Source organism: Gymnodraco acuticeps, unplaced genomic scaffold (assembly GCF_902827175.1).
Source record: "Gymnodraco acuticeps unplaced genomic scaffold, fGymAcu1.1, whole genome shotgun sequence".
Lineage (NCBI taxonomy): Eukaryota > Metazoa > Chordata > Actinopteri > Perciformes > Bathydraconidae > Gymnodraco > Gymnodraco acuticeps.
Window position 1 is genome coordinate 124715 of NW_022990011.1, and position 144179 is coordinate 268893.

Sequence of the window (144179 nt, forward strand, 5' to 3'; positions counted from 1 at the left end):
ATTGGCTTATTGGAATTTTTCCACACAGACAGTCCTGACCCCTCCTGTAGAGGAAACAACTGCCTTCCAAATACTTTATGTATCTTCATTCCTCTCAAAATATCACTCAGCCAATGGAAAGTGAACATGGACACTTAAGAAATGCAAAAACGTCAGCGTGAATGTGACGAAACATGGCTGTTGTACAGTATAGAGAACACCTGCAGTTTGGTGGTTTTCTGTCTTGAACTGTAACCCTGGTTCCATGAACTTTGAAGCTTTGCACTACATTGAAAACCCCATGAACTCTTTAATATAAAACTACAAGGAAAAATGAAGTGTGGTTGTAGTGTGTCATTGTAAAACATCAATTTGTCAGTGTTTTTTTTATCAACAGCTGTGGAAAACTACCTCTGCTGCTTTCATAATACATGAATACAGATAAGTCAAAGATGTAATGTAGAGATTACAACAAATTGCACTCAGGACTTCAGCATTACAGGAATTGGAGATTAAAGCTAGCCTTCATCATAAACATTACAAGCATTTAACAAGTGACAAACAATTTTTCATGGATTTCAAAAATAACATTCAGTGCACCATAGTATAAATGGGTCAGATATACAGTATAGTAAGGGTCAAGTTTTGGCACGGTAAGAGAAAGAGCTGAGTTTCCTGTTGAAGTGTCTTTGAGCAAAGTAATACCCTACCTGCTCACTTGAGGTAAGCAGCTTCATATAAGAGTGTCAGCTAAATGGCTTAAAAGTTAAAAGAAACATTGACATGGTGAAGCCAGATTTAGTTTCATAATCTTTATCACAGTTTTATGTTGGAGAAGTGCAACTGTGACAGGTTAAGAGGCTGACTCTAAAGTATCTTCAAAAGTTAGAGCGAGGGAGAAAAAGAGATTTTAAAGGCAAAGTTCACAAAATCTGAAATGTCTTTAAAGACACACAGCAAGTCAGAATGTGTTCCCCCACTAGGCTGACATTATCTTTTTTTCACAAAATGAGAATATAATGCTCCAAATAACTGTTGTCTTCATAGTTCAATAAATACCTTTGCAGTATGTGCCCTGATATTGAATAAATATGCATTTCATATATTTTCCCTTAGACTGAGAAAGAACTAGGGGTATTAACTTGCCGTGTTTCCTGCTTCAAAAAAGTCTAGTGAAGTTTTAGCTGACAAGAAGGTGAGCAGGCTTTGACAGAATATTCATTTGGAATTCAGTATTTCTTTAAAGGTAGTTTTTTGTTTGAATCCTTTGAGTGGTACTTTGCTATATTTAGCATGGAAACGTCCATGATTTTAATAATGTATTCCCAAACTGGCATGTGGATCAGCTCTCTCATCCTTCAAGGGCTTTGTTCTGTGAAACCAACCACATATCTCAGTTTCTCATAATATAACTCCCAAAATGTCTCAGATTCTATTTGTGACTCTTTCTATTTACTTTAATGCATTTCAGACGTATAGGTCAGGGCCCCTCCCAAAACCTACCCACATTTCCAAGCCCATTACACCCCCCTGCAAAACCCCGGCCCTGCCCTTGTCTGCTGGCTGCCTTTGCTGCACACTGGCTCCATTCTTCCAGGCCACGGATTGAGAGGGGCTGGTGTGTCTGTGTGTGTGAGTGTATAAGGGTGAATTGGTGCACACAGTGCATAGAGTGTGCTAGAAAGTGAGTGTGTAAGTGTGCTTGTGCTACAGTTGTGTGTGTTTCATGTTTTGGGAGGTGATTATGCTGCTAAAGTCTGTGCAAAAGGCACAGGCTGCAGATGGGTTTAATGCATGTGGGAGGCTAATGTGTGCACGAGTGTGGTCATGTGACACAGGGAGGGAGACCGACGAATACAGCATGCCAGGATTTGTGCAAGAGTATTCGGGCAGACGAACCCATAAACCCCATCTTACCCCCCTCAATCAAAGCCGCTACCCCACCCAAACCCCACCCTGCCCCCATACTCATCCACGCCACCCACATTGCCACTCCGCCATGCACAGGCCTGTACACAATGTTCTCACTAAGGCTGCTCTGTCGTCTAATGCCACAGTGTTTTTATTTTAACTCAAGTTTTTCTGTACTGGATCTTAGGCAGTCCAGGGACTTTTCTGTCTTTCCCCATTCCACATGTTGGATATGGAACTACATCCTTCAGGACATTCAGCCTCTCCTTGTTGGTTTCTCATTTGATTGATGTATCTTTCTGATTCTCTGATCTGTGTGAATGATGTGCCTCAGCCTTGCTTCTTGTGTGTTCTTTACTTTTATCCAGGTTATATGGTGGAAAGCAGATCAGGTAGTCCAGGCCGTTGCTGTTTGTAGACTGAAGCTGCTTGACATCCTACTGGATTCATCCTTTTCATATTTCGTCGAATTTGATGTATCCTTTTATGACATATTGTCCATATTGTACTTTTAATATATTGGCTCTATTCTCTATGCACAAAATCTATTACACGTCTGTTTATCGTCTTCTTCCCAAGGTTTCTTCTTTTTGTTTTTGCTGTTAAAGAGGTTTTATTTGGGTAGTCTTCCCACATCTAAAGCGAGGGGCAAAAAATACAGTGAGTGTTGTATGCAGGACCGTACACATAATGGATTCCAGTGGCCATAATGTACAATCTGATCTTGTCTGGACAATGGTGTAGTAGTTTATACATCTAGTATACATTTTATTTTATTTTTGTATCATGAATGCAACAGAGACTCGTCATCAGCACAAATGTGAAATAGCCATTTATCAATATTCATTATGACTCTGTGTGAAAAATATAGTGAGAAGTAAAACTATGGACAGTCTTTGATCACTGAATGACATAATCTTTGAAGTAGTTTAACAAAAAAGCTAAACTTAAACACAGTGTGAAGAGGCATGGCATGGTGCTGAAACCCTGAACCTGAAAGCTACCTTTGCTTTCCACTTCTCGCACCACATGGGCACTAAATCACAGAGACAGTAACATAACAGCAGCTTACCTTTGTGTCAGCCCAAGGCACTGAGCGCTTTCTCCCTCCCTACATCTTCACTTTGTAGCCCATGCCAAACACTGTCACCCCAAATCTCCCACTAACCTGCCTCCTTATGGCAGCAGTCCTCAGAAGGAGAGCATGGTGGCACGGCAGAGCACCGTGCCACCATCTGCTTCAGCGGGGCACGTGATGGAGGAGAGGGACATGCTTCCTCCCTGCCTCACCTATTCTATCCCCTCTACCTCCTTCATCCAAGTCCTTCGTCCAATATCCCGTCGACCCCCCCCACACACACACACACTCTCCACAATTCCCCCACCCCAAATCCACCTGATAGTTTTCAAGCAATGAAGAGTCCCTCCGCGGTTGGATTTATGAACTTGCAAGGTAGCTATGGCAACCATGGGCAACTTTGAATTTGAGGGGGGGAATAAGGGGGTGAAAGGGGTGTTTGGGTGGGGAAGGAGGTAGTAAGATATGTGTGTGTGTGGGAAGGGGGCTTGCAGAGAAAGAAGAAGCATTGTTGTATGGGTATTCAGGGTGTCAGCAAACCAGAGTAATTGCTGGGACTTATAAAGGGGAAGAGGTAAAAGCTCTTCTGGGGGATGCAACTGTCTAAATAATCCCTACACACGGCAGCTGGCAATAAACACTCACTGCGTTTAAATTGACTGTTGCCTGAAAAAAAAAATATATATATTAATATAAATAGCATGTTGCACCAGTGATAGAAGGGTCAACTCAATTTGTCTGGGAGCAAAATGAAACATGGCGCCTTGCTAAAATATATACTCTAACAGTTGTTATTGTTAGCCAGCCATTTACGATCACCCTACGCTAACACCTCTGTATCATATGCCACATGTAAATTCTAGAAACATAATGTATGTGATCTGTTTACTGTCTCCCTGACTTCCTATCTGTGGCTCACTCCAGGATGTATATATCTGCTTTCAGCTTCTTATCAGGCGCTCGCAGTGTTCCCTGTAAAGCACAGACTCAACCACAGAGACATACTCGCCTCGAAAAGACATTGAGAGAGAGAGGGAGAGAGAGAGAGAGAGGGAGAGAGAGATGGGGAAAGGGGGGTGAAAAAAAAACTCCTGACACCTTAGACTCCACTTCACAGCCAGTGAAGGAAGAAAGTGAGCGAGCTGCTAAGCCTTCCCCTGCAGCAGCCTGCAAGGTGGAGATATTACTGTTCACATTTGTACAGATGCAAGAATCCCTCTGTGCTGTGTGTGTGTGTGTGTGTGTGTGTGTGTGTGTGTGTGTGTGTGTGTGTGTGTGTGTGTGTGTGTGTGTGTGTGTGTGTGTGTGTGTGTGTGTGTGTGTGTGTCTGTCTGTGTGAGGTAAAGGCCTTCTACTGTCACTAAGATTTCCTGAGGTACTATCTATTACTGTTTGATTGACCTAAGTAACGTTTATTCTCAACTCACAGCATAAGGTTAGGTACATGGTTGGTTTACGAGTTGATTGGAGAGAATTCTAAAAACACGTTTGTTCTGCTAAACAAATAATTTTCTGTTTGGGCGTGATTGATGTAACTGCTTGCATACCTCCGTGAAAGTTGGTCGCATGCTGGGAAAAATGGATGTGAACCCCAAATGGTCAATGTAGAGAGCCTGTATATTGTTTTGTTATGATCATATTTGTAAATGCACAGCAGGATTATTTATGAGTGTAAGCTATGAAAGGCTTTAGGATGGAGCTGCTAGAGTGAACAAAACAAACACACTGCTAGACACAGGGGCCCAATTCAGTGTAATACTGTGTACTTAGAGAACATTGAGACAACAATAGCATAATCAAACATGACATGATCTCATTGCCCTCCAAATGTCAACTGTTGTTAGCAAACATTAAGACCACTGACTCAGAGAGTAGCCAAGCAAAGGAGACAAAATAAACGTTGCAGTGTGCACAAGGCTGAAAACGAGCTTGTTGAATAAATACTCAAAAATAAGAACAGCTGCAGTCAGCATATGAACCGACACAAAATGGATAACCAGGAGGAAGTCTGAGTGACTTGTCCAAACCCTCATCTCATGTCTTATGCACTTTCATGTTGCATTATATTTAATTATAGATCATTCCAGGGCAGCCCTTAACAGGGCCTGCTTGCCTCACAGGTACAAACAGTTGAATAATTCAGTAGCGTGTAGGATAGGATGTGATGTGAGTGCAGCAGGAGAATAAGCTTACTATTATTCAACCATCAACTGCCTCTTGCTGCGGGACAAAATGCAGATTCAGTGTGGTTAAATGGAAGATTTTTACAAGCTTATACAAGGCATAAAACCAGTCCAGGTATGCAACAGAAAAATATCTATGTTAGAGTTTACGAGAGACTGACAGCAGCTGCTGTTTTATTTGTAATGCCAGTACCACTCATTGGCAAGCCGTTCAATGCGAAAATCAATTGTAACACAGAACAAGCTAGAGCATTAAACGATGTTCCCGTTTCAAACTACATAGTTTATTGCAGGTTGACAGTTGACTGCTATCATCTTCAACCCAACCAATTACTGTTATCTGTCTTTGTGGCTGATATATTTGTACACTTCTTCCATGTCCACAAAATCAAATTGCCGGTGTAGTTATACATAAAATAAAAGATATTGAGGTTACAAGGACGAAAAAAGAACACACGTTTTTGCACATAAATGGAATGGCCAATCAGGTAGAAGACAGAAGTGATGTAATCCCTGTGCTGCAATGAAAGACAACAGTGCATAAGGAGAAATGCTTGGAATATTACATATGCATATACATTGTGCATTTTTGCACAATGACCAAAGGTCATGGACAGAACAGTGCCCATGAAAACCGACAGAAAGCCTCTGATTTAGTTTCCTGATGGCAGATCTAGTCTTCTTGGAGTCCTTCACTTGTAGTATCAACTGTTGTGTTTCATCATATGATTGATTTAACATTGTACTACCATCAAGATTGCTCTAAACTGTACTATAACACATTTTATATTCTTGCAATATTCTGCCAATTAAGGCATTTCAGTGGGAAAAAACATAAGTCAGATATGACCTTGGGTTTGTCTTGATTCTTTAAAATATATTGTGTGTTCAATGCACAATAGGTATGATGCTGGTGCAAATACCTATAAATGTAAACTAAGTCCGACTTTATTGATATAATGTTCGCTTCTCTTTAATACCATCTGACAACTTGTAATACTCAAATGTTATCAGAAGTAGAATTATTAGCCACAATATGCTTTGGATAAAGGGCAATTTTTCCTTCTGTGCAGCTGACACATCAAACTTACTCAACATTGCAGCAGTACTATAGTGTTATAATTTTACAGTTCAGGCACTATTTGTTAAAGTAGGCTACGGATCTGAATAAAGAAGTTGCTTGTAGCGTTTTAATGCTTCCAGCTGCTGTCTCCGCTGGCCGTGTTGAAAGGAGGCTTTGGGTGCACAGCAGGAGTCAGGAGTGGTGGGAATGTATTGTGCACTCCACACTGAAAGGAAAAGGAAAACTTTAGATATACGTGCCACCGTCTTCCCCAACACATTATGCTGCCAGCCAGTGACAGGAAAGAAGTGAGACTTTGCCTTTGGTGTGGTGTGATGTAACTCCATTCTAGGTGTTCAAATTCAGGTCAGACGTTGGCAGTAGGACTCTTTTAGGATTGTAATACTACATGTGGAAACCATGCGTTCTTCTGGTGTTAATCATGTTAATCAGAACTCTGTAGACACGAAAAATGAAAAAGAAATCAGAGGGGAGTCAAATCAGAGTGGTAAATGTAGCCGCAATTTCGGTACCTTATTTAAATAAAAGTTTAAAACTTGTTTACAATTGGAGTTGAAATTAAATGTGTTCTGTTCACAGATGACAAAACTAGGCTCATTGTTTGAATAGTGTGCTGTATACTTTTTATATAATGTTAAAAAAATTATAAGGAAGCAAAAAAAATGTCAGCAAGAAATAAAAAATTGTGACAGACAGTTAGTTGGGGGACATGGGGGGTTGTGGGGGAGGAGTGACAAATGAGGAAAAAGAGAGAAAGAGAGAGAGTGCAATGAACAGGAAGCATCCGGAATGAATTCCCAGAGATGGCCACGCATGGCTGGGCTGAACTGGCCTGGATCCGGGAGGTGGAGGTTGGGTGGGGGGGTTGAGAGGTTCCTGCACGTCCAGCTGGACTGAAAGAGAGAGAGACAGAAAGACGAAATAGAGAAAGAGAGAGAGACAGAGGCCCCTGGGCGATGACAGGTGTAGCCCTCCACTCCAGCTGAGGCCTCGCAGCTGACCTGGATCTCTGGATATTTCTCTCTATATCTTTGTCTCTAGCTCTCGCTCTCCCCCTGTCAAACACATGCTCTAACTCTGAGGGTTACACACACGACAAGCTATGCTATGTTGTACCATGTTCGCTGTTCTTCATTTTATATGGCAAATCTCCCAACCAGGCAACTGCCGCAATTCATCACACAATTGAGTTAATAACTACCACCCCTTGATTCCACACTATCGTTCTTTAATTATCTTATATCTTATTACAGCTAATAATGTTTAATTGGCTGATGCAGTAGGAGCACACAGTAGAGTAGAACTCTTAACAAGGGAGTTATCTTTCCACAAGCAGGAAGTGAATACAACTTAGTTTTTCTTCAAAGCTATGCCTCTAAGGATCAAACACAATGCAGTGGTAAGCATCCACAGTAGTCAAATGTTTTTTTTCAACAGTGGTTGCATCTGTGTGTCTCATGAAAGCAACTGTCTGAGCAATAATACAGACACTTCTGGGCTAGACATCAGAGAACCGCTAAATGAGTGTGTAGGATTTTTACTTGATACAATTGTTGCTATACAAAGTATAAAGTAGATAAGAGAGGCATGGAGGAAGTCTTAATAGAGGGCCCCAAAACAGATTTAATAGCTCTGTATTTCTCAAAACACTAGTATTGGTATTGAAAGAGAAAAGATAATCCACAGTCAAAGTTTATCTCACTAGTGGATAGATATGCTGTGTGTGAGTGGCCTCTTGTTGTTTAGTGATGAAAAAGAACACAACTAAACCTGACCAATACAAACAATAATTAAAACGCAACGTACAGCTGCTGACCCCCCAAGGAAGTGATTTTATTTATTTATGGATTGTTCTTAGATGTACTTAATATTATCAATAGAGTTATACAAAGCTGGTTCTTACACACGGTTTGGTGCTTGAAGGACTGTCTATTAATATACTGTATAAGTATCACATCCCCCTCATTGTGTACAATATCATAACAATATTATATTTTCATTTAAAGAATTATCCTCCCATTTCAAAACCATATTTTTCACCAGTAGTGTTTCTATCATGATCCAGACACTGTTATCTGAAACGTCAACACAATTAAAGGCCCAGAATTAATTGAATTTGCCTCAATGAGTCGTTACGTGAGCCGACTCCTGACATGATGAGTAAATGAGTATTCCAATATGACAAGTTAAAATGATAAGGTCAGTACTGCTGAACAAGAAGGGACCATTTTGTGTCATTCAACAAGGGACTAGATTTCACTCATGTTAAATAAACAATGAATTAGAGCGAGTGAACAAGAACAGATTGATTTGCAGTCAGCAGCGCTGCAATTAATCTCACACCGCAAATGAGGGTAAAGAAAAAAAATCCAAAGAATAAAAGGATACAATGAGCACTATTGTGGAAGCAGCATTGTTACATGTCATTGGCAAATGTAGTGTGTGTAATGTCCTTATTACAGGCTTTGTCTTTCCCTGCCTAACAGGGGTTTTATACTTTGTTAAATTGTGTTTCTTTGAAAGAAGAAAGACAATTTGCAAATCGGATAATTTAATTTGTTTCTTTTGCAGGTTTTGGTAAAGATTTCAACACTAGAATGAGGAAGATAAGACCATTGGCATAATGTCACTTCTGTGTCAGTTCTTTGTTGTCAGATTGGTGTGTGTGTTTAGATGTGTTTTAAACAGAGTTACTTACTTTATAAAAACACATTTTAAACTATTTCAATTGTGCACATATATGTGAGCTCATTCTTTTATACAATTTATAATTTCTGAAAGTAAAGGCATTTCTCATGAGCAAACATATCTGTACACACTTCTGTGAACGTTTGGCAGCAAAGTGTACAACTTCAAATTCTTCAGAGACAGGCATTTTTGTCTTAGCTGTGATATTTGACTATTTGGGCAAATGTGTGCATCCCTGCATGCTCCCAACCCACCTACAAACACACATCCACTAAACCTCTCAACACACACTCATCCATCCAACCACACACATACACTCATGTGGATATTATCAGTGGTGCTCAGCTGAGGCTCCAGGCCTGTCCGGTCCCCACAGCGTAGCGGTGACCAGGGGAGGAAGAGCTTATCTTGGCCCCCGGCCCCTCCCTCGGCCCCATGCCTTGGCTCCGGGAGCTGGGAGGCAGATGCCATGCAGGCCATGTGTGGCGTGTTTCTGTGGCCAAAGCGAATAGCGTTTAATGCTTAAGGGACAAGCTTTTGAACCAGACAGTTCATCTTGCCTGTGTGTTTGTGTGAGAGTGAGGGTGTTTCTGCAGGCCACACAGCAGATGGAGGTAAAGGCTTTGGGTATGACCAACTCCCTCTGGCCCACCTTGACCAGATCAGAGCATTTGGTACGCACATGCAAACACATTGACACATGAACCGCCTTCAATCCCTGGGTGATAATAAAAGGGACTGAATTATTGCCAGGTGTAGTGTCATTTCAGGATCATATGCTTCCTTTAAATTCAAAAATCTTTGGAATGTGGTGTAAAATCATGTGATGATGAAGACGAGCATAATGAAAGCCGATACAGAGATTAATCAGAAGATGCTGATTGAGAGAGTGAGGGCACTTTTCAAACCCCAGTTACACCGTTTTTTTTTTACTGATTTCAGATAAAGTCAGTTTTCTCATGAGCAGTTGAGCGGATCAACTCACATCCACAGCACGTTCTCACAGGCACATTGCATCATAATTTCCATTCATAACTAACTATTTTCCCATTGAAATGGAGAGCATTTCATTGGATGACAAAAGTGAGAACAGGTGTTTTTGGAATGCGCAGCTCAAAAACTCCAAATGAATATTAAAGAGATGAGGTTAACAGCTTCGAAAAGCTCCTTTCGTCTCAGCGAATTATGCTAAGTGTTCACAAAACATTGGTCTAAATATAGAGCTGCGACGCAGATTAGCTTCCACAGTGATGGGTCTATAAGACGCCGGCAGAGAGCTGTCTTCCCATCTTTGATTGGCACTGCTTTGAACCCCAGCGCTCAAATTCACTCCACAGTGGATAAATATCTGCTAGTGTGTGTGTGTGTGTGTGTGTACCTATTAGCCTGTTTTTGTATCATCGTTCATGAGCCAAGCGTGATTGAGTTTTCTGTATCCAAAAAAATTGTGTTCAAATGTTGGCTTGAAATCTCTGACGTAAGGCATACAGGGCACTGCGGTAGAATAAAAATATGACGCTATCGAGTTTATTTAGGAGCACGAGAGCACCTTCCTCTTGGCTTTTCAAAGGCATTAAAGAAAGATTAAAATGTACGCTTGTGGGGCTAACTATGTAATACAGACTTGGAACCCCCGAAAACATCGAAGGGTTCGACTGCTGTTTTAGCGAAGGCACCCATGCTCTAATATTGAAGTCTTGCCTTTGATGTTTAATCACACATGCGCATGTCTACCACTCACACAGGCACAATACATTTGCTGAGATAAAGTGACTGCAGTGTATGACCCATTTTGCAGAGGCAGGGTTTTTTGCTTTCATAACGATGGGGTGTGAGTGTGTTTTAATGCCCAACCAGTATCTTACAACGGGATGATGCAGCACGACAGGCTTTTACATTTTGAAAAGGAAGTGCAAGGCTGGTTTCTGGTAAAAATGCTATTGTCACAGGTCCAGTTATAATGCCATTAGATATACTCTCCAAGGGCGACAGGCAAGCAAGTACTGAAAGTATTCACAAGTGGAAACTAAAGAGGGAGCATTATCTTGAGATTACATTTCAAAAATCTAGTTCAATGGGTATGTTGTGAAATATATTTCATGTTCCTTAAGTGTGGCGACAAGCTTCGAATACTCCTGAACATGCTCCTCAAGCAGTTAATAATCATTGTTTCATGGTGTTGGAGGAGCGAGGCGGAGATAATGTTTTGTGTCGAGATAACGCGTTGCCTTATTCCTGCCGCCTCCCGTTAACGCACAAGACAAATGGAATGGGCGCATCGCCTTGGAGCCATCCAAATGAGGGTGTCTGCCATGAAGTGAAGTGAAGGAGCAGGGGGAGGAGGAGGAGGAAGAAAAGGGGGGGCAAGTGCCACAAAAATCAGGGAGCGGCTGCTCGACCCTTGCGGCACATCACGGCAGCAGTCAAGTGAATGTGAAAACGAGAGAAAGCTTTGCCGAATATTGATTTAATGCCGCAGCCTGAGCAGGGGAAGATGCGCGGTCCAGATTACATGCGCTCTATTTCCCACCCATACAGAACCTTGAGTTCCACTGCCTCCTCATTCCAGAGAACCAAGGAGAGACCAAGGGAGGATGCTCTTCTATGTGCTTTCGCCCTCTGTGAAGTCTAACTGTGTAGAAAAATCCATATGGAAATATGAAACAGAGTATAGAATGGCATTCATATGTAAATTAGATCATGTTCCCTTTGTCTATATACATGTTAAAGAGAATATTAGAAGATGTTCTCGCTGTTACCTCCCATCACACACAGCACCTTTAGGTTGTATCCTTTCCTTTCAAATAGCTTCCTGTATCCTAAATAATACATTGGCTTGAACCTTGTGAGAATCAAAAATTGATTGATTGTAGAGGTTGGTTTTGGTTGTAGGAACAACTAACTACACTATGGGAAGAAAGCACCAGAAGAACTTGAAGTCAAACTATGAAAATAATGCATTTCAGTGTCATTTTGGTGTAAAATGGTGGGGAAATGAATTAATCATATTCCTTGCATTTGAGTCATGATGATTCCTTTGTTAAGATTATTTATATGAATACAATTGAAGCTGTATGTATGTTACATCACATTCAAATCAGACCGGCCTTAATGTGTGTGTGTTGTGGTAAGAGTATAATATTTAAAAGTCAAGCACAACAAAGACCTATCAGTGCAATATCAGACAATTGAACCAAAAGTCTATGTGAACTTGCTCCATAATGGATAAAGGTCACCTGATAGCTAAACTAGCATAATCATCTTGCCAGTAGCCTACATCCAACTGCTACCGACACTTACCGCTCACTTGCTGTATTTCTAGATTCTGCTTCCATTTTTAGTTGTCATTTTTCTTTTCGGCATAATGCTGAAAACGTCGAGATCAAATTAAACCTCATTTAGATTAAAGTACCAACATCTCCAAGTTGACGGCCGGTCAAAACGTGACTCACCAGCTCTGGCTTCCGTGTTAGGCTACTTGTGGAGGTAGACGACAAAAAACAGATCTTTGGAACAATGTGTTACTTACTGCCCCCCGCCAACCCCCCCTCCCCCTGTTGAAAATTATGAACAGTGAGCCGCACTCACATTCTTGCGCACAGACAAATGGGGAGGTCCGCTCATGTCCTGAGCCAATGGCGTACAGAGCTGCCTTATTATACTGATCCCCGACTGGCCAATGGCGCACCTCTCCCCTGCTCACATGGCGTCTTTCTGTGCGCTCCCTCTCCTCTCAGCACTCAATCCCGGCGAGTGCAAGCATCACTGAAGACTTTGACACCGGTAGAATCGGACGTCCACTGTCCTCGGCAGATTTAACCAGGTGTTATCTTATGCAAACTTTATCACCATCAGATGAAGATGACCAGCCTGTCGCCGAGAGTGAGACCCCTTCGCTGGAGGAACAGACTTTTTTCCGTCTCCAAAAGACCGGAGAGTCACGAAGCGAGACAATAACGCCCAGAAGTTACTGAAATGAATCGTAAGTAGGCAACATCATATATTTATATGGTTCTTATCTGTTACTTACTGCTACCATTCAATAAATAAGTCGTTTTATTTATAATCTAGTCCTATTTTTTTTGTTTGAAAATCGTGACTGCATGTGGCACTTGTGCTGTGTGCTTTCTGATTTATTTTTCTAGGCTACATTTAAAGGCGAATTAAACATTTTAAACGGTATAGGCTTTTATTGCTAAACACATGTGACTTCACTTAATGCTTGAGTCGTCTAAAAGTTAATTTTGTACAGTCGACATTCTTTGTGCGTCTCCGTGAATGTTCTCATTGTATATGTGGATGTCTACGCGCAGCGCCATAGCATGGAATATAGATAAAAAGCACACGGTACACCCGCTGACCCGAGGCAGCTGGCTGTGCAACTGGTCCACACGGCTCAATGAGGACAATTAAGGTGGGACAGGAGAGAAAGAGGAACAAACTTGAGTTTTTGAAGCACACTGAATCAGGTCTGCACTTCACTTCAGCTGGCCAGACAGGATAAGGGTGGATCTTCAATAACCTTTTATAGAGAATATATCCAATGCAGGATATGACAAAAAGGGAAAAGTGTAGACACAGGTCATGCAAAGATCAAAAGCTGAAATGCATTTTTATTTGTAGTTCTTCCTCTATACACATTTATGTCAAAACAGTACATTTAAAAGGCACTCAATTAGGTCATGTAGTTTGCAGATTGGAAATTAGGGGGTAGTGGGGTCAAGACAGTAGAACGGGTGGCTGCTGCAAAATGTGGGTACATTTAGAAAAGCAGAAAAGGTACCCTCTGATTTTCCGTGATTTCTGCACAATCAGAGGGAAAGAGCGGGGACCAGGGCCATTTGATGTTTTGAAAGAATTCAGATGGCCTTAATTAGGACCTATAAAATCTGTCTGCTCCATTCTCTGAGGCGGCGCTCTGGAGGGGTGAGAAGGGAGGGGAGCTGAAAAAAGAAAGAAAACCGATACAGCATGTCACTTCTGCAAAGGATTGTCTAATGAAATTTGTATAACCTCCCTTTTTCTTCTTGTTGCTCCCTCCCTCTCCTTGATGCTGGTGGTATGTAGGCAGCCCTCTCATTCCCTCTTTGTCTGGCTGCTGTGTTATCTACACCACCCTCAACATAACTACCACCTACAGTCAGCCCTAACCCAGACACCTGAAGGCTAGACATAATGATCAAGAGAAGTTTCAGTCAGTCTGGAGCACAGCCAGTTGTTTGAGGTTTTCTTCTTCTTCTCCTCTTTTATTAACCCCATCCTGGCCTGGCTGACACAGCCCATTCCTCTGCCTCACTCTCTCTCTCTCTCTCTCTCTCTCTCTCTCTCTCTCCATCCACAATCAAGACACGCCATATTGTTTGTACATGTACGCGTGGGGGTTGGGGGGTACAGGGTTGCAGTTTCATTGCTACTGCTTCTGTTGCTGCCACTGTGTAGCCTATGGACCTTGAATGGAGTGTGGGTGACTCACACAGCTGCAATACACACACTTATGAGGAAACATCAAAGACTTCTTCTGTGCGTGTGTTAGTGTGTGAGATTTCAGCTATGCTTTTCTGGCAAGCGTCTGCAAGAATAGTTATGGCCATGTTGCCTGTAGTTTTTTTCATTTTGTCTCTATTTTGTTCAATTAGCTAGGGTTTATTTGCAGTTCTACTTGGCTCATCTTTAAAGGGTTACATTTAATTGTTCTATTGTAGCTGATATTTTTCTGTCCTACCAAGCTTGATGGGTTCTCTGTTTTAAATGAGTAAATTTTGACAATGTTAAACCTTAATTTAAAAATGCAGTTGGGATCAATGCAATACATCATTGTATTATTAACAAATGCGATCTTTTTTGAAATAATTTCTACTCAAAGATTCCATTGTTACTGTACCGCAGATTTTAAATGAGGCCGTCAGACGCTGTCTGTCGCATCACGTCACTATCTGTGTAGGCGGCTTTGACTTGGGGCTTAAGCCGATATGGCTTCTGAAGTAGTGAAAGGATGGAGAAAACACTAATTAGAGGTGCGAGTTGGTAAAATGCTTAAATATGTGAATTTCTTTGATGGACAAATTCCTCTTTAGGAGTGTCTTCCGTCTTCTGAGGAATACGTTCCTTTGTTTCCTCGATGTGTGTTGGTTAGGGATTACATCATTTGGCTGCTGCAGGGTTAGCTAGATATGAAAGCTAGCTTGCTTTATATAAAATGGTTTGTTGGAGTGGAGTCTTTGTGTGACATATATAAGTTTAGTTGTATGATATAGCCAAATTATTTTGGAGTTGTTTTTGCCAATGATGACCACTTTTGAAAGATTATGCCCTAACAGCGGGGAATGGGCTCTCTCGGTTCCCCTTAACCATGCAATCTTCTCAGAAATATTGTTTGAATAACAAGTGTTCTAAAATGTGCATAGAGCTTCAACCAAAATCCTGCAACTTGTTTGTTTTCTGTTTATCACAGATTGAGGATGTCTCCTCATCTGCCACCACCCTTTGAAGGGGGAAGTAATAAAAAGCTCAATGGGTGCAACAAGCTGTTCTTCCCTCCTACACTTTGAGGTTTTCTACCTGGAGATGAATAGGGGGCCCCTCCATAACGAAGGGCGAGAAGACAACATTTTATTGGCTGAGGATGTGGGGGGATGCGCCATAGCTTATAGACACTTGGTGTGAAATAGTTGTTGTTGTAATTGTATTGTTTATAGGAGAGCATGGTGTTTCGAGTTTAGAACCAGAATTATTACTATTTGAGGTCATTTGAAGGCATACTTTTCTAAATCAATAATCTGTTTACATAGTTGACTTGAAATGATGTCAATATATTAAGGTTTAAGTAGGTCAAGGGTGTTATGTAAACATGAACAAATTGTCCCGTTAAATCCCGCTTGAAGTGAAATACTGTCTTTATAGCGTGCTAATACAACATCCATGATAATGACATTGGACGATCACAAAGCCACCGATTAGGATTTACGGTAACCAGATTTATGCGTGAAGGAGTGAAGTCATGGTCAGGAATGTAAATGTTGGAGTCATTCAATTACCTCCATGCCCTTCCCTGGGAAAAGTCCCCAGCCGTGAAGAGGTTAATTGTTTTTGAATCTCCATCCAAGGGGAGAAAATGGGCGAACGGGAGGGATAATTGAGCCGCTGATAGTTGAGTGGATTATGGATTACTGCGCCTTTCCAAAGGAGTAAAGAAAATAGAGCTGAACGAGAGAGGAAGAAGAGAAGGGAAGGAAGGGCTGTGTGAAAAGCTCAGGTTGTGCTATGCAGCCGCAGGGGTCATCTGGCCTTCTTAGGAAGATGGATAACTCCAATCCTGTTTAGCCCACGAGGTGACCCTTGACCCTTTGCATGCTCCTCCCTGCTCCAGGTGCAAGACCTCACTGCTGGCAGCTCGCTCACAGACACACACTGCAAGCTTATTTTTCACACACTCTGCAAGCACTGGGGGGAAACGCCATGTGAAAGCACAGATCCTCTCAACATTTTCACCCCCCTGTTTTTTTCTTCATGCCATTCTATTGTCAGGGGTTAAAGATCCGAGCCTGCTTGTTGGGGGTGGGGGAGCGTTGCAATCATATGAGACCCCCCTTTATTCTTCCTTTGAAATATGTTCTCGGGAAGAAAATGGATGACTGTCTTTAAAACAGGAGGAAAAAATATGATCTGACATGGTGCAATAATCACAGGACTGTTAATCAGAGGGATGTCATGTATAATTACTACAATGTTTGATAACATAACAGAGAATCACCTCAGGCTATTAGGGAAAGTTTCGCGATGCCATTAATGGACGTTAATACAATACAAGAAAACCCGGATGGAATGAGCATGGCCCACTGGTTAAAGCACTGTAAGGTTAATGAACCAATTTACATACTTTCTGCTGCCATCTGGGTGGAGTAAAGAGGCAGATGCTTCCTACTCTGTACTGTCGCTGGGAGCTGTTCAACACGGAGGAATGTGTCAGGTCCACAGCGGTCGATGAGCACATTTAGCCTGTGGTCAAAAACAATCATGAATGAACCTGAAAGCTCCTGCAGAAATACAGTTAGCATCAACCAGACTGCTTTTCTAGCATGTCATTATTCCATTTACCCATGTTGAACTTGGGAATAAATGAGTGCATGTTAAATATGGTTGGTTTCAAATGTCACTATTCTTATTCATAAAAGGTGAGGCCTAGGAGTGGACCATATCCTTACCATTTCCCATTTATACAAATAAACAATAGAACATTGGAAAGATAGGGGTCATCTGTGCTCTAGGCAAGGTGAAACTTGACAGGGGTGATCTACAAGAATAACCATAGACGGTGCTGGAGACTTGGACAAACGGAGGATAAGTGTCAGTCCACCTCTCTGCCATCCTAATCTGGGTTATCACATTACAAATGGAGTATTTTCAAATCGTTCTTTTAGCAGTGCAATACAATGAGATGAGTGGGCAATCAATAAAGCTGCGTGAAAGCAAAGGGATATAGTTAAAAATCTAAAGCTCTGGCTGGCATGGCCATCATCTCCCCCTGTCTGTTGGAATCAGATAAGGGAGTGGGGCCTTGCAGGAAAGGTTGTTTGGCCCTAGGGCTGCTCGACTTGACGGATATCCCTCCTACTGGCACCCGTGGCAGACTGATTTCATCTGCAAATGGGGGCAAAACCAAAACGTTTTTGCATCTCTGTGATACTGTACATGTGGTAGAACAGCTGAAGGGATAGATGAGTAAAATGGGGCATAATGTTTAATCCCCCGCAGTGTGTATAGGCAGAAATTTGCAGCTACTTCGCTAACCCTTCTGTTGTCCTCCATGGATGATGGCTTTAACCTCATGCGTCCCATGATTTAAAGAAAAAAAAAAATCACCCAGGTTTTGGTTTGACAATGTGTCGTAGCTGGTGCGAGTGTTCCTCTCAGATTAGCTCTTTGTGCTGTGAGGAGAGGAACGACGCCGTGGGGGAATGGGGGGTCGGGGAATGGGGGGTCAGGGATGGGGGAACAATACCGCTGCGATCACAGTTGAAAGAAATCATTTGCACATTTTTATGAAAGCTCTATTTGTCCGGTTGGATAGTTCTATCAAAGCCTAACAGCCACCGTGAAAGGTGATTTTAATGACGTGGTGAGCGACAAAGCCGGCAATGTGTCGGGTTATAGTCAAGTCTCAGCTGAATGTTCTCCAGGTAAGAGCAGTTAATGCGCTCTCGAGTTTTTTGCGTCCGTCTTAAAGCAGTCTAATTTCTACAGATGTCTCTGAGCTGACACCACTGCTGCCAAGCTTCTGTTCGCAGTGCTAAGCTTGTACAACATTAATGTGAAGATAAAAAGACATCATTGCTACACTATTTTTCTCACAAGTTCATCCCTCGAAAAGCTGCAAAAAGAACCACGTTTCTTGTTCCTCTTAAAGTATAAGCCGGGGGGTTTATTTTCATAACTGCGCCATTTCTCTTTTTATTTCAATAAAACCCTCTATGTTGTCTTTTAGAACTTTACATACCATGATGGTAAGTGTGCATCAAATGAGAGTTCAGGTAAGTGCACAGACTACCCATATTGGTGTTTGTTTTCAGTTTCAGAACCCCCTACAGTATTTCCTGGTGACTCACTTCTTTCCGAGCCATTTATGCTTGAAAACATCCTTAGGATGAACCAAACATATTCTGGGTTTTATCGCCGACGAGGGACCATTGGGCATAATGAAGTTCTGTTTCCCAGCTTGAGTTTGGGGTGTTCATGATTACAAATGCTTCTCTCATTGTCTCCCATCATCTCCTGCCTAATTGAAGACAATATAACGAGACAATAGGGCCCCGCTCATCATTCTGCATCAGTGGCATGCTCTATGGAACATGCCAATCTGTTAAAAGTGCGGTGGTGGTGATGGGAGGGGTGTGTGTCAGTATGGTTACTTGAATGTGCTCAAGCTTGTTTAATTTGGACCAAGAAGATGGACAATTAAAGAACAGCTCCCGGGGGGCTGTTCATTTTGGTCAGCTTCCCCACTTCATGGCAGCCCGCCCTTGTAAACTCTCCTGGACGTGTCTGGGTCATGCGTTAGGGGGTTGGGGTTTGTAGGCGGGAAGGGGATTGGTCGGGGGTCTGCCTCTGGAGAGGTTTTCTCAAATGATTAGGACAGCCAAGTGGGGAGAGTCCCTCAGTGCCTGGCCTCCTTCACCTCCCTAATATGTTCTGAATAATTCCCCCTCCGCTATGGGTTTGTTGTGGGGTTTCGCGGGGTGGAGGGCGGGGGATTAGTCTGGCCTTGGTTTAGGAGTGTTTGTCATCTGCCCCCTCGAGGCCTGCACCGGTTCCTTTGTTTGAGCGTCAGGCGTTGGTACAATGTCAAATCACACAATGCGCCTTTGCAATTAGGGTATCTCGGGTTATGAACTGACACAGGATTTCATGTCTGGATCTTTTTTATTTTAATTAACTTCATTTTAGGGTAGAGAAACTATAAAGCCAATTATTTCGTACACTGTTACAATGTTTTATTTGTGCATTGCTGCCTATTTTCTATTCTAAACACTTTTTTTTTTTTTTTAAACAATTGCGTCACATGATTTCTCAAATCTTACATCTTTGCTTATCTAGTTTTTTTTCTAATTTGTAGAATGGGCTGTTATGGCATTGGTTCCAATGCTATCACTAATGCACTCTTGTTCTCATGTAAAGGCTGTTGAAAGGAATCTTAAGAAAAAAAGTTATAAAATATTTCCATTCATCAAAGAAGATCTGTGATATACTGTACAAGTGTAACAGTATAGTAGGGGTTACCTTGAATCTAAAGCTTAATACTTGCTTTAGCAGTTTATATAAAGAGGCCTATTTCTGGTGCCTCAAAGGTAGTTTGAAATGATCTCAAAGGGTAAGTGTAGTTTAATGGTCTCAAAGGTGTTTCTATGGTTTTACACAGTGCATCTCTTTATGAAGTTTGGAAGAAAGATTCATTCATCTCCACACAATGGCTCACAAAGAGAGCACTGAGCCATGGCCAAATATCCAAAGTTATATTGAATTAAAATAAAACAGTTTTGCTACTCGCAAAAGCTCCCAAAACAGTTTTGGAGGATGTAGGCGCTGTGGGAGAAATGGCTGCTGTGGCTTTGCATTCAAGCCACTTGGCCATTTGGAGCATGGAAATTACACACATTCCTCTTCCCAGTGACAAAATAATCCCAAATCTAGTTTCCTAGTATTTCTGTACAGTTACTTTTACAATTTCAATCTTAATTACTTCACTTTGAATCGTGAAATTAAATGATGGTCTTGATTGCATTGCTCTAATGACCATTTAAAAAAAAAAAAAAAAAAAAATCTAAATGCAATACAAATTAAAGGTTTCTTTGACCGCTTGCCAGTAATTCCATAAACACTAGTTAAAATACAGTAAAGTGTTTTGAAATTATCTGTATTCAAATCCTTTTCTACAAAAATGTCCAAACATGGACAAAGCCTCTACTGCTGAACCATATTTCTAAAAAGAGTTTGACAAAATGGCTTTATTCTGAATCAAATTGTGAACTATGGCAACACTATACTTACTTAGTCTCTCTTTCTCAGCTATTTTCAAGTTGAACTGCTGCTCATTTTGACTCACAAACGTACACTTCAATGACTCAATCCTCATCCTCAATATACAAGTGCTTATAATGTGCCTCTTCAAGGGCGTACCTTTCTTTGCAGATGATTAAATACACCGGGAGATGACACCCAACAAGGTATTTTTAACATTTTAGCCTTCCCGCACTTGTGAGAGGCAGTTTTAGGTGTTTATGGTCTGTGTTTGTTCAGATTCTCACAGGCTTTTTATTTGACAGGGAATGTTTCAAACAATACAAAAATATCACAAGTTGACTTGATTTCTGTTTTTTTACTTTTAAGTTTTTTCCAAAACCAAAACCTTTTACCCAGATTTTTTTTTTAATAAGCCCTTTAATTTTTTGTTTCATCAAAGGGATGTTTGTGCGCAATTTAGTTTTCTTGGATTCACGGTGATAGTCTGATTTGACCAATGGAACCATGTTTAATGGTCCTTTTTTGTATAGGTCTTATATTACATTGTAGAAGAAGCAGTATGTAGTATCAAATCAGTTCAATCTCGGTGGGATTTTGGTGGATAATGTTTCCAAATGTAGTTGCATCTCTTCCCACAACCTCAAGAGGTGTGAAAATGATTGAAGTCAATTGAATTTAGCTGACACACAGAAACATATTTATTGTGTGACATCTTCTGAGACATGGAAGAAGTTGTAGGAGGTAAGGTTAAATCACTTTTCATCAGCCTAAGTAAGTCAGCTTTCAAATGGAGTCTGACTATTTCTAGTGGTACAGAAAAGCTAATCTGATGTGGGTGATTATTGTTTGGGCAGGAAGCCTTGAATGTTTTGCATCATGTCTGCCACGTTCACCCCGAGGGCATTCATCCTCCTTGCATATAGAAACACACACACAATCACACACGCAAGCCACAGTTTTTCTTCACAGCACGGCAGGAGTCTGACTTCATCTGTCCTATTGATTGATGAAGCAGACGCAGCGGGTAGTCTGAGAGAAGCAGCAGTCTAGATCAAGGCTGTGTGCTGCATCGCTGGCAGTCACAGCACACACACATTTGTGCACACATTTGCACTTGCGCTCAAACTCTTTTTTTGCCGTCTGTCATGTTCTCTCTCTGTCTGTCACGGTAGACACTGTAGACGCAGGCAGCCATGAAACACAAGTGTACACGCATGCACACTGAGAGACATGACATGCACAGCAGTGCTGACACACATATAGCTTACAAAGAAAACATATAACTGTCACACAAGCACAGAGGGTGAATTAGCACATCTTGGCTGTGCGTACGCCTAAGCTGGACAAAGATCTCTATAAAGATAATGTTTGTAGATTAGTTGGGGTTAATGATCCGATTGCCTTGGCGCTTCCAGTGTGTGTGAACGTTTTTTTGGCCAAGGGGAAAAGGTTTTGATCTACTTTGCTGTCTCCCTACTTTCAAATGAGACATGCCCCAGGCCCCATTAGAAGAGCAGTATTTATGCCATTAGGGAACTGGGTTTGCCGCCCTAGCAGTGGTACCAGAATGAAACGGCTAAAATTATGTCTTGAATAACCTCAGTGGGCAGGTCGAGTATTTTCTTTTCATAAATGAGAAATTACAAGTTGTGTACTTTACAAATTGCCTGTTGAAATATCAAACACATTTCAAACCATGACATGGAAAAGCCAAGGAAAGATATGTTTCTTTTTTTAGAGTGTTTGTTCTTCACAGCATAAAAAAATCCAGATTTTCTTTTCTCTTCTCCTTCTTTACTTTGTTGTTATAATTAGCCTTCTAGTCAAAACCAGAAATATACTTCTGCAAACAACTCTTCAGTTTCTTGGTATGATGCAGTCAGTGGGTTCAAGAAGGGTGTAGTCCCCTCCAAACCCAACTCCTCCTCCCCACAAACACACTCTGAGAAGCCCCCTCTCATGTGAGTGCTGAATGGACAGAAAAGTACAGGAATGAAAGAATGACTGAAAAATTACTAAGGCCCCTATTCCCCCCCCCCCAATATGATCTCCTCCTCCCTTTTACATGTTTCTCCCCTATCACTCCCTCCCTCTATCTTTCGTTCCCCCCCTTCCTCTCCTCCGGCGTTCCTGTCAAGGCATGCCTCCGTCCCCGCCAACCAGCATCGTCCGGGGCAGGGCGAGGGGGCAAAAAGAGAGGAGGGGGAGGAGGGCAAACAAAGGAGCACTGTTGCTGCCTCGCTGGGGTTTTGCGGATGGTGGACACCAGGCTGGGGGGGCGGGGGTGCGGTACAGACGGAGCAAGAGTGTGACTGAGGAGGTTCATCACTAAGAATAGAGATTAAAAATGAATGGGAGGGGAGCAGGGGAGTCTGTTCTGTTCACAGTAATAAAGAGGACAAGCAGTGCCAGTCATTTTTTCACATGCATCCAGACACACACACACACACACACACACAGTAGCACACAGTTGCCACACTCTCACTAACGCTACAGTGTGTGAGTGGGAGAGATAGGGGAGGCATGGTTCATTGTTTCCTGGCCATTGTACAATATTTGCTTAACCCGCGTGCTTTATCTGTGTAGCTGTATGCTAGAAATGAGATGGTGTGTCTCCACGATCACTGCTGTCACAGCTGTTAGCAATTTCATCAGTGCACTAAGACACCACCTATACACACACATAAACACATACCCTGTCAATTTATGAAGCTGTAAGGCCACGATAAAACCATTCTCCGAGCAGCACATTTACGCCTCAATTTAGCCTCCACAAACAAAAACTGAAGGATGAATCGGACACAGTAACAAGCAGATCTACTTAAGCAAACCTGTAAATGGCATTTATTCCACCATATAGAAACGTATCATATCATTCTATGGCTCCTATTTGCCATTGGTTTCCTAGTCAGTGCTCTGACCCCAACTTGAACCTCTTCTTTACATTGAGGAATCTTGCTCAACTTTTCAAATACAACACTGGTGTTTGTTGCTCAGCATTGCTCAGGATCTTTAGGTTGGCTTCTAAAATAGTTACCCAACACCTGGGAAGATTAAAAAAAAACATACGAAAATGACTGAAAACATTTTTGTAAGCACTTGCTTCTCTAGGTCATCAACTGCATCGATTTTTTCCCCCAATGTGGTTCACATGATTTCAACATGGAGTGTAAGAAACTTGTTTTGAAAGATAACTGAATTTTAGCAGCAATTGGAACTGGAATCCCACAAGGCCTATTTCTATGAATGGAGTATTATATTTTTGTATGTGTGGCGCTGATTCCTTCATTTTCTAACCGATTTTTAATGGTTTTGTTTCCACTTTCTTTTCGTTTCTTGTCCATTAAAGGAGCTTGCAGAAGAAGAAACAGAATGAACGCTAGCAGCGTTAGCCTTCACCGCAGAGGGAAGGAAGGGAAGATGAAATGGAGAAAAGACAAAGGTGATGAAAAAGAGGTAAGAGAGCTCAGTTTTTCCAGGGGTTATAAATTGTCTTGTGTCTTTCTGTCTTCTGTTGCCCTTCCACCTGACTCAGCTGGAAGGGTTTGGTGTATTCATGCATGTGTGTGTGTGTGTGTGTGTGTGTGTGTGTGTGTGTGTGTGTGTGTGTGTGTGTGTGTGTATGTATTATGTGTTTAAATGGGACTATGTAAAAACTGGTAAAAACAACCATCCTGGCTGAGTACACTGCATCCTCAACTTCTCTTTTGTCTGTCTTGTGTAATTCCTTTGATATTAAATAGGCAATATACACAACATTGCATACATACTCTGAATATGTTATAACGGATAAAAGTCTGTCACTGTTGCCTCTGAACACAGAGAATCCATTTTGTATTGTTTTTTTCAGTTTCCATTACAATTACAAAAAAAAGTCAAACATGTCCGGGATGCAAGGAGTTAAAAAAGCACTGAGGGGAACAGCATGGCCACAAGGCAAAACAGAGGATTGGAACTGGGAAAAGAGCCACCGTATTGTTTTAACTGTGTTTCAGGGGTTCCCAAAGCGAGCAGTCTCTCAGAGTTATCTCCTCACTCTCTCTGTGTGAGCCTGAAAGCAGCAGTAAATAATTGATATCATGGCCAGAATGGCTGCCACCGTACACAGATAGGAGGATGGTTGAAGAGGAGAGGAGGTGTGAGAAAATAAAATTGTCTTTTTCTCAGTTCTTGTCATCCTCTCTTCTTTCTTCATTCCCTAAAACACAGATTATAAAAGCTTCAACAATTTATTTGGATATAGGTAAAGAAACGATCATGATACAACCAAAAGGGAATGCATTTGTGGGCATTAACAGGATTAACATTACATATCTTTCCTGTAACATTGGCAATTATGTAATTCAAGCTGTGACAGAAAATAATACTTACTGCCTCGTTGGGGTGCCCTGCCAGTCCAAATGTCCTTTTCCTACAACTTCTGCTGTGCAATAGGAACTTTATCTCACAATGACATTCTGCAAAAGACAGAAGAAATTCAATACAGCTTTTTTCAGTTTGGCTCAACTCATTTCATTTCATCTGAGGCCAGTCAAACTAAATTCTCTCTTCTAGCTTTTCTTCCTTTGACTCAGTCTGCCTGAGCCATACAATGTTCAGTTTTTCTAATATTTTCCAAATTCAGTTCTCTATGGTACTTACATTGTTGATGTGCGCCCCCATCTTTCTACTGCTCATAACCACCAATCAAAGTTCCAGCATTTTAAAAGACGGGGGATTATGATGATAAAAGAGATTGTCAGGGTTGTCGTGGCCCAGGATGATGGTTTGAAAAAAAATGGGAATCTACCCTCCAAGGGACTTACAAAGGCCTCATTTGTAATGGTGGAAATTCTCTACAATCTCCAAATCACCCCAGTTTGACAAGACAAAGCTGGTTTTAAATGGAGGTGAATTTTGAACTCGTTCGAGGTAGAACTGCCTTCTTTTTTTCGTCATTCTTTTGATTCAACCAACAGGGATTAGTGGAGTCACAAGTTGTACAGCTACACACAACCCCTATCGTGTTTGGAACTGGTCAAATTATGCAAACGTAGCCTACTCTGGGGAAACGTGAAAGGAAAAAGATGGAGGATGTTGTAAGCAAGAATCAAGACATGCAACTGCTCTTTCTTCTCCCCCCTTTTTCCTCAAGTGTGTCTGCCCTTTGCTCCGGGGGGAAAAAGGGTTTTCAGGAGCAGCCAAGTCTGTCTAAGCTGGCTTTAAAAAGCTACTGGACTCTAGAACCACTGTGGTACACTGTTAGTGTCCATTTGTGTATACAAAGGTGGGGTTACAAGGCTAAAGCCACAATGTGTCACACGGTTTCATATTTCAAAAAATGCATATGAGAAATGACAGGCAAATGAGTCACTCCGTCAACTCATATTGATTCACTGCATGACTGCAGGGACAGAGCGAGTAATTGGCAGTTTCACGCTCACACAAAACTACCCGCAAATTATGCTGATGGTTTACAATGATGAGGGTTGTAGAAAACACCCTAGTTGGGGAACAGGCATAAAAGCCTGATGGACAAGTGTTGAAAATGCTAACATTTGTGTCCACACAAAGGAAAGCGTAGAACAACAGAGTGCTCCTCTATCAAAGCCTTTTCCCCCTCAGCCAAGACACCCACCAACCATCAGAGGATTAAAGATTATAATGAGAGCTTTCATTGAATTGAAGCCACAACAGTTTCAAAATGGATGGATGGATAGAACGATGGATGGACAGATGGATGGATAATGGATAGATGGACATGACGGAGCAGAGATAAGGAAATTAAATATGAGAAAGAAAATGGTGGGCAGCCACAAATTCTTAAAGTGTAGGAATAAATGAGAAAGGGAAAGATATGTTGGTGGAGATGATTTCAAAGTCAGAATGAGATCATTATCCATGTGAGAGAACCAAGAAGGAGAGAACAACTATGAAACTGGAGAAATATGAAATAAACAGAAGTCAGGGTGAGGGCCAATAGAGCAATGCCTCGAATGTCTTTATTAGATTGCTTTGATGGATTGGATGGGGGGAGTCTGGCCCCTAGCTGCTTACTAAATGAGGCCTCTAAATTCTCTCTGCTTGCCAATCAAGTTATTTATTTTTTTGTATTGCTATGAGCATTTCAAGAAATGTTTGAGTGTCTTTTAATGTTCTTTTGCTTAAAATGTAATTCAAGAATGTGAATATAGAGAGAGGGAAAAGTTCTGTACTTTATTGAACCCCTTAGAGTTACCTGGCTCTGGCTGGAAAATAAAGGTAAATGGAGAAAGACCGAAAGGGGATTAAGAGGACAAAATTAAAGACAGGGTGGAGAGTAAAAATATAAGTCATTTATGAGCCATTGCTGGAAGTCCCCCATTGAGATAAAGGAAATAACTCAGAATATAGAGTTTTTATTGATTAGGCAGTACTACTGTATACATGTCTACACTTACTTATGAGCTTTATGCAGAACTCTGTAAAATGTGAAAAGTAATGCTTGCTAAGCCTAAAGTAAGCACAGTAACTTACTAAAGTCTTCAGAGGCAGAGGAAAGCTGCATAATTTTAGTTGACACTATGAAACTCCAATCATTGTAAACATGACTGCAGATTGATTTGAATGGAAAACGCAATTAATATCAATATCTTATGAAATGTTTGGGAGCACGAGTTATAAAAGAGCAGATGAAAAAGTCCCTTTCAAAATGAAAGCCGTTAACTACATTCAGATATGTTATATGTAGGCTAACCAGATTCTAGAGTTTTGACAGATGCATCTGTGGGTTGATGGGAAAAATTACATTTTTCACCAAAAGAAGAAAAATGTGTTCTATCCTTTAATCTTTGAGTACATAACCCCTTAAACTAATTGAAATGACAACAACAATGTCATATAGTCAAAAGTAATACAACTTAAATATAGCTTGTATATCATAATAATTGTATTTCTAAACCTTAACTGTCCACTTTTCATTGGCATTTTGTGGTTTTCATCTAGACATCCTATGTGCTGTATATAAGAAAAATAACAATAGTAATTTCAGGTATTGTGATTTTTGTTTTCCAGAGTACATTCTTGTCTTTTGTCAGTGACTTATTCTGAGTTAATGAGCCGTGCGAACAACTTTTGCTTATTTTGATAGCAGGGGCAATGAGGTGTATTGTGTCTCAACTTGCCACGCTACAGGAGCTTTTTTCTGCTAGGTTTTATCAGTGGATGGGAGAATGAAAAGGAGTCAACGGCAGCCCCCTAAGCTTTCCATAATGCGTCCCAAGAGGAGACAAAGGCCTGCATTCACTGCTGGGAGTTGATAAGACCTATCATTAGTCTGCCATTGGCGGTATTACTGTCACACACAAACACATGTATACACACATACATCTACACAGAATGCAGTATAGTATATATTTCTGCACCCATTCACTTGTTCCACAAACATACGCATACATTTGTGTGTGCGTGCCAGAGGAGTGAAAGACGCAGCCGGGCTCGACTTGAATCAAATGAAAGCAGAGAAGTGGACTCCCTGCTGCTTCCCATCACAGCAGATTTCACTCAGCCTCACTTTGCCTTGGCATCCACACTCAGCTGAACCCGCTTTGTTTTCGACAACGATAAAGAATGCACACAACCCTGAAACTGATGTTGAAATGCACACCTCTACTGGCCTTTATTATTAAGAATAATTAGGTTACTTCTCAACAGCAATCGATTAACTTTAATGGTGTAACGTGTTGGATTTTTTATCTTTGTAAGATTAATGGTGGTTTAATCCCAAAAGATGCAGGATATTTTCGCAATCATCTGACTGACAAAATGTACACACTGCAGGTAAAAGGCCAAAGGAAGCTTCTAGCTGTCTTGATGATGGAACTCCTTGTAATAATACCAATGTCTCGGAATTAATGTGGTATTGACTTATTGATGACAAAACACTACACATCGTGCATTTACTTAAGAAGACAGGTGTAATATTAGGTGTGTGTGTGTGTGTGTGTGTGTGTGTGTGTGTGTGTGTGTGTGTGTGTGATATTAGCTCAGCCGCCGAGAATATATGAGGTTACTTACCTTCTGTCGGCTCAGGGTCATTAGCCTCGCAGCTTGGAACAAATGGCCTTCGATAGCATCTCCACTAAAATACAAACAGATGCAGATTAACCCCTTGATCCTTGGTGGATATCATTTTGAAAAGATTAGGAAGGAAACAGAAGACAGGGGGATGGCCATTTTGTTTATTGTTTGCCTCGTCAATCTTAAATTAGCTTTTTTTTGGATGGTGCTTTTATTTTTTGCAGCATTACAGATTTTAGGAGTCCTCCTTAGTGGATGCTTGGAATCTCTTTGCATCTCAACTAAACATCACAGTAGTTGAGAAAAACAACAAAGAGAGAAGTTGGCAGAGGATCAAAGCCCTAGTATCTGGCAGATAGCTGCTGTGCTCCTGCCTGTAGACTCCATCTCTTTATGTCTTTATTTTCTCAATGCGGACACCGCTTTGTTGCCCCCCTCGTACTGCCAGCTTGATTATAGATCATGAAAAGAACAGTGCAGTCACAACAACCTCCTCCCATGAGCAGACGCCTTTTTATTACAATGTTCGTGTGTGCGCGCACATCCAAGGGACTGGCTTTATACAGATTTTGATATTGATGATATTTCATACCACCTCTTTTGATATGGCAACAACTCGCCCACTTTTGTATTACGTCCTGCAGATTTTGTTATCAAAACAACCTCTGCAGGAACTGTAAAAGTCTGGGATCATTTAAAGGTCTCAGGGTACAGGAGGAGATAATCCTACAGTCAATGATATAAAGTCAAATTGTCTTTGTAACCTCAGTAAAAAATAACTCCACAAAGTACTGAATAGGTTTATTTTCATCTAAAGTCGATGTGTTCATCAAAAAGTTCTTTCCATAAGGCTTCGCTGAGGTTTGTGGCCTGTTGATGGGGGGGGCTCCTCAGATGTCTGTTTTGGGAAGAAAGACACGCCCAGAGAATGGATATAATTAAGACTAGTGACTTTCTTTTCTTTTTTTTGTGAGTAAGGAGGGTGTTTGGGTAACTGCTATGGGTGGTCTAGCTCTACATGCCTGTGCTGGTTTTATTATAAACAGGTACAATATTGTTAGAAAACAGATGTTTAGACATTAAAGGTAACAATACAAACAGCCATGTCACTTGTTTCCATGTCTGATAGCACAGCAGACCAAACAAATGAACTGATCAGAACAGTGGGTACAGAACATCCATGTAGGTACACTCATAGAGATCACTAAACAGTTAGAATGTATGTAACATCAGTCTATTTATCTGGATCCCTTAATATTTGATAAATATTACTTAATCTTACAGATTCATGCTGATCTTTATGTAAAAAAAAAGAAGCATTTTATATATACCGTTACCGTAGAAATATGTACATCCCTACTATTTAAGATATTTGTTCTATGTGCACATATTTAGCTCAAAGAACCAAAGACAAATCGGTAATTGTAAGATTTTTTTTCCATTTTGAAAGTACGTATTTTTTAATGGTAGCTGGATATGCAGGATTAAATGTTATTTTGAAAACATACTGTCTTATAACATCAAGTATGTCTAATTAGCTTACACAGATTGTTTCTGACCAACTTCCAAACAAACGTAAATTATACAAGGCTTCCTTTATTTTGTGGAAAAAGAACAAAAACTGCAGACCAGTCAATCCTTTTCAAACAATCCTGATTAATGTGATCTTCTGGTTAACACATAAACACCATGTGTACCATGGAACCCACAAACATCTGTTAATTTGCCACTTCTTATTTTCCGTTCACATGAATCGGCTCATTTAGCCGGCAGAGAAAACACAGATCTTTTATTGTTGCATCTTGTTTTGAGGGGGCTTAAAAATGTGGGTGGCCTCCATCTTTTTTTCATGTACTGAGCAGCACATGGATCTGTTAATCAGGGCATGAATTGGTGACTCAGTGCCGGGACCCTAATGACTGAGGTCCCCTCCCTTGGTTCAGCAAGTCTGCTTACTGGAGCAGAGAAAGGGAGTGATGGGAGTTTGAGAGAACAAAAACAATGAGAGAGAAATGGAGAAGTAGGAGAGAAATGATGCAGGACGTGGTTATAAAAACCTAGCAGTTGTAGGAAGCTACGTACAAAAGCAGTAGCTGAAGGATACATTTCCTCTGCAAGACAGAAATAGTAAATTGCATATTCTGGCAGATGCAGGCAATTGAACAGAGTGGGACTTTAGAAAGAGAAACAAGGGGCACAGTTCTTAAGCAGCATAAAAGGTTTAATTTCTCCTTCAGCTGTTTTACTGTATTTAACATCATAGTGAAGTATTAACAATTGAGGCAATTTTTCATCTGGCCAAGGTCAATCATTGTTCTTTCTCTGAGTGGTGAGAGGAATTCAGAGGAACAATATTTCACTGTGTTAGCAAGCCACCTTTAAACAACCCTTTGGAAAGATTCCTCTTCTTTGTGTGATGTTTTTCATTTGCAAATAGGTTTTAAGATTGTACGTATAGGACATTTTCAGCTCCATTTATTACAGCCATCTAGCGAGTGTTTCATAAAGCTGAATCTAGATTGTTTAAAAATATACATGGGACTCACTGCATGACATATGAAAGAAAAAGAAGATTGATGAGAGCATAACATACTACTACTGCAAATCAAATGTCAAGGTTGAAGTTGGCCTTAGACTCAGACACACAGAAATGTGTAGTTTAGGATCGTCAAACTTGTCCTGGATCCCGTTAAAGGTTAAGACTTCCATATTTACAATGTTTACACAACACCAAAAATAAAACTGGTTGGGACATAAATGCTAAAACAGCAAATGTAGACTTTGCAAAGGACAACATTTTTCCTGATGCAAAGAGGACTATGACAGCCTTCGACTACAAGGACTACGAACATCAAGGTGCTCAAAGACATAAATAAGGGCAGTAGTTACTAAAGTGATGAATATGTCTTGTACAGTAATTTTAATGTGTTTTTAATTATTGACTACACATGAACCCACAGCTTTCAGAATACACAGTTGCACTCATTATAAGTCACATGGGAGACCAAATGGCCCTCGAATCAAAGAAAACATCAGGGGAGAATGACTATGACGGAAAAACAGTCATGTATTTTAATGATACTAGTAATGATAATAACAAGAAACATGAGAAGTATCACCATCTGCAGCCCTATTTGACTTCTCCCTCCAATTCTTCTTTTCTTTAGCTAGGGTAAAAAAGGTGGCAGAAAAAGTGCAGCGTTAGCCTTTCAAATAGACACATAGAAAATGTTTTATCCTTTTATAATACTTTTCTTTTGACATCTCATTGAAAGAAAGTCAATGACATGACTCTGTTAGCTCATTTTATTGGTATATTCAATATAGTTTCAGGTTAAGATGAATACCATCTGGTCAACTTTAGATGTTACGATCAGAAATTATTTGTTATAATTCATTCTGTCTCATCACTCCCAGCCTCACCGTGCTGTGGGCATGTCAAACACAGACATTATTTTTATTTAGGCTAGGGCCCCACGAAGAAGCACATTAGTGACATTTCAGCTTTATCAGGAGAGACATAAAAGCCGTGGCGACACGCAATCACTTCTTCCCATCTTTTATCTACATCTGTTTTTACAAATTGGCTTCAAAGGCTGATTCCATATGTTTTTGTTAGAGTGTCTCTTGTTCTTGGGCATCACAGTAGTTGGCTTTCATCCACTCAGCCTAGGTCCAAACGTTTTTTATTATAAGAAGAATCATGTGATAATGTACACACACGGCGGCTGCTTGTCATTGTTTCTCAAGACCACCCAGAGTGTAAATAGGAATTTAGTTGTGAGTGGGCTTGTTGAACATATGACATGAAAGTGCCGACTTACAGCTAATACGCTTACACACATCAGTCTGTCCTGTTGAATCATTGAAGTGCACATCAAAGAGTGGATGTGTGTGTGTGACATTTTAATAACATGGTTTACCAAACAACACCTGAATTTATCCTGTTCTTTCTTCTTCTCTGTTTGTTTTCTGTCCAGGTCCAGACATGAAGGAGACACAAATTCAAACGCACACATGCAGCGGCACAGTCTGTCTGCGGTCTCCCCCCACCCTGCCTCACACACACACATGCCTGTTATGGTAAGAATCAGAGACCACCGAGTTAGGGGAATAGTAATGGTGTGAATGTGAGGAAACAAACTCATTATCCACCGCTATGTTCTCCTCTTAGTAGTTTAAAGACAAATTGGATACTGACTTCTATTCCAAAATGCTCTGAATTGACTAATACAAAAATAATTTGCTGAATTCATTTAACTTGTAAAAAATACTATATTGGTGCTAGTAAATAGACTTTTTAAAAAGGGGGTGACTTATTTTGGAGCAAATCTTTATTTATTCAATGCTATTTTAATTGTGTGTCTACGGCCATGCATGCCATGTTTAGTGTGTGTCTGTGTGTGTGTGTGTGTGAGCAAGCACAAAGCCTGCTTCATATTTTCTCTATTTCAGTCAAAACCAATCCTGAGTCAAGTCAAGTTTAACGGCCGCACCACACATCCCACAAACCCCCATATCCAGCCCCCCTTACTCACCCAGTGCCCCTCCCAGGCTTCCCAGCATCCTGCTTCGCCCTCCATCCAAAAGAAAACATGCGTGCTGAAATTACAGTGCGTGATGCGGCATTGTGGGAAACCCTTCCCTCCCTCTCTCACTCCCTCTGTTTGCCCATCTTGTCCCTTCTTATCTTTTCCTCATTTCGCTACTGTTTTAGAATGGTTTGGGTAGGGTCTCTTTATTCATTCATTAAACTGTAAAACAGCTGTCCATGCTAATGTACAGTTACTCCAGTTCAGACAAAGGTTAAAAAGGTGGTCTTGTGCCCTAAATGTCCTTTAATTATACAAATAAGTGTTTATTAATATATTACTAATGGATATAATAACAGTACTTAATTAGTTCAACATGTATTTCAACCACTCAGCCAACAGTATAGATTTAGATACAAAATGAAAAAATAAATTCTAGAGAAGCAAATAAAAGAATAAACCAGATGTTTCCAGCTTTAGGTTAAATGGCAGCACCGCCCTCACAGCAACCGTGTTACTAACCGGCTTTAATGACACACTCCATCAGTTCGGCTTATCCGGCGCAGGGCTAGTTTGGTTAACAGTCGGCCGAGGTGCGGCATGAGAGAGTGTGTGTGTGCGTGTGCCGGCTATTAAAGCACTTGAGAATAAGAGAGGAAAGGACTTGCGCTGCTAATGGATGTGTCTATTGATGTTCCCATTTAGCAGCCCACTGTAAACGATAGGGCAATGATTGTGTTGAAGACGGAGGGGGGAGGAGTGGAGAGCGGTTTGGCTGGGCGATGATAATGACAAGGAGGGTTATTATTTGGCGCCCTGCAGAGTCTCTGCTTTGTGTGAGTGTGTGTGTGTGGTTGAGCGAGAGAGAGAGCGGCACTCTTCATCCATCTCTCTCGCTCATGTCGCTCTCCCAGCCTATTGGCCATTATTCACTTCTCGATTGTTCTCCTCAGTCTGCTCCTCTCTCATGACATTATTCACTGCTGCTAGTCTACATCCAATTGTGGCTGACTCTCTCACACCTAAAATAAGAAAGAATAATGCAGCAGAGGTGGCAAAAGGGTTTCTTGTTATATATTTTTTTAGGATAGCAGATTGCCCTTGAAATATTGATTTGCTCACCAGTAGATTATTTTTCCCATCTGTGTGTGTTTGTCAGTCCCAATCACTGTGTGTGTGTGTGGGGGTGTCCTGTCAGTTCCAATCACAGTGTGTGTGATGAATATGAATACAGTCAGCCTGCCTGCAGGTTTGGCAGGAGACCACCTCCAGCTGGACTCAGACCCTACTCAAGTGTGTCCGTGTGTTTTGTGAGCGTGGCTGTACACGTCAGCCTGCATCTGTCAGCGCCGTGACAACCTGAGGATGAAATATCTTAAAAATATACAACATAATATTAATCTTGGCACACGAGGCTTCCAAAGCATTTTAACACAGAGAAAAAGCAGCCAATGTTTGCACAAGTGGGATTCAACCCCCTTTTCTATGTTTTTAGATGTACAAAGGACCTCTAAGGATGAAAATGCTTTGAACTTAGATAGAAATGCACATTATTTCTAGTTATGGTAATTTCTTTTCAAATGTTAGGGGGTTTCATGTCCATGATTCTGTGCGCACACAGCCTTCTTCACTTACATTCCCTCAATTACTATAATCATAATCAGCCTCATTCTCTCCAGCCCAGCTTGTGTGCATTTTCTTGTAAACTGTTTATTGTTTGCCAGAAGATATATTGGATCAGTTTTTTGAATTAGTAAGATCTTGTCAGTTTTGTAAAAGTCTATATCATCTTTTCTCCATGTGTTTTTGTGTCTCTAATTGCAGGGCAGAAGATACGGGGGTAGACGCCTTTCCAGCTGTGAGGAGACCGAAAAAGTCAACTCACATAAACACACACACACTGAGCCGGAGGCACATGAGCAGGTGAGCATTAAGTCAGGCAGCTAAACAGATCACGTATGATATCTGTAGACAGGCAGACAGGAGGAAGCCGGTCTCTACCTGCAGACAGAGAGCATCAACTCACAGCACCTTCACCAGGAATGTCCTCCTCCCCCTCCTGAGAGGGAGAGAAAGGGAGAGGGACATACAGAATGAAGGGGAGACACACATGAACTGAGGATTCCACTTAAGTGTTTTTCTTACAAACCAAATATTTTGAGTCTGATGAAAATCTCCCAGAAAGATTTTTATTTTTAAGAACCTTTTCAGATACATGGAAAAAAAAAAAGACCAAATACTGTATTAAAAGCCGTGAAGACAAATGTACCAATGCAATAAGAGGCATCTAATTCAGCACAGCCTACATTTACAAAACAGGCTTTGGACATTTTGAGTTTTAGTTTTTTACCCAGATCTCTTACAAAGTGAGATGGATGAATAGAGCAAGAATATATGCTCTTACGTTGGCAAAAGGTAGCACATTTTTAGCCCAATATTCTCCCTTCTCCACAGATGATGAAAGGATATCCTTTGACATTAATAAAGAACAGCACATTCTCACGCTTCTTTAATGTCGAGCAGCGATGGTTCTTTTGTTATTTAGGAGTAATTCAATCACTTCCAGAATGATCTGTCATTCTGAATTTACTGAGGTGTTTTGACAGTGTCCCGGTACTAATTGTGACACTTTGACAGTATCCGTTACACAAACTTGTTCTGCTAGTCTTCTTTTGTTAGCGCACCTTGGAGCAGGTTTGACATTCCTCTTTTTTTCACAGCTTTCCTTTATCCACAATTTGCTCAGCATATTGGCTTTTATCTGTGTCACATTCACACCAATTCCACCTTGAGTGATGCCCATTGGCGTTTTGGCTTCCTACTGCGAAGCTTCACCATACCAACTGCCAGTTATGTTAGTGCTCAAGACTAAATCATTTAGTACTATCAGTTACGGGTTCTGCACATATTTTTCCAACTGGTACAGCAATTGAATACCTCTTTATGTCACCAACTTGCTTCTCCTCTGTTCTATCAAACCGTGAATTGAAGTTGTTTTAGCCATTAGGCCGATTGTCCATGTTCTTTGAACACCATTATTCCTTAGCGTTTGTCTTGTCTTATTCAAAGCTCTTTATATTTAGCCATAAAAGCGCCTCCTAAAATCTTTACAAGTCACAGCTCTCCCCACACAAACTACCACATCCACTTATCTAAAAATGATTCAGTGCTTAAATGTCAGAGCTGTCTGTGCCATTAAGGCCAGCATGTTTGAAGGAAGGACACCCTTGCCTGCCCTCTCCCTCCTCCCCCACCCCTGTCTCTTCTCATTCTTCTCACTCTCTATCTTCGTCTTCCTCTCCCCCCTTAGCTGCCTCATCATCTACCACCCACACCCAGGACAGGCTGGTTTGAGGGCTAATGTGCAGACCTTGTCATTCAGATTAGGGCCACATTGTCAGCTCAGGGCCCTTCTCTCTCTCTGGTTGCGTGTCCAGGATCTTTTCTTTTTGTATGCTGTCACCCTCGTCCTGCGGCCAGAGAAGACCTTATAAAGCAACATTACTTCTCATCCACTTCTGTCAATTCCAACACTGTCACTCAAATCACTGTTCGGGACAGTGGAGAGATGCCGAATTAGCAGTGTCCCTCGCAGCAAGGACTGTGCTTTTTGGCCCGAGCTTGGGTGACGTGTACGTTTTTCAGAGGGCTGAGTAAAACAGAAACTGACAAAGTAAAAGCAGCTCTTTTGATCCAAAGAATAAAACGGAAACAACACAATCGTTGCTTTCAGTTGTGAAAAAATCTTCACATGTTTATACTCAGTGTTTTTCTAAATAGTAAAGGCTTTCAGAGTCAGTGTTATTTTTAACTTTCTGTTTTCCTGTGTGAAAATAGTGTTTAGCAGAACCAGAGATATTCACCACTTCATCTTGGTCACTCTTTATCCTGCTGTAAAAGAGTTCCAGTACCTTATTTATCATCCACCACATCTTGACTCACTGCCACAGTTTTATTGTCAAGTCGTATCTAATTGCAACAGCAGCTCTGTGGCATTTGATTGATCTGCTTCTTACAAAGTCTGCGGGTTTCTCATGCTCATGGTGATGAACAATGATTCAGCAATGTGTAATAAACCTTCATACAAGATAGCGGACAGTTTCCTTACTGGTATTAGTACATGAAGAGAAAAAGAAAAACACCCTAGACTTCAGCCACAGTGCCACATCATAGCAAAACACCATATGCTGTTGATCTGGGTGAGTCAACAGTTTCATACTCAAAAGTCTTCCTCATCCTCCACCTTGCACAAAGACTTGTTGGTGTCTATAAGGGGCCACGCTGCTGTGCTTTAACAAAGCATTTGGCTGCAGCCTCCACCCAGGTGCTGCGTGTAAAAACCCACTATGACTCAGGAGTTTCGAGATGACTTCCCTCTTCTAACTGCTATAAAGGGAAATGTGTTCCTGCACACTGACACTGTGACATAATGACCATGTGTTATGGATATTAATAGTGCATGCAGCACTCGATCCTATCCAAAGTAGGTACTGCTTTTTTGCACAGGGGACCACAGTTATTTAAATAATTCTCATAAATTGCATTTTATACACACACACATACATAACAGCATGTTTCTGTTTGTATATGAATCATGTCTCTTATATGTGAATGGCCAACATCAGGTGCAAAGAGTACAAAAAGCTGCATTTCTTTTTTTTTTAAGCATGCATATCAATATATTTATCAGCAGGTCTCTACAAGGCAAACTCCTAATGTTAAGCCCAAGAAGAATATTGATTCGATGTCTGTATTCCTTTGCCGAATGGAATAGATGGCATCATCAAAGTACGACTTTTTTTTAGTGTCCTTTCCGGCTCAGAGAATAAAAAAGTGATTTAGTGAGGGGGGGGGGGGGAAGTAAGATGGCTCTCCACCCACACAGAAGTCCTGCTTCCTCTGCATCTCTAAGCAGCCTGTCATCCCTGGTCACCATCAGGTCTATGCTCGCCCCAGTGAACATTCAACGCTGTCGGTGAGTTTCAACGAAATTGAAAACCATCGACCGTTGATTGTACCCTGTGGCCAGCCTTTTGTCACTCAGTGTCCCTAAAAAGAAGGCAAAAAGGTAAGACACAAGCAGAAACGAAAAATCCAATGAAGAGAACGGCATCCAGCGTCAACACTCAGCTTCCAAACCACAGCAAAGGTCACAATTAACATTCATTGCTGTCGGTGGGTTTAACTATGTAGAAAAGCTCGCTGAACGATGAATGCAACTGTGTCCCAGATCTCATCTGAACGTCAAACGGAATAGCGTCACGATATGCTGATGATGGCATTTGTTTTCTCTCTGCCTGTCTCCCCCCTTCGCCTCCCACTGACAACAGGCCCACACAGGCACGGTGGATTGACAGGCAGTTCAGATTGTATCTCCATCTCGCTTGCTAAAGGCGTAGGGGTCCAAGAGAAAAGATGCACGACGAGGTAGTTGGAGGATATGACCTTTAGAGAAATATGCACTGAGAGAACATGGCTTGTATTGCATCTAGGGTATGATACATTATTTAGCTGTTTTAAATATTACATAGAAAAAGAACAGAAATAATATGTAGAATTTGAATAGATGAATTTCCATTTGATAATTATCCAGATTTAGCCATTAAAAGTCATACTTTTATTAACCAAACATCTTGAGATAAGATGTCATTGTTTTTTAAACAATAAAGTCAGTTTGGTTAAACAGATACTAAAATGACATTCAAATGGTAGACATGTGATATTACTCTCATCTGTATATAAAATGCCAATGACAATTGCATTTCATTTATGTTTTCCTACCAAGCTAATCTTTAAGAACTCTTAAGGGGTAAAACTCAACTGTGTTTTTGTATACTGCATGCTATTACATGTGTTGTATTTGATCAAATAAAGTGACCAGTTCTGCTCTAAATGATGAAGTGAGTCTTTCTTTGTTCCTTTTTTTCTTTGGTTTGGTTTTAGATGAACACAACACTGATCTAATGCATATTAAAAAATGTATATATAATAATCAGTGTTACTGACTATTGGTGAGGTTTTGTTATCAACACGTATTCTTGACATGCATAGTATAAATGCAATATATGAATATACAGTAAAGTATTGAAATACTGTGTATGTGGTCTTGTACATTTTTCTCTATAAAGATTGTGTAGTTATTTTATAGAAATATATTTTGGTTGTATAATGGTACAAACAACCCACATAATATTATATCAGTAGTTACCAAATATTAATAAACAAAAATAAGTTGCAATGTCAACTAACCCCACAAAACGTTCATGACTGCAATGCAGACACAAATGCAAACAAATGACACTTGCCTCTTCATTGCCTCAATTATTTAGACCTTAATGTAAACTAGTATGCTATGTAATGTTAAGATTGATAATTATTTAATCATTGGCAGGTTTAATGGCGCTTCATTTATATTAAGCCAATGTAATGTAAATAAAATAAATATGAAATAGTTAAAGACGGCTGCTTATCCAGCTTGCCTAGGTGAGAACACATTTTGCAAAATACAATTTGAGACTATATAATTACCACTGCATGACAAGCAGAGATAAGGAACAGTATTGGTGCAACATGGAAAATACCCATTGATGTGGTATTTGTCATTTATGCACCATGGGTCACCATCAGTAATTCTAAGCTTTCAAAAATAACCTTCAACAAAGTTCTGGGGGTGTGCTGTAACACTGTGTTAAATATGTATACTGCTGTTTGATTGCTGCCTATTACAGAACATATGTATTCTACAATTTTAAGACCATTATCTCAAAAGTCCTAATTATGAAATATGTGCATGGTACAGCAATTATTTGAGTGCATATAGTTTAGAGTCAAGACACTCATTGTCTCATCAGGCCACAGGTCTGACATTTGACCAGGGCATTTACTGTGTGAACCACAGTGATGCTAGTAATATAGTCATGATAACAGTAATTGAAGAACTTTGTTCCTAAATGAGGACATGCGTCATTTAAAAAAGGTTGACTCATTCTTACAACGAAAAGGCTGTCTGGCACAATGACGGCTAATTTGTGTTTATAGTAGGATCCAGGCAAGTGAAGCTCTTGTTTGCTAAATACAAAAAGTTTGTTTATCAGTAATTTACATAAATACAGATAATTGTGAACATTTATATGTTTGAATATCTCATTCTATAATTTAGACTACATTCACTTAAATTCAAAATATACGTCAACATGAAATAACTGTTTGCATGATAAAAACCAAACAAGTTTGAATGAATCTTACTTCATTAGAAAAGAGATTGGACTAAAGAAAAATAATAATATTTAATCTGTCCACGAGAGGGACACCTAAGAAAAGGACATCCGGTTCAGGTTTAAGTTATTTGTTTTTCTTTTTACTATATACACACACATTAGGGCAGTGGTTCTCAAAGTGGGGGGCGCAGAGGCATGCCAGGGGGCGCGAGAGACCAGGAGTAAAAATGGTTATAAAAAAACAAAACAAAAAAGATTTTAAAAATAAAATAAATCATAATTTGAAAAAGTATTGATTCGAAAATAATGTGATGCAGTAGAGTACTATTACGTCTGTGTTTCATTAAAGCTCGGCTCTGTGTGTGTGTGGAACGAGCCATTTTGTGTGCGCGAGCGAGAGAGAGAGAGCGCACCGGTACCGGAGATCGTTGTTGTTAGCTTCTGGTGCTAGCGAGCTACGCCAACGGATATAAGGAGTTTTTTCAACAACAAGTGGAGGACAGTCCTCTCCTGTCAGACTGAGAGACTCAGTGAACTAAAGTTTTTTTAAAAATAAGAGAATAAATGAAAAACAGCTATGAAATACTATATCACAGTAAAACAAGAATAAAGTTTAAAGGGGAGTGATTTGCAAAATATCTATAAAGAAATAGAAAATCTGTTTCCAGTTCTGTTTCATATGGGTGTTGAGAGAGGTATCTAGATCTCTTCATTTTGCTCTCAAAGTGCACCAGATTGATGCTTTTAACTTCAAGATTGAAAAAAATATCTTCCCGGGGGAGCTTGCCCCCGGACCCCCCTATGTTAGGTCCACACACCACCTATAAAAATAGCACTTTACCCCTGCTTACACCTATATGCCGTGAGCTGATTTATTGAAATGTAACTGTAGCGACCGGTACATTAATGAGAAACCCTAAATGTGTGAGCACCCTCTATGAAACGTCAAGCTACCCCACAGCACCCCCAAAAGAAATCTCTGGCGCCGCCAGTTGGGGGGGCCCGACTTTTTTTCTTTTCTCCAAAGGACAGGAAAAAAAAGTTTGAGAACCACTACATTAGGGCTACAAAATGCATTAGTGACAGTTGAAGGCATGAAGCAAAGGAAGAAAACATATCAAACAATGAAGGCGCTTTATTTTTTTACAAAGAAGAAAACTGGATACCGTCCTAATCATTGTGCTATTCATGGTTTTATAGCTTAATTATCATAGTTATTAGTTTCACTACATTCATTTCATAAATAAATGTAAATGCCACATGTCAGGGGTTTCACTCCCCTTGGTGATCTGATGAGTTCTTCAACCTGGGTATTTGGGCTTGAAAATTAGAGTTCTAAAATACAAAATTGTTATTAATAGTTAGTAGTGTTTTGGTGTAAAAAAATATATATATATATTCACCTTCCAGATATTTACTCGTGTATTAACCTGAGGAGATAATGGTTTTAAAGCTGCCTGGACATACAGATGTAGACCATGAGAGGAAATTGTCTAACACATTTTCAAGAAACATTTTTTGTATTAATTAACAAAATTATGTGACACAGAGACACAGCTGTAAAATCAGAAAGTTCACTAATAATCAATAAACAGTGTAATGACCTATACATTGTAAGTATACAATGTGTGCATTGTATACACACTTACAATTATGAACACAAATCATATCAAAATGCCAGCAATGCATTTTTTAACAATTTATAAAAAAAAGACAGCACAACAAATACAATGGGAACCCAACCATGTAAACACATTATATCACATTTTAGGACATTGTGTTTTTAAAAATGGAACACTTCCATTTTTTAATAATCCATAAAATCATGCTTCCGCTAAATGTACCATGATACAGTTTTTAAAGCAAACCAGGGTTCTTTTGTAAATATTTTGAAGACATTATATTCATTCACCCATAAATATTATGGAACCCTTACGTTTTTTAATGAAATATTATTTTTATTTTTTGTATCACAGGTGGGCAGATTAAAAGTGAAGTTAGGGAATGTATCAAACATTGAATTGGGTATCATTTCATGGACATATTTTTTAAGTTGAACCTTAAGTTGAAACACTTTAAAATGCAAAAAGATGAAATGTAAATGATGTTAATATGAGCAAAGCATGTCACATGTTTGACAAACAATATTGCTGATGGATGGAGTGTGTTTAAAGCAGAAAGATAATTAAATGATTAAACAGCTCAAGGGTGTTGAGTGCAGTATTGTTCAAAGGATTGCTTTGTACCCTGAACTAGTGGCATTACCCCTTTTGTCTGTTAGCGTTCAGCTGCTGTTCACATCCCCTCCAGTGGGGGTCACTTCTGCCTGATGTCTGCCGGTCTGAGCTGCCTCTCACCCTCGGCCAGGAAGATCTGCATGGCCCGGTAAAGCAGGTGAACGCCTAGCTCACGTTTCTTCTTCACCTGCCAGTTGGACACCACGCCATAAAAATCCCCTCGTTTCTGATTGGTGAGCATCTTCAACCCTGGGACAATTGGAGAATTCAGCAGGTTATTGACAGCGAGGACTATTGAAAGATCAATGTTCTCTAAATTTGTTGTTTCATCTGTGTTTATTTATGGATGTCCTCTCTGGGAGGATTAAGAGACACCGCTTATTCAGTCCAGTTAAGAAATGTAAACCTGCAGCATATCAAATACGATAAATTATTAACTTAACTACATAAAATGTAAAGGCCATTTCAAATGTTTAAATTATAAAGAATACTGACAAATTAAGAAGACAGCCAAAACAGTGCAAAACGTGCTTCATTTAACCTTTGAAATAAAGTTATAAATGTTATAAGATTACATGTTACTTTATTTTTCAACAATTTTGATCATCCTTAAATTTAAGACTTTTCTTGGGTAAGGGGCAAAATATAAATCGACACAAAACACATCAATGACACTGAAAATGGGTAAGCAGTCACATGGATTTAAACAATAAAACAACAGTTATAAGTTCTAGAGCTGCAGCCTTTAGTTTTTCTACGTATAACTATTTAATTATACTTGAACAATAAATGATTTCACACCAATACAAAACAGAGCTGGGTTCTGCCACTGAACAGAGATACTTGCTGATGAGTCTCAGCCCTCCTTGTACTCACCGATAGCCTCCACCATGCAGGCCTCTCTCGTGAAGGCCTCCACTGGAATAACGTTCTGGAAACAATGCAGAGAGACGACGCCCTGCTCTGCCTTCCACACCTGAAGGATGTGCTGCACTTTGGTGCAAAGTTTCTGTCCCACAGAAAAGAAAGACAGTTTATATCTGATTTATTTTAATGAAGTTAAAGTTAGTGTGCTGCCTTACCTTGGATGTTTTGTCTCCTTTGAAGTACTCTAAAGCCTCGTACAGGTGGCTGTAGGGGCGGGAGCGCTTTCCTTTGCCCACATAAAATATAGCATGGACGAATGTCTGGAAACACTCCTGTGGAGTCATGGTGCGACTGCGGAATGGGAGGTTCTTCGTCACTCTGGCACAGAAGAAGAAGCAAGACCGATTGAGTTATATTTCAGGGGGAGAGGTCTGTCGTACAGAGATGTAGTAATTAAGAGAAAAAAAGTTGGTTCCAAACATACCATCATACAAGGAATTAAACCTTTCCATTTGAGAAAGATACAATTAATACTGTTCATTTTTACATCTTGTTTGTGTACATAAGTTCTTATCAGGGGACAAAATAACTTTCCTGGGTAGTGATATGATAACGACGCCTAATAAATAAAAACACAGATATAAGTATGAGTTGACCATACTCTCCTTAAGACACTGTTATGGACATAAAAAATGTTTTGCCAACAAATTATTTAAAAAAAAAAGCAATCTCAGAAAAAGTAACTAGTTTGTTGACATCATATCAGTCTATGAACTTCTTAAGATGTTCCCTGAATGATAAATGGCTGCTGTTAATACACAACATAGGCTTATGTTCTAATTACAAGCAATGGGTTGTTGAAATCATTTTTCATGCAAAATAAATAATGGAATTATCTTGACACACATAAGGCACATTTTAGGCAGAGCAAATCATCTTTCCTGAGAGAGCCTAGCAACATTTCCCAGATGGAAGCAAAGAAAAACCCAAATCAAGAGAGAGCAGACCTGGGGTCGAGCAGAAGGTAGTTGAAGCTGGACTTGATGATGCCCTCCCTCCACTTTCTGTTCTGATCCGGCTGATCAAACTGCTGGCACAGAGCCTGCTCGTCAGCCTGGCAATCAGGCAGCTCGAAGGTCCGCAGGGCCCAGCGCATTTCTGGGCTATAACCTACATCTAAAGTGTTAAAAGGAGAGAAAACCATAAAAATGAGTCATGGTGCCAGTGACAGTGTTGATACGCTCAATAATAATACATTTAATAATATGCCTCATTCGTGCTTCTCAATCCACCCACAAAGTGATGCCTGCTTCCCGAACAGTGGTGGTGATATTCATTTCAAATAACTAATTTCATTTTCATGCTTCATTAGGAGTGGTTATACGGAATCTGAATGCCACACTTATTTCCCTACTTCAGAGGATAATTATCTATTTTGATAAGAAAACACTGAATATTATATTATAATAAATGTTTTACATTCCATCTTCTTCAACACTTTCCATATCTCACCAAAAAACTGCTCACAATCCAAACCACAAATCTGGAAAACTATTATTATGTAGTGATAGCTTTAGTTAGGTAAGTAGTAATCAAGTACTTTAAATAAAGAACACAAACATTACCTGTTTGTGGTTGGTCTAACTGCTTCTGCGGATGTGGTGATTGGGAGGTTGACTCCTGCATCAGGTGGCGCAGCCTGCGCATGTATGTCGGCCTGGTGTGGCAGCTGATAGGCCCCGGGCTCTCTCCCATCTCCACCAGCCTCAATCTCAGCTCCTTATCAGTCAACCCTTTGGTGTCCGGCAACACCCTCTCGTCGTGTTTTTCCTGCAGCTCCATCAGCGGCTTCTGGTTCTCCTTCTCTCTGCGCCAGTCATAGAGGATGGTCTCCTCGCTGCTGCTTGTACTCATGCTGGAGCTGAGTGAGGAATTTGCTGTCGGCGGGACGTGGGTCTCGATCAGCTCGTGGCCCTGCTCTGAATCGGTGTAAAGGTACTCCACCGGTTCCTCCAGATCCTGAATGAGCGGGCGACCTCCAGGAGTGTAAGACAGGTTAGCCAGGTGCTGTGGCCTGCGGCAGCTCGACAGCCGGCTCATGCTGTACCTCGGGGTGCATCCGGTGCCTGGAGTGCGAGGAAGATCAGAATCTTCCCTGGACCTCCTTGGGGAAAAGTAGATGGAGCTGGATGAAGATGAAGCAGACTCCGACTGAGAGCTGTAGTCCTCAGTCACTGACGCATCTTCGTCTTTTACGCTGTCTACTCTGTCCTCCCCAGGAGCATTATTTACATTTCTCTTTGTTGTTGCCTCATCCGTACTTGTTAGATCATCAGTCAGAAAGTCACTGTCTTCAGCGAGACCATGTGTCCGCATGGCCAATACAACCTCTGCAAGGTTTCTTTCATAAGCATCCATCGAAGAGTCCCGGTTTTCCTCCAGCATGACCGTGTCAGACAGTGTCTGCGATTCAGAAGCTGAATCAGCGACGCTCCTGGGGAGGATGAAAGTGTCAGCTTGGCTACTGCTAGAATCTTCTCTGAGGGTGCTAGATTGTGGTTCCCGGCAATCAGAAAGCCAAGGGTCTCCTCCTGTGCATTTCCCTGAATAAGATGGTGTATTGAGAGGAGCGTGTGGTGATCTGTAGAAGTCCTCACTGCTATGAGATCTGGGCGTTTGGCGGCGTGTTCGTACTGGTGTGGGGAGGGTCTCTTCAAATAGAGAAGATGAGAAGAGGAGGCTGTCGGGGGTCTGGCTTGTTTTCATTGAGCAGCGACTCAACCTCGAGCGAGTCCTGCCTGTTACAAAAGGGCTCTGTGTTAGCGGGAGGTTGACGTTTTCCAGTGATGCCTGAGCCGCATCATCCAATTGGGTTTCCTTCACAGGCTGGTCAACACTTTCACATGAAGTGGCCACAACAGGACCGCTACTAGCCTCAAAGACATCATTGTTTGGGTATGTGAATTCAGACAGGGTCAGTTTGTCAAGTACTCCCGGTACATGCTCTTTAGTTTCAGATTTTGAATCCATCGGAGGTTCTGTTTGAACAAGTGGAAGATGACAACCGGGCCTTGTACATTTAGAATCAATGTCTGTAGAAATGTTTCTGGCAGATTCACCCCCGGGAGAAACCCCCTCTTTATCGTGGAGTCGAAGGCGTCTGGGGTGTAAAGAAGCATCGAGAGCACTGGTGTAATGGTCGCTATCACAGCTACTATAATTACTACTACCAGTCCCACTGCTACTGCTGCCAACATTTGAATGGGCTGGTTGTACTGGTATATTCACCTGTATCTCTTCAGCACATTCACCCTTCTGTTCATCATCACTCTCTTCCACAGCACAGTGACAGATCACTGTTTTCTCCATTTCCTCCTCTGGGCTCTCACTGCTCTCCCTGCTAAAAATATAAACGTGATCCGGCGACGTGACATCAATGCCCTGCATGTGTAGAACCGTGGCCATGCGTTCTGTATCCAGAAAGTCAGAGTACTCAGACATGTCAAATGGTACATTGCTGGTGCACTGGTTGCCTTCAACGCAAGGATGCTGTTTGGGAGATTCAGGACTAAAAACAGGGAAATATTCATCTACATCTCTGAAGCTCACACTCTTTCGGCTCGCTCGCCTGGAGGGAAATGCTGGGAGAGTGTCTATTCTGGAGGGCGAGATTCTGCCATCAGTTTTAGGAGCTTGTTCATCTGCTTCTGATTTGAACACAGCATATTCAGTCAATAAATCATCCTCCCTAAGAGTCGGCATTGCAGCTGCAGTTCCCACTGTAGACATGCGAGTGCTTGATAATAAGGAGGGACCTTCAGAAGCCCAATGTGAGGAGGCAGAGTTCCTGTCATGACTGGGAAGACTCTTATTGTCCACATCAGAAAGTCTATTATGTGATATTCCAATGCAATTTGGCCTTCCATTAAAGTTAGACAGGTTGAAAAATGATGAGCGCCTTGTGCTGCTCAATGGGGCTTCACCAAATTCACTTATCATAGAAGACTGGGAACTGAAGCTGTAGTCTGATTCAGGATAGCTGGACACGTCTGTTTGGTCTGAATACACAGCTGAGGAGGAAGAAAGCGACATATTAACAAGAGTCCTAAAAAAATAAAACGACTCAGCCAAATCTTGGGGGGGAATCCTTTATAACTACCAACAAAACAATGGCTTCAAAGAGACTTTCTTACAGTATTGGAATTGAGGCAAGTCGTCGTCCTCTGTGTCGACGGAGCTGGACTGGTACTCCTGAAGGAGCTGGGCACATTTGTCATTCTCCTCCTGCTCTGCAAGCTGCCCTGGTGTATTCCCTTCCTTAATATGTATGTCAAAGAGAAAACAAAGTTACAATTAAAAACACAAAGGTAGATATCTTATTACAGCTCAAGTGTGGCAGAACTTAAGGAAAATAATTTATAACATTTAAAAAACAAATCTTACATTATCTTTAATATTTGGGTTCCCTCCATTGATCAAAAGCAGCTTCAGATTTTGAGAACATCCCCACAGTGCAGCAATGTGAAGAGGAGTCAAGCCATCTGGTGACCTGGAAGAAATACAGACAAAAAAAGAAATCTTTACAAAACATTACATTATCATTATGCTCAACAATGTTCAACACCAAGTCTGTATTTTAACATATTTATAAACAGAAGAAGATATTGGGGATAATAAAAAGTCATGGAAGATTGCTCAAAAATCCATACATGCTTTATAAACACTTGCTGTATTTGTAAAACCGATAAAATGCCTCATATATGCATAGTATGCCTAACTTCGAAAACAATTATGAAATGAGTTGGGATTCAAGCAGCAAAAATATCTAACAGGGTTTATTTTCTATTCAGTTTTTAACGATACCTGGTATTGGGGTCTGCTCCATATTGCAGCAACATTTTCAAGCAGCGTGTGTTCTTCTCGGTCTCTTTTCCAGCAGCCAGGTGTACTGCAGACACCCCTTTACTGCCCACCAGGTCAGGGGATGCACCTTGTGTGAGAAACAGCAGCACAGATCTGCCAAGGAAGAAATATATGTTTCAATGTGTTATAGGATAGTTTTAGTGTATTGAAAAACGATGTCCTGCAACATGTTGCAGTCTGAATAAAGGTGGGAAAGAAAGCAAAATGTATAATATATCATAGCAATAGCTTCCATGATGAAGATAGACAAACTAAACAGAGTGAATACTATTAAGGGGGTATGTTATCTGCCCCAATGACAATAGTTATTCTAGGAATATCCTTATAGGGTGTTTTTTAAACCTCAAAATCATACACCCTGTATTTAAGGTCCCCATGTTTATGTATAAAAAAATGACAAGTACGTCTCTGTAGTCTAGGTGGACATGAAGCCAAACCATGTAGCCTACGTTTTATGTTCCATTATCTGGCTTTTTCTGTAAAACATATACTTTTCTCCATATACCTTTTTATCAGTGAAACGTTACAGTGTCAAAAAATGGCAAACAATGAAAATATCAAATATCAAACATAGACCGGGAAACAGTGGTAACTGAAAGATACCATTATGCTGATAAATATATTCAAAACAATAATCAAACAACTGGAAATCACGCTTTATTTAAAACTGTGTGGATTGGTGGTTTTCAAGCATATTTTTATTTATTTATTTAATTGTGAATTGTGAATGTCCATGTTTGTACTAGTGTTTTCCTTCTTAAAATGTTTTTAAAATATTTTGAGATTTGGTTGAGCAGGGTATACTTGTACTTTTACTAGTCCTTTTATTAGAGATGTGTCTGTTGTTTGTGTTTGTTTTTAGTGTCAGGATGGAACCCTTGTCTTTTTGTCTGCAAACAGAATCTACCTACGGGTACAAATAAATAACCTGAACCTGATAGCAAGTACCTAAGTACCCAAGTAGTAAAGCACCTACAACGGAAGTGAGTACAACATAGCAATTAATAGAAAACTAACTTTTGAATTCATCAAAACAAACTTCACTTACTCATACTATTATATCGGGAAAAGGAATACTTTAAGATCATGCAGATGAGTAGTGGTAGTTACGTAAAAACATGCATGTCTGGACAAAACAAAGAGAAAAGGGGCTGATCATCACCTCGGTTCTCCATCGTTCACAGCTTTACACAGCTGACTTTCAAGCCTCCTCTTCTTTGGATCCATCACCAGCGTTATCCGTTATAAAGTATCTTTAATCGTGTATCTGCATCCATTGGTTAGCCCATGGCCGAGGTCCCTGCAGCAGGATCACTTTTAATCGAGGCTAGCTAGCTAACATAATAGCGACAGAGGACCAACAGTTCCTGCAAACATCAAACTATATTTGTTATGAACAGTAAGCCACCATTCAATGTGTAATATAGTTTGTTTTCACTAAATACACGTCCTTGTATCGTTTTCTATCTATGAAGATCCGTTGTTTATAGACGTAATCTTTGTTTTTCGAGAATCCGCACGAGTATTTTTGATTGAAATTCCCTCCAAGTGGAAGTCCCGCCCACTGGTGTTACTTCTTCTTCTCCTCTAGTGTTTATTGGCGGTTGGCAAACCAACTTGTAGGTGCATTACCGCCACCAACTGGACTGGAGTGTGGACAAGAGTGAGGCTTCTCAATACTCAAATTTCCCCTCCTCGACTCCTCGGTCCTCGGTCCTCCGGTAGTGACCCGGAAATGAATTTCAGCGCGCCATTTTGAAGGACGTCTCATTTCTCTAAATGCACACCGAGGACCGAGCATCGAGCGTCGAGGAGGCTCTCTGGAGGAGCTATAACCGAGGATACACTGATGGTTCCTCCACGGCTCCTCCACGGATGCATTTCCGGGAACGGTGGAGGCGTGACGCACGGCCGGACTTATCTCAGCCAATGACAGCTTTGCATGCATCCCCTGGATATTATTTTAGAAACTGCTTTCATCGCGTCGCGATGTTTCCAGAGAGAACAGCTGTACGGTCCATGCAGAAAGCAGAGCAGTGTGTATAATATCACTCAGTATAACAGGCCTACTCTCTTTATTTAGTAGATATCTACAAACAAAGAGTCGATATTTTTCTAAGACCATTGCTTCACATAATAAAATACACAACGGCTTATGCTTTTGGAGCTGTAGGTGTGTGTGGTACAGTGTGTAGGTGTGTGTTGTACAGTGCGTAATGGGGCGGACAGACGGGTCTCAATTGGTTTGGTGTCCTCTGCTTACTTTTAATAGGCCTACTTGTAAATACAACTTTTGGCCCGTAATTTCAATTCCCCATTTCAGCGACCAGAGAGAGGGGGGGATATATCCAGTCTCTGATTGTGTTACGTTATTATGAGAGTGCTCTCATACTTTAAATTGTATATATTTATATAAATATATTTGTGTGTGTGTGTCCGCATCTGTAGCCTGTTATTGTCTCATTATACCGCACTCTCAATGAATTCAAAGTAAATATGTGGGGGAACAATGTTCAGCTGATCTAACAGAGATACAGCACTATGACAAAACACTCGACAGCTGATGCAGCTGTTGCCACGTAATAATGAACGGACGTCTCTTTAATATGACCGCTCAGAGGAGAGGAGTTCTCATTTCTTTAAACGTCTGCTGCTTCCCCTCCTCTCTCCTCGGTTCCCCTCCTCGGTCCTCCGCTCGCATCTCCTGTGGGCGGGTCTAAGTCTCGAGGAGGGGAACCGAGGAGCAGGGGCGGCGCCAGGGGGGAGCTAGGGGGTGCTGAAGCACCCCCCCAGGATTGCCAAAGCACCCCCAAGAAATGTTTTTTTTTTTTTTTTTCGAAAATTATTATTATTATTTTTATTAAATTAAATCAGAAAAATTATTGATTACATCAATGCAAATGTGAAACAAACAAATGTTTGACCAAAAACATGAAGCCAACACAGGTGATATGATTAGGCCAATGGCCAGCACCCATTAGATTTTTGACCTACCCATAGGCTAAATTACTTTGTGACACTTGAGTGACTTCCTGTTAGCTGGAGCCCCACATTATTTGCTAACAGCAAAGTGACAAATGGATCGTTTTTTAGTCCTTAAACGTCCACATGTGGACACTCAATCAAAACCAACTGAAAGCGAGAGGGATTCTGCACATAATAGGCCTCGTGAGTACAAGTAGCTTACTTCTGGGTCTCTGTGTTTCATTCAAGCTCTGCTCTGTGTGTGTGTGTGGCACGAGCCATTTTGTGTGCGTGCGCAAGCTAGCGAGAGAGAGAGAGCTCGCGCACCGGTGGGTATCTACCGGAGATCGTTGTGGTTAGCATCTGGTGCTAGCTAGCCAAGCTAACGGATATAAGGAGCTTTTTCAACAACAAGGTGGAGGGAGAACTATCTCCTGTCAGACGAAGAGTCTCAGATAACCTCAGCTCAGGTGAATTAAAGGACTCTCAGTGTTTAGATAGTTAACTTTAGTCTAGTTATCTCAGTGGGTCTCAAACGGTTTGTTTTAAAAGGGGAGTGATTTGTAAAATATCTATAAAGAAATAGAAAATCTGTTTACAGTTCTGTTTCATATGTATGTTGAGAGATACAGTATATCCATAGATCTCTTCATTTTGCTCTCAAAGTGCACCAGATTGATGCTTTTAACTTCAATATTTAAAAAAAAATCTCCCCGGACCCCACTAGAGAAGGTGAGGACCCTCCTGGAGGAGGTGAGGTCCACACACCACTTGTAAAAATAGCACTTTACTCCTGCTTACACCTATATGCCGTGAGCTGATTACCGAGCCTTCATTGTAACAGTCGCGGGTATACTGTGTGTGCGTGTGGGGAGTGTTGCAGTAGAAAATTCAACTGTAGCGCTGGTGCATTAATGGGAACCCCTAATGTTTGAGCACCCTCTATGAAACGTCAAGCTACCCCACAGCACCCCCTAGAGAAAATCTCTGGCGCCGCCACTGCCGAGGAGGGGAGTCGAGGAGGGGAAATTTGAGTATTGAGAAGCCTCTTATGGCCCTTTCTCATTTCTCTAACTCCCCTCCTCGACTCCTATCCTCGAGACTTAGTCCCGCCCACAGGAGATGCGAACGGAGGAGTCGAGGAGGGGAGCCGAGGAGAGGAGGGGAAGCAGCAGGCGGTTAGAGAAATGAGAACTCCTCTCCTATGAGCGGTCATTTTAAAGAGACGTCCATTAATGATGACAGGAGGCACAGCATCTGATGGACAGATGTGTTCATGACGACTTATATATTTACTTTTAATTCATTCACAGTGCGGTATAATGAGACAATAACAGGCTACAGATGCGGACACACACATATATATAAATATATACCATTTCAGAATCAAACAGAGCACTCTCATAATAACGTAACACTATCAGAGACTGGATATATACCCCCCCCCCCCCCCCCCCCCCCTCTCTCTGGTCGCTACAATGAGGGAAATAAATTACGGGCCAAAAGTTGTATTTACAAGTATTAAAAGTAAGCAGAGGACACCAAACCAACTGAGACCTGTCTGTCCGCTACATCTACGCACTGTACAACACACACAACTACACACTGTACCACACACACACACCTACACACTACCACACGCACCGACAGCTCCTAAAGCATATAATCAGGCTACAGCCGTTGTGTATTTTATCATGTGAAGCACTCAGTGGCGACTGGTCACTAGGGAGTAGTGCAGTGATAAACTGTCTGTCTAGTTGGCTTACATAACAGTTAAAGTTTACAGCCTAAAAAACATGGAGCATTTGTTCCCCTTTTATTCATTTTTATGTCAATTTGCACATTTCATGGTGATGCTCAGCCTCTCCCATAGGCGGCGCGTGAGGCTCAGGTTTGGGAAGGCTAAATAACTTTTTTTTCATCTTACGCTGCCCGCCTCCGGCGTCTATAGAAAAGAGATCAACTCAGTGAAAGCACCGCCTGCTGACCGATCAGAGCTCAGTGTGCGGAGTGTAAATATATCAAGTCATATTACAGGAAAAAGGAAATGCAGTTTGAACTGCCATATGCAGGGAAGACGCCGACGTGTCGCACTTATCATTCATATCACACTGACATCACATCATCAATCAGATCATCGATCTCACAATATTTCCTTATCTGAGTCAGCTTCTCGAGCCGTATCTGGCTGTGCAACACTTAGTTACATTGTCTATATACTGTATGCAGACGTATTATTTTAAGCAACACATTAAGTTGACGAAACACTCAACTCAAATGTAATAAAGTCAGATCCCCTCGTGTCTTAGATGGGGCAGTATCATAAAACTGTTGTACGCTTTCAAACACTCGTTAGTTTATTTTTTAAAGAGTTGTTCTGTATTCTCCTGTCCTTGCAGGTGCAACTATGTGGCTTGTATCCTGGATTATATGTTTAAGTCATCATGGATGTTTAAAGTTCATATTTGTCTAATATTAGTTTACTTTTCATTAATGAAGTATGATGTTGCGCTGTCAGTACACAAGTCCCTATTTGTGATTGGTCGCTTACCGAGATCTCGTTTGTTAGGGTTAGTTAAGATAACTCAAACATATCCAGGGTATGTTGAACTGGCTTCGTCCCCCCTTAACTCCTAACAGTCATCATCATGTCAACCACAACACAGAGAAATACTGATAGAAATGTGTGAGTAGTTGATACATTGCTGACAGAGGGAACTACATTTGAATACAGATTGAAGAAATATCAGTTTTTGAGCATGTCATAAGCATGTTTTGTCTTGACTATATTACAACTATATTATAATAAAACAATATAGTATTTTTATTATTGAATTGATTATGATTATGATTATTATTAGTAGCCTAGAAGTAGTTTATTTGCATTAATTATATTTTAATCTTTTTGAGGCTAGTATTTGGCAGGAAATGCAAAATTCACCTGTAAACCCATACTGAACGACATACATGCACATTTACCTCACTGTATAAAAAAGTAACCGTTGATAATAATAATAAACAGGAATTATATTTGCAAAGTAGCCTACTTTGTTTCCAAAAAAAAGTTTCACTCCTGTCGGTTGGGGGGGGGGGCCTCATCTCACAATGTCGCTTGGGGCCCCAAGTTGGCAAGACAGTTGAGTGATTACTGAGAGAAAATGATTGAAAGAGATAATTATTCAAAGTTTTGTTACTTTAAAGTGCGTTGTTACTGACCTTTTTCTCTTTTATTTTATTTACCTCACCTGTAACTCTGCTGAGACCTTGAGGAACATGCACACTGGACTGACCTGCACTGGCAACCTGATTTCCACTGTACGTATTTGGTTATGGTATATTATTTATATACATCAAGGCACAATGCACCCCCCAGAGCTGTTGGAGTCACGCCCCTTCTCTGTCTCTGTGTGCATCTAATAAATAACGCTGTGATGAATGGCTAAACTTGAACTGCTGAGAATAGTCACCTTTCTGCTGCAGAGAGACAAAAGGTATAAGTCTAAATCTGCTAACAGAGGTATATTGCCTCGTAAGTTATAAGTTAGCAACATGTAGGCAAATTAGGCTTGATACATGAATATGCTTTTAGAAAAAAAAGCCTACATCACAGCTCTCTATATGGTTTCATTTATCTTGTTGGCAACTCATTCCTTAAAACAAAAGCGTCAGTGATTATAATCATTTTTTATCAACTAAGATTTGTTAGAAAATGTTTTCAACATGAATTGACTAAATTTATTTTAAAAGTGGGCTTATTAACAACATGAATACTACTGTGTAATATATGTTTACATATATATTTAAGAAGTACAATATAAGAAAAGCACCTGTTTCATTTGTGGGCCATATTTCATTATACTTTTTGAATTTGCTGAGGGCCGATTCAAAATGGCCCCCGAGCCGTAGTTTGGACACCCCTGGTTTAAATGTACCATTTCAGAAATATTATATTTTCTTATAAACCACATATTTATGCATGTATAAAAGGTTAAAATGCACCAAAAACAAAGGGTTAGCTCTGAGCAAAATTATGTTTCAGTTACAAGATGCTGCAGCCCATAAACCCACTTTAGTTTTAAAACCATTGTTATAACACTGATGCATTTGGGAACATGAACAATTATTAATTATTTAAAATAAAAATGATCTCAAAATGTTGCAACTATACAGCTCTTACATTTAACAAAGTGTAAAGAATAAGTTATGTTTAACCAAGATGCAACCATCACAGTTATTTCAAGGTCAGGACATTCTACAAAGGCTGCCATCTTAGAGAGAGCAGAAGTAGTGGAGAAGGAGGCCCATCAGGAGGAGCAGCAGGCTGGGGTGGATGGATCCAGCGTGGTCAGGCGGGGGCAATTCGCAGTTCTCGTAGGGCTCCAAGCAGGCAGCATAAGCCAGGACGTGGGCAATGTAGTTCTGCTCCTGGACCCCATGGAAAAGGTGTGACATGGGACCTTTGGCAAATATGGCAACATCCTCTATGCCGTGGGTCTCTGAATCAAGCGGGACAGGAGCCTGCTGACGGTAATCATCAGCCGCTGAGGAAGAATGGGACGAAAGACAATTATAGTAGCTAAATTGGCCACATCCATCCATCTTCTCCCGCTTATCCGTGTTCGGGTCGCGGGGGTAGCAGTTCCAGCAGAGAGCCCCAAACTTTCTTTTCCCTGGCCACATCAACCAGCTCTGACTGGGGGCCACATCCGTATAACAAAAATCATATCAAAAACAGCCACATGGCAAACAGCTACAAAGCTTTGACATGATAGATAGAATTGATACATGTTTTACACTGGAATGATTTGCTGCCTTTTAAAAAGAACCAACATTAGCTTGGAACAATAGCACTTTCTCATATTAGTTAGCATGTGGTTGTTCATGGTCCTCATCTTGGCATTTGTGTCACTCTGAACACCTACATGGAGTTCTCTGTAGGAGTAGGAATGCTGTTACACCACAAGATGGAGCTACTAAATTACTTTGTCTTCTCTAGAAATATTATCAATGTATACTTACATGAAATTGACTCATTCATATCTGGACGGGTTCCATTGCGGTACCCTGGTCCATTTCCATAGACAGCAGTGGTGTAGTGTTTTCTGTCCTCAGCTAGTGAGCGAGACACCCCTGTAATCACAGAAGAAATGTGGATTCTATTGTACAAATGTGGATCACCAGATGAAATTCACTTTTTATTATTAAACTTTGCTTCTTCTTGTAATCAAATTATAAGTTATTTATTATTATTATTATTATTATTTTATTATAATATAATTATTTTACCGAAAACAGAATTTCCTCTGGCAGAACTTCCTCCAAAGGCAAAGACATGTGAGTGGTCAGCGGTGACCACTGACAGGGTATCCAGCTCGCTGGTGAGCTCAGCCGCTCGCCCAATCGCCTTGTCAAACTCAACAGTCTCATAGAGAGCTCTTTTGGCCCACCCTCCATGGTGGCCATGGTCAATTCTCCCACTTAAAGTTCAAAAGAAAGTAATTTAATAACAAATTAGCATCAGCAGTATTTCCCTTGTAAAAGTTATTCAGAATTTAAGTTAATGTATGGTGTGAGGGGCAGAAACACTGAAAGTATGTTTATTTGGTTGGTTGCTATCTGGGAAATATGTACAGAAAACAATTACACTTATCTTCTACAAAGAGGTAAAATCCCTTTTTGTTCTTGCTGAGAATCTTAATTGCTTTTTCCGTCATCTCTGCAAGGGAGGGGTCCATAGACAAATCACGGTCCAACTCGAAGCGGCAGTCTTTGGGCTCAAAGAGACCTAGATGCAGAAAAGGTTTGTCCAGTTTTGAATAGACACAATTAAATATGTGCAATTTTAGTTGGCAGAAAATAGCTAAATCGCAAATGAAGGAGTGTAGGAGATGGTATACATATTTCTTTATTCACTCTATTTGCTCAAAGACATTTCAGTTAGTCCTTTAACCTGTTAAACCCCAAGCCTGTTTTTCAGGTTTCAGGCTCGAAAATGACATTCCCAGAACAAATGACTATAACTTCCCTTCTAAAAGGTTTATATGAATAATTGTTGTTATCAAAGCAAGGTTACATCTGTGAGTTGGATGTGGAAGTGTCAGAATCAATATAGATTTTTCTGTGTCAGAGTAAATTCAGATGGAACATAGCAAAAAAAATTAAATTCCTGTCTCCGCCTAAAGAAAACCCATTACTTATAGTGAAGACCAACCTTGAATGATGGTTTAGTAGCCTAAAAGCTTTAGGAATCCAAAGTATAATATATAATAAGTACCCTGTATCAAGATTGAGGCAAAACAAGTGACATTTGACCTTTTTAGAGAGGTTTATGAAAATAAAGTCCAGGCGGAATAAGCTTTGGGCACATTTGGGCACATTTGGTTCCATCAGTGCCATTTGACCTTTTTCAGGTACCAGACTATAAAAATCATTGTATTACATTGAATCATCACTATAGGTATTCATTCCACCCAACAACAACAAAAAAATTGTATTTAAAATAATTGTTTTAAATATATTTGTTTGTGTGTGTGAGTGTGTGTACTAGGTGTGTGTAAGTGTAGGTGTGTGTGTGTGTGTGTGTGTGTGTGTGTGTGTGTGTGTGTGTGTGTGTGTGTGTGTGTGTGTGTGTGTGTGTGTGTGTGTGTGTGTGTGTGTGTGTGTGTGTGTGTGTATGTGTAGGTGTGTAAGTGTAGCTGTGTGGGTATGTGTAGGTGTGTGTAGCTGTGTGGGTATGTGTAGGTGTGTATGTGTAAGTGTAGCTGTGTGTGTATGTAACTGTACCAACAATAAATACAATAAATACATACAATAAAACCACACTGTAGGTCATTGTGTGTAGGTGTACTTGCACAATTAAAAAAAACAGAAACATAGGTAACATTTGACTCCAACTGGGGCAGATTTATTTCAAACATTTTACCAACACACTATAGGCATGTAAAAACAAACATTTTACCAATGTACTATACAATAAAACCACACTGGGTATATAAAAACAACAAGTATTTTTTTTTTAAATAAACACTCGCAAAACGTTATACCTACCTGAACTTTATACCTACCTGAATGTTCCAGTATTTAGGTCGTGCCACTCCCTGAAACAGTTCTTTTTTACAGTGAAGCACAGAGGGACCTGGCACTTCCTGCAGTACACAGGTGTCTTCACCCTTTTGAGTCCAGCATCTAGGCACCTCCTGCAGTTCTTCCTGACCTTGGTGGCATCTTCCCCATAATACTCGGGCATGCATGTGAGTGGTGGAGGAGGGGGAGGGGGTGGTGGAGGTGCAGGGCCTTCAGCAAACTCCAACAATTCTGCAGCAAGCTGCTCCCTGAAAGTCTTCTGGGTGTGTGGCTTTGTCCTGCTGGGGTCACTCCTCATCTAACAAATGTAGAAAAACAAAGAGATTAGATTAATTCACTAGCTTATACTTATAGGATAATATTGGACTATAAATGAATAATATTACACAAAATAAATAAGTAAACACATGTATATATTCATTCACTGGCCATTCATTTAGAAAATGTAACTCCAAAAAGACAAGTAACACTATTTAGCATTTTTGCCTAATCATTCCTGTAGCTTCTTGGCTAAGCTAGCACTGTGACGCAGTTCCACCAAACACATAAGTAATATATAAAAACAGAGAGATTACATGACTTTCCCGTGGTGGAAGTTCAACATCCGAGTCACTACTATCCGGATCCAGGTCTGCCTGGAGGAGATCTTCATCATCCGACGAAGAGTCATCTGGTATGATCATAGCCCCGCGATCGTCAGCTAGCATCTCTAGCACCTGCTCGCCTCCGTGGTGAAGCTCTCCCTTCTGGCTGCGTAATGCCTAATGGAGCCGGAGCGGGCGTAGTTTACACTACGCAGGATCATATCTTTGGAACCCATTGGTCGATTTGGGTGATTGACACCTTTTCTGAACCGTTAGAGCCAATAGAATCGAGTGACAGTTAGTAAGTCCCGCTAAACACTTACGTCAAGTAGAGAGAGGTTTGCGTAAACAGCACATGAGACAGCATTAGCTCGGGACTGCGAAACTTTATACCTACTCTGCTGCCATGAATGTAATGATAGATTATCAGGAACAATTCTAAAGTGACTAATAGACATTGGATTAACCTTAAGCAGCGTTTGTATTCCCTTGAACACGAGCTTTGATTACAAAACAGCAACGGTAAGACATAATTATTGTTATGGTTTTGAAAACCGTTGTTTTTTTTCTTTTCTGTTCTGGCTGATATCTCAGTGAGTTTGTGTCCTACAGTGATGATACTTATAACAAAATAATCTGTGGAGTATCAGCTTTCAGATGATATGTAGTTTGTGCAGAAAATATTAAGTTTTAAAGATCGTTTTAGCTAGTTAGCACCGGAAGTAGCATCTGCCCGTTTTAGCTAAGGGCTAATGCTAACGCTTCTTGTGAGACTTGTGTTTTGTTTCGGTAAAAATGGTTCGTATAGTAATTTAGCTGAGATTCTTCTCGTTAATCTGGTATAACATATTAATAGGTTTTTAAATATTAAGATGCCCTGAGACACAGTGTCGTGAAAAAAAAACCCAGGGTCCCCGCCGGCGGGGACCTTCGGGCTTAACAGGTTAAGCACAATATATTGTTGTTATTGTGGTTTTGCTTTAGAAGAATCAGGAATTAATGATTAATTGATGATCAAAACTTTGAATTAAATAGTTCTTACCCATCAGGAAGTCTGTGTTTGCAGGTTTGACAGCATCAAATTCAGCTTTGTTCCAAACATATTTAGCTTTCTGTAGGTAATAAATTAAAAAAAAGAAATTAATTCAAAGTTTTTGGAAGGGTGGGGGAAACAATTACATTTTTTTCAATTATTAAATCAAAAGTACCCTTGGAAGAAATTACCTCTTTGTTTTTGAGCCACTCTTCAACAAGATTGTGTCCATCCTCTCGGTCTCCTGTAGAAGTTGGATACTCTGGGTCTTTCATGTCTACCGGAAACATGTACTGTCGACCTCCACCAAGTATGACCTGGTATGAAGAAACATGGTAGCAGTTAATATACTGCAAAATACTGTGCTATATATCTCTTGTGTCAATGAGAAGTTTCTTGTGTTGGTGAGGATGATGGGATTAAATAATGTACTAAAAATAGTAGAGAACAGAGCATGCAGAAGAGAACAAAACATCCGTCATCCTAGTTACTAATGATTCAGACATATTCTAGAACATATGCTTAGCCACACATGGTTTTTTAGTATTTTGTTATGCGGGCGTCACACTGTCCCGAAATTGACACCAGATGGACATACGAATATGGAATTGTGAATTTCGCACGAAAATGGCCCCGAACTTGGTCAACGGCCAAGCAACATCCGAAGAGACAGCCGAAGCAAGTACGATGCCTACAGAAGGCCACACGATGGCGCCCGACCCACACACGAAGGCAACAATTTACATTACATTTAAGACATACAACTGCAACCAAAGTAACAAAAACAATTATGTTAAAGTACTATGGGACTTTACATTTTAGAAACTTGAGATTGTATATAATAAAAATTGTCACTGATATTTTCAGACTTTGTTCTTTACTTTTTCCGTCTTTATATGTAGAAGATATAGAGTGCCACAGTGATTAGATTTATGATTCGAAAATTATAAAAGTAGGGTAGACATGTGGATATTATCCGGCTGAACAAAAGGTGATCTGTCTCTTCAATTTGTGTCAACCACAGACCTAATTTCGAGCTATTTTCCAAAATCCTGTGGAGAAATTGCTTTGGTTTTTGTCGAAGGAACTGGAAGTGGTCAAATGCTAACTTACTTCCGGGTTTTAGGATGCGTCACTGTGGCACTCGTCATGTTGTTTCCATAGCAACTACAACTTCCTCTCAACAGCGTAAACTCGCCTTGAAAACAAAAGCATCTAAATAAAACAGGAAGTTAACCTAAATTACATTTAAGACATACAACAACTAGAACAAAAGTAACACAAACAATGTAATATCCTTTTTAGTTTCACAGAACACAAATTGGGTTATTTACATAATATGTTTACATGATTTTGTTGTGCAATAAAACAACCAGAGAAGCCATCTGCAAGGAAACATTGCACACCATGGTCCCATCTCGATGTCATCGTACTATAATCAAGCCCCCAGGAAGTGCGCCGGACTCTGTGCCAATATTCGCTTTGTCCAAACGGCGGTACTGCAATTTCCGTATCAGTCCGTGACAGGGGCGGACTGGGACACAAATTCAGCCCGGGACGTTCAGACGCACCGGCCCACAACGGGCCGCCGCCCACGCATGCGGGCCACCCTTGTAGCCTACAGATAAATGAATGATACATCTACTATGCTCATATACTGTATACTGTTATGGCTAGATTCCCCAGAGTCAAGCCATAACATAAAAGAGATGGACAACAGAAGTAAGGTGCAAAATGAAACCTTCCTTTATTAGTTAAGGTTTCTTAAAAATGTCTGTGTCATGTGTGAAGTGTGTCAAAGGGGCTGACTGTAGGAGTCAGTAACGTGAATGTACAATTGGGATTAAGGACAAAGTATGGGTATAGTCAAAAATGGTTGCCTGTGCCTGGCTGTAAACAAAAAGAAGTGCCAATGCACATGCAGCTCAGATATTCAATCAATGCCATGTGGTCTAACCAACAAATGATTCTAATAGTCATTATGAGAGCACTTGTCCAGTATTAAATAACCAACTTCAAGGAATACAATATCATGCACAGTAATGTCAATCACTAAAATGAATGCAATAGTGAATTGGCCACACATCTCTGTGTCCTTATTATGCAATATTAATATTATTGAATATTAATATTATTTAATATAATTATTTAAAATTATAATATTAATATTATATAATTTAACTTGGAATATCATGAGCATATGACTCTATCCTAATGCATCTAACTGTATGCACAATATAATAGTCTGGCCAGCCCTGCAGCCCGTTCTAGGTTCTGATTGGCTCTCTATGTTGGCATTCTGGCTTCTGACTGGCTGTCCAGGTTGTCAATCACAGCCGTGGGCATATTATACTAGTCGTAACATCGCTAAACTTTTTCTTGACGGTTTTCTCAGTCAACTAATGCTATTGCTAACAGTAGAGGTGGGACCAAGTCATTGTTTTGCAAGTCCGAGTCAAGTCTCAAGTCTTTGCGCTCAAGTCCGAGTCAAGTCTCAAGTCATTGTTTTGCAAGTCCAAGTCAAGTCTCAAGTCAGGATGGGCAAGTTCAAGTCAAGTCAAGTCCTAAACTTTGACAAAACGAGTCATAAACAAGTCATTATGTGTTTTTCACCAAATGTAATGACATTGATCAACAGAATAATACTTAATAATCAAATTGCTCTTTATTAGTCACATTCATAATTTAATAATCAATTTTCTCTCTGCTGGTAAAGTAACGTGTGTTTTTCTAATTTAAGAGGGATCAGTAAGGTAAGGCTACCGTGACGGTTTGATTCAGAAGGAGTTTAATGGATAAGATCCCTGATGTTAAGGTGACCAGAATGTTTATTTCTACTGTGTACAACATGTTATGAGGGACCCACAATCTATCTTTATGCAAGGGATAATGTGCAGCCAGGCGGTCTCTATGGGGAAAAGAACACCTGCATCTAGATCCCTCTGCAGGTGGTACTTTAAGTATATTTTGATGCTAATACTTTTGTACTTTTACTTGTAACATTTTGAATGCAGGACTTTTTATTGTACAGGGTTCCTGCAGGTTTCGCCAACTCAAATTTAAGACTTTTTAACACCTTTTTAAGACCACTTTGAATATAATTTAAGACCTATTTAACGGCAATAAAGTATGAAGGAAAATGTATATAAAGAAGAAATACGTCCCATAATCACTTACAAAGTAAATGTATTCATGTTCAACATAAGAACAATGACAACACAACAGCGTAACAGTACAGAACTGTGTTAGCGTTAGGGATGGGTATCGTTTGAAATTTATCGATTCCGATTTCGATTCCGGTTCTGCTTATCGATTCCGGTTCTTATCGATTCCCCGTTTCGATTCAAAAATTGTAAAATAAAGAGGTCAAACGTTTAGATAACAAAAATATATTTATTCTTAAAAGCTTTAACTGAAATTGTTACTAAAAAATATACATGCAATACAAATGTATTGCACAATAGCTGTGCTTTATTTTAACTGAGCTATGCCTGTGGCAAGCTATTAACAGGCATTACACTTTGCCTTTTATTTTTATTTTTTAGTGTAGTGGAGCCTCACTTCAGAGTGTTTACCGCGACCTATCTTTGGTGTTATGAAGTGACTGAGCTCGTGAAATGTCTACGGGAGGGCGGGGGAGCATCGCTGCGGGGCAACTGTGGACCTCTGTCGCCTGTCAGCGCAATTTATATGATGCCGTTTAAAAAAATGAAGGGCGGTGCCGGCCGTCAGCGTACCGAGCCGGCCGTCAACGGCCCGCTGACGACCGGCCGTTCTGTGATTCTCCAGGTCCGCCCTGTATTCCACCGGGTCACCGCAACACCGCGGAGCAGACGGACCCGCTGGAATACAGGGTCTACCGCGTTTAGGAACCGTTAAGCAGAACCGAAATTGTGTATTTTGTATGGGTACCCGGTACCCGGCATTTTCTTATCGGTTCTCATCTGGAACCGAGTTTCGGTTCCCAACCCTAGTTAGCGTGTTAGACAAAAAGTGTGTATGTGGGTGCTTGAGTGTGTGTGTGTGTTAGGGCTGTGCAATTAATCATATTTTAATCGCAATTACGATTTTGGCCTGCCACAATTACGAAAACAACATAATCGGAAAAAACGATTATTTTGCTTTGCTAGGTTGTGACAGTGCACTACAACATATTTGATCTAATGAATTTTTTAGTAATGTATCATTTATTTAATTAATTTTTGTATTGGTTTTTCAGTTGAATTATACGTTCAGGGTAATCAACAGTTAAAAAGATACTGTTCAAATTATTATTTGTTTTAAAGTTCAATAAATGGATGTTTTCAAAGTCAATGAATAATCATATTTAATAATCGTGATATTAATTATTGACCAACATAATCTTGATTATTGCCATAATCGAGCAGCCCTAGTGTGTGTGTGTGTGTGTGTGTGTGTGTGTGTGTGTGTGTGTGTGTGTGTGTGTGTGTGTGTGTGTGTGTGTGTGTGTGTGTGTGTGTGTCTGAGAGAGCTATATTCAGAGCTCTGCTGCCTTGGCTACACTATTTCATCGTTGCTGTTGCATGATTGGTGTTTAGCTGCGGTATTTAGCGTCTACAGCACCTCCGCTTTTAGGGTTGACGTAGACCCAAACTTCGCCCGGAGGTCCCCCGGTGTTGTTGCGGGAGCTGCTAGACTAGCTAACGCTCCACCAGCTAACGCTGCATTAGCTGCTGCTGCACTAGCTAACGCTACATTAGCCAAACAAACGCTAATTTATTTTGTAAAAGGTGCAGCGGGCTTCAAACACGTTCCCTCCACTGGTTTCAACCAAGCACTAAATTAGATGTTTTCCAACCAAATACGGTTGAATTTACACTTCCCCATATTTATTTGTAAGTAGATTCGAAGATAGGCTACATGAGCTGAAGCTTGGTTGCTAGGTTACTAGCTGGGTGTTCTCCAATAAGGGGCCGGGGGAAACAAAGTTAGTGATTACTGGTTCCATGTTGATTTAATTCAATACAAATTGTTGGGGGGAACTGAAAGGCTATTACCGCACTGGTTACTTTGCAGCCCGGACATTTCCCCCAAAACACATTTAGACGCTATCGCAACATAGAAGTACCTTTCAAATCCGATAATTTTTAAGACCTTCTGAATCATATTTAAGACCTTTTTAAGACTTGTTATGACCCCGCGGGAACCCTGATTGTAACTTTTTTTAATTGTCTGAACTTCTCCCACCTCTGACAATAAATCCTGAGTGGTTACCAAAAAAAAACCCTGCTCTGAAGGTTATTTTCATTTTTACAAATCCTGCACTCAGCTTTGCTTTCTCCAATATCATTGAAAAGCAGCCAGATGCTGCTTATTTTTTCGGTTTTCGCTCATTTCTTGACTTTTTTCCGACGCGCTTGCATTTAAATCCGGCTCCCCGTCTCCCCGTCGCTCTGTGCAGCTGGCCTGTACCACTACACATGTTGTGTCCCCCACCCTTCTTTCACATAATGGTATGATCCTAGTGTGTCCTCGCATATGATTGGCCGCATGGTGGCCCCTAAATAAAGACCCGCCCCTGCCTGCAAGGATTCTCAGCAAGAGTAGGAGCGGCTGAAGATTCTGCTCTCCCCGACGGGAGTCTGCTCTTCTAGCGGCAGCTCGCGATCGGCGTGTTGGAGACCTCTGAATTAAAGTAGCAAGTCACCTCAAGTCAGAAGGCTCAAGTCCAAGTCAAGTCCCGAGTCATTGGTGTTCAAGTCCAAGTCGAGTCGCAAGTCTTTTGTGATGTTGTCAAGTCAATACTCAAGTCATAAAATGTGTGACTCGAGTCTGACTCGAGTCCAAGTCATGTGACTCGAGTCCACACCTCTGCCTAACAGTAACATAAATTAACACAGCCCTGCACACTGCACCTGCTGTCATTATATGCCGGGTCTGTGGTTCATCATCTTCCTTCTCATTCTCCTCCTTATTACTGTGACTGGGAGCGGGATCCCTTCTACTAAACAGCTCTGTGATTTTCGAAAATGTTCCAGCATCTTCGTGTAGCAATTTTGTTTTTTTCATTCTGGCTTTTTCAGCCCCACCCTTTATTTTTTTACTGTTCTCCATCTTGTCTTTCTCAATTTCGCTAGCTAACTTACTGATTAATCATCAAACGAAGCTAGGGAGCTTGTCTGATGAGTGGACCTCTGACGCGGGCCTCGCCCTCTTTCCATTTGGAAGAGACGACTCATCTCTCCCGGCCCAACCCCTTCAGTTCATCTATTAGCCTACTTTCGAAAACATAAGATTGACAAGTTTGACAACCTATCAATAGCCCCGTTTACATGGAATGCTTTTCCGATCGTATCCGATCACTAAATAAAGCGATCCACGTTCACTACATGGGCCAAGCATTAAGCTGATTACAATTTCACCTGTACCGAAGTGGGCCGATCGGAGTGGGGCAGTGGGCCGCGTCGATTGGTCCGACCGGCCCACTTCGGTACCGGGCTACCGGCCCATCGGGATTCGTCCCGAACGTCCCGATGGCCAGTCCGCCCCTGGTCCGTGACGTCACCCGGCCCAAAACAACTTTTTCCCATTGACTAACATGGGGAAAGAGACGTCTGTAAATCGGTGGATAATTTATTTTAAACTAAATAATCTACCCAGTATGAACTATTTTATAGCCCTTAGTAGAATCATTCGGTCCTTAAAGTTGTAAAATGCACTAAAAGCCAAATCTAGATTTATTTTCTCTCTCCATTCATTCTACTGAGCGAGAGTGGGAGCTTGGGGGGCGGGGCTTAAGGGGCGCCTGCTCTGTCACTGTATATACGGGTTCTTCTGCTCTGACAGCCAGGCATGACGGGTAATCTGTGACGTTTCAAAAATTGGGCCATTTTGTCTTCCTGCGCCAATGAGCAGGGTTGTGTTCCGATAATCCAAAAATCAGCTCCTAAATTCTAACCCTATCTCCTATTCCTTGACCTCTAAGTGAAACGTCACAGGGTTAAGGGATAGTGGATAGGAGAATTCAAAAGGACTTAGGAGAAGAGACCGCGGTACTTTAGAGAATCTGAATGCACTTTCACTATCCGACGTGTTTATGATGCGCCAGCGGACATCATGAATGTGCGTCTGCTGCTGTGGGGAACTATGGAAACTACAGTTTTCTATACAGCGGACTACAACATGGATGTTCAATAAGAACGAGGGACTACTGTAAACTCATCTAGAGACTCTGCACCGTGCTCTGATGCTGTTGTTTTATGCTTTATGAACGTGGACAACAGAGAAACATATTCTTCATGACCAAAGTTGGAATTGAAATAAAAAAGGAAAGTGAAACTTATGCTCCTCACCCTCTCCCTCCGGTCCACATTAATACAAATGATCCCAATATGTATGATTGTATGAAAATATCTTAAAATCAATACAAATGTATTTATTATAAACGTTAGTCCTTAACATCTATCACTGTGTATATCACCATTCAAACATCTTTTAAAAGTTGAACAAACCCCACACAGCTCAGTAAAGACTGTGAGATGTTGACTTTATTTGATCATTTCAGTAAAAACTAACGTTCATATTTCTCTTTTTGATTATAATACTGATGAACGTTCAGAACAAAGCACTTTGGCAACTTACCACATACGTTTTAAAATGCTTAATAAGCACCGTAACTTTCATGATATCATTTCTCGGTCATAATCGGTTGTTTCCGTGAAAGGCCGACTGTTGTGATGGCAAATGCTGCGGCTGCAATGCATTGTGGGGCAGCATTTTCTCCTCTCCTTTCGGTTAGGGAGGTCCAGTGGTTCCTAAGCTAAAGGAGGTTATAAAAGAAGTTTGAAACCTCCTTTCCTTTAATTTGGAGAATTGGAACGGCACTTATCATGGCTGCCAGTGACGTACTTCCGGGTCATTTCACTCCGTTAGGAAGGTTCCTAAGCTAAATGGACTATTGGAATGCAACCCAGCTCTCATAGGAAAGAATGAGACCCCGCCTCCCACGCTGTATCCATTTCTTATTATACATCCATGACTATAATACGATGGCTACACGACAGCATTGCGAGGGCTTCACGTAGTCGTGTTGCCTTCCTAAGACAATCGGGCAGCTTCTTGTTTCCTTCGTATTGTCTTCGTGAGGCGAAAAATGCCCGATGGCACCGATGATCACCCGAAGTAAAGACGAAGATGACACGATTTGACAAGATGCCCTCACGCTGGCCTTACGAAGGGCAAAATGGACACACAAATTCAACACGAAAATGAAACAAGGTCTGCAAGGTCTTTCGGCAATTGTTTGGCATGCCAAAGATTTTGCCACCGCTCACAAAGTTGCTGCCGGAGCCTGAGAAACTCCACCGGCGGTCATACGATGGCTTAAGATGCCCTCATGAATGGCCCGATGTTGTTAAGATCAGAGCCGAATTTGAACATTTCCTTTATCGTGTGTACATCTGGTGTCAATTTCTGGACAGTGTGACGCAGGCTTTACAGAAATACGTTGACATTAAGGCTTACATCTATCTCTGTGTTATGAACTAGCTGGTAAGCAATGTCGCGGCAGCCGTCTTGGATGGCCTCAGGGCTGAGGTAGGAGTCAGCATACCATCCTCGGTTGGCAGTGTGAGCGTAGTTGGCCCCAGGAGAAGCATGCTGCACTCTGGTTGTAGTGACAATTCCTACAGATTTTCCTATGAAACAGAGCAGCTCAAAATGTGAAACAAAATGTATTTTGAAGACAGATATGATCCACAGTAGATGCAAATTATTTTTTAACAACATGCACATTTTAGTTCAGATAATCTGTGTATCAATAGCACTGTAATTCATATTTAGAACATTTGATTACTTTTAAAGATTAGATCTATGGTTATGTAAAAATTATAGATGTTGTGAGTGACAGACGTCCTACATGAGCATAACATGAATAAACCAGCAAAGTAAAGAGCGAATGTCTGAGTACATTTCCTAAGTGAATAACACATGAACAAGGAAGCATCTATTGAAGTCCAAATAAAACAGTATAAAGTTAAGGTGTTTGAACCTGAGCTCACCTGCTTTCTTGGCGCGGTGCAGAATAGATGTGACTTCGTTTCCGTAGGTAGCATTACAGTTGTACCTTGGAGTTGCGGCAGTGACACCCAGAGTGCCGTAGTTAGCCTTCACACCACATAAGTAGGCTGTGGCTGTGCCGGCGCTGTCAGGCATCTGCTGGTCCACGTTGTATGTCTGAAGAGACAAATATCTAAGGCATTTAGTAGATGCTCCCATTCATTTAGTACAGGCATCCTCAATCCGGACCGAGCCACAACTGTCTATGGACTCTGAGCAAATTATACTTTTCATATGTATTATCTGTATTCAGGGTCGGATCTACGGGGGGGAAAGGGGGGGAAGCTGCCCCCCCACTGTAGAGCCTTGCCCCCCCAGCTGCCCCCCTAATTTTTGTTTCCCTAAAACTGTACTAAAACAAACCTACACTATTTCCACAAGCTTCTCAAGCAACAAAACAAGCATTACATTAGTTAAAAGTGAATCGTTTTAAATATCATTTTAGGCCCGTTAAAAACGCAGCTACGGCCCTGCATTAAACTGCGGAGCGGCGTTCACACAGACCGCGGCTCACACAGACCGCGGCTCACACCGCTGCAGAGAGGGAGCGAGAGCTGTCCCAGCACCTATGGATCAGCTTCCCCTGGGAGCATTTCCCTTTCCACTAGTTTTGTTTTTACTAAAGACGAGAGCTTGAAACTAAATATTAATAAAACGCTGCCGTTTGAATCGATAGCGTTTAACAGACGGGTGCTGATTGGGGCGTTACGTTTCAAAATACTACGCAGACAGCGTTAGCTGGGAGATCGATCACTTTGCTAAACTACGCGGTAGCCTACTATTAAATCCACGTAAACTACACATCACAGCAATGAGGCCAGATCAATGAAACCAGGATACATCCTTTACCGTAAAAACTGGATCCAAACACAGCTGCCTGTGTGCGCTTGATCAATACTTTCTGATGTTATATTTATGATATGCTACATATTAGCTAGGCTACATGGCCCTAACGTGTAAAGTTATACAAGCATTTGTACCAGTGCTTTTCACAAGTAGACTCTTGCAGGCCAGAGTAGCTGGAGTGATTCAACAACAACACAAAGACATATGAGAAGTGATCAGGACGAACAGAAAGAGGAAAAGGAAAAGAGAGTTCACTGAAGAGACCAGGAGGGTCAGAGCAGGAGGAAGCCAGGAGGAGATTAAGAGACCAGGAGGGTCAGAGCAGGAGGAAGCCAGGAGGAGATGAAGAGACCAGGAGGGTCAGAGCAGGAGGAAGCCAGGAGGAGATGAAGAGACCAGGAGGGTCAGAGCAGGAGGAATCCAGGAGGAGATGAAGAGACCAGGAGGGTCAGAGCAGGAGGAAGCCAGGAGGAGATGAAGAGACCAGGAGGGTCAGAGCAGGAGGAAGAGGAGGAGATGAAGACATTAGTGAAGAAGAAGAAATGTGTGTGAGGAATAAAGATGAAGTGTCAGAAAGAGGGCCAGAGGCAGGGATCAGGAGGCAGATGAAACTCCAGCTGGACCACATGGTATGTTCTTATTCTCCTTACATATTCCATTACAGCAGCACAATCTAGCAGCTCTTAGTATTGACAATTATTGATTGAAATGTGTTGCTGCACAGGTCACCTGTAGCTCTCTGAAGAGATGGGTGATGTCATTTGTGTATTTAATTATAATTAAGTACTTACAGTATGCAGAATTAGAGTATTCTCTGAATCGGGTGCCTTTTGGGTCTTTATATATTTGAAAAATGAAACCAAAATGTTTGGTCATAACATCTGGTAGTGGACTACTTACATGTTCCCACCTCAGGCACAACATATAAATAATTACTAGGAATTTCCTTGAAAACATTTAACAGGGTTGAAGTTTTTGACAAAAAGTAGCCATGAGACCTTGTTTAGCTAAGATATGGCACCACATGGAAGTCAAGGACATTACAACATTGTAATATTTTGCAAAACTATTGTTTATTTTGTAATAAACAATTATTTACTATTATTAATTCATATAACAGAGTTGAAATGTTGAGCTTGTCAATCTTAATCTGAAAATACAAAAACTGAAATATAGGTAAGAGAAGAAACTGACACTTTTGTGATGTAATTCCCTGAATGCAGATCACACATGGACTGGTCCATTATTTTAATAGGAGGGTAAATGGTATGGCGTGACGGGGGTTGAAACAAACTGAGGGACAATATTGCAATTTCATAGATAATTCAAGTGTTTTTTCAGAATTTATTTTTGATCAGTTAAAGTTGACAAGCATATGATTATATTAGCAGCAACATTTTGGGATAATTGGCCATTTTGATTTGTTTAATATTAATTTAATATGTAATAATGCTTAGTGAGGACATACAAATATGTCTGTCTAATACTAAGACAACCAATTTTTTTAAAACTAAATATATATTTAATTTGACATTGTAATGCAAAACAACCTGTTCCTTTAATTCATTGCTTTAAAATACATTTTGTAGTTTCCTTTCATTTAAAATGGTTGAGGTAAGCTTGGGGGACTCAAAGGGCACCCGATTGTTTGTCTGAACACCTTGTTTCTCTTGTGCATTAAGAACACTTGTGTTAGGGCATGAATTAACAATAAATAGGTTATATACAGTATAAAATACCACGTACTGTCCGCCCTCCCATGCCACCCTGGCATGACCTCTTGCCCCCCCTTTTCCCCCCCATGTCAAATGTTCTAGAACCGCCACTGTCTGTATTATCTGTGTTATCTGCGAGACATCGCCACAACGCAACGAGTCAAAAATGATCCGCTATGTCCATAGACTCTGCAAACAGCGCTCTGCATGTCCTGTTCCACTGTCTGTGTGTGTCTGTCAACGCATTGGTCCAATCCTATGGTCCAATCACATTCAGCATCCGGTCAGCGTTTTTTCCCCTCAAACAATCTGCGAATCAGAGGCACAGTAGGGCGGGTCTTCGCGGAATGCGGGTGGGAAAAATGGTTGTCTCGTCTCTTTCAACCTGTCTGAGTCAGAGCGAGAGTTAACAGCTCATCTAGTTCCATCTGTACTGTAGCTAGTAGCCTAATTTCACCTACTGGGGTGGCAACTGACACCCTAAAAATAGGCCTAGCCACCCCAGCTGCCACCCCAGTTGGCAGCTTTGTTTTGAAAGAAAAGTTGTGGCTCATCGGACATTTATGAGAGAAAGTCTCTAATGTCCGAGTGCAAGTGAATGCAGCACAAGATGCACATCATGTAACCCCTCCCCCGGTCCTGGCGCGAGCGTGGACATATGATTGGCGGCGATTTCATTTGAACGGGATGGCGCAAAACGAGAAGCATTCGGACCCAAGCACTGAAGGAATCAGGTATTTGCGGTCTACACTGACAGAGAAGAGACTGTCAGTTTGGCTGTACTCAGCATTGAATCAAAACGCACTAAAGCTGTTGATCTTAATACATTTGTGAGGCGTTTTGCTGAACAAAATGGTAATCGCCGCATTCAGCTGTAATAGATATGTCAAGTTGATGCTCTGCTCACGGATGAGCATACAAAACTATTAAGATGATGACCTTACGTGTGTAAATATATTTCTTTTCTTTGAGGGGGTCTGCCCCCAAAAAACAGTTTTAAGTCCTGAGAAAGTCAAATAAGACGGTGTGTAAAACTACACTGCCCAGCCAACAAAAAGTAACCACTTTGATTTAACTAGGCCAGTAGATAAGGACATTCCACTGGATAATAACTGAAGTATGAAAGAATGCATGACTGAAGTGATGGAGTTGAAGGCAAACAAAAAGAGGAAATAACAGGTCAAATCAAGCAAATCCCCCTCTCAGATTCCACAGCAACCAGAAGAACATAAATACTGGCTGGTGATTTGATTCATCAGCTTTGTGATGGAATAAAAAATGCACAGTGCATTTCCTTAGCTGTGGGTGAGTCCACTGACACCACTGACAATGCTCAGTTGCTGGTGTTTGTGAGTTTTTATGATGAGGCAAAGGGGGAGTTTGTTGAAGATGTGTTGGGCCTGACGAACCTCAGTGGACACACAAGGGGGCAAGACATTTATAAAGCAATAATGGGAATGCTGAATGAAAGAGAGTGCAGCTGCCTTTATTCATAACTGTGCAGCTCTTACACTGCGACTCTGAGGGGTCAAGCACAGACACAATAACAATGAAAACTGCTGCATACAGATTATTTTTGTTTTTGCAACCTCGTGTTAAGAATCTTGTTGCAATTGTTTAAAAGTTTGAATGACCGTAATAAACGGACCTTTGTCTTATTGAAACATTTATTTTGGACCTTTAAGATTTGTATTTGAGTACCCCTGATTTAGTATATCAATCTAGCACAGTGGTGCTGGCTCTCCCTCTCTCCTCATCCTCCTCAATCTCACTGCAGCTTTCGACACCATCGATCACAGCATCCTCCTCCATCGTCTGCACTCCACCATCGGACTCTCTGACTCTCCCCTTGACTGGTTCAGATCATACCTCACCGGGAGAACAGAGTACGTCTCCTTGGGCGAGGCAGAGTCGGGTACCCACAACGTTACCTGTGGTGTCCCTCAAGGATCAGTTCTCGGCCCCACCCTCTTCACACTCTACATGCTCCCCCTTGGCTCTATCATCAGCCGACATGGAGTATCATTCCATTGCTACGCTGATGACACCCAACTGTACCTCAGGATCAACCCTACCTCCTCTGCAGCCCTGCCTTCACCCACACTCACTGCCTGCCTGGAGGAGATACAGGTGTGGATGAAGCAAAACTTCCTGAAACTCAACAGCTCCAAGACCGAAGCCATTATAGTTGGCACCCCACACCAGGTTCGGTCATCCACCATCACCACCATCACCTTCTCCGGCCAGGACATTACCCTCTCCTCAATAGTCACCAACCTGGGTGTTAAAATGGACGCCCATCTGACCTTTGAGGCCCACATTAAACAGCTGTGCAAGAACTCCTTTTATCACCTCAGGAACATCGCCAAACTCCGCCCCACACTCACTCTGTCTGACGCCGAAAAGCTGGTCCATGCCTTTGTCTCCTCCAGGCTGGACTACTGCAAAGCACTCCTCATCGGGATCCCTAACAAAAGCATCCAGAAGCTCCAATACAGGACTAAGCTCCGTACTATGGGAGACCGGGCCTTCTGCTCGGCTGCTCCCAGTCTGTGGAATGCTCTCCCCGACTAAATGAGAGCACCACAGACCGTGGAGGCTTTTAAAAAAGGCCTCAAAACCCATCTCTTCAAAAGAGCCTTTGCCTAGACCTTTTTATCACCCTTTTATTTATTTTTATATTGCTTTTTATTAGGGCCGGGACTCGATTAAAAAAATTAATCTAATTAATTAGAGGCTTTGTAATTAATTAATCGAAATTAATCGCATTTGTAATCACATATAAATATTTGACCTGAGAACAGTGAGAAGCAATTTTTTTCACATGGATTTTAGTATACCATTAGGCGCAGTCACACCGCAGTACTTTTCCCACAAAGGTTCATAAGAACTCTTTGAACCTGGGGGTGGATTAGGCAAATGAAGCCGCTGACGTCACTTCTTCTTCTTCTGCTTTGGGTTTACTGGCAGGCCGCAAACTACTTCACGGCGTATACTGCCGCCCAAAGTCCCCGGAGTTGGGGACTGGCTTCAGTAGAAGCTGCTGGGACTCCCAGCAGCTTCTACTGAAGCTTTCCGAGTAAATCGCCAGAACGCCGACACCTCCTCATCTCCACCGCTCCCATGTTTTATTTTGTGTTGCCATAAGTTAGTCTCTCTGCGTTTCTGCGCTGGGCTAATGCTAATAATGCTAATGTGAGGATAATAAAATGGCGGCTTCACAACACTTTTTGGGAGTTTTACGGGGCGTGGTTTGCAATCCGCCCAGCCAATCAGACATATAGCTCTTTTCTCACAAGAGAGCCGTACGAAAGTCCCTGCTCTCTAGCAGCTCTCTGCTCTCTAGCAGGGACTTTCGTGGGGGTAAAAAGGTTCTCATGAACTAATTTTAGTACCGGCTCTTTTTGGTGTGAACGCGATAAAAGAGGCTAACGTCCACGCTAGCTTCCACGCTAGCTGCTATATGTTTTGCATTGAGATGATACTTGAGGCTTGATGTGCTGCGGTGATATGCGAATTCCTTTTTGCATAATTTGCACACAACCGTGCTCTTATCGACGCTTCCATCCGTCCGTTTTTTAAAACAACATTTCCCACTGTTGTTCACTGTGGTTTGTTGTTGTCTGAAGTCATGAACGTTAGTTGGTGCTCCAGTATAATCGGTACGCCTGAAACTCATCCAGTGAGAAACGTTCCGCGGTGCAAAAATAAGTGCGATTAAAATGCGTTAATTTTTTTAACGCGTTAATTTTTGTGTAATTAATTAATCTTAATTAACGCGTTAAAGTCCCGGCCCTACTTTTTATTAATTATACCGTGTTGTGTAATGTTTATTTATACTGTTCATGCTCACTACTTGTAGCACTTCGGGATTTGAAATCAAATATGAAGTGCTTTATAAATGGAACCCATTATTATTATTATTATTACAGTGGTTCTCAAATGGGGGTACGCGGACCCCTAGGGGTACGTTGGAGTACTGCATGGGTTACGTGAGATATCTTTTATGTTAATGAAAAGCAGCAGCAGCTGATCTGATCTCTCTCTCGCGTCCGGTTATACTTCACTCGCGTCTATGTCCAAATCTATCAGATCTAGCTAGTTCTAGTTAATTATTTGACTGCCTGCTTATCAAAGGACACCTAAACAATAAGCGTTGCTTGGCAACGGCGTGTGGCCGCAAAGTATAGCGCAGCATTATGCATATGTTTATATGAGGGGTCAAAATTTCATGCTCATAAAATGCTCATATATTTTTTTATCTTCATTCCCATAGCCCCAAAATAAATAAATATACAAATATACCAATTTTAGGAAAAGTAATGAAGTTTGAGCAGTGTGGGTTTTATATTAACAGAGTTACACATATCTCAAAATGCAAAGTGTAATAACTGCAGTTTGCCTCCCTGTCAGAATGACAAAGATCCTCAGTGAAGCACAAGCCCACATAGCCGCGGGAAGTAGGGGTGCTGGGGGTGCTGCAGCACCCCCTGTTGGCGAGTGGTGTACATTTGAAAAACTGAGTGACCACCTAAATAAAAATGATTAAACTACATAAAATAGTTATGATTTTACTTAAAATAAAATTAGCTGTATACAGTAGCATATACTAGTCATAGTATATATTTGTATATACTATGACAGGTGGCTTGAATTTATTTTCCAAATAAGTAAAATCCGAGTCATCTAGGTCGTAGGTCTTGGGAGAGTGACGTAATTGACGCGACACACACACTGCAGAGTGACAACTTTCTAGAAAAAGGATTTTGGATTTTTTTCTCCAACAAACAACCCAATAAAAAGAGTGGACCACCAGCTACTCCTCAGCCCACCACCTCTACAACTAGAGTAATATGACACAGAAGAGACTGACACATCTGACTATGATGCATGTCCATAGTAACATTTTGGACAATGTGGATGTATCTGCTCTAATGAGGGTCTTCATTAGTGCCACCCCAGGCTACATTTGGAGTTTTGTGAAGCCCTAACACAAGGTAAGACGATTTTTTTCCCTTTAATGCTGCTGCCGCTGTGCAGTGTTTTGCCTTGTCAATCAGTTAAAATTGAATTCATAGTTTTATTAATATTGTAAATAATATTTTCTGACTATTTGTAATGTTATGTAGGTTTGTAAGACCCATAGTTAGCATGTTGTGCAGCTGTTGCTAAGTGATGTAGGTCTAATGGTTTATTAAGCCAAGGCGAGACACCTCAGGTGAATAGGGTAATTTATCCAGTTAATTACCTACAATAAGGCAATTGTTTCTTATATTACAAGTTTTCTGAATATGCAAATTATCCATTATCTCATTACATTTGCGCATATTTTAACACATTTCAGGAACCGAAATCTGAACTTTGGATAAAGCCAGGTTCAAAATTCTCGTTTTATTTTGTAGTCATATTAGCATCTAAGGCTTTCACAGAAGGGATTTTGGATATCTCTCTTTATCACTCCATAAATCAGAAAATATTGTCAACAGCCCTAAAATATCAATTTTTGCCATGTTTCTAGGTATAACATCTTATATAATTCAGGCTATGAATGATATATGAACAAACCCTTCTGTAAAAGCCTTCATAATATTGATAGGAATATAACTGGAAGGTTTGGTGTATGTAAGTGCAACTGAAGTGAATATTTCGGACTCAGAGTAGGAGAAAAAACTCATTTTGAGAAAACGAACTTTAAAGATTGCAGTGAGGCGCTAGCTAAACCCTCTGTTCTTTGGATGATAGCTTGCGCCTCGACGCACTCCGTGAAGATATTTCATGTTCGGGGTCATTTGTGTGACCTTGCTAACCTTGCTTCGTGCAAGTGACAATTGTTGTTGTCTTCTCTGTGAACGTTTTTTTCGCCGTTCTTTTGCCATTTTGAGATTTACATTTCTAGCGGAAAGCTAACCAGGAAGTGTTTTAGCACACCACGTGATGCATCTGAACGAATCACGTTGTCAGAAATTGACACCAGCCAATGAGATTTCGTTTCTTGGTTTAAGACCCTTTTGTGCTTTCACGATTGCAAATGACCATATTTGGATCCGATGAGATCATTGTGCAGGAGAGACGGAGCTTTTCCAACAATGACATTGTGCAAACAGCGATCGCGGTACTTTATGTTATGTTAGAAATGCTAACTTTTGGTGAAGTTAGGAGAAATATACAGATGCAAATAGACAAACTATAGTAAAATGAACACTTAAATGTGTATTTTGTACGTTTTCCTTCCAAAAGCCTGAAAGGAAACATGTTATGGAATCAAAATAGCACAACATCTCAAAATTGACCAGTGCATGAAAAACGATGTTTTTGCCTGCCGTGTCTCGCCTTTAACAAACAATTCATGCGGCTCATATCGCTGACAGCCGGGCCCGGCCCGGCACCGCCTTTTAAAAATGTTTTTAAACGGCTCCATCCCCACTTTTGGCAGCACCCCCTGAGCAAAATGACTTCCCGCGGCTATGCAAGCCCATGTTTCTCACTAAATTGTAAGTACAACTTATTAAAAAGATCAGTTCAATGCAACTAATGTCGTCTTAGTATTATTGCATGATGTTAAAATTGGTTTGCCATGAATTTAGTGATGGATTGTAAACATTTGAAATGTAGCATTTAAGTGTTTCTGAGACCCCGGCCACACGAGGACGAAAACGGCCAAAACGCATAGGATTAACGCGAACGCAATCGCAAACAAGCTTCCGTCCACACGCAATAGTTATCCGGATAGTGTCTGCCCACACGAGACCGCTCCGTTTAGCTCCAACCGCTGGAGAAGCTGCAGTACATATGCAGGAGCCTGTACGTGGCGCTGTAACTTCCTCCACAAAAGCAGCGAAGAAGCATGGTTGTCATGGTTGCCCTTCTGTTTATTCTCCGCGGTGGGGGCCGAGGGAACTGGGCAGAGTTTTTCGCCAGTCAACGTGTATTAAAGTTTAAATCTTCCGACAAAATTATAAAAGTGCCGGTCAAAGGTCTTCTTTGTTATTTATTGAGCTTTAAAACAAATGAATAACGGAGCCTCTCTTTTTCCACCCTCTCTTTGGACAGCGTCAGTGTCTGTCTCATGCAGCAGCTGATCCAGTAATGAGTGACCCGGCCGACAGTAAAAATAAACATATTTATAACTAGTTTAGGTAGTTTGAGAGGTGTCTCCGTCCTGTCAGATTAGACTTCACTCGCGTTTATGTCCATATCGAGAGAAAGATAAATAATCTGAATTCAGTGTGCAGTTTACTTTGACGCGGGGTGAGCAGCAGAGGTGGGGAGAGGCGGGGCTATTGCGCAATCATTATCAGAAAATGATCGTATAGGGCGCACACACGGAGCTGTTTGACCCCCCAGAGCGTTGCGTATGCAGTTCTATCCACCTTGGGACCCGCTATCGTTTCCTCAGTCGTTTAGTGCCGTATGCGGTCGTCCTCGTGGCCGAATGGTCTATATGACACTAAACAGTAACGCAAACGGCCGTGTTTGTCCTCGTGTGACTGCAGCCTCAGTTACAAGGTTGTTGTTTTAATAAATCAGACACTGATGGTGCAGCGCTGTACTGTATAGGCATTTTTTCCTTAACAAATAGTTTTTGCGCTGATCAGGGGGTACCTGGCTGCATTTTTTTTTCAAAGGGGGTACATGAGTGAAAAAAGTTTGAGAACCACTGATCTAGCACTTTCATCATACTGTATGTCCAGTCTATGGTGGACAAATGTCCTTTTCATATTATTCATGCAGACAACACTGCATGCATTTAAGAATTATGTTACCATGTACAAGATTTGGCAAAAGATGTGTTAGTCTGTGTTACAGGCTGAGTCACAGTCAAGATAAATATAACTGGCTTTCTGTGTCACGTAGGAATTCTATGTTGGTCATGACATATCATAACTATCTCCAGCCTAAAAATGCAGCTTGCTCACATTGTTGTTGTTGATTTCTAATCAAACTGTCAAATGTCAGCCCAAGCCAAACAATACCATGACAACCTTTTTGTTGAGAGGCTGTAATGGTAAATCACTTTGAACAGCCTTGTACTGTATGTCTTACAAGAAGGCCATACATCTCAACGTAATTTAGAGAGTTAAAAGTTCCGCTATTATACTGTTTTTCATCGATATATTATAGTTCTCAGATATATACAAAACATGTCTCCAACGTGTTTTGCTCGAAATACCAAACAGATCATGCATTGTAGCATCCCATAATCCCCTCTGTTTCAGCCCTGTTTCAAAAGTGCTGATTCTCTGTCTGTTACTTTAGATCAGTGGTTCTCAAACTTTTTCTGTCAGGCCCCCCCTTTGGAGAACAAAATAAGTCGGGCCCCCCCAACACAAATAGTCAGGCTCAGTGGCGGAGCCAGATATTTATTTGGGGGTGCTGTGGGGTAGCTTGACGTTTCATAGAGGGTGCTCAAACATTTAGGGTTTCCCATTAATGTACCGGACGCTACAGTGGAATGTTCTACTGCAACACTCCCCACGCATATACACAGTGTGACAGTTACAATGAAGGCTCGAGGCATATAGGTGTAAGCAGGGGCAAAGTGCTATTTTATAGGTGGTGTGTGGACCTCACATAGGGGGGTCCGGGGGCAAGCTCCCCCGGGAAGATTTATTTTTAAATATTGAAGTTAAAAGCATCAATCTGGTGCACTTTGAGAGCAAAATGGAGAGATCTATGGATACCTCTTTCAACACCCATTTGAAACAGAACTGTAAACAGATTTACTTTTTCTTTATGGATATTTTACAAATCACCCTTTTAAACTTTATTCTTGTTTTACTGTCATATAGTATTTCATACCTGTTTTTCATTTATTCTCTTGTTTTTTTATAACTATAATGATCATTATAAACGTGTGCCTCGGAAATAATTGTTTGCATTAATGGTGACCACAACTTTTGAGACCCACTGAGATAACACTGAGAGAGTTATTTAGTTCACTGAGTCTCTCAGTCTGACAGGAGAGGACTCTCCTCCACTTTGTTGTTGAAAAGACTCCTTATATCCGTTAGCGTAGCTCGCTAGCACCAGAAGCTAACAACAACGATCTCCGGTACCGGTGCGTTCTCTCTCTCTCGCTCGCGCACACACACACAGAGCCGAGCTTTAATGAAACACAGAGACCCAGACGTAATAGTACTGCATCATATTATTTTCGAATCAATAATTTTTCAATTTCTGATTTTTTTTTTTTTTTATCTTTTTTTTTTTATAGCCATTTTTCCTCCTGGTCTCTTGCGCCCCCCCTGGCATGCCTCTGCGCCCCCCAGGGGGGGCGCGCCCCCCACTTTGAGAACCACTGCTTTAGATGAAAATAAGGAGCCACTCCCCACGCCCCTCTGAGAGATATTTGGTTAAAAAGAACATAATGGTGCTCTAGGAGGAGATTCAGGTGATAAAGTGGCCGGGGCTTACCTTGGTTGGTTATTGGCTAATGGCTACACAACCCAAAAATGATGACATCATAAAGTGGCCAAAATCTGATCAGCTCATTTTCAGACAGGTTTTTATATAAATGGATCAGGACAAAAAGAGAGTGAATCTTTTTTCCTGAAACTTTCAGAATCTCTTTGCACAGAGGGGACACATGTTTATGTATAAAAGGCATGGAGAAGTGGATTTTGCATAATAGGTGACTTTTAAATGCACATTCCTCTGTAGGGCTCGGATTGTGTTTTTCAGAGTGGGCTCACCTTAGAGAGTGCCAGGTGAGGAAAGGTATCCATAACCAGACTGGTCTCTTCCCCAGAATGTCCTGCCAACTGGCCTTTGAGGATCCGGGCAGCAGTCACTGTCGGTATTCCCATACCTGGAAGCATGTGGAAACACACCTGAGTGTTGGATAACATAGGCAAGGCAGGCACAGGGCTGCCATTGTGCTCCATGAACCTCATAAGGCTAAGCTGATATGACAGTTTAAAAAGCGTTGAAAGACATCCAAGTTATTTAAATACAAAAAAACATGCCAAGCAAACAGCATTATTCCACATATCTTCTTCTCTAAGAACTTTATTATACTTATTTTATATTGCATGATATATATTCAGTGCATTTGGGAATTTCCGCCATATTGCCGATAAGAAAGATTTTTTAATTCCTCAGATACATTTGCTAAAATTGCATATACTTTTCTCTGGGTATGAGGTCATTATGTTCATAGTTGACTCAAGTTTGATGCCTTTGAAGATCTACTATTTTATTTGACAAAAATCAGCAAAATGCATTATAAAATGACTGTGAGTTGTGCGAGTTCCAAATAAAATATATCATTGTTCCTCATGAAGTTATATTATTGTCACAATGCCAAGAACTTGTATTCATAAAATACTTCTAATCATTCCTAGTCCCTGATACAATCTTAAATGTGCTGCTATCAGCAGATGTGGGTTCAGGGTGGAGGCAGCACTAACCATAAATCTAAATTGATCTATACATTATGTGTGTGTGTGTGTGTGGTGCCGGGTCATGGCAGAGGTTTAATGGTCATTCCAGAAAATATCAGCTCATTTTACATTGGATTATTTTCTATTTTTCCATTTCAATTTTTTCTTATCATCTAAATGTTGTGTACAATTTTAATTTTGTTGTATTATTTCTTGATTTATAATAATATAGTATCATCTGGTAAGGTAACCAGTCATCCTTAGAGTTAAGAGATTTCAGTATTAATGGAACTTGAAACTTATTTAATATACAAATAGTTTTCAAAACTTTAGCTATCTATTAGACCTTGTTGAATTCTTTGCAATGATTTATCATTTTGAGTGTTCAGTTTAGGGCACATGTGGAAATAGCTTCTCATGCAGTGTAGACTGTGGTTTTAGCCTCAGTTCATTTTGTTATGCTTGGCTTGCTAAGCAGTCATAACTGCTGGTGATCAGATGTCACACATTAATCTCTTTCTTCCCATAAATCCATGCTTTTTGGAGAACAAATAGCGGTTTGGTTTTCGATTGTATTCTCTCGCTCCCTTGGTGAACAACACCACAATTATGATGAGACTCACAATTGCAAGCTATAATGGTCTATTCTTACCTGAACACACAAACTGAAGTGAAAGGAAACACAAATGAAAGAAACCTCTGAAATGCTGGGAAAACTCAGTCAGACTCACCGTCCCCGAGGAAGAGGATGAGGTTTTTGGCTTGGTGGACATCAGGCTGTACATTCAGGGCAGTGTGGAGAGCCTGCCTCGCCTTGTTGTTCCAGTAGCTAGCATGGAGTTCTTCCTCTAAAAGCAATACCAAGACAAAATGATAATGTCATCCACATCAAAAGTGGCTTTTTTAAGTGGAATGCTATTTTAAGTTCATATGAGCAATTCATTGGGAACTGCAATAACAGGTATGTAAAAACCAATGTGCTCATCACTGCCGATTAAACTAGCAAATTCATGCAGGACAGATCATTTCATTTCCCCACCATGCTAGAACAAATTAGACACAGACATCTTGGTAACAAATAAGTTACATAACTAGTGAATATTTAAAAATGATTAAGGCAGCATCAGCATGATAACCTAACAAAAAATATGCCAACCTATTTATTCTTTATCTGTAAGTTGATTTGTTTTTTACTGACAGTTTGGCATGCTTTGTGTTGCCATTGAAATCCAGTTGTAAAAAGTAAAACCTGAAAGCAGTCGGCAGTCTTAGTTTCCGCAGATATCACAGATATCACATTTTTGTCTAAGAGCAGCAATATGTAACCGATCCTTACCTGAAACAGACACAGTCCAATGCAATGAAATCAAAATCAACAATCCCGTAAAAATGTGTCTAAGTTTGCTGGCCATGGTGCTGGTGATATGTGAATAAAAAAAATTGGAAACGTTTCTGTCCTCACACCGGTTATAGCTGCAGCCAAGGAGCAAAGGGCACATGGAAGAGCCCATTAACGTGAGCAACAAGTTAAATATGAACACACACATAACATAACTTTATAGCAGTGGCGAGCCGTCAGGGCCCTCTAGGCCCTCTGTGAGGGCCTAAGATATTCTACAAAATAATATTTAAAAACATTTAAAAAAATTATATTTTTTTTAATATTTTTTTTTAGTTATATTTTTCATTAGTTTCACCAAAATAACTTGATTTAATTGTATTTAAAATAACATTTCTAAAGAAATAAATCCTTCGAATCTGCCTATTCAGTGCCAAATGACACTTAAGACATACAACTGCAACGAAAGTAACAAACACAATGCAATATCCTTTTCAATTTCAAAGAACACAAATAGGGTTACTTACAGGTGTTGTTTTGTGTGGTAGAGGGTCGCTTTCATTGATGCGTTGTGTACCCCGGGCCGTTGTTTTGAGGTCAGAGGGCCTAGGTATAAAAGTCAAGGCTCACCACTGCTTTATAGGTATCCAATATGTGTGTGGATGAGGTAGCAGGTGTACAGGCAGTTTGCTGGCCATGGTGCTGGTGATATGTGAATAAAAGAAATTGGGAAAGTTTCTGTCCTCACACCGGTTATACCCTGAACAAAAATATAAATGCAACACTTTTGTTTTTGCTCCCATTTTTCATGAGATGAACTCAAAGATCTAAAACATTTTCTATATACACAAAATAACCATTTCTCTCAAATATTGTTCACAAATCTGAAAAAATCTGTGATAGTGAGCACTTCTCCTTTGTCGAGATAATCCATCCCACCTCACAGGTGTGGCATATCAAGATGCTGATTAGACAGCATGATTAGTGCACAGGTGTGCCTTAGGCTGACCTGAACGGTTGGTGTCGGAGTTGTTTGCGGCCTGCCAGTAAACCCAAAGCAGAAGAAGTGACGTCAGCGGCTTCATTTGCCTAATCCTTCCCCAGGAACTTATTCCGGTGTGAACGCGATCTGTACTTAGTTAATGAGAACTAAAGAGTTCTCATGAACTAAGTTCTCATTAACCTTTGTGGGAAAAGTACTGCGGTGTGAATGTGCCTAATGGATCAGATGGTTCCCTGAACGGTTGGTGTCGGAGTTCACATGCAAGCGGAGGAGGCCCATGGTGCTCTGGCACAATGTGCTCGATGTTGCCACCCTCAATGCCTACTCCATCTTTACTGCACAACACCCTGATTACATGGGTGGTGTGACCAATGTACGGCGGCGTTTCATCAAGGAGCTGGGCAAAGAGCTGAGGAGCATAGTGCATAAGCTCTGCTGACTCAATAACTGCAGAGTTACAGCTCTGGCATTAATATCAGCACCAAAACTGTGCGCCGGGAGCACATTTCTATGCTTCCAACTTTGTGGAAACAGTTTGGGGAATATGAAGGTAGATTTGGTGCAAAATGCGAGAGCGTGTAAAACCTGATGTGAGCACTTGCAGAAAAAAGATCTGAGCTTGTGTGCATAGTACATTTACACTTGTATAAAATATCCATGTATCTGTGAACCGAATTTGAAGTCACAGAAGAAAAAAATAAGTGTTGTAGCTTGTACAATTAACTTAGTGATGAAATGTTCACTTGCAGAAAAAAATATATTTTTTAAATATATTTTCCATTACAACCACAACTTGGTTATTACAACCTCTCAAATCAGTCATTACAACTTCACGAATCTGCTCTGTGCAAGCCCGCCTTAACCTGCCATCAGGCCCTGGGGCTGTTTTGTAGGCCCCCTATTTAAACAACAAATCAAAGTCATTTATAGCCTCGGCAGGCTCTGTGATCACACACACACACACACACGCACACATCACTAATTGAGCACCATGAACAGCAACATATGGCCTCAATGCCAGGTATCAGTAGATGAGAATGATCATTATCTCCGGTGGATTAACACAAACCTAGTTATGTAAAACGATGCACATTTAAACCTGCAGGCTACTGGGAATCAATGAATAGTGCAGCATTGCCTTACCTCTTTAGCTTTTGTCTGAAGAAAAAGCATTTATGATGTTCTTAAAATCCATCTCACGAAGAATGTCATGCTCAATTGACATCAGTGTTAGGTTTCCTTTTCCGAGCGCCACTCTCAAACGTTTTCTTCTCCAAAATGTTCTCCTAAACAACCTTCATCTGTCACTCAATCACTCGCAATTTGAATAAGTCACATGTGAAACATATTCTCATTCTGATTGGCTGTTAAGTGGTGCCCACTGACTGTTACGGAGGCATCATTTTTGAGAAAAATCTCTGGAATCCATCGATCTGATTGATTAGCGGAGCAAATGATCAAAATAGTATGGAGGGAAGATATTTTCATTTGGATTACTGGTCTGGGGGGAGCTCGCGAGTGTGTGTATACGTGTGTGTGTTTGTGTATTTTTGCGTTTGTGTGTATTGTCTTTGTTTCCCGGGGAAAACACTCACGAGAAACACCGGCTGTTGTTATGCCTGCTGTGACGTCAAGTTACTCCGTTCTCCGCTTGTAATTATGCCGTTACAAGCTTCAAAGTTGTATTTATCATCTGAATTTGCCGAAAAAAGTTTTCTATACATATTCTGAAAGCCAAGACTTAATTGAAATCAGATGAAAACAAACTGTAACGGACCCTGCCGTGATATATATGATTACTATACGCCTTACATTCATAATTTCAGCGGAGGGAGGGGAAGCGGCGCTGCGGAAGAGCAGAGTGGCGAGGGAGAGCTGTCATCTTTCCTTTACAAGCTTCAAAAATGTATTTACCGTGTGATTTTGGAAATAAAAGTTTCATATTCTGAAAGCCAAGACTTTGTTTATTTAAAATAAAAATAAAACACCCGAAAAAAATTGTTTTATTGGCTCATGATAGGCCTCCCATCTCCGTAGGCCCCTGGGCTTCAGCTCATGTCAGCCCGTGCATTAAGGCGGCCCTGGCTCTGTGGCAGTAAATTGAATCTGCGGCCTTGACTTTTGCTACACTTCTTGCGATGAATGTGTCGCTAAAGTAATTTTCACCTGTAGATGTGGGGGGAGGAACATGGGGAGGAAGGGGGGTTTGAGCGAAGGGACGGAGCTATCAGAACGAGGAGGTGCAAACTCGGGTCAGTGACACAGCCATGTCAGGATGAGCTGGATGACTGCGGGGCCCTGCATGTTGCCCCTTTCATATCAATGCGGTTCCAGGGCCGGTTCGGAGCTTGTGCCTGATAAGCACCGGTTTTTCCTGTTCACGCCGCAGCGGAGCCGGCTCTTTTCCCCGAAAACCGGTTCTTACCAAGCTCGAAAAAGTGTCGGTCTAGGCAAGATGTGAACTGCATACATCACGCTTACGTCGGAGGGGGGCAAGATTAACCTGAACTAACAGTTTATGGAGAGTAGCCTACGGCAAATGCAAGTTGAAACAAGCAGTAGCGCTGAGCAAAATGACTAGAACGCAACCACACACTTACAAAAAAGCACACTTTATAAAGTCAGGCAACACTAACCAGTAACCAGGCTTCGTGTGATTCTGTTTATTTGACCATCCGTTCGCTGTTATTGATCATTGTGGAGGGGGCAGACGTTTTGTTTTGTATTAGCAGCTATCAGATGGAATCAATACATGGGCTGCATAGGTTGTCATCATGTCTGACTATCACAAGTAGAATCATAATGAAAAATACGCCGGTAAAATGTGCCTGTAGAAAACGGCTTATGCCACAAGTTATAGCAACAAGCTACAAGTAGCCTAGTCAATATAGTCAGCCTAGCTTCGGTTGCTATGCTAACATCACCCATTTTATACCAGAGAAACTTTCATAACAGCGTTGTGATGCCAAACAGCGTCAATTCAGACTGAAACACATTCACTTATGGGGAATTGGGGATATTTATCAGCTGCTTGTGTGACAGTCAGACAGTGAATACTTACAGCGGCCGTTGCCGGAAGCGGAAGTTGCAATGACTGATTTGAGAGGTTGTAATAACCAAGTTGCAGTTGTAATGGAAAATAACCTTAACTTTTTTTTTTCTTCTGTGACTTCAAATTTGGTTCACAGATACATACGTGGATATTTTATACAAGTGTAAATGTATGCACACAAGCTCAGATTTTTTTTCTGCAAGTGCTCACATCAGGTTTTACATGCTCTCGCATTTTGCACCATATCTACCTTCATAGGGGAAGGCCTTTTCTGTTCCAGTATGACTGAGTCCCACAAAGCAAGGTCCATAAAGGCCTGGTTGGGTGAGTTTGGTGTGGAAGAACTTGACCTCAACCTCATTGAACACCTTTGGGATGAACTAGAATGGAGAGCCAGGCCCTCTCGTCCAACATCAGTGTCTGACCTCACACATGCTCTTCTGGATAAATGGGCAAAAATTCCCACAGACAGACTCCAACATCTTGTAGAAGCCTTCCCAGAAGAGTGAGCTGTTATAGCTGCAAAAGGGGGATCAACTTCATATTAATGCCTAAGAATTTGGAATGGGATGTCATAAAAGCTCCTGTAGGTGATATGTGTAGGTGGCCCAATACTTTTGTCAATATAGTGAATGAAGAGGCGCATGGAGGGCACGCCCCACCTCCAAAAGCACATTACAGGGGAAATGGAAAGATGTGGGCTAAAAAGACCAAACACACAGACCACCCAGCCACATATATTGTTTGGTCCAAATCACTGATAAAATAATTATTTTTAACAAAATTATTATTATAGTATTGTTTATCATTGTTATCACACTTGCACACATGGGTCATTTTTGACCCATGTGTGCAAACCTGATGTATTACTACAAAAACTGTTTTAGTTCCTACATTTTGAAAGGTTGATTGAAAATAATGATGTGTGGTGATCAAAAACAAGATATTTAATGAATACTTGGAATATTAAATGATTAAGTAAATGGATTTCCAAAAATATAGCTAAGAAACACTCAGCCATGCATGAAATAACATTGTAAGTCAATACGGGTCATTTTTTACCCATGTTGTCCCTTAGAAGGGGTATGCGCATAGCTTGTGTATCAAAGGGTTAAGATAGACACAGCTTTTCACTGCTCTGTTGGGTAAAATAGAATGACCTCGATGATCTTAACGCCATGAAAATGTGTTACTGGGAGGACGGATAACAGGCAGAGCCCAGAGCTCCGAAATCTGTGATGCGACCGGCTGGCCTGCATTGTTATCACCCAGGAAGAGCGCCTCTTCAACCCCTATTCATACTAGGAAACAGCAGTGGACAGCTGCTAAAGGGAGAATTACAAACAATCCTCCTAAACCACCAAGTGTGCCAATCCAGAACAGATACGCTCCGCTGACCGAGAACCGGAGATCTGATGACCTGGATAACCTGTCCTCTTCACGCAGCAGGGTAAGGACCAATAGCTACTCTAAAAGTAAAAGGCTAGAGGGAAAGCTAACGACTGGGCCTGAAACTCTGATTGTGGGTGACTCTGCTGTAAGAGATGTAAAAGGTCTGTGTAATAAGAACAACACCAAAGTACTCTGTTTTCCCAAGGATGTGGTCTCTGACTTGGCTGAGAAGATCCTGCATATTGGGGCTGAACATCCGATTGTGAAGAATGTGGTACTGCACATTGGAACAAATGATGTTGTGAAACAACAGTCAGAAGTGCTGAAAGAAGACTTTAAATGTTTGTTGGAAACTGCCAGCTCTCTAAATGCAGAGGTGTTCATCAGTGGCCCTCTACCGCCAGTCAGAAGAGGAGTGGAGAGATTCAGCAGATTGTTTGCACTGAACACCTGGCTTTCAACGGCCTGTACTGACCATTCTGTTCATTTTATTGACAATTTTAACTTTTTCTGGGATCGCAGACATCTTTTCAAGGCAAATGGAGTTTGCCTGAACAAGTCAGGAGTGAAATTGTTTATCTCTAACATATTCAACTGCCTGCGTCATCAATCTGTTCCCTCTGCCAAGGACAAGCGGCAAGAGGAATCAAAACACGAGAAAGACACAACACATCACGCAGAAAACCCTGAAGAATTATCACTGCACCCGCCTGAGGAATGTTCTGATTATGGGAGACATATGAGACACATGGAGGAGTCTCCACTGCCCCCCCCCCCCCTGTCAACGCCTTTCAGGATACTCCGTTCACCCTTTCACCCTCGCCCACCCTCCTGGAGATCGATGAACACACAAAGGAGATACAGAGGGTTGGCACCGATTCCTTCCTGGAGTTCAAAGACCAAACGAAGGCGATACGCAGGGCTGGCACCATGTCCTTTACCCCCGCTCCTCAACGACGCCCACCAAAATCACCGCGGAGACGCGCACCATCTCCCCCGTCCTCATCACTGCGCCTACGTCAACCACCTCCCCCCCCTGGCAGCATGTCCTCTACCCCCGCACCATCTAGCCCGTCTCCATCACGTGCCTACGTCGACCACCTCCCCTCCCTTCGAGGGGGCATCTGCAGTCTCCGAAGCCTGATAAGGATGTGTGTGTACAAAACACAACAAACTCTTACTGATATGTGATGGGTCCAGGCTCAAGGGCGTATGGCACTCTCAACTCTTTCCAGGACATGTCGGGGCCCTGCCTGCCAGTAGCTTTGCCGATATCTGTGTTGATAGGTAATAGATTAAGAGCGGTGAATCATAGAAACAGGAAGCGCTCAAACGTTTGTGTGAGTGTATCTAATTTAGCAGTGATTCCATGTCAGCCACAGCTTGTTACAAAAAACATGACTGATAGTGTGTTTAACAAACTTAAACTAGCTTTATTAAATGTCAGGTCTTTGGCAGGAAAAACATTTTTAATCAATGATTTAATCACTGAGCACAATCTCGATTTTATGTTTTTAACAGAAACTTGGATTGAACAAAATAACAGTGCAGCTGTTCTTATCGAATCAACCCCTCCCAACTTTAGTTTTATGAGTCAGGAAAGAATGCATAAGAAAGGGGGTGGAGTTGCTATTCTGTTCAATGATTCTCTTCAATGCAGGAAGACATCGTATGGAAACTTTGATTCTTTTGAATATGTGGCCCTTCGGCTGAAATGCTCCTCTCGAGCTCTGTTCCTAAATATCTATAGACCACCCAAATACTGTGCAAGCTTCTTTGATGACTTTACTGAACTGCTGTCTATAGTGTGTATTGACTTTGACCGTCTAGTCATTGTTGGTGATTTTAACATCCATGTTGACAACCCCCAGGACAGAGGGGCTAAAGAACTGTTTTGTGTTCTTGATAGCTATGGACTGACTCAGCATGTGACGGAGCCCACGCACAATAAGGGGCACACTCTGGACTTAATTATCTCAAAGGGTCTGAATATCTCTAAGGTTGTGGTGACTGATGTTGCACTCTCTGACCATTCCTGTGTTTTCTTTGAGAGCTCTATTTCTGTTCACAAAAATGTTCAAAAAGAGGTAACCACAAAGCGATATTTAACTGAAAATACTAGGGAAATGTTTACTCAGAATTTCTCTTCCACACTTGCCCCTGCCAACATCTCAGTAAATGAGCTAGTAGATCATTTTAATTCAAAAATTAAAAATGTTATAGATGCCATTGCTCCAACTAAGGTAAAGGAAGTGTCTGGCAAGAAAATATCTCCATGGAGAAAGGCCATGACCGTGAAAAGAGAAAAAAGAGAATGTCGAAAAGCTGAACGCAGGTGGCGAAAAACAAATCTCCAGGTTCACTTTGAAATCTATAAAGAGAGACTTGGCCTTTAAAATTTGGAATTGAAAAACGCACGACAATCGTTCTTCTCTGACATCATTACCAAAAACAAAAACAACGCACGTGCCTTGTTTGCTACCGTCGACAGACTAACTAAGTGTCAGTAGCCTCTGAATTTCTATCCACCAGGGCGTGCAATGATTTTGCCTCCTGACAAAATTCAGAAAATCAGACAAGCAGTCAGTGCCTCTGCATCAGGAACAGCAAATGTGTTGTCCCTATCTCCACTTAACATCAATTCAGACATCATGACACAATTCCATCAGATTAATGATAAAAACCTAGAGGACATTATTCAACTTCTGAAATCCTCCTCTTGCTGCCTTGATATTATTCCAACAGGATTTTTCAAAGATGTTTTGCCTTGCATGGCCTCAGATCTACTTCATATAGTAAACAAATCTCTTCACTCAGGTATTTTTCCACAGGCCCTGAAAACTGCAGTCATTAAACCGCTCTTAAAAAAGAATAATCTAGATGCTTCAGTAATGAACAATTACAGGCCCATATCAAACCTGCCATTTCTAGGTAAAATCATTGAAAAAGTTGTTTTTCAACAGTTGAGTAATTTCTTGCATTTAAATAACTGTTTTGATGTGTTCCAGTCAGGCTTTCGTCCAAACCACAGCACTGAGACTGCTCTTGTAAAGGTCTTTAATGACATCCACTTAAACACAGACAGTGGCAGAACTTCAGTGTTAGTATTATTAGATCTCAGTGCTGCGTTTGACACTGTTGACCACAGCATATTACTAGACCGACTGGAGAACTGGGTGGGACTTTCGGAAACAGTTCTGAATTGGTTTGAATCCTACTTAAAGGACAGAAACAACTTTGTTTCTATAGGTAAATACACATCTGAGTTGACAAATATGACATGTGGGGTTCCTCAAGGCTCCATCTTGGGGCCTCTTCTCTTTAACATCTACATGCTACCACTGGCTCAGATAATGAAGAACAACAAAATAAGTTACCATAGCTATGCAGATGACACACAAATTTACGTAACAATTTCACCAGGAGACTATGCTCCAATTCAAACACTGAGTAAGTGCATTGAACAAATCAATGACTGGATGTGTCAGAACTTTCTCCAATTAAACAAAGATAAAACTGAGGTAATGGTTTTTGGAGCCAAGTCAGAACGTATAAAAGTTAGCGCTGAGCTTCAGTGTGCAATGTTCAAAACAACAGATAAAGCCAGAAATCTAGGTGTAGTCATGGACTCTGACCTGAGTTTCAACAGTCACATTAAAACGGTTACTAAATCAGCCTACTATCACCTAACGAATATATCTAGGATTAAAAGACTAATGTCACAGCAGGATTTGGAAAAACTTGTCCATGCTTTTATCTTCAGTAGACTCGACTACTGCAATGGTGTCTTCACAGGTCTCACTAAAAAATCTATTAGGAAACTGCAGCTAATTCAGAACGCTGCTGCTCGAGTCCTCACTAACACTAAGAAAGTGGATCACATCACTCCAGTTCTGAAGTCTTTACACTGGCTTCCTGTGTGTCAAAGAATAGATTTCAAAATACTGCTGCTGGTTTATAAAGCACTGAATGGTTTAGGCCCAAAATACATTTCTGACCTCCTGCTAAATTATGAACCATCCAGATCTCTCAGGTCTTCAGGGACTGGTCAGCTTTCTGTCCCCAGAGTCAGAACTAAACATGGTAAAGCAGCGTTCAGTTATTATGCTCCAAATATCTGGAACAAACTCCCAGAAACCTGCAGGTCCGCTGCAACTCTGACTACTTTTAAATCCAGACTGAAGACTTTTCTTTTTGTCGCTGCTTTTAATTGAACTATTCATATCTTAGACTGCACTGTAACTTTTATCCATGTACTTTTTTCTTTTAATGTTTAATTGACAGCACTGTAACTTTTATCCATGTATTTTTTCTTTTAATGTTTATTTTATTAGCTTTTCTTTTTAATGACTGATTTTAAATGCCATTTTCTTAATCTCTTTCATTTTTTGTAAAGCACTTTGAATTGCCTTGTGTTGAAAAGTGCTATATAAATAAACTTGCCTTGCCTTGCCTTGCCTTACTGAATAGTCACAGGCTTCGATTTGTGTACTCAGTGTATCAATTGATGGTAAAATGCACTTTACTCCTCTGAGGCCATGTATCTGATTTTGGAAACAGACCATCTTAGTTTGTATGAGAGATACTGTGTGACAATCATATTCTAACAGATCTCCTCACAATTGTGTAAATCTGCTAGTCAGATGTTTGCATTGATTGATGCATAGAAACCAAAGTCTCTGCATTGTGTAATGCTTACATTCAACTTAATTTTGTCAAGTATTTTTTTATTTGATCCTGAAATATTTATGTAAAGAAAATAGTAAACCCTTTTCATAAAATGTCCCAAATACTGTATCAGTTGCTCTGTAGGCATTTATGCAACTAAGGGCCCTATAAATGAGGTGTTACCTTAAATAATTGCCATCAAATAATTGTGACTCAAGAACGCATGAATGTTTTCATCCTTATTTAAGTAACATTTGCAAAAAACACAGTATAAAAATACATTGACAAAAGTTTTGCTTACAAAATACATTCATGTACAATCTAAATAGATTAAATATCAAGTGACCTGGAAAGAGAACAGATTGACTTTATGGAGGTCAAGATACAAACTTGATCAAATATATACTAAAAACGAATAGCTACATGTTTCTCAATCATGCAGCATCTTCATGATTCGTGTAAGGTCTGTTGGTGTCGCAGCTTGTCATGGCACGATGGCTGTAGTTCAGGTTTCTGATATCATCATATAGTCATTTATTCCATCCACACAGTCACAGCCATAAAGATCAACATCTGTGTGTACTTTCTTAATGTCCACAAGCTGAACAGTGAGCCCTCAGTGTGCTTGTTTGTTTCAAGTTATTCCTTGTAAATCCTCAGAGGTGTAAAAAGGATGTGTAAGCAGCTCCTCGTACATGTTTAATAGCTCTGATCAAGCAGTATCTAACTTTGGAAAACAAGAAGACAACTGAAATTTAACTAACTAAAACTAGTTAGTGCAAGTTAGTAGTCATTAGTAGGTTTTAAATAGTCCTTTTGAAGTAAATACAGACAGCTCTGTAATAGCGACCGTTGCATGGACTGTATCTTAAAGAGTTGTTTGCATATTTGTTTATGTTCTACCCTGCCTGTTTGTTACTACATGCACCTGGATTTGGATTTTCTCTTGAATACATGCTCATTTGAATGTACACTTTGTGATCAGGATGTATGAGGTTATATTTGTACACATACGGCATTGCATAATTATGTCTATCCCTGCAATCTGACCTGAATGCATATAGTCGTTGTGTGCGCATGTTCTCATGTATCAATGTTTAGTGCATTAAGTGTCTGATTGCTGCATGCATACATCGTATTTGTGACCTTTGTGTTGTGTCGATGCAATGTGTTTATGGGGTCATCTGAGTAACCAAAGGAGGGTAAGCAGGCCAAACAAGAGGCTAGAGGTTGTGTTTACGCAGCTGCTTGAGGTGCGGCTGTGGGGATGAGGGGGGCAGTCTGTGTAGGGCTCTAAGCAGGCAGCGTAGGCCATGACATGTGCCACGTAGTTCTGCTCTTTCACTCCATGGAACAGGTGAGCCATTGGGCCTTTGGCATAGATGGCCACATCCTCCCCGCCGTGCGTCTCAGAATCCAACGGGACGGCAGCCTGCTGCATGTACTCCTCATCATCTGGAGAGAAATTTGTAACAAAGCACTGTTTCAAGCAACTCTCTGCTTGGATCATCAACTGTTAATACCACACAGATGCTTTTATGTCACCACAAATATGATGTCAGAGAATGCCTTAGCAACCCATGTCACTGTTAGCTTTTAAGCACTGGATTCCCTTTGTTTGTCATTCAAATACCACCCACAGGGCACCTTGGAATAGTTTTAAGATTGCATTCACCTTTGGCTGTTGCCCATAACTTGTGTGTCTTAAAATCTTCTGTAATTTACCTAATTACCTAATTACATTTGAATTACAACATTTTAAAAACCAAGAACGTTGTTTAAGTTATTTACTTAAATGACAGCATTTACTGCCTGATCTTTCTAAAGTGTACAGACAGATTCCAGAACTTTTTTTTATGCAAACAAAGTGTAATCATTGGTGTGCTCTAGATGAAAGGTCATTTTGCAGTTTTGTGAATTTCTCATTGCCAAAACTATGTTGGAAAACATTAATGTATTGTCTAACCACATCAACTTCTTTAAAAAAAATTGCAATAGTGTTTTGGCCTTATGGTTTTAATCAGAATATAAATGCTGTCTTTTAAATTGCTTCATTTTTCTCCAGATGGATACTTAAAGTTTTAGAAATGAATGTCTCACTTGTAATTGCATGTTTACTTAGGGTGCCAAATGGGTTGAGTGTGTACTTTTGAGACACATATATTACATTACATTACATTGCATTTAGCTGACGCTTTTATCCAAAGCGACTTACAATAAGTACATTCGACCAGGAAGACATATATTAAACAGTCCATTCAAAAATACAAAATTGTGGATTTTAAAAGGTAAATCATTCCTGTAAGTATTTCCACCTTCAATGCACACTCATGCAATGATTAAAGTGAATGGTGCAGAACAAGTGGAGGAGGAACTGGATCATTGCTGTCCAGTGTTCCACAAAGAAATACAAATAGCTATTTTTAAGCACAGTTACATGTACTGTAAACAATGAGGCCTGTTGAGAGAACGGAGGAGAAGACATTACAGTCACTATCATAAATATTATATCCATCTTCCCATTCCAGAGAAAAACATGGGTATGAGTCAGCCGTAACCACATGAGTTCATGCTGTCTCTACACGTCAGCACAGACACATCTGAAAGACATTAGTTTGTACCACAGGTTTGTACTTACGGTAATCCACCATTGTGATGTTCCCTCTGGTTCCATTTATATGAACATAACCAGGGCCGTTGGCATACAGTATGCTGGTGAAAGGCATTTTGTCATCGGCTCTCTTTGGTGCCAGGCCTGAAAGACAAAGGGTCAATACAAAAACATCATTCACATTTTCTTTTCACTGAGAGGCAAAACGAGCACTCAAAATGTATTTCGTGAGACAATTGTACAATTGAATGCTTTGAACTTGTTGTGTGAACAGTCTTGAATCTTTAATATAAAACCTCATTCATGAATGTCTAAACATTTATTCTAGGCCTATTTTCCACATATGGTATTTATTATCAAATCCACTTTGTTACTCTCTTTTTTTTTTTTTCACACTTTTTATGTGCCCTCGTATATAACCTTAATGATCTGGACTGCAGTCACGTCTTTGTGCTTTGGACCATACCGAAGATGGGATTCCCTCGAGGTGTGTTTCCTCCAAAGGTGAAGACGTGGGAGTGGTCAGCAGTGACCACGGTGAGAGTATCAGATTCCCTGGTTAGATGTGCAGCGTGCTGAATGGCTCGGTCGAACATCACAGCTTCTGTCAGGGCCAGTTTGGCAATGCCGTCATGGTGGCCGTGATCAATTCTTCCTCGTAACAGAGCAACACAAAACGGATAAATAAGACCTGGCACAAAACATCTGACGACACACCTATAACAGACTTAGTCCACATTTCCTGTATGATTATGTTATATATAGCTTTTTCTTAACATTATTCAAAATGATATGGATAAGTTGGAAGGATTTTAGATATAGCACTCATCTTCCACAAACAGGAAGTATCCTTTGGGATTCTTGCTGAGGATTTGTATGGCTTTCTCCGTCATCTCCACGATGGAGGGGTCCCGTGTTCTGTTCCGAAAAACCTCGAATCGCATGTCCTTTGGCTCAAACAGACCTGGAACCCCCAAAAAGAACAAATCATAAATTAAATGTATTACTTCTGTTTTTGGAGGGTTGATAGAGGAGGTGCTGATAAGACAATACAACATATTCAGAAAAGCTTTCCCATTGATTAGAAACATACTCTGATGATGCTAATAAGAAAAACAATAATATCTATTGCTGCCATTAAGGAAGTATGTAGAAGCACATTTGTATCCTGTAAAGATTACAGGCAATAAACATGTTTCTGTAACACATACATGAAAGCAATATAACTGGCAAGACATACTGTCATGCGCATCATTACAACAAAAAACGCCCTTTCGTTAAGTATCACTGTAGTTAGGGGTGATTTTACCTGCTAACTGTAATTGTTTACTGCAGTCATAACTACATCATACGGCTGTAAAGATGGAGAAGTGATTAACAGTAATTGAAATCCTCTTGTTTCTGAGCCACTGAGAAGGTTTCGTGAACTCAGATAAGACGTTTATCTGTTAACGCCTGAGAAGTACGTTATGGGTCAGAATGTGTATGTTGTGTGTGCATTGTTGTGTATTATGTTTTTTCTTTCCTGTCAGTGTTGACGGATAAACAGTACTTACCCATTAGCCTGTCAGTAGTTTTAACATTAATCTCATCAAACTCCTTCCTGTGCCATACATAGTGTGACTTCTTTTTCTGAAAAACAAATCAGAGACACTTTAAACCCTTGACTCATATGTTAAAATATGTGGAAATATCCCAAATAAATGTTTAATAACCTACTGGTTTAGCCTTTAGCCACACATCAATGAGGTTCCTTTTGTCTTTGCGGTCCCCCTTTCGAGAGTTGGAGGTAGGGTACTCGGGGTCTGCAGTGCCTTTTGGTGTCATATACATCCTGCCTCCCCCAAGAATTACCTTTAATGGATTGTCAGAATGGGATCATTATACTTTTTTTTTTTGCATATGATGTTCATTGTAAAGAATAATCCTGCCATAACAATAGAGCACACTGGATAAACAGCATTGCTGATTTTCTAGATTTAACTTCATTCACCTAACTTTTGAAAACCTAGTTATGGGTCCTGAGGATTAAGATGATAAGGGTATAATTATTAAAGGTCACCTATTATGTAAAATCAATTTGTTCATGTCTTTTACACATAAATATGTGTTCCCTCTGTGTAAAGAGATTCCGAAAGTTTCAGGAAAAAATACCCCCTCTCTTTCTGTCCTGATCCATTTATATAAAAACCTGTCTGAAAATGAGCTGATCAGATTTTGGCCACTTTATTCTATAACCAATGACCCCCCCCCCCTCTTGAAAAAGGGCTGAAACAGAGGGGATTATGGGATGCTACAATGCATGATCTGTTTGGTATTTGGAGCCAAACACTTCAGAGACATGTTTTGTATATATCTGAGACCTATGATATATTGATGAAAAACAGTATAATAGGGGACCTTTAAGCTGTTTAAATCACAATTGTGCTTACATACATCAATATCAACATTGGTGACGAGTTGGGTGGCAATGTCGACGCACCCCTGTTGGCGAGCGCCTGAAGGAATATCTGCGTCACTGTACCAACTTCGGCTGACAGAGTGGGCATAAGCTGCTGCCGGGGAGGCATGCTGGACGCGTGTGGTGGTCACTACACCAACTGATTTACCTGGACAATGCAGAAACAACACAGAATAAACAACTTACAAATGACATTTAGAGCATTGGTAAGTCATTTAACATTTTATTGGACATTGAGCTGCTCTAGAGGAAGAAATAATGGCACTGGCTCAGTTCATATTAAGTAACCACAGTGATGCAATCCTTCCTGGCAGTTGGAAGTAATCAAGTGCAGGTTCCAGTTAACAATAGGAGTAATTGCTCCTTAGAAAAGCGTTTAACTACAGAATGAATGAGTGAAAACATGAAATCACTGCTTTTTACATTGTGAATGCCCAACAGCCCTCTAGTATTAGTTGAAGGTTGTACTTTTGTAGGATGTGGCATTATTACAAAATGCTGTTTTGTCTTCCACCAAAACGCCAAGATTTGAGGACATTATGTGCCAAAATAGCTCAGTTGGGAGGTGTTAGACTGGAGATCAAAAGGTCCCTGGTTCAATCCCTGGTTTCGGCAGCAACGAGCTACATTTTCTGGACCACTTGCTTTGATTGTTAGAGCTGCTGAGTCATAGCAGTCTAATATGGTGATTTTCTTTGTTGTACATTATGTTTTGTGATTGATGGTCTTATTAGTAATAATTTAATTAAGATCCCAGTTAACTTGCCCTTTAAATTTGACTTTTTTTCTGGCTCATATCATCAGTAAAGTCCTAGAAACCTTGAAGCGTTGTAGGGTTAAGATGTATTGCTTTATGGGAAGTTCTTTTGAATACATTTATCTTTTTGCTAGAAAGAATGGGTATACATTTTCTAATAATGGAAATGAAATAATCCTCAAACATGAATGATAAACAAGTTTTGATACATATAAAGTTGTGCATGTATAATATACCGTGTGCATATGATATACATGACTATAAACCCAATTATAAAGGTCAATGTGATCTCTTTATTAGACTATTCAGAACATTGAACTATAGCTGGTGACGCTTAAGTAGCCAGTAGTAAGCAATGAGTAACAGGCTTATCAGTTGATTGATTTATTCCTCTTTTGTTTTATGGCAGATATGATCAAGGCATTTCTTGAGATAGGAATGTAATTAAAACCTCTGGCCTTTTCCAATACAAAAACACACATTATAATGAGCCAAGACAATTAGACCTTTACCTTGTGCTTTAGCACGCCGTAGCACTGAGTAGACTTCATTCCCGAAGGTGGTGTTACACTCGTAGGCCACTGCGTTAGCGCTGAGCCCCACTGTTTTAACGTTGGCTTTTACTCCACAGTGATAGGCTGTTGCCGTGCTAGCGCTGTCTGCTACCTGCTTATCCACACTGTAGGTCTGTGAAGTAGAAGCATAATTAACATTAAAGGACAGAAATAAACATACTCTGTGTATAAGTAACACTAAATACTTACACTCACTGAGGGTCAATTACATTACAACAATTTTGTGATTATACTTGGCCATGAAAATGATTCAAACTTTAATTTCACTTTAAATTTCACCACAATGTCTGCAATTTTGGTTTAAGTGTTGTTCTTAGCTAAATCCCGTAAAACCCTTTTCACACAAAGGTTTTAAGACTTATGTCGAAGCGGGATGGTATAGGGCTAGATGCAATATGTCAAGAGAACAAAGCAATGCAAAAATTGGACACTCTAAGCCAGTGGTTCTCAAACTTTTTCCGTCAGGCCCCCCTTTGGAGAAAAAAGAAGTCGGGCCCCCCCAACACAAATAGTCACGTAATGGGCCAAGTTAACATTTATTAAAATACATCAATATGAACGTGAGCATTCCTTTAAAAAAAAAAAAAAAATCACTAGAACAGTGATAATAAAACAATGCTCCATAAGTCTGTGTGCTCAAAAAAATAAATACAATTGTGCAATCCCTTTGCTAGAACAATAAGTTATAATACTTTTCCACTTTGCAATCTGTGCAAAAACATTAAAAGAAAGAAAATGCTGATATTTGGCAAATTGTCTTATCACAGCATTAGTGGCTGCAATGAGCCTATTTTGCACAGCACATTTCTTCAAAACGGGGTTGCAGGCTCAGTGGCAGCGCCAGAGATTTTCTTTTGAGGGTGCTGTAGGGTAGCTTGACGTTTCATAGAGGGTGCTCAAACATTTAGGGTTTCCCATTAATGTACCGGTCGCTACAGTTGAATTTTGTACTACAACATTCCCCACGCACATAAACAGTACCCGCTGTTAGGGAAATAATTGTCCTAGACTCCTAGATATGACGTACAGGACCAACCCTGACGTCTGTTTATCTCCTTTAAGGACATAGGCTGCTTGAGCCATAATGTTATTGTTCCCATTCTGTGACCGGTCAACACTAGGTCACAGATGGTCTGTTGTTGTGGGTGCACTGGGACACTTCCTTCTTTATTGCTTATGGACTCCAAGGTATGACATCTTCGAGGCCATGGGTGACGGACGCAAGTGACTCAGTGTGCCCAACTGTCTAAAGCTATCTTATCAAAATATGTTGATTACTCTCTGTGAAACCAGTTAAATGGGCTAACAAGAGAGAGGCGCTCCAGAATTGACGTGACAACCCACCCGTGCAGTATCACCGAGGCTGCTGTGACTTGTGATGTGAATCCTCCGGCCGTAACTCCAAATAAACCTCCAGTGTTTGACATCAAAGCTCCTGCTCCTACCGTGTCTCCTTCCTTAGTCGGTGACTCCCACTGCATTGCTACACAGAAGTTTCCCTTACAATTTGGCGTTGTCGGCAGGATACCAACAAATCTTCAGACCTGGTAAGTGTGATTTTCAAATATACATTTGGACATTGCCTTACCAGAATCTGTGATTGACGGTATCCTAAAATTACCTGTGAAACTGAGCGGCTGTGTTTCGTTTTTTGTTAATGAACATTTGGGGATAATAAACCCAGGGGATCAGTGTCTGGGGACTCAGTCCTGGCTGATTTCCTCTGTGTGTGCTGCTCGGGACGGAAGTGCCATACAAGCATACACAGCTCATGTTTAGAGAAACCTTAAAGAAAGGCATCAGTGAAGTGGAGCTTCTGTGTGAATTGAAAGCAATGTAAAGATTTGTATTGGTTTTTAGCGGCCAAACACAGCAGTTGAAAATAAGCAGCCAGAGATATAATACTGCTATCGCCTATCTGTAAAACACGGCTCCAGCGGCAGCCGCGGGTGTGTGTGTGTAAAACCTCCCCGTGTTTGTGGGGCTGGAGCAGTGCAGGCTGAGAGGGAGAAAGTCACAGCTTTTGTCTATAGGCTTTAACTCACACCACCGCCATCTCTATTAAAAACGAAATGGTCTAAAAGCATTCGTTGTTTGTGACCGTCTTCTACATTGCTGGCAAGGCCGGGCAGCGCGAGATGCGTGCATCACCCGATGCGCCACAGCTCCCTATACATGGCTAGAGGACCTGGTGGCGGTCCGGGGTGCATACATAAAATTATAGGCTAATTGATCACGGGTGGGGCAGTGGCAAGCAGAGTGTAGAACAAAACTGTGTTTCATCGTTGCAAATGAACTCGATGGCAAGTGTATAGGCTGGTCGAGTAGGACTACAGTTAACTGTGCTGTTTTTGGAGAGAAAGGGTAGAGAAAAAAAAGTCTATGTTCTCCTGGTCGGGGGATCATAGCACCACTAACTAGTGGTGTCGCAAGAGGATAAGCTAGTTATCGCTTTTGGACGGTCTTCAGGCACGATCTTAGCACTTGTACAAGGGTGGATGCGCGAGTAGGTGCTCCATTTCTATAATTCCCTACCCCCTCTGAAAACCTTATAATTCGGACTAAATTGAGCTGGATGAGCTTTGCGGTCACGCTGGTGTTTATTACGAGTTCATGTTTTGTTTGTCTGATTGTTTGTATGGGGGGGTCTATATTGGTTTGTCCCGCCGTCTTGTGTATGTTTTGTAACAACTAATAATGAATCAGTCCATAGACAGGGTAAAATGAACAAAACTTTAGTTATCTCACCAAAAGTAAATGACTTGAGAAAAATAAATAATATAAAGATGTAAAGCAAAATTCTGGTCGTATAAATGTGCTGCAAAATGAAAATAAATAGCAAAAGAGTGTTTTTATGTCCTGCCTCTGAGTGTGCAGGGGAAAATGTAAACAAGAAGCCCACTGTTCAGGGTGAGCGCTAGGTGTAAGAAGAAAATAGATTATATTGCTTTAAGAATCCATTCTTAAATGGTATTGCTGGAATGTTAAGATATGTTTGTGACCTTGTATAAACCCTATGCCCGTCCTGCGCCCCGAGACCCTCAGAGACCTGCCGGAGGAGATCAGGGTTGCAAAATCTGTTTTTTTAGGTCAATGTTCTATTATTTGTTTAATTTATTCTTAAATCTATATATTGTATGGTAATAATGAATAAAAACGTAATGTATTGAACACATTCCGAAACAAAGCAGATAAGACAGAACTAGACTCAGACTACTAATTGTTGTTGAAAACTTTTGCGCTGTTGTTGCAAAATGGAAACTTTGTTGATTATCTGTTCCAACTGGCCACTGGAATCAGATAATTAATATAAGTTGAAGTTCAATCACAGTTTTAAAAATAGTTTAACATTCTTTATTCAACTGCTTCAAATTATTTCTCGTATCAACCAATTGGTCTCCATAGACATTACTAAAATTAAAATAGTTGTTAAACTACTGACAAGTTTTTTGAAACCGAGCTTATGAACAACAGAGTAAAGGTCGCTGGTGAAGCCAGGATCAATATATTTGTTGACGTTTTTTATTGTGTGCATAATAAATGTTAAATTAATTGAGCAATTCTTTAAAAGTATAATGTTACAATCTCTTTAAAATAAGTAATTACAGTTAAAAAAAATAGATGTTGTTTTCCAAGGGCCTCCCTTTCACAGGCCCACACTTTGACACTTCCAAGTCTTACAGAGATCAGTATCACTTTTGTGTTGCAAGCCAAACCCAGGGGTTCTACTCGAGCCCAATTTTAAATACCATAAAGAAAAGTATTGAACCCAGCTCGAGCTAAATGTCAAATGTATTTAATTAATGTGCAAGTATTTTGATGTATTTAAAATGTTCCAGTCTAGCTTCCTTCGAGTTTAGTGTAAACAACATATTGGTTCTCATAACATTCTCACTGCTGTGCTGTCCCAAATGTTTTAAACCTTGGGCAGACAAGCACACACACACACACACACACACACACACACACACACACACACACACACACACACAACACACACACACACACCCACACACACACACACACGCACACACACACACACACACACACACACACACACACACACACACACACACACACACACACACACACACACACACACACTTTGGATGAGTATTCACTTCATCCAAATTGTAAATTGTTGCCTTCTTTAAAGTTATTAGTAATTCAAGATTAATTATTAAATTAAATTAGGTACATAACATAGAATAAACAAAATAACTTTGACTTGATAATTGTGTTCACAACATTAGACCTTGTCCTCTAATCTCTACTAGAATAAGATAAGTGTGCATGTTTGGGTGTTTTAACACTCCTGTAATGTACCTAATCTTGTTATCCTTTTCATTACAGAGCTGGGGAAATGGTGTATTGCTTAGATTCTGATCCGTGCAAATCCAATTTTGACTGACTTTAGTTATAATGTTAATTTGATTTCAACCCATAAGTAATTATTTAGATTAACTCAACATTTCACATGATGGATTAGTGTTCCACATTTATTTTCCCCACTCATTTGTTGTGCAATTAGGCCAATGGTAAAGAGAGACATTGATGACCTTGTGTCCCTTTTGTTAGTACGTGGTTCCATTTTGTCTATGGCCTTGGACGGCTTCACTAAGAGTCACCCAGTTCTTCCCCGCTACAGTCCGGCTGAGTGCAGTCACAGAGATGCTATGGCTGCTCTACATGAAATTACATTAATGGTCTGGTCCGAGAATGGACACCATTCCCTGCTCCCAGAGACAATGCTCCTCAAACTGAACAATACAGCCATTGATACTGTCTCACATGGGCCACTCCCCCCACCAAGCCATGAACTGAAAGCTTGACATCTGCTTTGAACACCTGGAAGCCTCCCCGCCACACCAGCACCAACCCTTGGGTCAGTCAGATGGGACTAACGGCTTCACTTAGGGCATTTGGGTCAGACACATGACTCTCGTTACCGCAGAGTGGGTTGTTTTTTTTAAGGCTATTCATACTGCTATGCAGAGGATGCCTGTAGGTTGACAAGCTGTTAAAAGCCCCTACTATTTTTTAAAATAGGCCTAATGTCAGGGGCCTCTTAGTTCTACATGTATTCACATTATATGGACAATGTTTCCACCTGGTAAAACTAAAGGCTGCACGGTACTCAGGCTACAATACGACCATTCTGTTCTGCTCTAATGATTCAATTGATAGATTCTACATCAAAACAATTAGCTTTTATTGTTTCCAATGATAACGTCACCTTAAGTGGAGGAATGCAAACCTGTTTTCAAATATAAGGTTTTGAATTTGTTCATTTCTCAGTAATAACACCCTCAGACACCCACTATCATTCATGCTATGCCTTCAGTAATAACTCAGATGTTAGGGGGGATGAAGCTTTTCCTCCCAAATCAGATATGCTTTGTTTTTTCAACAAAGGTATACATTTCCTGCATAATATATGTCTCACAATTGTTTTAGTTTTTTTGCAATCTGCACACAGGTGATACTGAGTCTTCTCGAGTAATAGATTATAAACTACACCATGCTTAAATAGACTCCTAAGTTATTATTTCATATGTGACATATGTAAGAAAAGGGAGGGAAGAGTCAATTATATTGAGTAATTGATTTTATATTGGGAACATTTATTACTCAAACCTGTTTTATGGAAGAGGAAAAATATATATTTCTGATAAACTAATATTTGATCAAATGGTGAATTAATATAACATTTAGAATCATTGAGAAGGGGTTATATCCAGGGACTAGCTCACCTTTAAATTACAATAACATTTCTCTACTTTGGACTGATGAGTATATGATTCTTGCATGTTAAATGACTAACACAAACCTTACATGTATGCATGTGCATGTGTCAGGAAGGCTCCCAAATAATTCTGAGGGGCCTATCCTATTTTTGTAATTAAATGATAATGTGCTAATCCATTACTTTGAGTTGTCTGCACTCAGGAAAACATCCCTATCAAGTGTTAACCCAATAACTAGGACAGTTCTGAAGGCCAAGGGTCAGAGAGAGAGGGTCACACTCTCCGGCTGCAGAGGACACCCCCATCCACGGGCAAGGAGGCACGAGGTCGTTCGAGATGAGAGGATTCTAATATTCAACTATCTGAGGAGATGGGATGCTTCTTCACCATTCTGCTCAGTGGGCTCAGGTAGACAACCCTGCGGGACGAGCGAGGACTTCAGAGGCTTCATACAAGGTTCCTTGTTTGTTGGAGGAGCAGATGTCTTCCTAACCTCTCCCATCACGGGGGGAGACCTGGATGTGCCACTTGGAATACGCAGTTTTGTCTGGCACTGCTCTCAAGCAGATAGCAGAAGGAATGCAGGCAGATGAGCCTCCGTTTCACTGGGGGATCATACAGTGCTCACTGAATGAGCCACAAAAGCAGAGCAATTGGGGGGTTTAAATATGGCGCTCTGATGAAGAAGAGTTTGAGCCAATCAGCACCTCAGTGCTAATCTACAGTATCAGGATGCCTTTACACACACCAGACACTCTTTGTCATAAAGAGAGGAGGAGAACGAGTCAGAAAGACTGAAAACGTTCTTCCAGCTCTCGTACAAAGATTGACTTTGAATTGATTGTATATCTTGGATGTTTACATATGTACAATTAATGACTGTCTTTATATTTCCAATGACCAGACATGTGTTGAATAGTGGTGATTAATATATTTTTGCCGGATCAGATTACACTTTCGCACTAAACAAAATTAATTAATTAATATTTTCAGATTATAAGGTATTGAATCATAAAATATTTCTACTATTATCACAGATAATGTTAATATCCTTAATCGTCCAGTAATCAGGCTTAACAACACTACTCTTTAATGTATTATCCATGCACAGAAAGACCTACAATGATGTTTCAAGTTTTGGCCCAAAACAAATATTTATAATATTTCATATAACAATTATGTAGCATATTTGATCCTCAAATTAGAGATATATAATTTAAAGAAATTGATATTCTATATTCAACATTAGATAAACACAGTAGAATCCTTTCCAAGTACCATAAGTAGCTCAGGTAAGTATGGCTAATAGGAATAATTGATAGACTTAATTTGGTACAGATCAGTGGTAGCATTTACAAATGTAATAATTCAATTTTTAAGAATGTTTAATCCTTCCTTTCCAGGTTTTTACAAAAGTCTTTGAGTATTTGTCTGACTTTTCCTTTTCAGATTTTGAATGTATTGATATTACTTAAACTAAGTGCCTGACTCTTAAAGTAATCCTAAAATTGAGGACACTGCAATTTTGCAGATTACAGATTGATCAAATCACCATTGTGAATTATATACTCTAACTGTGAATTTTTAGCTGGATCTCTTACGATCCTAAGTATTAAAAAGCTTTTGACTAGTGATTGCCTTGAAGTAAATCTTTAAGCTGGTTTTGATTTTATAGTTTGATGAATGAAATTAACTAATGGTAAATGATAAAAGATATTAGTTTAAAACAAATATTTTAGCTATTTATGCATCTGTGTTTTATGTGTGTTCATTATTGTGCTTTTGACGAAAGATGATCAAACACTGATGAGAGATGATTTTTCCTATTATGATTGGTTGTCTCAATCATTGTGATTGAATGTTTCAATCTTATTCTACTTTGTGATGTAATTAATGTAAGGTGAGACCACACTCAAATCTGGAGACGCCTATTGAGTTAAGTATTGACCAAATTATTATTAGACTAATGTTTTTAGGTTATCATAAATGATAAAAAGAGAAGACTGTTAGGGAAATAATTGTCCTAGACTCCTAGATATGACGTACAGGACCAACCCTGACGTCTGTTTATCTCCTTTAAGGACATAGGCTGCTTGAGCCATAATGTTATTGTTCCCATTCTGTGACCGGTCAACACTAGGTCACAGATGGTCTGTTGTTGTGGGTGCACTGGGACACTTCCTTCTTTATTGCTTATGGACTCCAAGGTATGACATCTTCGAGGCCATGGGTGACGGACGCAAGTGACTCAGTGTGCCCAACTGTCTAAAGCTATCTTATCAAAATATGTTGATTACTCTCTGTGAAACCAGTTAAATGGGCTAACAAGAGAGAGGCGCTCCAGAATTGACGTGGCAACCCACCCGTGCAGTCTCACCGAGGCTGCTGTGACTTGTGATGTGAATCCTCCGGCCGTAACTCCAAATAAACCTCCAGTGTTTGACATCAAAGCTCCTGCTCCTACCGTGTCTCCTTCCTGAGTCGGTGACTCCCACTCCCTTACACCCACGACTGTTACAATGAAGGCTCGATAATCAGCTCACGTCATATAGGTGTAAGCAGGGGTAAAGTGCTATTTTTATAAGTGGGGAGTGGACCTAATCCTCCAGGGGGGTCCAGGGGCATGCTCCCCCGGGATTTTTAAAAAATGTATATATATATATTGAAGTTTAAGGTGGGGTAGGTAATTTTGGAGAAACCAGCTCGAATGCGCTAGAATTTGAAAATACACAACCGGAAAAAATCTGCCACTGCCTTACAGAGCCCCTCCTCCAACACACACGAACGCACACATGACCAATGAGGGCCCGAGATAAGTTTGTGCACAGATGGAAGGCTAAAATGATTGGTCGTGCTTTTTACAGCGCTACGGCTTCCACAGATGACGTTTTTTCATGGATTTTTTGTCAAAGTTATTAAGATATTCATTGCTATCGGGATGTTAAGAGCTTTCCTCGGAATATAGCAAAAAGTGTATCTTGAGCCGGTTTCTCAAACTTACCTACCCCACCTTTAAAAGCATCAATCTGGTGCACTTTGAGAGCAAAATGAAGAGATCTATGGATATATCACTCAACACCCAAATGAAACAGAACTGTAAACAGATTTTCTTTTTCTTTATGGATATTTTACAAATCACTCCCCTTTTAAACTGTATTTTTGTTTTACTGTCATAGTATTTCACTACTGTTTTTCATTTATTCTCTTATTTTTTTGTATACCTATAATGATCATATAAACATGTGCCTTGGAAATAATTGTTTATATTAATCGTGACCAAACCGTTTGAGACCCACTGAGATAACTAATCTCAGTGGGTAATCTAAACACTGAGAGAGTCATCTACCTCACTGAGCTGAGGTTATCTGAGCCTCTCAGTCTGACAGGCGAGAGTTCTCCCTCCACCTTGTTGTTGAAAAAGCTCCTTATATCCGTTAGCGTAGCTAGCTAGCACCAGATGCTAACAATAACAATCTCCGGTACCGGTGCGCGCTGTCTCTCTCTCTCGCTCGCGCACGCACACAAAATGCCTCGTTCCACACACACACAGAGCCAAGCTTGAATGAAACCAGAGGTGGGAATAAGTCGTACATGTGCAAGTCATGAGCAAGTCTCAAGTCTTGACCTACAAGTATCAAGCAAGTCCCAAGTCACTGTGGTGAGAGTCAAGCAAGTCAAGTCAAGTCATTGCTCAGGTCAAGCAAGTCAAGTCATACGAAATGCTGATGAATAAGCCCAGTTTCCGCATTTAAATCAGTTAAAAGACAGTGGTTATGAAAATGGATTCAACCCACACTATAATCTTCATTACATACACAATTAATCATTTGAAATCTAATTTAGACCGATGACAATCATATTAGATTCATATTAACCCTAGAACTGCAGACAATATAGCTAGGACTCAATCAAAAAGTCTGTTCAAAAAGGCAGAATTCCAGGTAAGAAAATTGTATATGGCATTTGCCATTACACATATTTAATTTAAATTTCTGTTAACACTAGAATCGCCAACAGCGTCAGCACCTACATAGATATCATTTTCAAATCATTTAATTTGTTCCTCTTCATAATTTCCTTATAAACTAAGTAGGACGATTTTAAACTCAGTTCATTGGGTTCATTTAGAAATTGCTTCAGTTTACCATCATAACAGATCAAAAAGTTCAGATTCATTTTACAATAAATCAAGGAATGATGCACTTCTACAAACAAAAACAACATAATTAAAACATTTAAACAAACTATGAACTACATTATTAAACAGTTTACAGTAACTTCTGATAATAACACAGGGGAAATAAACGAGGCATCTCTCTCTCTCTCTCTCTCTCTCTCTCTCTCTCTCTCTCTCTCTCTCTCTCTCTCTCTCTCTCTCTCTGACAGCCCGTCAGTATCAGGGTTAGTCTAAATGAATCCCTTGGCGGTTCTAGTGTTAATTTACCGTCTTGTCTTCTCTTTGCAATGCTTAATCGATTTGAAACCAAGTCTAACGTAGCTTAAACTTAACGTTAGCTTTCTAGCTAACACAACCCATTCACGCACCTTGCTCTGTGTTTTTTTTTGTAGTGACGAATGAAGTTGGATGTTGTGGTGGTCGTGTCACTGATCTTTATGCTGCAGACCCTGCATACCGCTGTTCTCTTCTTATTACCGTCATCGACAAAATAATCCTTGAATCCAAACTTCACTATTTTTGGAGTAAAGCTAGCCGCTGCCATGTTAACTGAAACTCCTGCCTTCTAGTGGGTTGTCATGTTTGCGCGCATGGCGCTATAATCACGTTTTTTCGAAAAAACTAAACGTAATATATCTCACTACAAAAACAAATGCAAATATTTAATTTTAAACAGTCAAGTCCTTTCAAGTCATCTATCTCAAGCTTAAGTCAAGACTCAAGTCATGAATACCAAGTCAAAGTCAAGTCAAGTCTTTTATCAATGTTAGTCAAGCAAGTCTCAAGTCAAAACATATGCGACTCGAGTCTGACTCGAGTCAAGTCATGTGACTCGAGTCCCCACCTCTGAATGAAACACAGAGACCCAGACGTACTTGTACTGTACTCTAGCATATTATTTTCGAATCATTAATTTTTCAAATTATGAATGTCACACATAAAAATAAAAAGACTTCTTGGGGGTGCTTAGGGGGTGACGCCGCCTATTGACCTTCCATCCTCAACATGTACATTACACACCTGTGTCCTACAGCGCCCTCATAGGTTCCTAAGGTTTCTAAGTGTAACTTCCGCCGGTCATGACGACGCCATAACAATTTTCTTTTTTTTCCAATTCTTTTTTGTCAAAACAATTTTTCCTTCTGGTCTCTCGCGCCGCCCCTGTCATGCCTCTGCGCCCCCCAGGGGTTGCCGACCCCTGCACTGGGGTATTCACACTCTCACTCTTGTTTTCTACCTCTTAATCCGTGTCATGCATTGTACTGATTTACCAAGCAACTACAGATACAAACACAGAGCTCATCCTTGGAGTCTGTCCACTGAGTTGATAGTGTGTTGGTGTGCGTGCGTGCGTGCGTGTGTGTGTGTGTGTGTGTGTGTGTGTGTGTGTGTGTGTGTGTGTGTGTGTGTGTGTGTGTGTGTGTGTGTGTGTGTGTGTGTGTGTGTGTGTGTGTGTGTGTGTGTGTGTGTGTGTGTGTGTGTGTGTGTGTGTGTGTGTGTGTGTGTGTGTGTGGTGTGTGTGTGTGTGTGTGTGAGTTGAGGCAGAGCCATCATTTGGATCATTGTGACTTTGGCACGTTTCCATTTTCAATGGCAAAACAGTCTATTTAGAACAATGTGTATGTTAATCTGTAATCAGCGCAGATTTGTTAACATGTTAAATTGTTTCAAAGATGGTTCAAAAGGTGAAATGGCTAAACATTTAATGCAGTGATCATAATTATAATTTATATTTCAGAGAATTTGTTAATACTTGATAGAACACAGATTTATACGATAAACCCCATCTTCAAATTATAAATGTCGATGTAGTCCACACTTTAATATTTGTTTTGATAAAAAGTGATTAATGAGCTAAAGGTCAGGAGTGTGGTGCTTTTACCTTTGACAGGGCTAGATATGGGAAAGTGTCCATGGCCAGCATTGTCTCCTCCCCCGAGCCGCCCTCCATCTGACCTCGCAGGATTCGAGCTGCCGACACTGTCGACACACCCATACCTGGGAGAAATCATTTACAGGTTAAGTCAGCAATATAGTCCATTTTGTTTCTTAACTTGATTATATCAGTCTACTGACAATAACAATGATTTTGAATGCTTTGACTGCATGTGGAGGTGTTGCTGTTTTACGCCCACCAATCCCAGAATAATTTCCCCTGTCCAGTTTTCAAATGTTTCAAAATCCAGAACAAAAATAATGAATGTGTTTATTTGAAAAAGCAAGTCAAGGATATTTACATAAACGGATTACAAAATTCAATGTAGCGTTTTACTAGAGAACCACATATTCATAACACAGATTATTTGAGGCAAGCATTCAGACCACTATTGGTGGAACATATAAACATACTATATAACATTATGCTATGTCAATATTAGGCATTTTGACATAAAGTATGCAGGATACGCATTTTGATTTTCTGAAACAATTTATGGATCTGTTTTATCCATTTGTGTGGTCCACTATTGGATTTAGCCCCTGACTGCGAACACCATACTTTACTAAGCCTATGTCACAATGATGCACTTAACTCTTCCTTCAAAATCAGAGTCGTAAATTTGAAATGATGCATGCTCTGTGCTGGGCATTACTGGAGAGATGCACAAAGAAAACTTCCCGACCACCCAGAACTCTGACTAAGTCGGTCTGATGTAAAGCAGATATTCTGGTAGTTTACAAGAAAAACACTCTTAAATCTTTGCACCCCTTAGCAGCTCCTTTTACAGAAAATAAATCGTAAGTGATCAAGATGAAAAGTTTCCCCAACTGGCCAGAGTCATCCATTTGGTAGAAAGTAGTCACTGAATGCCACATTAAATTCCAAAGACATGTTGTGTCTGATGACAACTATCTTAAAGATACAATGTAAAAAGTATGATCATTAATAATGTCATGAAACGTTGTTTGTGCGAATTTTTCAACAGGGAACTGCAATTCTAACTATCGAGTTCAAATTGACTGCACCATTAGTCCAATATTCACTCTAGCTCTGGTAGGAACATATATTGCTCTTTAGCTGCAAAATCCTCTGCTATGTTTACAAGCTTGTCCTAAGTTTACTATCAAAACAAGGAGCTCTAATAGCTCCATAAAGTTGAGGGGAACTACAGGAGTCTGCGAGTTTGTCACCGCAAGTGATGCCTTTTACATTACATTTGTGATTATATCCATTGTTGAAAGGTTTAAGTTTAGGGAATTAAAGTACTTAATTCCGGTAAATGTGAGAAAATTCCATTGTTGAACATCATCACTTCAAAACTCTTTTGCTCAATTCCAAGAAACATAATCAATTTTAGGCTTTTGAATAATTGACTTAAGATATCCAAAGTTTTATAACAACAACTGGCTCATTGGCCCTTTTGACAGACGCCTGCCTGGCTTACAGTCTGCTGTCCAAGCCCCTTTCCCTCAATCCATTCTGAGCACAGCCAAAGCGCTGTAACTGAACCCTCCTGAGCATGGTCTTGTATTGCATATTGAACTGTACTTATCGTTGAGGTTGAAATTAACAATCTTTTCAAAGTACAACCCCAAACAAGTATGAGCTGAATGTCTGCTGAGTGTATTGCATAAAGAAAGCACAACCTACCGTCACCGAGGAACAGGATGAGGTTCTTGGCCTGGTGCTCCCGAGGGCGGAGCTTCAGCGCAGCTTCCAGTGTTGCCCTGGCCTGAGCATCCCAATAGGCTGGCTCCTTCTCAAGTTCATAGAGTGCTGCCAATTGGAAACACACAGATGGATGGAGAAGGAAATAGGTATGAGGGGGGTGAGGATGGATACAAATTAATCTCTGAGATTTAGCATGAAGAGAATCAGGGATGTGTGTGATATTGACTTCTTAGTATGTGTGGGTGTGTGGAGTTTTGCATGAGTGGAATACTAAAGCTCCATTGCAGAGAAGCTTCAAATGTGTCTGTGGGTGCCTGAACACTCATTCTTTGTGTTTTCTGACACTTTGAATTATATTTGGCCTTCGGTTAAAAAACTGAGGTTTCCTCGAATAAGTGTCAAAATGACAAAAATAGCCAAGAAGAAACTTCTGTTTCTGTCCATTTATGCCCACTGAGAGTCAAACAGGAACATTGCTCCAACCGCACACCAACACAGCGGAAAGACAAACAGCACATCCCAAATTTGAAATCAAAAGGTAGACACAGGCACAATATACTCACACACACATACTTTTGTGCATCTACACTTACACATACTCTCTATTACACTTACACACCCAAGTTTGTGTTCATGAACCAGCGAAGTTGAAGTTCTCAAACACAGTCTGTCCCCACGCACTCACCCATTCCCAGGTTGAGGTTACCTGCTTGAGTCCCTCTGCGCGTCCATTTGTCTGCCCACAAAGTGCCACTAATATCCCAACTGCAGGCAGCAATAACAAGATTGTTGTCTCCTCACCTTGGCTCTCCATTGCAGCCCGGACCACCGCCAACAGTATGGGGCCCAGAAGGATGAGCAGGAGATTGGGGGCCCTGCAATGTGGCGTCTGCATCTCTAATCCGGGGGACCTGGAGGCTGGAGAAGGTTGACACACACAGCTTCCAGAGCAGCACACCAAGCCCAGAAGAGGCAAAGGCAGAGTGTGTGAGGCAGCTAAGATCTCCGGCCCAGCCTTTTAAAGCCCTGCTGGGTGTGTAGTAAGGAAGGGCAGACGCCAGCTCATAGGCTTAGAGCTACAAAAGAGGGAAGAGAAAATGTGAGAGAAGGAAGAGCCAGGGGAGAGTGAGAGAGAGAGAGAGAGAGAGAGAGAGAGAGAGAGAGAGAGAGAGAGAGAGAGAGAGAGAGAGAGAGAGAGAGAGAGAGAGAGAGAGGGAGGCTTGGACCACACAAGATTGCTGTAGCATCACAGATCCTTGATTCCTGAAAATGCACTACCCCCATTTTATTGTTTTAAAAGGTTCCTCTAATTTAGTTCTCCCCTCTTTTCTCTGGCTGATAAAAATGTGAATGGTCCTTTGATGTGGTAAATGTACAGTATAATGGGTATTTGTATGCAGCAGCCTTTAACGGGGAGAGAAACAAAATGGATACCCAATTTGTGTTGGCACCAATCACAATACAAATCATAACTATGTATTTTTCCATTTCTTTTCCCCCCATGCCCTGGAAAAACAGTCCAAGGGGAAGAAAATGAACGGGGTGAAAGCTATTCTTGAAATCATCATGATTAATTCTTGGTGTGCTCTGCTTTTCATGTTAGGAAAATTATCATATTTCCATTTCCCCCTCTCTGAATTTTTTGCATTTAAAAGACCCCAAAATGTTCCCTCTCTCAAGTTGTCTTGGCTGGTTTTTCCATGGGAAGTGAAGCTGGGTTAGCATTTTCCTTGAGGTAGTAGAGACCGCCTGCAGAATGAGAATCTCTCTACCATGCGAACACAACAGTTAATGTGTGAAATGAAGTTGTTCCACACGGCCAGAAGAAACAAAATTCCAGAGGATAGAGTCTCGTCTCGTGAACCCATGAGGCTGAATCTTGTTTCAATTCAGAGCTCTGGAAGACGCTTTGTTCTCTGCCAATCGCTCAGCTGTTGCCAAAAGGGGTTTGCAGTTAGTCACATGTGCCTAATCAAGACTGCAATAAAATCATAGCAGCAATCTGCAGAGGCCTCACATGATGCGGCCCACACCACATCACTGGCAATGATAGAGCAGGAAAACTTGTGAAGGCATGTCTGTCGGTCCATTTGTTATGGGTTTGCTCCTGAGAGAAAGTTTATTTAATGTTGGGGAAGTTTAAGTAGCTTCCTGCATAACAAGTGTAAACACCTGGTGGCGGTTTCAGGTCTCAGTTTGGATCATCCCTCCACCAAGAGGTGCTTAGTAGCTTTTGTGGGCTGATTATATGGCAAGCTTGAATGCTTGTGGGAAAGCAGTTATAGTCTTAAGAAGACTAACTTAAACAAAGCAAAGCAGAACAAAAGTTTTGAAAATGTATTTTATATTTCAGGAACAAAAAAACCTTCTGATGTTCAACTTTCAGTGGTCCCACACACCTTCCCCCATGGGTTTAAGATGTTTCAGTTAGTATTACATTTGTAACATTTTATCCTGGCTTCTGATGGAGAGCAGGTTTATATTTAGCAGATGGTGACAGCCTACACATCTTCCGGCGCAGACTAAAAACTCATCTCTTTCGACTCCACTTCGAGCGATATAATTACTAACAAAGCACTTATACTAATAAAGGACTGGCTGCCAGTTGAGTAGCACTTGAAATGTTTTGGCTCTATGAAACCTGATGGTGATGATTCTGTTTTCTTCAAGTTTGTATCTTCCTGGTCGAATAAACTTATTGTAAGTCGCTTTGGATAAAAGCTTCAGCTAAATGCAATGTAATGTGATGTGACGTTTGTATTCTATTGAGATCACAGACGAAGCAGAGGAAACGGTACAGTGGGGGGCTTTTCTTCATCATGTGGTGTGCTCAAACTGATTTCCCGTTCTATAACTATATTAGTGAATGGATGCAAGTTCTGCACCACTTCCCTTTCCCTTTCAGAACCGAATATCAGATGTTGAGAAGAAACAGAACAACTTAAGTGACTACAAGTTATTTGCTGGCCTTTTTGGCTGATGGACTGTCATATGGCATTTTTCTTTTACTCTGCCTGCTCTGTCTGAAAAAACAAGGCATGGTAATAATTAGAGAGAATTCCTCCAAAATGGAAGAGCATCCAATTGACTTTGACCTAAATTCTTGGGGTTACCCTTTCTGACATGAAAAAAAACTGAAAAAGCAGATCTGTTTAAAGTGTATAGCAATATACATTGCTTTACAGCTACCCAAATACCTATTCACACAAATAAGCACTCCCTTTCTTCAGCATCTGGATCCTGGTTCAGACTCCCCTAAAAGTAGATTGCAAATGTTATACTCCCCCTCTGTTTGCCTCCCCCCTGCCAGGCTCCTGTAACCTATAGGATCTTTAAATTACAGTAGTTAGCCAGATTTTTGCGTTTAGAATACAAGTCATGGAGGGAAATATTTAGGTTTAGGTTGTCAAAGTGAGAATATACACGTGGGTGGTGCCAGACCACACAACCACAATTTCAAAGAAATAACCAAATCCTTTTCATAGCTTTTAAAAGGTGGCTTTTAAAAGGGATTAGAGATATAGAGAGATTGAGCCAAGGATACTGATGGCAAACATTGGTGATGCTTGAGATGGTATCTTAAAGAAGGGAGAGAGTCAGACGTTCGGTAGGTCGAGGAAAAGAAAGAGGAGACAGACGTATTGCCAGATTTTAAGGATAATAAAAACAGAGACAGCACTGGTGGAGCTATTAAACTAGAATGCAATGATGCCTGTGATCTATTTTGGCCTTCTTACAAATATGACCCCTCTTCCCTCAAAGACACACTTGAAGAGTGACATCAACAAGACAGATGAACAATGTATCTAGATCAATTTAAAGAGGTTCCATAAATGATGTAACCCTTTTCTTATATAAAGTGTGGTGATTGAGATCCCATCTCAGAACAGTTAGACAGCCAGCCATAAAATATTTTACTGCTGGCATGCAACTCAATTGGGACAATTATAAGTGAAGTACAGAGAGACCCACGTCCTGACTCAAGAAGGCTCACGGCAGAAATGGCAAGAGATTGCTACCTCAACATCAAACAGAAGTGGCCCCTCTAGGTTTTTAATTGGACTCATAAAGGAAATATGGGAGTGTGTATGAGAGAGTCTGTGTGTGTGTGTGTGTGTGTGTGTGTGGTGTGTGTGTGTGTGTGTGTGTGTGTGTGTGTGTGTGTGTGTGTGTGTGTGTGTGTGTGTGTGTGTGTGTGTGTGTGTGTGTGTGTGTGTGTGTGTGTGTGTGTGTGTGTGTGTGTGTGTGTGTGTGTGTGTGTGTGTGTGTGTGTGTGAGGGAGGAACGGAGGTGGGAGGACAGAGCTGGTGAGCAACCATACTTGCACTGCATACAGACCTGATACAGACGCATCATTCAAAACAAATGAATTCCAGCTGTGATTTGCCTCACCTCAGACCTGGGAAAAGACCAGGTAGTAGCACCAGTTGCCAAAGAAAAAATCTTCAAATATATGCCCGAAACAGATGTGTAAATTATGGCAGAGAAGAAGATAAATGTTGGTAAATCAGGGCGTCCAATCAGTCTGGTGGAACAGCATAAAATCTGTCTTGTTCTTCTTCCTTACAGCTTTTGTTTTCCCTTCTGAGAGGAAGCCAAGAAGAGTTCCTACATGGCCACCCAGGCGTGATGCTTGTGCCTGTGGGAGCAACATTGTGTCAGGTGGTGAGGTTGGGAGACTCTGCGACTGGCGCTTGAGGTCAGACTTTTTTCCTTGGCAGACATCAATCCTAAAAACATCCTCCACATCGTGCTCAGTGTCCGCCAGGTGCTGACCAGACGGAGCCTGTTGGCAGCGTAAAGGGGGACTGCTGTGAGATGGAGTTCTTCTTTCATTCAGCTTAATATTAGCTATTTAGGCATTTCGGTCACACACTCATGCATGAATTACTCATTAGGCATGGGGTCAAATTTCTTGAGGAACAGACTGGACCACCCAGGACACTGCATGTACTGTAGATACATTTTTAATTATCTGGGTTTTCTATGAACTGCATCAGTTACCGGTACTGCGATAATCTGCAGTATCCTTTTTCCTGGTGCAGTTACCCCTTGTATTTTCACAATAGATGAGTAGGTTACCAAGTTATAAAAGAAATTGAAGTGAAGAGGTTTTAGTTTTAACTTTCCCAGAATAATTGTGGCTGAGGCAACAGTGTTAATGTGTGTCTGTTTTCTTTGTGTTTGTAATAGGCTGCTTTAAAGACCCGGACACACCAGGCCAATTTTGGCCGTCGATGGATGTCAGGCCGACGATGAGCGTCCTGTCGCCCTACTCAGATTGGTTTGTCCTGCACCGTTGTGTCTTTTCGGCTGTGCCGACGCCTTTTTGGCCGAAAACCTACCGATTCAACATGTCGAATCGGTAAGTAATCGGCCAAAGGCTGTCGGTCAAATAAATCACTCTGATTGGCTGTTCAGCTAGCGAATCAGTGCATGAGAAGCGAAACGGAAGTGAGGGACGTAAACAAACGATTTAAGAAGGCACACACAGACGGCTAATCTTTGTCATTTTCATCTCACCGGGACGCAAGAGTTTATTTTTCATCATGGCGATCTGGAATGAAGGAACCGAAGACCAACTCATCAGCTTGATCCAGGAGAAGCCAGCTCTGTTCGACATTACAGAGTTAAACTTGGTTTATCAGGTAAGATTCTCTTTTTTTTCATCAATTGAGCTCTTTAGCAGAAACTGTTGGTTTGTTATTGTTTGCCAGCGTTAACGTGAAATATAATTTGTTATTTCAACCTTGTGTTTTGTTGTTATTTTTTGCTAGCTGTTGCTACTTGTTTGGCACTGCATATAGATATGAATTGGACATGCTAACTAGCCACAATGCTTAAATCGTTTATTATTATTTGTGTGCTTCAGAGAAAGAGCTCAAGAAGAAGTGGGATTCTCTGCGAAACCCAGTACACCTGGAACACAAAAGACTGGCAGACAGCAGTGGATCCTGACCAGGCTGCAGTTTTTAGAGCACTCAAAGGCCTCAGGCGAAGCGCAGCAGGATGATGCAGGGTGAGCAGGATGAGTCCGCCATTGAGGCGTCAAAAACATTGCTGCACTCGATTGGCATGACCCTGGCACAGTTTACCACGGGTGGACATAATGGACATAATGACGACATTGCAGCCCATTTAAAAGTATTTGAACACAGACTGCGGCAGTTGCCACGTGATCGGCTGCCACACTTCCTGCATGAGTTGGAAAATACCTTTATTTAACGGACAATAGCCTGGAAAATGAAACCTCTAGACCAGTGCTTCTCAAACTTGTTTCGGTAATGTAATGTAATGTACCCCCTGACCGACCCCGAAGATGTTGGATAGAAAAAGCCTATATAAATAATTACAATATAGGCGATGTTCCATCAGTGTGTGATTTATTAACTCCTTCATGCATGAATTACAACAAACTAAGGATATTTTCAACTTTATGCATGATAACGAAAACAAATTAAAACAGATTTTTCCAAGGAGTTTTTCAATTGAAGTAATATATGTTTAATACACCAATGAAGAAAATGATATATCATGAAAAACTATAAAATACAATACACACATTTGACATGTTTATATGAGGACCCCCTTGGTGGTTCTAGCAATATTTTATTTATTTTATCTCACGTACCCCCTGCAGTACCCCAACGTACCCCTAGGGGTTCGCGTACCCCCATTTGAGAATCACTGCTCTAACAGTTCACTAATTTGTAAAGATGTGGCAAAAAAATGTGTACAGACAGTTGTGGTAATAACATTTTTTTATTGTATTACATACTATTTTTATCGTATTGTATTTTTGTCGATTGTTTACATTGTACAGTTATTTTGATAATAAACCACTTTTTACCAATACTGCAAAATGCAAAACTTTATTTCGTACCTTCATACTACAGCCATTAGATAACACAACATTAGAATGAGGATACAATTAGCTATACTACAATACAAGTCACAATATACAGATGTACATGATGGTACATAATTTCAGTGTCAGTGTTATGATGTTGTATATTAATATAATCTTTTATTATAATTACTGATGCATGGAATGTGGTAGCAGCAGTACTTTACAGTTGCCAGCCACAATGCTTAAATAGTTTTCGATGGAGGAGAGTGAAAATGGAACGCACACGCTATTTGTTGTTGTCTGTTCTTCTTCTCTCGGTTATCACGTAGTCTGTCTTCCGGTTGTTGCCTCTTTTGAATGACGAATACACACTACAGCCGCCTGCTGCAACACACTCTCACTCCATAATCGTCCAGGAGCGACGTTTGGTCAGTGTCCGTGGCGTGCAGTTGTGACGCTCCTAGGCTCCTTCAGCTTCATAAAGGGACGCAAATAGCTTTCAACTGATTGCAATGTATTCCCATCTGCGGCGGGATTTGACGCTCAAGGACGCACGGCATTCGTTTGTGTCGGCTGCCCTTAAAGGCAATGTGAGCGTCCATTCTCATTGAATAACGGAGAATTGTACACCCGGAAGTAAGTATTCCCCTTACTGTCGATTGATTTTACAGTGATATCTGCACTACTCATCGACTAAAAAACACCAGATTATCCAACCCAGTCTCACGGCATTTCGTGTTCACCAACACGATTTGCCCCTTTTTTTCGTGTTGCACAGCACGATTTTTTTTCGTGTTGCACAGCACGATTTTAAAAGCAATGTATTTCTACTGCTTGCAGCACGTCTTTTTCTCCGGTCGGGTCGAGGAAGACCTGAAGCTGTGTGGTTCATAAAAACATGTTCTTACTCAATATCAAGCCACAATTATTGCTTTTATTTTAAATCGTATAATTTCGGACTTTTGATAGCTGGGGATTATGGGTAGTGTAGTGTCTTCGGCCATCCTAAACTCAGAAAGGTTGACAATCGCAATGACGCTCGAAATGTCCCTTATAGTCCTACGTCTGTTTCCGGATATTTTATTTTGAAATTCAGTCCCTGATGGACGCCAAAAAAGCCCGAGATTATGGAATTAAACCAATAAATAAAAGCAAGGATAATTGTGTGTTATTGGTGAGTAAATAATAGTGTGTTATTTTGAAAAGAATAACAAATTAAAAGGAAACATTTTTTAAAAATACAGATTTCAGTATTCTGAGGCTCTGAGCCCCATTTATTTTCCTCACAGACGGCGACAAAAGTCCGAAATTATACGATTTAAAATAAAAGCAATAATTGTGGCTTGATATTGAGTAAGAACATGTTTTTATGAACCACACAGCTTCAGGTCTTCCTCGACCCGACCGGAGAAAAAGACGTGCTGCAGGCAATAGAAATACATTGCTTTTAAAATCGTGCTGTGCAACACGAAAAAAAATCGTGCTGTGCAACACGAAAAAAAGGGGCAAATCGTGTTGGGGAACACGAATCAATAGATTAAAAATCGTGTTGGTGAACACGAAATGCCGTGAGACTGGGTTACATTATCCTTGTTAATTACACAACATTGATTGGTTTAAATTGTGTGCAATGCTTTTGTATTTTTCCCCTTCGATTCGGAGAAACAAATATTTTTTCGGAGTAAAGGATGGCAGAAGACACTACACTACCCAGAATAGAGAACCGCAGTGACGCGTCGTAAAACCCGGAAGTAAACTTCTTCCGGTTCCTTCGTGAAAAACGCAATGCAAATTCTCCATAGGATTTTGGAAAATAGCTCGAAATAAGGTCTGTGGTTGACACACATTTAAGAGAGGGATCACGTTTTGTTCAGCTGGATAATTTCCACATGTCTACCCTACTTTTATAATTTTTGAATCATAAATCTAGTCGCCAAAAGCGAAATGCTAACGTTATGCTATACGAACTACAAGCCAGTTCAGCAGCAGGGTTGCACGACTTCAACGTCACGCCAACTTAAGATCGTTTCAACTGACTTGCACTGAAACTGCACTTTGAACACTTTAAATATATTAACATTTTAAACTGTATACCCCGTTTATCTAGGCCCTTTTTATTTTGTTTTATGTATACATGTCACACTGTGGGAAACGATATTTCTGGATGTATAACACATGTAGAATTTTTTACAATAAAGCTGACTTTGACTTCCGCGTGCTTGCATATTTTAACAAAGCTTTTCATTTTAGCCACACTGAATTTCACTAGAAGTCATGGCTGTGTCAATTACCAGTCTGATATCGTTTTACAAAGATGACAAGAAGAGTGTAGATAGAGGAGAGAACCACTACAAGTCAGGACACGTAAAACAGTGCAGCCTAGATGAAGGTGTGCTTACCGGTGTTGTCAGGGCTAGCATGAGGGACAAGGTTTATAGAGTGTCGGTGAGTAGTGATAGCAAGAGTACCGTTAACCTAGAGTTAATTTACCCTGAAAGGCGAACCTCAGATATTTCCTGTGTGGGTAATATACTGGGATGTGGAAATACGCATCTTTCAGGTCGACTGATGTGAACCAGTCGTTTTGGCGCACGAGACGCAACAGAGATGTGTGAGTGAGCATTCTGAATTTGTATCTTTTGAGATATTTGTTCAGAGCTCTCAAATCTAGTATAGGCCGAATTCCGTTCCCTCCCAGTTTGGGAACGAGGAAATACTTGGAATAAAAGCCGCTCTGACTCTGTTTGGCGGGTATTATCGATATAGCCTTCTTTTCTAGCAGCGAGGAAATCTCTTGCTCTAGAATATGGGCCGACTCTCCCCGGGCCTGTGAATACAGAATGCCCGAGAAGTGAGGGGGGGTGACAGCGAATTGGAGCCTGTAGCCCCGTGTTACTGTCTTGAAAACCCAAGCAGAATCTGTGAGCATCCTCCACTTGTCGCTTCTCAAAGCGAGCGGAGATGTCACAGCTCTGTCATCTGCCCTCAGTGTCTCTATTTGTTGTGTTATGGGGCCCTCTAGTGTCTGAACACGGTGGTACCCCAGGTTGACAACCCCGGCCGACACTGCGCATGCGCGTGGCGGTGGTGCCTTCACAATTCTGTCTATCATCCACCTTTTGAGAGAGGCCGTAGCCGCTCTCAAAAGAGGGGGAGACGACAGACTGTTCATTGTTTTTATTTTCATTTGTATTGACTGCGCCCTTGGCTTCAAGCCTGAAAACGACAGTGGAAAATGATTTATTTTGAAACAACAATGATGACATGTGTTTGTGTGACTTAAACAGGCAGCGGAACTTGCTGTCTTTGATGTTAAGTCCATTTCCCTGATGGCGCGAACTTGAGGATGACGTTTTGGCATCACTCGAGGCCGCGGGAAGATGGGGGCATGGCGGCACCCCGAAAACACATGAGCATCCAACACTGTAACGTGCTCTGGAGCTGGGGAACAGGGAACTTCCAGCTCCTTCATCGAGGAGAGGAGAGGAGGCTGTCAGGCCGCCCGCTTCTTCTTCCTCGCCTGGTGGCTGAAAACCTGGGTCGGCTGCGCCTGAGCGGCCGCTGCCGGGACCGGAGATTTTTTTGGCCAGCTCCCTCTTACCTCGTGCCTGGGCTGGGGACCCGGGACGGGCTGCGGTCTCTGCTGCTTCAGTATTTTGAACCGAGCAGGACGTGAGACAGCTTGGGTGAAGGCCTGCCGCGGGACCATTGGAGGTGGCGGCTGGACCCTTCGGGGGAGACAGAGCTGGAGAGCCTCGTCTCCCTTCCTTTTTGACTCGCACCTCAGCTGCATTGAAGCTAGAGCGGAGCCAAATATGCCCTCGGGAACAATAGGCGTCCAGAACATCTTATTTTTCCCGGTCTGGAAGGTTGGTCAGGTTGAGCCACCTGGCTCTCTCCTGTACCACCATCATTCCCAATGCTTTTCCCGTGGCTTGGACTGCACAGCGCTGCACACAGAGGCAAATGTCCGTGATAGCTGCGATCTCGTCCCACACGGCAGGCTCAGGTCTGCTCGACATGTCCTCGCAAAGCTCCGCCTGGTAGGTGGTCAGCAGCGAGGAGACGTTGAGAGCCCTGGAGGACAAAGCTGCGGCTTTATAGGCCCGTTCGGTCATCGCTGACTGGAACCGGTCTGCCTTTGTCGGTAGCATGGGGTTCCTGCTTGGTGTCGAAGCCAGCCACGGTTGGAGGTGGGCTGCCACCAGCGGTTCCATGGGCGGCATGCGGAGCAGGCCGAGCCTCTCCATACCGTCACAGTCCAGGGAGGAGGCACCCTGGATTGGGGCCTTGTTGCTGAAGGGACGGTCTCTCCACGAGACCGACACCTCGTCCAGCATCTCCGGAAAGACTGGAAGGAGCTGCCTCTTCGTCCTCGCTGCTTGGGGCAAGTTCTTCCCCTCGTAGCGAGATCCGGAGGTCTCCTTGGCCGCTTCAGGTCATGGGATGTCCAGCCTGGACGCAGCGCGGTGACACACGGCCTGCAAGTCCATGCTTAGGACGGGCGAAGCTGGTGTGCTCTCGCCCGGGGGAGCGGACATCACTCCCGGCTTAGCAGCCTGAGCCGATGAAACGAAGATGTCATCCCCATCTGAGTCAGACAGGAGGAACTCAGGGGTATCCTCTTCGTCCTCCATGTAGTCCAACTCCAGGACATCCTCCGCGGGTGGAACCATGGTGAGGTCCAATTGGGAGCCCCAGCTTGACACAGCGCGGGGCTCCGCTCTCGCGGCTCTTGCCGCCACCGGGTCCCAGCCTGAAACGGCGTGGGGCTCCGGTTCAGCGGTTGTCGCTATTGTTGAGCCCCAGTCTGACACAGCGCGGGGCTCAATCTCTGCGGCGGACGCCACCATGTCTTGATTGCTGGACGGCGAATCAGCGGACATGAGGGGGTCCTGTCCCGACAAGCTAGCTTGGCGTGCTAACCGTCGGCGGAGGCTCTTCATGGTGAAGCGGGTACAATGCCCGCACGAGCCGGGGTTATCGATAGCCTCCCGGGCGTGTTCCAGCCCGAGGCAGGACGGGCAGACCTGGTGTGAGTCTGTGCCTGAAATTTTAAACCCGCAGCCGCATAGCCGAGCCTCCGAGTCCCTGACTCCTCTGGTGTGAGGGAGAGAAGGGTCCATCTTCGATCGCCGGGGTGTCGGCGTGGAGTGGACACGCTAGTAACAGGTACGTTACTGAGAAAAAATCTAACCTTGCCGTTAGTCCCAAAGGATAAAAAAAGGCGACGGTGTAGAATGTATTCTTTAAAGAATATTAACTGGTGTGTTAATACCTTTTTTATCTCTGTCTCCTCTGGTGTGAGAGAGAAAAGAGAACGTCCTCTTTACCGTGGTGGAAGGACAAACTAGCAACAGGTATGTTACTAGCTTGAAGAAAAAAATCAAAGTTTACCGTTATTTCGACAGAAAGAACGGCGAGGCAGATTCCAATATTAACTGGTGTGTTAATATTGCTAAATCTTCTTGCAAAGCAAAAAAGTAACCGGCAAGCGCCCGTCGACCGAATGTTAGCTTTGGGTTCAGTCTGTGGACCGTTAAGCTAGCCCGGTTACTGATAAACGAGATGTGCTCTGAAGCGAGAAGAGGTGTTTGAATGACGCTGCGTCGTAGCGCAAGCTACTTAAAGGGTGGGTGGATTCCCTGACGTTGACGTCAAGATCACCAGCCAATCAGGATTGGCGTAATGAGATTGATGCTTCTGTTTGCATACGCGTTGAGGCGCATCCCATAGTGAGACATCGAACGGAGTGTTATGAATGAGAACTACGGTGTTAAAAACCACAATTTCAAAAATACAGATTCTAATGGTCAGATATAGATATACAGATACTAAAGATAGGCAGGTACTTGCTTTCAAGCAGAACACGGGGGAAAACAAACTTAGCGGGAGTGTTTACGTGTTAGGCGTAATGACTTACAACGGCCTCGACAATTTCTGTAGTCCTATTCAGCCACTCGGTAACAACCATCGTTTTTCAGACACGTAAACTCTTCAAAAATCAACAGTGGGGTCACTTCTGATGTATTTAATGTCGTAGAACAAAACGTGATTTATCTCTTAAATGTGTGTCAACCACAGACCTTATTTCGAGCTATTTTCCAAAACCCTATGGAGAAAATGAATTGCTTTTTGACGAAGGAACCGGAAGTGCTAAAAATGCTAACTTACTTCCGGGTTTTACGACACGTCACTGCGGTTCTCTATCCCCAGCTATCGTTTAGGACTACACCATGTGCTCTGTTTGACAAACCCCGTGATTAGTTCTCAAGCTCTGTGATTGGTTGACCTCCAACTGCATTCCATATGAAAAAAAACGTTTCGTAAAAGATAAAATCATACTTTATTCAGCAGTGCTTGCTTTACTCTTTGAAAGTCATCACATGAATGCATTGTAATAAATGGTTCGGCTGCATTAAATATATTACACATTGTTGGGGAATATTTTCCAAGGCCCATAACTTTGACCCAGTTTATCAGTTCAAACTGTCCTAACTGAGCACACGCACCTCGTAACCTTGGCTGCTGTGCTCTCAGTGTTCTGTCTCCCTGTTCCTGTCTGTTGGCGTCAGCTGATAGAGGTGTTATGATTCTATGTTCCTGCCTGTTGACGTCAGCTGATAGAGGTGTTATGATTTTATCTTGTTATGCAGCATGTTGATGATGCTCTCGGAACTAGCTAAATACATGGGTCTGGGGTAGAGTTCTTCAGAATTGACGTGGCAACTCTCCCGTGCAGTCAGATCGTGGCTGCTGTGACTTGTGATGTGAATTCTCCGGCCGAAATTCAAAATAAACCATCAGTGTTTGACATCAAAGCTACTGCTCTTCCCGTGTCTCTTTCCTGAGTCGGTGACTCCCACTGCATTGCTGCTACACAGAAGTTTCCCTTACACACATCTGTCGTAGTTCTTTATTTGTATGTATCTACAGAGATCGGGCTCAGAATAGACCGGAAACTATTCTTTTACCGTTCAGTTTGAATTTCACAATAAAGTTAGTAGTAATATTTTTTGTTTTGATATTATTGTTTTTTATTAACTACTAGACCGCTGGGTCATGTTAAGACCATCTTTTCTGTGTTGCTGTGGGTTTTTTCCATCGCTTTTGTGTTTCAAATATCAAAACAATAACTAAATATATCCGTTGTAAACTAAACCAGAAACAGCAGTATATTTTATTTTGTTAACACTGTAAACTTGACAGCTTTTTAACCCAAACCACCTACTGGTTAAAGCACGTTATTACACGTTTAGAGTAATGCAATGCAGGTAGATTGTGTTGCTTTTTAATGACTGTTTAAAATGCCTTTTATTATTATTAACTACTTGTTACTTGTTGCTAGATACGCTGCTATCGATATTATTTCTGTTATGTTTTGTAACTGTTTAATGGTGTTATCTTTATTGCTACCCCCTTCCCCGTCAATGTATAGTGTTGGTCCACAGCACAAACTTATTAGTTTAACAAAATCTGCATCTAAAATTGTTGCATAGATAGCCTACGTTATTTTCCCCTGTGCAATTCTCCATTTACTCAACAATAACACATAATTATCCTTGTGTTTATTTATTAGTTTGATTAATAAACACAAGTTGGAGTCCGTCAGGACCGAGGGTCGGAGCAGCTCATTTGCTTTAGAGAATATTACACCGGGAAGTAAGTATTCTCTCCGCTTCGCTTGACAAACCCTGTGATAGTCCTCAAGCTCTGTGATTGGAGAGTGTGCTCCGAGGGTTACGCCGAGCGTCGAACAGCACTTGAAATGGGATGGAACCACGGCAGACTGTCCAAAACTGGATTTGAACGGGTCCACCGCGTCCCCCCCTCCCCCACCCCGTCCCCAGAACTACACATGCTGGCTATTGTGTTTCGCAACATGTTCTCTATCTATGGCACGTCTCTACTGGGAGTTGTAGTTTTAAAAGACGTTTAAATAATGGGCAGCATTAATATATATACCCACATGCCAGCTAAGGTCAGAAGAGCTTTATTTAACAGCTGGTCTTATGTTTGTGACCCCTCCTGTTGTTAATTGATAACATTACATTACATTAATTGATAAGCCTGAAACATGCACTTGTCAAGGTTCAGAGGCAAATTTTGCAAATATGGCAGTAGCCATCGATCATCTTAAGATAAGATATACTTTATTGATCCCAAGTTGGAAACATTTGCGTTACATCAGCATGTGTAACAGTTGTAAATATGCAGTGGTGTTTATTTACATCATTTAGTATAATCACACAAATTCTGTGTTTTATATTTAACAATTCTGTGTTCTTTATTTATTGATTGTTCAATACCTGACAAGGCCGGAGATGAAATATCTACATACATCTTATAAGAGTATAATACATATGTATAATATCAGTTAAAATAAGTGCTTCAACATAGTTAACATTGCTGGAGGTATGCACAAATATTGATAGATGTCTTGTAATGCACTATTGAGGAACCTGCGACCAAAGTTTTTCATTCAATGCAGAACTACACCATATACATGTGGGCCTATATGATATGTCAATAAACCTTAGAAAATCTTGAAATCTTGAAAGGGATGTGCAAAATAGTCATTATATACAGTCTTTAATTAACTATTAGTAGAGAATAATGAGTAATGAATATACTTTATAGGGATCCTATTAATATCTAATAATAAAAATAATGAAATTCAATAACATGCTTTAACCACTAGGTGTCCCTTTATATCAGCTGTGCACCTTTATGGTGTAAATACAGCCTATCTACCAATTGGATAAAATATAAAAGTCAGCCGAATTAGTGTTGATACTGCAAGGAGACGTATTGTGTGAAAAGAAATGTAAGATGTTGTTTAATTGCTGATATATTTATGATCCACGTCACGTTTTCAGTTCCTCATGTTTGTCTAGAAGTCTTCTCATCAGGGCTCTATAAATAGAGAACTACGGCAGATATGTAATATTTAATGCAGCCGAACCGTGTATTACAATGCCGTTATGTGATGACTTTCAAAGAGAAAAGCAAGCACACTCGGAATAAAGTATTTTTATTTTTTTTAAATGTTTTCGGTCTGTTTCCGGTATTTGTTGATGACGATGTGCTGTGAGATGTGAGACTGGAATTGCACAGGGGAAAATAACGTATCTTTAGATGCGGATTTTTGTTAAACTAATACGTTTGCGCTGTGGACCAACACTATACATTGACGGGGAAGGGGTTAGCAATAAAGATAACACCATTAAACAGTTACACAACATAACAGAAATAATATCGATAGCAGCGTCCCTAGCAACCACCTTGGTAACAATGAAAACGTTCTATGGACGCAATTTCCTGAAGTAATCTTCGTAATAACTAGCAAACTAAAGATCATGTACATCCACTGCACACATAATCTGAAATAACAACTCATATTTCTCGCATCAAATGACATCAAAACGCATTTTAATGGCCAAACTAACTTTAAATAGGCATTTTCCACTGAGAATAAAACGAAGTTCGGCCATGTTTTTTTTTCTGCAGGCAGAAATTTGAAGATCAAGTGACATAGACGCCAGCCATTGGAATGAATGGTGAAAAAAAACGGGGTTTGTCAAACAGAGCACATGGTGTAGTCCTAAACGATAGCTGGGGATTCTGGGTAGTGTAGTGTCGTCTGCCATCCTTTACTCCGAAAAAATATTTGTTTCTCCGAATCGAAGGGGAAAAATACAAAAGCATTGCACACAATTTAAACCAATCAATGTTGTGTAATTAACAAGGATAATCTGGTGTTTTTTAGTCGATGAGTAGTGCAGATATCACTGTAAAATCAATCGACAGTAAGGGGAATACTTACTTCCGGGTGTACAATTCTCCGTTATCCAATGAGAATGGACGTTCACATTGCCTTTAAGGGCAGCCGACACAAACAAATGCTGTGCTTCCATGAGCGTCAAATCCCGCCGCAGATGGGAATACATTGCAATCAGTTGAAAGCTATTTGCGTCCCTTTATGAAGCTGAAGGAGCCTAGGAGCGTCACAACTACACGCCACGGACACTGACCAAACGTCGCTCCTGGACGATTATGCAGCCTGCTGCTGGTAAGGAGAGTTATTGCCACTCACGCATGCGCAGTTCGTACGTGCTGAAGTCTTTGCGGTGTGTTCCGCATGGCCAAGACGCAGGAGGCGTGAGGCGACACAACAGTCGGGTCCGTCTGTGTCAGTTATTTGGTGTCAGCTTGGTGTGTCCCTACCTTAAGGTCCTTACACACGAGACGATTTTCGGCATCGATAGATGTCGATAGATGTCGGGCCGTCGTGTCGCCCTACTCAGATTGGTGTGTACTACACCGTCGTGTCTTTTCGGCCGTGCCGACACCTTCCGCCGCCGATTCGACATGTTGAATCGGTAGGCTGTCGGTCAAAGGCTGTTCAGCTTAGTGAATCAGTGCATGAGCGAAACGGAAGAGAGGGACCCAAACAAACTATTAAGAAGGCAAATCTGAGATTTCATTTAACTCCAGCTCTCGACACAGGTTCGGGAAAGCCCCATGAGCTTCTCGTTGTAGAGTGAAAATGGAATGCACACGCTATTTGTTGTTTGTTTATATCACGCAGTCTGTTCTTCTTCTCTTCTCTGCTGTGTATCACGCAGTTTATCTTCCGGTTGTTGCCTCTTTTGAATGACGAATACACACCTGCTGGCAAGGAGAGTTATTGCCTGTTACGTCCCCAGCTCGTTTGGGTAAAAGGGAAGCAACACAAGACCAAGGCCTCGTCTCAGGTCGGTTAAATGAAATCCTTGCTTCCCTCACTTGCGTCGTTTCCCTGCGTCTGGTCCCTCCCACCAGGGAAGCATGGAGGGACGCAAGGAAACCACGAGAAGCAGGGAAATGAGTGCGACGTCCGTTTGTGATGACGCCGCACAGCTGATGTCTGACAGCAGCTCTGTCCCCGTTATTTTCACAAACACCCCCGTGTCTGTTAGTACACATTTACTGACATAAACATTTGTATCATCTGTTGTAGACCCCAATAAATAAATAAAATAAGAACTCATTCTCAAAAACGATAAACGCCATTCTTAAAATGTATAAACGAAAAATAGTTTGATTAATATTGATTAGAGTGCACAATATAAATTAAATAATTGAGAGAAGAAAAAGAGATATATTATCTATCAAAACCCAGTTAGATTAACATTCATTGGATTGCACACTTTGTTTGTTTGTGTGGATACATTAACATTTTAATAGCACTTAATGACAAAGGGGTCAAAATTAATTTTTACCCCTTTGTTGTTCAGATATATCACATATTTGTAACTAAATGATACATTAATTGAAACAAAACACAGTATAGACTGAGGAGTGACTCGTGAGTTTCATGTATTTTCTTCACTCCGCTGGGAAACGGCTCTCATGTCAAGAAGCATCAGATCAGTGCATGCGCTGCATCGTCCAATCAGTGAGCGATACCCAGTAAGGGGGCGGGGCGAGTATCTGAGGATTTCATCGGAGGATGGTCTGGTGGTTCCTCGGTTATCGCTCCTCGCTCCTCGCTCCTCGCTCCTCGATCCTCGGTCCTCCGGCAGAAATAAGAGCCAGGAAATTAAATGAAAGGAAAATAACCGACCTAAGGTCGACTATTTTCGATATGTCGAAACCGAGCTCCTCGGTCCTCGGTATCACCGGAAGTTGATTTGTCTGCGCCATCTTGAGTAGCGTCCCATGGCGCTTATTCCTGCCGGAGGATCGAGGAGCGATAACCGAGGAACCACCAGACCATCCTCCGGTGAAATCCTCAGCCACTCGCTCCGCCCCCTTACTGTGTATCGCTCACTGATGCACTGCACTGATCTGATGTTTCTTGACATGAGAGCAGTTTCCCAGCAGAGTGAAGAAAATACATGAAACTCACGAGAGTCACTCCTCAGTTTATACTGTGTTTTGTTTCAATTAATGTATCATTTAGTGACAAATATGTGATATATCTGAACAACAAAAGGGTCAAAAATTATTTTATTCATTTATTGGAAACATTTTCATGATCGCTTTTTTCGTTTATTTTAAGAATGGCGTTAATCTTTTTTGAGAATGAGTTCTTATTTTATTTTTATTTATTTGGGTCTACAACAGATGATACAAATGTATATGTCAGTAAATGTGTACTAACAGAGGCGGTGGGCGGTGTGTGAAAACAACGGGACAGAGCTGCTGTCAGACATCAGCTGTGTGGTGTCATCACAAACGGACGTCGCTTCACGTGACGCTCCGGAGGAAAGGACGTCCCATTGCTCTTAAAACTCATTTCCCTGCTTCTCATGGTTTCCTTGCGTCTCTCATGCTTCCCTGGTGGGAGGGACTAAACGCAGGGAAACGACGCAAGTGAGGGACGCAAGGATTCCATTTAACCGACCCAGGTGTTCTTCGTAAGAGGTTGGTTCTAGTAGTAAACTCAAATAAAAAGGATATAAACAAAGGTATCTATACCTTTTGTTTATATCATTTTTATTTGAGCCTATAGGCTCTTTAAACAAGGAGCTATTTATTTATAATATAAGTAAACCGAAAAGGAGGCCACAGATCAGCACAGTCACAAGTTTCAGAACAATAAGGGCACTAAGGCGAAAATAGTGAGGCGTCACAAGTCCCAAAACATAGACATAAACATTGGAGGCGAGAGTAGCATGGCGTCCTGGCACAAATCCAGCGCCCCAAATGACAGCAGCGTTGCAGCTTAAGTAGCGTCATCCAGCGTCATCCAGACCTTTTCCGGTAGGAGGAGCTGAATAACGTCACGCCGACGAGGTAACAATAGTACCTGAAGGCAGTCATATACTGTACACACACACATATACACACACAGGATGCTCACAGGCCGGTTAATGCAGGAGGCAAGGCGACAGCCGTCACATTGCCACTCACGCATGCGCAGTTTATACGTGCAACTTGGCCGTCGGCTGAAGTCTTTGCGGTGTGTTCCAGTGCAACAGTATCCGAAACATGGCCAAGACGCAGGAGACGTGAGGCGATGTGAGGCGACGTGAGGCGATGTGAGGCGACGTGAGGCGATGTGAGGCGACGTGAGGCGACGTTCCGTCAGGACGTGTTCTATGGTGTTCTTTGGTGTCAGTTTGGTGTGTAAGGAGCTTTAGGCACCCATTTCACAACTCATGGTTTCAGAAAGCATATCACTTAGTCTGGGGACACTCATATCTCAGAACATGAATCATAATGACTTTTAATGAACCTTTGATGTTTCCTATAGCACCTAAAGGTAGTTCACACTTTTGAGTGACACCTGACCAGTGGCGGCTCCAGGGTATAGCTGGGGTAGGCTACAGCCATACCAAGAAATGGCTAAGCCCCACCAAGAAAAATTATGTTAAAGTAGGCAAAATAAAGTCCGCCAACTCGCGCCAAGTAAATTGCCCAGAGAGCAGCTAGTAAGATTGATTTCAGTAGCCACTTGTCTGGAAATGCCGAAGACTAGAAACGCAGTGATCGTCTTCACAAAAAAACATCTTTGATAATGTCTTCTGGCCAATCAGAATCACGATAACGGCGTGGTGTTGTTACAGGAAGTCCCGACGGAGAATAATTTTGCGGTAGTACTTCTCTTACATCCATGGATACAACATTACGTGTTGATAGAAATCAACATGTAATGAAATAAGACCCCACAGTTCATTAAGGTACACTAATTAATTACATTAATTAAGGTACCGGGCGCTACAGTGGAAATTTCTACTGCAACGCTCCCCACACGCACAAACACAGTACACCTGTGACTGTTACAATGAAGGCTCGATAATCAGATCACGGCATATAGGTGTAAGCAGGGGTAAAGTGCTATTTTTTATAAGTGGGGGGCGGACCTAACCTCCTCTAGGGGGGTCCTGACCTCCTATAGGGGGATCCGGGGGCATGCTCCCCCGGGAAGATTTTTTTTTTAAATATTGAAGTTAAAAGTATCAATCTGGTGCACTTTGAGAGCAAAATTAAACAAAAATGGCATTCATTTTTTAAATATGTCTTTAGTAATAGATTTATTTATTTTTATTCTCAGGAGAGTACCAGAATGTGTATTTTATGTTAGTATTTCAAAAAATCTCCTGGGGGAAAATCCCACCAGACCCCCCTGCAGGGGTTAGGTTTTCAGCATGTCAACTCTTTACCTGTGGGTAAATTGCAGGATTGGCTCCAGGTCGCCCTTTTTATTTACTACAAGACAAATGTGCCTTTTTATTTCATACAGTTCCATTTTGATTGAGACAGGGAAATAACTAAACCTCACGCATGGCGTTTCACTGTCAAGGGGGGTGATATAGCGTGTATGTAATTACATTGCAAATACTGACTTGAGCCCCACCACTGTATGGGTTAGCCCTACCATAGATTACCCAACAAAAATACTCTGGAGCCGCCACTGCACCTGACAACCACTTCTAAATGTTGTTATACACATTCAGGTTCCCATCAAGATGGATTGCATCTACTTTGGTAATGCCTTAACTTTTTATCTAACTCACTAATACTAAATGCAAACTTAATAATATTTCCATCAGTATTAAATGTAGTTTGTCTTTATTGCTAATTATCAAATGTTAACATGCTAACATTCTCAATTTAAGTGTTTTAACATTTACCTCGAAGCACCGCTGAAACCTATAGGCTTACAGAGTCATAAGCATTAATGTAGACTCCTAGTATTGTTTCATGAATCTCTAATGGGAGTTTAGCTTCTTTCAGATTAAAACATGATAATTGATGTGGATGCAAGAGTACAAAGGGTCTTAACATCTTGGCCAAGAACACTGTGCTCTTACTGTGGGAAATGTTCCCCACACCAAAACATCCTGCTAGCCTAAATCCCAATTCTCCAGATGCTTGTTGGTAACATGCAACTTGGTGACAACAACATTAGGGCTGGGAAAAAGGTTCAACGCACTACCAGAGCACTTTGATCGAGGCCTCTGTTTGAAGCCATGTCTTTGATGGATGTTTGTGCACAACGATGTGAATAATGAATCTGGAAGTTGGCAAACAAAGACATACATTGACTGTGATGTGTCCCAATGGATTACAGATTGTTTCAGTCATTTGATTTTTAGCTTTGCTCATAAACATACTAGTATAACTTTATTAAAGCCATTTTGCAATTAGTAGATTTTGGCGTGTATAGGCTATTATTGTTCTCAGTTGAAGAATTCAGTAAAGGGACAAAAGCTATGATCATTCTGTTTCTGCACCTTTACTTATTACAGTTCATTGCATTTAAGCATTTTTATTTTTGGTTTAACAACATCCAAGTCTCATCTGTGTTCCCAGAGGAAGAATCAGACTCATTTACAGTAATAACAATATAAGGGATGTTCCTGGAAATCTTTTGCAATCCTGTCTTTCGAATCCGTCATCAGTCAGGAAATGTTCCCAGACTCTTTGACGTGCCCCGATGAATCACATTTTGTTGTTAACAACAATCACTCTTTTAACTTTTTTGATTGAAAAAGTCTGCAGATAAAAAAAGAGGAACACTCAGCACAGCCATATTAATGTCTATTTAGCCATTTAAGTAGAAATGTTTTTTTTTTATCAACTCTGAGGTGCATTCTAACTTGTCAAATGCAGTGTGATTAGTTTTTACTGGAGATTCACTGGTCTATTCTGTAGAAAATTACTTACAAATAGGACTCTATTTTTATCTATCAAGTAAGACTATGAGGTAAATGCAGGACACACTGTAGAAGTGATGCTCAGGATAAAGGAAAATAGCATCCAAATTACAACAAAGGAATGTTTACCACATGTCTTATCTTATATTAGGGAGCTTTTTCTGATATGTGTGCAGAAATTGAGACAAGTTTGTGCATCTGCTTGTCAGCAGCTGCCAATAAGGCCCCCCTCACAGGATCTATTATTTGTGACCATGTAAATTAGATATGTGACCCGCTCTATCGAAATCAGTCGGAAGTCGCAACGGCTCATTTCAAAATAAACGTGGATTTACGTAAAAAACTATTTTTTCGGGGTTCGGGTGTTTTGTTTGATTTTAAACAAACAAAGTCTTGGCTTTCAGAATATGAAACTTTTATTTCCAAACTCACACGATAAATACATTTTTGAAGCTTGTAAAGGGACGAAGACAGGCACCTCTCACTCGCAATCTGCTCTTCCGCAGCGCCGCCCCCCCTCTCTCCGGCTGAAATTATTAATGTAAGCAGGGCCGCCTTAATGCACGGGCTGACCTGGGCTGAAGCCCAGGGGCCTACGGAGATCGAGGGCCTATCATGAGCCAATAATTTTTTTTTTTTTTTAAATTAAAATTACATTTTTTTTTTTTTTCGGATGTTTTTTTAAAATTTTAAATAAACAAAGTCTTGGCTTTCAGAATATGCAACTTTTATTTCCAAAATCACACGATAAATACATTTTTGAAGCTTGTAAAGGGAAGAAGACAGCTCTCCCTCGCCACTCTGCTGTTCCCCTCCCTCCGCTGAAATTATGAATAAGGCGTATAGTAATCATAGATAACACGGCAGGGTCCGTTACAGTTTGTTTTTATCTGATTTCAAATAAACAAAGTCTTGGCTTTCAGAATACTAAACTTGTTTCGGCAAATTCAGATGATAAATACAACTTTGAAGCTTGTAACGGCATAATTACAAGCGGAGAACGGAGTAACTTGCCGTCACAGCAGGCATAACAACAGCCGGTGTTTCTCGTGAGTGTTTTCCCCGGGCAACACACACAAACGCAAAAATACACAAACACACACACACATATACACACACACACACACACTCGCTTCCCCCAGACCAGTAATCCAAACGAAAATATCTTCCCTCCGTAGTATTTTGATCATTTGCTCTGCTAATCAATCAGATCGATGGATTCCAGAGATTTTTCTCAAAAATGATGACTCCGAAACAGTCAGTGGGCACCACTAAACAGCCAATCAGAATGAGAATATGTTTCACATGTGACGTATTTAAATTGCGAGTGATTGAGTGACAGATGAAGGTTGTTTAGGAGAAAATGTCGGAGAAGAAAAAGTTTGAGAGTGGCGCTCGGAAAAGGAAATTGTTGAGGGAAAAGGAGTTTCGAGACAAGCAGCTATTACAAAAAATGCCGAAGCTTACAGGTTATTTTAAACCTGTAGGATGAGGAGGAAGGACAGATGAGTTCTGTACCAAGCGGCAGCGGTGCCGGCCGCGGGGCCTCGGAGCCAAGTAGGCCGTCTGGTTCTGATAGCGATGGAGTAGCGGGAGAGGAAAAACAGACAGGAGGGACATTATCTGTTGAAGGAGATGGAGAGGACGATGAGGACTTGCTACGTGGAGGGGAGCCAACGGCAACCGGACAAATACATGAGGGAGGCCCGATACGTCACTCACCTGGAGGAGAGGACCAGGCGCGCGTAGAGCAGAGTGGAGAAGTGCGATCACAGAGCATGCCGAGGAAATGACTTTGATTTGTTGTTTAAATAGGGGGCCTACAAAACCTATCAGCCCCAGGGCCTGATGGCAGGTTAAGGCGGGCTTGAATGTAAGAGTATAGTAATCATAGATAACACGGCAGGGTCCGTTACAGTTTGTTTTCATCTGATTTCAATTAAACAAAGTCTTGGCTTTCAGAATATTAAACTTGTTTCGGCAAATTCAGATCATAAATACAATTTTGAAGCTTGTAACGGCATAATTACAAGCGGAGAACGGAGTAACTTAACGTCACAGCAGGCATAACAACAGCCGGTGTTTCTCGTGAGTATTTTCCCCGGGAAACAAACACAATATACACAAACGCAAAATTACACAAACACACACGCACATACACACACACACGCACACACACACACACACACACACACACACACACACACGTATACACACACACTCGCGAGCTTCCCCTCCAAACGAAAATATCTTCCCTCCGTAGTATTTTGATCATTTGCCAATAACCAATCAGATCGATGGATTCCAGAGAAGAGAACATTTTGAAGGCCTTTTTCTCAAAATGATGACTCGGTGACAGTCATTATATAATGTGACATATTTCGCTTAATATTTGGAGTACAACAACAATCCTGATATCATTAGAAAGCTAGGAATATCCTCTTTCCAACAGTGTATACAACTCAAAATGTGTCTTCGGGTCAATGCGACTGATTTCGATGGAGCAGGTCACATATATATATCACTGTAAAACTTTGAAACACAGACTCAAATCAGCAATTAATGTGTTTTCTTGTTGGCAACGATTCTAAATACGGACTTGGGTCACAAAGCAGCTTACCAGAATAATGGAATCATCATTTCTCCAAAAAGATTTTTTTTTTTTTTTAAATGTGCGTTTATAATAAACAAACTGACTAGAAATTAGAGTCAAGTTACACTTTAGGCCAGTAAAATGACATGCCGTTAAAAGTTTTACAAGACTGAACTTCGATCCTTATACATCCAAATCATGTGAACTTTGTTTTTCTTTCTTTTTTGGTTACCCTTTGTTTACAATTGGATCATAAATTGTGACTTTAAGACATGAAATGCAATAAAGCTTTGAAGATAAATCATTTGAAATGGTGTTTAATGGTTATATAAAACGTTAAAAGTTGTTTATGGTGTATTAGACAGAGGCATGTGTGAGTGAAAACACAGGTTATAAGAGTAAAACTCATAAAAGGACATCTGGGATACCTCTTCAAACTGTGTTAAGTGAATGTGATGTACAGTAAATTAGTCGCTAAGACTTGTGGTATTTATATTTCACTGTGTTGGTGTAGACTGACTATCATCAGAGTTATGTTATTTCAGATGTTATAAACTGGTGAGTGTGTGTTATGCAGTTTTATGAAAGCAGACGAGATATTGTGTCATTTGTCTTTTTTGGTCCATTCTTCCTTTGCTTGTCTTTCATAGGTTTTTGTGTTTTTTGCACCTTCCAGTGGTTGAAAGCTGAATTTCATACTTCTCTTAAGCAAGGAAGTAACTTGTTTTTATCTGGTTTCTGCGCAGTTTTATGAAGAGTTATTTTAAAGAATCTCTGATTGTATCTCTCACCGGAGGCAATAAACTGACACAGAGATAAAGCACGCTCTTTTGAACTCTTTTCAAGCCTTGTAAAATAATCTTTAACAGCAAACCTAGATATGGGTAGGTTTGTTGAGTAGGTGTCTGTTTTAAACGCCTAGAGAAACCCTTGCCAAGGTGGATACTTTTTAAGTATAAGGTAGGAAACTGTACTTGAAGAAACAATATGTGTGAAATATTGCACTTAATTAATACAGTATTTTGAGGGAAAATAAAACTAAAAACTAAAGTATCAATATAATAGGAAAACCCAACTGGCAAATATCCCTGTCAAAATACAATGATTCTCAGAAAGATGATACATTTGGTCAAATAGAGGAAAGATTAATCAAATACAGTATGATAAGAAAGGCTTAAAAGAAAGTAATTAAGGAACAATGGTGCTAATATGCTTTACATAATGTTCTTCCTGTTATCATTCCAAATATTTTGATGCGAACACGATGAAAGATGAGATAATGTTGGTATGGTCAGTGATTGGAAACAAATAAATAGGGTATGGTCATGTGCTTTAAGCATTTTAGGGGGCAACATAAGGTGAAATGCATTGGGTCAAAGTCCTCTGACTGAGTGGAACTTCAGAGCTGTGAAACATCTTATCGTGAGCCATCAACTGATTACACTTACTTATACTTACATGTAATAATATCAGTTTTTATTTTAAATAGACCGAATACCAGAAATAATTTTGTCAAAACCATCAATGAGACAGATGGCATGATCTAAAGACAAGTGTGTGTGTGTGTGTGTGTGTGTGTGTGTGTGTGTGTGTGTGTGTGTGTGTGTGTGTGTGTGTGTGTGTGTGTGTGCGTGTGTGTGTGTGTGTGTGTGTGTGTGTGTGTGTGTGTGTGTGTGTGTGTGTGTGTGTGTGTGTGTGTGTGTGTGTGTCACAGACATGATGATGAGGGCATGTCTGGGGGCCCACATCTGTCGACATTTTCCATCTGCCAGTCTGACTCTGGTTGCGTTTAATCAACCCCTCACAAAAACCACAACTGGCTTTTCTGGGAAGCCAAATAAGCAGAGGCAAATATTGTTTCTGAAAATGTGTAGCATTTTTTTGATGGGCTACGGTAATGTGATGCATGGACTTATTAGGAGTCAGAGCAATGAAGGAAGATCATAAAGAACTGATGTTATTGTAGGCCTGCACTCAGTAGGATGTAGTATATTTGAAATGGTCGAAACTTCTTGGCACATTGCATCGCTCTATTATGGCAGCCAGGCCCGGACTGGCCATCGGGAGGACCGGGAGGTTTCCCGATGGCCAGTCCTGTTAAGTGGCCTGCTGGCCTGAGGATTTTTTGTTTGTATGTATGTATGTATGTATTGTGAACGCAACGCTGTGCAAATGTGGGTCTGATTCTGCCTCACAGAGGGTGACTGGCTGTCTACATGATGTAGCCTGCCGACATGGCCACTTTCATACAGATGATCATACACTAATGCGCTCGATTGGTCTCTGTGTGTCATTCAAGCTCGGGAGGGTGTGTGTGGTGTGAGCGAGAGAGAAAGCGCGCGCACCGGTTACGTGTATTGTTGTTGTTAGCATCTGGTGCTAGCTAGCTGCGCTAACGGATATATAATGAGCTGTCAACAAGGTGGAGGAGAGTCCTCTCCTGTCAGACTGAGAGACTGATAACTACAGCTCAGGTCAGGTAACGGACTCTGAGTGTTTAGATAGTTAACTTAGTCTAAGTTCTCTGTGGGTCTCAAACGGTTTGGTCACCATTTATGTAATTTCCATTTGAGGGGGGAGTGATTAGTAAAATATGCATGAATAATAACAAAAAAATGTTAACTAGGGGAAAAAAGTGTTGTGGATATTTTAGACTCGTCAATACTGCAAAGATGTACAATGAGAGTAATCAATAATAAACTGGTGAAAGCAAACAGCATTATCTTTATGGTTATTTAATTGAAGCTTCAAAGGCACAGGTCTCACAGAGTATAGGATAGTCTGCTGGAGTGTGCACAGGGTATAATGTGTGTGTGTGTGTGTGTGTGTGTGTGTGTGTGTGTGTGTGTGTGTGTGTGTGTGTGTGTGTGTGTGTGTGTGTGTGTGTGTGTGTGTGTGTGTGTGTGTGTGTGTGTGTGTGTGTGTGTGTGTGTGTGTGTGTGTGTGTGTGTGTGTGTGTGTGTGTGTGTGTGTGTGTGTGTGTGTGTCTATAGAGGACTGTTGCTGTGCAGAAAGGAAAAGACAAGAGATAAGACTTTTTCCTGACTGTTATCTTACAATGCTCTCATAGGGAGAGCCGCATTCTCCAGGTACGAGTCGTACCTGGAGAATTGTACCACACGGTAGCTTCCTGCCAAGGTCGTACCGTACGACCTTGGCAGGAAGCTACAGGTCAAGTTGACCAAACAGTTTCTAAGCATAATATCATCATTTGGTTTTACCATATAAAGTAATATAAGAAATTGCCACTACAAAAGGTAAGATAAACTTTAAAAACTTGTTGAGAGCTAAAACTAGTCTTTGCTGCTGCCTCAAAGAGGAGCAGGGGGGAGAGGAGGGAGACAGGAGAGGCTGATTCAGGAGCCCAGACACACTCACAACTATAAATGAACCAAAAACAAATAAATAAACAAGTTTCAATGTTTTTTCATATTGGATATGGTATGTTATTGGTTATGGCCATGTTCTTATGATTATTTAAATGTATACAGTTCTGTTTCATATGGGTGTAGTCTCTTTATTTCCCCCTCAAAATGCACCAGATTGATGCATGTAAGTCCAACATTTAAAAAAATAATCTTACCGGGGGAGCATGCCCCCGGACCCCCCTAGAGGATTTGAGGTCCACCTCCACTTAAAATATGTTCACATGGATAGGGTCCTAAATAGCTTGGCACATTTTTTTTAAATAGTAACCCATGTCCATATGTTTATTCTGGGGTAGTAGATTTAAAGTTTAGGGCTATCACTATGGGCAGCAACGCTGTAAATATTGACAAATAAATCCAGGAAAATGGCACAAAAGAAAACTGGTAGTGGCCTGGCTGGGTGTATAATTCCCGGCCTGACTTATTGTCCCAGTCCGGCCCTGATGGCAGCCATCCCAATATGAACATAAGAAATACACCAAGAAGTAGGCTACTATTTAGCTGCCACCCCCAACAATCTTGCACAAAGTTCAGTTAGTAGTATTCCTAATTAATAAAGTAGGCCATAAACTTAAAAGAGAACAAAGTATTTCCATTATAAAATATTAGATTAATGAATGGAAACACTGATAAAACAGCTGATTGAAGGATTAGTTGATCGTGGATGATGTGATATGTTTTTTAGCTCTTCAAAAAGGACCACTGCAATCTACTGCTCTAAATTCCCAGCCAGATGGTGGCAGTCTTACGCACACCATTCAGATTGCATGCCGCCAGTGAAGTAAGGAAATAGCAGAAGAAGAAGCCGGAACCTAAGTATTTTTTAGAGCAAATGTTTCCGGACGACGTTATTTTGAGTGAAAACTCGTGGACAATTTGTCGTATTCGCGCTCTAAAAACATCATTCACTTCTTCGGCTTTATCGTTTAAAGCACAATGGCTGCCACAGGTCAGTGTTAGATTTATATTATATATTTACATAGATGTATAACTTAAGTAGTTTAGTCAGCCAAGCTAATGGATGTAGCTAATTGTAACAACATTGTTTAACATAGTCGTGCTAACCTTAACGTTAGCCTAAAGCTAACACAACAACCATTTAATAAATGTAATATGTCTAATCCCCATCCAACGAATAACCTTTTTGCATATAGGGGTTACTTTATATCTGCATTGTTACACGTCAACAAGCTGTGCTAACTTGGCTATAATGTACAACTTGGTGCAATCGTTGATAAAACATTAAAGTAATTGTCGCAGTATAAATATTGAGCAAAACTCCAAGTGCGTATGTTGTATTAGGAATTAACGAAGAGCCATTCAACGTCACATCGTTTTAAATTCACTTAACATATCGCCTTTCTTACAGGTGTTATTGGACGTGTGCGTGTAGCTTGAGTTAGCACTTAATAACTTCGATCACTAATACACTTTAATTACTGATCTTCACACAGGCCCTAATAAGGACAACATCAGAGCCGGGTGCAAGAAATGTGGATATCGTAAGTAAAGTTTTTACACACAAATTCCATTATACAATACAAAAAGCTTGTGTGTGAATATTGTAATAGTTTTATTCAGTCCAGGTAAATGTGCAATAGGCTTGTTAGAGTCAAAGTAGAGTTATATTCACTAATTGATTTGTTCCTGTTGCAGTGTTACATTTAATAAGTGGACATTTTTAAACGACAGCGAAAGACACATCTTTTTAGATTTACTTTTTATTAGCAACCCCCCATTTTAAATGTTATTTTATTCTTTATTATTTACCTACCTTTATTTGTTTTATATATTGTATAGGTTTTAATCTTTTCATTTGTATTTGTATTTCTGTTGTAATATATGTTCACTTTGTTTTATGGGGTTTTATATTATATTTTATATCGTTGCATCGACTCAGTTGTTTTGTGTCTTATCTGTCAGGGAGAAACCATTATGTATTTTATTTGTATTATCATACATTTTCTAATGAAAAGTACCTCCTTGTGTCTATTAACCTGATAACATTTGATATGTTGCTGCATGTTCCTTTTTAAAGTTGTTAACAAATAATCTGAGGGAACTTCTTGTTTGTTTTGAACTTGTGATGTGTCATTTTGTAAAGCACTTTGAGCTGCACTTGTTGTATGAAAGGTGCTATATAAATAAAGCTTTATTATTATAAAATATAAGCAATACAATAATCCAATCCTGATGTTCTTTTCATGGTTCTTCATCTATTCTCTCTTACATGCATTTTTCAGCGGGCCATTTGACTTTTGAATGCCGAAACTTTGTCAGAGTCGACCCCCAGAAAGACATTGTTCTGGATGTGAGCAGCACCAGCAGCGA

General features: G+C 41.0%; 4 protein-coding genes, 1 long non-coding RNA gene and 1 other non-coding gene across 7 annotated transcripts in view; 3 read left to right on the top strand and 3 right to left on the bottom strand.

Moving 5' to 3' along the window:
• Window positions 1–12670: 12670 nt before the first annotated feature.
• Window positions 12671–33960, top strand: LOC117544278. Its single transcript, XR_004568670.1, has 3 exons — window positions 12671–12905; window positions 23787–23893; window positions 32455–33960. It is a non-coding gene; the product is annotated as an uncharacterized LOC117544278 (long non-coding RNA).
• Window positions 33961–41342: 7382 nt separating this feature from the next.
• ankle1 (ankyrin repeat and LEM domain containing 1) lies at window positions 41343–49851 on the bottom strand. The gene is made up of 9 exons (XM_034213207.1): window positions 49413–49851; window positions 48191–48343; window positions 47771–47876; window positions 47521–47644; window positions 44953–47397; window positions 44335–44503; window positions 43543–43705; window positions 43337–43469; window positions 41343–42709 (listed from the first exon to the last, which is right to left on the bottom strand). The coding sequence occupies exons 1-9, from the start codon at window positions 49475–49477 to the stop codon at window positions 42540–42542; spliced, it is 3528 nt and encodes a 1175-aa protein (XP_034069098.1). The 5' UTR covers window positions 49478–49851; the 3' UTR covers window positions 41343–42539.
• Window positions 49852–55252: 5401 nt separating this feature from the next.
• On the bottom strand, window positions 55253–83347 carry LOC117544277 (intestinal-type alkaline phosphatase-like). Its single transcript, XM_034213195.1, has 11 exons — window positions 83272–83347; window positions 82667–82783; window positions 81246–81361; window positions 68935–69109; window positions 68399–68571; window positions 60106–60231; window positions 59924–59993; window positions 56861–56999; window positions 56501–56691; window positions 56234–56344; window positions 55253–55755 (listed from the first exon to the last, which is right to left on the bottom strand). The coding sequence occupies exons 1-11, from the start codon at window positions 83345–83347 to the stop codon at window positions 55484–55486; spliced, it is 1566 nt and encodes a 521-aa protein (XP_034069086.1). The 3' UTR covers window positions 55253–55483.
• A 10333-nt stretch (window positions 83348–93680) lies between these two features.
• On the bottom strand, window positions 93681–114326 carry alpi.1 (alkaline phosphatase, intestinal, tandem duplicate 1). 2 transcript variants are annotated; one of them, XM_034213184.1, is made up of 11 exons: window positions 114129–114326; window positions 113307–113432; window positions 111600–111715; window positions 99731–99905; window positions 98437–98609; window positions 97720–97854; window positions 97557–97632; window positions 96830–96964; window positions 96467–96658; window positions 96028–96144; window positions 93681–94844 (listed from the first exon to the last, which is right to left on the bottom strand). In XM_034213184.1, the coding sequence occupies exons 1-11, from the start codon at window positions 114220–114222 to the stop codon at window positions 94570–94572; spliced, it is 1614 nt and encodes a 537-aa protein (XP_034069075.1). In that variant the 5' UTR covers window positions 114223–114326; the 3' UTR covers window positions 93681–94569. The 2 variants fall into 2 exon arrangements, with proteins under 2 accessions (XP_034069075.1, XP_034069076.1); XM_034213185.1 differs by having other exon boundaries at window positions 114034–114299.
• On the top strand, window positions 99005–99076 carry trnas-gga. The gene has a single exon. It is a non-coding gene; the product is annotated as a tRNA-Ser (tRNA).
• A 28262-nt stretch (window positions 114327–142588) lies between the features above and the next one.
• The window catches only part of srek1ip1 (SREK1-interacting protein 1), a 6991-nt gene continuing 5400 nt past the window's right edge, over window positions 142589–144179 (top strand). Inside the window, exons 1-3 of the mRNA XM_034213178.1 lie at window positions 142589–142797; window positions 143303–143350; window positions 144092–144179. The exon at window positions 144092–144179 is cut by the window's right edge and continues 59 nt beyond it. Coding sequence (XP_034069069.1) covers window positions 142785–142797; window positions 143303–143350; window positions 144092–144179 — 149 coding nt within the window. The 5' untranslated portion in view covers window positions 142589–142784. The remainder of the gene's footprint in view (window positions 142798–143302; window positions 143351–144091) is intronic.

Coding starts and splice junctions, on each gene's coding strand:
- alpi.1 (XM_034213184.1), bottom strand. CDS start 114,222: ATGCAGACGCCACATTGCAGGGCCCCCAATCTCCTGCTCATCCTTCTG. Junction 111,716..113,306: donor CATCCTGTTCCTCGGTGACG/GTAGGTTGTGCT, acceptor GATTTCTCCCAG/GTATGGGTGTGTCGACAGTG. Junction 97,633..97,719: donor TGTGGCTAAAGGCTAAACCA/GTAGGTTATTAA, acceptor TTTGTTTTTCAG/AAAAAGAAGTCACACTATGT.
- LOC117544277 (XM_034213195.1), bottom strand. CDS start 83,347: ATGGCCAGCAAACTTAGACACATTTTTACGGGATTGTTGATTTTGATT. Junction 81,362..82,666: donor CATCCTCTTCCTCGGGGACG/GTGAGTCTGACT, acceptor ACATGCTTCCAG/GTATGGGAATACCGACAGTG. Junction 68,572..68,934: donor GCACCGCGCCAAGAAAGCAG/GTGAGCTCAGGT, acceptor TCTGTTTCATAG/GAAAATCTGTAGGAATTGTC.
- ankle1 (XM_034213207.1), bottom strand. CDS start 49,477: ATGGATCCAAAGAAGAGGAGGCTTGAAAGTCAGCTGTGTAAAGCTGTG. Junction 47,398..47,520: donor CTTGCCTCAATTCCAATACT/GTAAGAAAGTCT, acceptor CTTCCTCCTCAG/CTGTGTATTCAGACCAAACA. Junction 43,470..43,542: donor AAGGAGACAAAACATCCAAG/GTAAGGCAGCAC, acceptor TCTGTGGGACAG/AAACTTTGCACCAAAGTGCA.